Source organism: Primulina huaijiensis, chromosome 18, assembly GCF_012295235.1.
Source record: "Primulina huaijiensis isolate GDHJ02 chromosome 18, ASM1229523v2, whole genome shotgun sequence".
NCBI classification, from domain to species: Eukaryota; Viridiplantae; Streptophyta; class Magnoliopsida; order Lamiales; family Gesneriaceae; genus Primulina; species Primulina huaijiensis.
Window position 1 is genome coordinate 20432014 of NC_133323.1, and position 144179 is coordinate 20576192.

Consider the following 144179-nt stretch of genomic DNA (forward strand, 5'->3'; position numbering starts at 1 on the left):
GTAAGTCCACGAATGTTATATTCAAACAAAGTCCACGAATTTGGCATATCTCCAAAAGTCTGACTCCATCTCGGCACTATGTAAGCCCATGAATGTGGTATTAATGCATACAAAGTCCACGAATGAGGCAAATTTCCAAAAAGTATGACTCCTACTTGGCACTATTTAAGTCAACGAATGTGACATTCATGCAGACATGGTCCCAGAATGTGAAAAATTTCCAAAAAGCCTGACCTCTGCTCAGCACTATGTAAGTCCACGAATGTGGCATTCATGCAAACAAAGTCCACGAATGTGGCAAATTTCCAAAAAGCCCGACCTCTGCTCGACACTATGTAAGTCCACGAATGTGGCATTCATGCAAACAAAGTTCATGAATGTGGCAGATCTCCAAAAGCCCGACCCTAGCTCGGCAGTATGTAAGTCCACGAATGTGACTGTAAAGTCAAAAAAGCTAACCCACGTAAACCACATGCATACAAATAATTTAAATTGCTTAATTGTTTTATTTAATTGATTTTAAATGCTTACATGATGCATACTATAAGATTAAGGGTCTAATTGCATGATTTTATGAAAAATGTAGATTTTACCCGAATATTTGATAATAGGCTGGGGAAAGAAGACCGGGAAGACCAAGAAAAAAAATAAATATTTTTCAATGAATATTTTCAAAGCTTATTAATATGATTAAATTTTTCTAAAAATGATAAAGTTCAAATTATTTTACGAGACGAGTTTGATTTTATCCGAAAGCCGATTTTGGGCAAACAAGGGATTTTTAAAAGATCCAAATTATTATTTTTGAAAACTAATTTTTATAAACTTTTATTTTTCAATTAAATAAGTGTTATTAAGCCTAATTTACCTAATATTAGTAGGCCCAACTGCTCCTAAACCCAAAGGCCCAAAACCTAAGCCCATTAACATGTAAATTTTAAATTTATAAAATAGAAAACCTAGGGTTCTAAGCCTCCATATCAGCCAAAAACTCCAAACACAACAAACATCATATTTTAGAAAATTTGAGGAGGAAAAACAAGGAGTCTTCGTCGTCCGTTCGTCTCTCTTTGCCACCCACGCCAACGATCGCATATTCGAGCGGTCTAAAACGCAAAAGCACGCCTCTAAACTTCTTGACGCAACATTCAAATCATATTATGCATGATTTACATTTTATGGCATGAAAAACGTTTAAGATCAAATCGTTTTACGTTTAGACTTATATTTTTCAAAGTTTGGACGTTTCTATGCATATATGTTATGTATTATGAATTCTACGGACACGTTGCCCATGAGAGTCGTGAAAGAGAGTCGAATCAGAGAAGAACATAGGCTGGAACGTGCAGGATGGGCTGTGCATGGTGATGTGGTCGAACCTAGGGCTTTCTTCATGAGTTTCCTTGTGGGCATGGGACGGCTAGAAAGAAACCGCACCATGGCTCGGCCAAGGTTTTGTCAGGGTCCGTGTGCGGCTTAGGGAAGAGGCTAAGAGGAGTCCTAGCATGGCTGGACTCTTGGACAAGCAAGGGATTACACTAGGTGCTAGGGTTTCATGGTGTTTGGGCATAGAAAGGCTCGGCCATAAAGGAGATCACTACAGGGCTCGACTGGCCTGGGTCACGGTCCCATGGAGGCTGCGTCTAGGGGCTAGAAGGAGTCCTAGCGTGGCTGGACTCTTAATTGCGCAAGGAAGGAGGCCGCGGGTCTTAGGAACTTCATGTGCATGTGGTTCTGCGCGTGGCCTAGGCGCGGGTTGGGCTGGTCCATCAAGGTTCAATTAGGGTCCAGGGCAATAGGCTAAGGTCTGGGTCGGTCGGGGCTTGGGCTGGCTCAAAGTTGGTTCGAAGTTGGGGAAATAGTGGCTCGATTTAGTGGCCAGGGTCTCGGTTTGGCTAAGGGGAGGAGTAAGGGCTCGAACCGTGGTTAATGGGGGTTGATTCATGGTTCACGAGGGTAGTTTAGATATGAAAAGTGTATGTTTAAATTTTGAGAAGAAAATATTAAGTTTTGAATTTATTCGGGTTAAAAACGCTGCATGGTTTAGTCATTAAGTTATTAAATCGAAAGGATCAGGTTTACGACTAAGCAAAAAAAATTTAGAGGTCAAATTTAAGCTTATACGATGATTTGGGATATGCTCGAGTCAATAGAAGTAAGAAAAAGTCAAAAATGGGAATTTTAGAGTCCTAGGGTAAAATGATCATTTTATGTCCCGGGTAGTTCGAAAGGTCCGGCAGCGTCTCGAGGAATCATAATGCATGCTAAATGATATTTTAAAATTTTTACGATGAAAATATAGGATTTTATGATTTATGGTAAAGCTGTGTAAATTTTACTGTTAAAATGCTATTTTTCAAATGTGGAAAGGATGCGATATTTTATGATTAAAAAGAAAAGGAAAAATATTTTGAAGGATGTGAGTTGACTGTGACATAAAAGATATGATATATGATTTTTGGGAATATCGTGAGGGAGAAGACTCCAGAGGGAGCCCGTTTACGGGAGAAGGCCCTAGAGGGAGCCCTACGATCGTATTTCCATTTTACGTCGGTGCTTAGTGCCCATCCCCATGCGCAATGGTGAGCTAAGACTGATCAGTCGACCAGAGAATACAACTAGTTACTTTCAAGGATCAAACTTCACCCAAAATGATATATGATGGAAAACTTTACGATTAAATGATTTATGATTACAAGCATATTTTCAATAAAAATATGATTTTAATGCATGTGCTTATATATGTATTATTTGCTACTCATGTTTAGAACGTGCTGAGTCATTAGACTCACTAGGTTTGAATGTTTCAAGTGAGGATGAGATTGAGGGAGGCGCTGACACTTGAGTGAATCAAGTCCAACAGTACAATCCCGAGGGACATTTATTTTCCCCATTAGCTTGATAATTGAATTTTTGAAATAAAGATTTTGATAATGATTTATTATAGATTTTTATGCTTTATTTTAATGTTAGTTGATCTTGTTAAAGGTCGACGTAGTATTTTTGGTAATTAACGAGTTAGGGATATTTATACAAATGGGATTTTAAATGTTAAATTAATATTTGGATTATGGAAATGTTAAGAAATTAGTAGAATTTTTAAGTTAAAGAGTAGTGGACGTTTAAGTGACATTCATGCAAACAAAGTTCACGAATTGGGCAAATTTTCAAAAATCCTGACCCCTGCTCGGTACTATCTAAGCCCATGAATGTGGCTTTCACGCAAACAAAATATAGCCAAATTTTGGTTTTAAGTCCAAGGGCTCGGACATCTATCCAGTTTGGGTTTTTATGTTTAATACAGCCAAAAAATTGGTTTCAAGTAGTAAGGGCTCGGACAGCCACTCTGTTCGGGTTTTTAATTCATTACTTAGCCAAAAATTGGTTTTAAGTCCAAGGGCTCGAACAGCCATCCGGTTCGGGTTTTTATGTTTAATACAACCAAAAAAATGATGAATAACCCTGAAATATTCCTTCTGCAGATTTAGCATCAAAAGATTTCAAATGATTTTTACCATTATTATGGATAAAAGATCTGCAGCTAGGGGTGTTCATTATTCGGATATAATCGAAAAAACCGACCGAATATTGTAATTCAGTTTTTTTGGATTGGTTTTTCAGTTTTTCGGGTTCGGTTTTGGATTTAGTTTTTGAAATATTCAATTTTCCGGTTCGATTCCGGTTTTTATGTATTAAAAACGGAAATAACCGAACCGGATGCATTTTATGTTATATTATTATTTAGTCCCTAGTGTTTCCAGCTTTTATAGATTTTAGCCCAAAACTTTTGGTATTTATAATATAATTCATTTCCATCTCTCACATATAAAAAACTTAGCCGGCCCTAGCTACTCTTATGCACAGAAAATCAGCGCTTAATTTCTTCTTCTTCTCTTGAGTCTTGACTGTGTTGTTCGTTGTTGGCCTCGATCCTCATACTTTATGCTGGACTATTGCTGATTATCTTGAACCCTCATCCACCGTGGCTGCTGAGATCATTATATCACAACCAAAAACTATTTTCGAAAATATGCTGGAAATCCAAGATGATAATTCTTCTTTTGTTGAGGTTTGCAAGTGAGATTCATTTTAGTGTTTAAATTATTTAATCTTTAATTGTCTTTAGACATTTCTTCCCAGTTATACATATGGAAACCCCAGTTCTGCCCTTTTTTATCAAAATAGTCGGGAGGCTCCCCTGTCGAGGTGTTCATACGAAAAGATTTGGATATACCAAGGTATCCACACTATTCCGGTCAACTCCTATAGGGAGATCTCCTTTTAATACAACTCGGTGGTTCAAATTTTTTTTTCGGACCCCTTCTTGCTTCGGAGCTTATATTAGGATTTAAGAATGAATAACGTAAATAACATTTTCCATGTATAGTGATCTTTGATAATTTAATTACATACTTCTTTAACTTTGTTGGATTTTTTCCTTTGTTCTTATTTTAATCTTCATATTATGTTTATTTTATTATTAGATGGCTGAAATTGATAGTACACTTGGTGAATGTAGAAATTCAAATAATGAGCCACCTATTGCATCTTCTACAAAAACTACTGAAGATTCAAAGAAGAGAAAAACCGTAAAGCCTTGATCAATTGTGTGGGAACATTTTGAAAGGTATGTTGACTGTGATGGGAATAAAAGAGCAAGTTGTCTTTATTGTAGTTCAAACTATGCTACCGATTCAAATGCCAATGGAACATCTTCTTTAAATAATCATCTGAGAAAGTGTACACAAAATCCCCATAATGCTGGGTTAATATTTGGAGATTTGATCAAGAAGCATGTAGAAAATCATTAGCTCATACGATAATTGTGGACGAACAACCTTTTAGTCTTGTTGAAACAAAAGGTTTCAAGAATTTTATTAATTTAATACAACCTCTATTTCGAATTCCTTCCCGTGCTACAATAACTAGAGATTGCTTTGAACTTTTTTTGGAAGAAAAGAAAAAACTTAAGTTGTTTGTTAAAGATACACATCAAAGAGTTTGTCTCACAACAGATATATGGACTTTAATACAGCAAATCAATTATATGTGTCTCACATCTCATTTTATTGATAAAGATTGGAAACTGCACAAGAAGATCCTGAATTTTTGTCCAATTAGTAGTCATAAAGGTAATGATATGGCAATTGCAATCACTAAGGGTTTGATCGATTCAGGTTTGGACAAAGTGTTCACTGTTATAGTTGATAATGCTAGTTCAAATGATACGGCAGTGAAAGAACTTTCAAAAAAATTTAGCAAATGGGGAATTAATTTCATGGATGGTAGTCACCTTCATGTTAGATGTGTTGCTCACATAATCAATCTTATTGTTCAAGATGGATTGAAAGAAGTTGGTGATTCTGTGAAACGTGAGAGAAGCTTTGAGATACATTAGGCAATCTCCTGCGAGGATGAAACGATTCAAAGATTGTTGTGAAATTGAAAAAATAAAGAGTGAAAAATCATTGTGTTTGGATGTCCCTACTAGGTGGAATTCGACATATTTGATGTTGAATACAACACAAGAATTTGAGAATGCCTTTGTGAGATAGGGTTTTCTTGATTCTGGATTGTTGGATAATCTTCTTAATCACACTTGTGAAGATGGAAATATTGTGGGTGCTTTTGTTAATGATGAGTGGAAGAAAATAAGACACATGGTAAAGTTTCTTGAAACTTTTTACGAGCTTACCTTAAGAGTATCGGGATCATCATATGTTACTTCAAATGTTCACTTTAGTGAAATTGGTGAAGTTGCTTGCATTTTGAAAATTTTAGTGCATAGTGATGATACTGATTTGAGTTGTATGGCGGAGAAGATGAAAGCTAAATTTGAAAAGTATTGGGGCGCTCCAGAAAAGATGAATAAGATGATTTTTGTTGCTTGTGTGTTAGATCCTCGTTTCAAATTTGAGTATGTTGCTTTTGTTCTTTTGAGTATGTATGGAGAATAGAAAGGAGGGAAAATGAGAGATGATCTAAAGCTCTATGTGATATATTTATATTATGAGTATCGAATGAGAACTTCAAAAGAATCTCAATCTGAATCATCGGCTTCAGCTAGTAAAACAATTGACAATGACATGTCAAGTTCTGGAAGCGCACATAAAAAAACCTTAATTCAACAAGAATACTTGAGGCACAGCGCCATGTGTGGAATTATGGGTGCTAAGTCACAGTTGGACAAATATCTTGGTGAAGAAGTAGAGCCTGGAAATGAAAGTTTTGATATCTTTCTTTGGTGGAAAGTTAACAAGCCTAGATTTCCTTTTCTTGCTGAATTGGCTCGTGATGTGTTAGCAATTCCTATTTATACTGTGGCGTCAGAAAGTGCATTTAGTACTGAAGGATGTGTGCTTGAACCATTTAGGAGTTCATTAACTCCTAAATTAGTGTAAGCACTTGTTTGTCCACAAGATTAGATTCGTTAACTCCTAAATTAGTGCAATCTCTTACTCTACCAACTGAGCGTTAGGAGCAGCTTCATATTCAGCTGTTTGATCCACTATCTCTAGTTCAGGTGTTTGAATGATATTTCGATTGATGTGAACTTCTTCTTCATTATCATCCTTCAAACTGATTTCTGTAAAGCGGTCAGTTAGCTCAACTGGATCAGTTGGCTAATCACTTAGTGCAGATTCATTAAATACGACGTGAATAGATTCTTCTACATTCAGAGTACATTTTTTAAACACTCTATAAGCTTTACTAACTGATGAATAACCTAGAAATATTCTTTCTGCAGATTTAGCATCAATAATTTTCAAATGATTTTTATTATCATTATGGATAAAACATCTGCAGACAAATATTCTGAAGTAGGACACCACACTTTTCTTTCCATGCCAGATATCAAACGGTGTTTTCAAATGATTTTTATTAATCATTGATATGTTTTGAGTGTAACATATAGTGTTTACTGCTTCTGCCCAAAATCTTTGAGATATACCAGAATCAGCAAGCATTGTTCTAACTGCTTAAGCGTACGATTTCTTCTTTCAGCTACACCATTCTGCTGAGGTGTTCTAGCAGGTGAGAACTCATGCTTAATTCTAGTATTTTTTAAAAATTGAGAAAGATTTTAATTGATGAATTCAGTCTCTCGATCAGACCTTATTCTGTCAATTCCAAGTGATTTTTCATTTAATAATCTTTTGAAAAGCTTAATCAGTTGTGCAGTAGTTTGGTCTTTTGATTTGATAAAAATAAACCAAGTAAATCTTGAAAAATCATCATCAATTACCAAGTTGTATTTTATTCCCCCTAAATTCATTACTATTATAGGACCAAAAAGATCCATATGCATCAGTTCTGAGCATCTGGAGGAATATTTACTTCCTTTGTTTTTGAATGAAGATCTTACTTGTTTTCCAAATTGATATGCTAAACAAATTTTATCTTTTGAAAACTCAATTTTAGGCAGACCAATTACAAGATCATGATTACTAAGATGAGCTATGGATTTAAAATTCAAGTGGTACAATCTCTTATGCCACAACCAGTTTTTAGAAAATTTTGAAGCTATGAAAAAAACCGGTGCATTAGGTTGATTAGTCCAACTCACCTTGTAAATGTTACCACAACGATTGTCAGTTATAATGATGTTATCAGTTGAGTTCTTAACTGTGCACGTGTATTTGATCAACTGAACTAAAAAATTGTTGTCGCATAATTGACTGATGCTAATCAAGTTATACTTCAAGCTATCAACAAGTAAGACAGCATTAATAATAATATTATCGTGGATAAGCTTACCCTTATCCACAGTTCTACCTTTAGAGTTGTCTCCAAAACTGATGTTTGGACCAGTGTATTTGATCAGTTGGGATAGCGAATCAGCATCCCCTGTCATGTGTCGCGAGCAACCACTGTCCAAGTACCAACTTGATTCTTTTGCTGATGTACCTTTCATCTACAATCACACACAATAAATAATCTTGGTACCCACATCTATTTGGGCCCTAAACTGATTAGTCCTTTAGAAACCCAGACTTGTATCAAACTGACTGATCTTTCAGCTGCTCTGATACCACTTGTTATGATCGGTTGGGTGAGTGAAAGTGTTTAGAAGGGGGGTTGAATAACACTTTACTATTTTTTAATCTTTTCGAATGAGTGAATCACCTTAGTGATAAACTGAATTCAATAATCTTGTTGTCAATGTTGACCAGTTAACTTTAAAGTGCGGAAACAAACTTGAAAACAGATCGAATACTTGAAATAAAGAACACAAAGATTTGTGGATGTTCAGAGACTTCAAATGCTCCTACGTCACCCTTTCTATCTCAAAGATAGGATATTCACTAAAAGACTTTGATTAATTACAGTATCTGTAATAACCCACTTCAGTTGGTCTTAAACACTGTCAAACTGAAAATCAGTATATTTACTTTTATCAGTACACAACTGATATGTTTTTCAAAGCACAACTGATGTAAAAAGATCGAATATGATAACAATGAGTGCTTGTGCTGGTGCTCAAAATATAGCCTTAAAGCTGTGAATGTAACTGATAAAGTGTGAGCTTTTATAACTGATCTTTGAAAGCTTTTAACTCAAGATGAATATGCGCGCAAAAGTATTTGCTAACTTGGTAACTTGGGTAACTTCTTCACAGCTGATCTTCTTGGCTATTTATAGGCTTTGCTTCCCAACGGTAACATTGAATGTGTTCAAATAATTATATCCGTTGATTTGTCTTGTCTAGACACGTCATCATTCTTCTGACACCAGTACACTGTAGCATTCTGATATGCGGCGTTCCCACTACAAGTTTCAGGCTATATTTGTACAAACTGTCGGTTGTTAGCTACGTTCATAACTCATGTCGTGTCAAGCTGATTTATCAGTTGACTCCATAGCCGATTAGATGAATTGAATGTGTAACTGATCAGTCTTAACTGATCGTCCAGTTTACTACACAGTTTAAGTTAGGTTTTATCAGTTCAGTTGCTTTCGATTTTTAGAGCATTAATAATCAGTTCGGGAAACTTAAGTCACGTAATTTCAGTTACTTTGTGTTCAGTTGAGTCCATCAGTTCGGGCAATCTTTAAACACTTAATTTGTCAAACTCCGAAATTCTGATTCTAACAATTTCCCATTTTTTGGTGTTTGACATAACTTAGAATTCAAGAACTGATAAGAACTGAGCCTTGTAGATAAAATAATATTTTATTTGCTAATAATCTTTCACTTTACATATTCGTACACAAAAATAAAAGAATGAAGAATGTCTTCTAATCTGATAATCTGCCAAATAAATGAATAGAGTCTGTCTTTTAAATGATCTTTATTTCATAGCTCTTTCGTCAGCTGGTTCTTGATTAGTTGGTTGACTTGGTCTCTTCTTGGATAGCTGCTTTTGCTCTTGTTGCTGCTCCTCTTACCCCTTTTTGTCAACACCACCAACTTTATTTGATAGAATACAGACTTATTAAGTGACTTGAGATATAACATTTAGCATTTGTTCTTGCATCAGATCCATTCTCTTTGTCATGCTTGTTTGTATGAAATCAATACGATTGATAAGCATGTCTTGAGTTTGAAAAAGAGCTAGAACTGTCACTCTGTCCTTTTTCAACTGATCTACCAAGAGAAATAAAGAATTGATATCTTTGGTAAACTGCTGGAGGCTCTTCATAGTATTCTCCTTTGTAGAATCAATCTTCAATGTATGCAGTAGTTTGGTTGACTTCATATAAAAAACAGTTGAAATAAGATTGTTCAAACCAGACTGAATTTCTTCAAGCATAAGATCAGTTGCCATAGGTATTTGAGGAGACAGAGCGTCAGGTGTAGCTGAAGCTTTGCCCTTGTCTTCGTCACTGAAAATTACCATGTCCATCTGTTGTGCTTCAGTCTTTGTTTGAGCTAGTTCGGTAATAATTTCTTCAACTAGTTCCTGAAGAATGTCTTGAGCAGAGGGAGAGGGATGATCAGTAGTAGAGCTAGCTGGCTCTTCAGTCGGCACTTGCATATCTTCGATTTGGTGACAGTGCAACTGAGCCATTTCAGCTTTATTCTGATGTTCAGTCGTGGCAGCCGACTGAACTGGTTGTTCAGTTTTTTGTATCACAGCCTCTGAGGCTGGTTGTTTTATTGTGCTCTGGTCTGCAGCTAATTGATCAGCTAAAATATTCAGTTGGATGTCAGTGGAAACTGATTGTATCACTTCATCGACATTTGCTAGTGACAACTCAGCATATACAGCTGAAGACTGACTGGAGGAGATTTTGTAGGAGCAGGAGGAGATGATGTTTGAGCATCCTGAGAAGTAGGAACAGTTACTTGCTCATCAGTTTGTTCAGCAACTGGCTCCTTGGATGGCTCTGTTTGAGCTCATGAAGTCTGAGCTTGCTCCGCCGATGTGGGGCTTTGAGAATCAGCTGGTATGTGGAGTTGTTGATATTTCCCAATTTTTGATCCTCATTTGTAGCGATAATAGATCAGAATCCAACTGTTAAAAAACTGCTCTATCATTATAGGCAGTTGGACTGATCGGATAATAGATCAGAATCCAACTGTTAAAAAACTTCTCTATCATTATAGGCAGTTGGACTGATCGGATCGTAATTCAGTCTGAGCTGAGCTGCTACTTTAGCTAGCTTCTTCACGCGCATCAGATCGAAAAAATATGTTCTCCTCTCCAGTGCATGATCAATAGTGACAGCTTTAATTGTCCTTAGGACTATTGTTTCCAAGGCGATGAACTTTTCAAAACTAATGTTTTCTTCAAGCGCCTGACAAACACTTCATTCCTGAATCTGACCCATTCATAAAAAATTTCCAACTTCGATTCAGAAAACTCGTTTATTTCATTCCATATCAGATCAATGTGAGTCTGAATCGGGTTGGTAGGTATGGGCTCTTCAATCAACTGGCCCTTATCTTTAGGACCAGTTAGGGCATAAGAGATGCTCAGCTCTGAGGTGGTGGCATCCACCTTCTCTTGTATCACCACACCCTTGGATCGAGCAACTGATAGAACAGTTGGTCGAGCAACAATGATGAGTGGTGCTCGGGCTCCAGTAAGTTTCAATTTGTCACCAGATTCGGTGATTCTCTTCATTGGAGGATCAGTTGGAGTCCGTTGCTGAGTCTCTTCAGCTGCTGATGCAACTAGAACTGCCCTAATAGGTATAACAATAAGAGGCGGTTCAGCTCCAGTTGATGTCAATCTATCAGCTGGAATAGCTTCTACAACAGCTAGTTTGGTCTTTTGGGACGGCTTCTTTGTAATTTTTGGAGATGGAGTTTTCTCCAAATCAGTTTCCCTGACAATCAATTTCCTCTTGATTGTCTTCTTCTTAGCCAAGTCCTTGTATTTGCCTTCTTAACTAATTTGGGAGCTGCCAGCATCCCAATCTCCTTCTTGACCTTCACAAATTGATCAGGAGAAATGTTCAGCTTAGTCTTTGGCTGCTGAACATTCTTGGCATTGAAGAATTTAAATTTGGATGACTTTTCAGCTGAGTCATCCACAAGAGCATTATTTTTCAGCAGGTAGCTGAGTGGCATTGTATAACCGTTGGACTTCTTGGAGGACTGAACCATAATTTTCAATATGTTGAATATTATTTTGGACCAGTTCAATCTCCTTCCCTTCATGATAGCAGTCATCATTTGAAACTTCTCAAGGGTGAGGGCAGCAAATGTGCTTGCCTTGGCGAGTACATCCTTGGCAACTATATCGGCCAGCAACTGAATTTCCAGCTTCAGTTTTTTCTTGGGATCAGAAACTTTGATTTTCCTCTCATCAGCAGACAAGAAAGTCTGCATTTCTTCAATGTCAACAATTTTTATCTTAGAAAAATTAGATAAACCATCGGAGGGTAGCTGGAAGAGAGAACTGAAAGAATTTTCATCTATAGTCAGCATGTGGTTGTTGACAGTTGAGATGATTTTGCCGTTAGTAGAGATTGTGTTGTTGGCATAAATTTCTTGAATCTCTTTGGGATAAATTTCTTGAATCTCCTTGGAATAAATCTCTTGGTTTGCCAACCCAAGAAATTTCTTCAAGCCAACTGCTTCGAGTTTCAGAAAGACACCTCAAACTTCTTCATCTTTGATAGATATAACTGATTCGAAGTCAATAGTCATCGCGTTGAGAATGTATGCGGGTGTTTGGCTTGCCATTTTGCTTGATTTCTGAATTTCTGCAAAGAAAATTTCTTTGAGTGTTTGAATGCTCTGAAAGTTTGAAAATTTTGAGAATCAGAAGTGACGTAAAGAAAAACTGGATAAGGGCAGCTGTTTACTTATGTTAGTGACTGTTCAAATTTTTGGGCACGTGCCAGTCCAAGATTAATTTGAATAAAGAAAACAAGTGTACGTGCTGTGTACGTGTAAATAAGTCGATTGGACTATGTGGGGCCACGTTGTCAATCACTATACAAGAAAATTAATGACATAATATTGACAGTCACAACATTTAATGTGGAATTTTATCGATAATCATTTAACCTACAAGATAAAATCGGTTAGGTCAATAACTGAGTGATCAGTTGAAAACTGATTCAATTCAGTTTAAGACCAACTGAAAATTGTCTTATCAGTTAATCAATTAAAAGTCAATATTCCCCCTAATTAAATAGGGTAAGAGAATCTCATTAAATGAAGACAGTTGACTGAAGTCTCTTCATATTCTTCTGTTCGTTTCTTCAGGTCGTTTGAATCTGTCTGTAAATAAGATCAAACTCATTAGGTTCAAAATAATTTAGCAGACAATATTGATCAGGAGCAGATGGACAAAACAAGCAGTTCCAATCAACCCAATCTTGCAGATAAGCTGTCGTTTGAAGAATCTGGGAAGAAAGATATCGAAGACTTTGTCTTCGTGAAAACAATGTCCATTTGGACGAAGATTCAGGAGCTGCAATTTCTCCAAAGAGATGGAATAGCTACTCAGATGAACAAAAGGCAACTGAGATCAAATATAAGCGACGTCTCTCCGTTGTTCATTCTTCAGATCTTTCCATCGATGAAGATCTCTACTATCTTATGCTCATGAAGGAGCATAGAACTCTGGACAGAATTGCCTTCTCAGAAAGTTTTAGAAGAACTTCTTCTGAGGAGTTGTCCTTTTGGACGTCCCTTTGGCAAGATGCAGTAGATAGAGAACTGAATCGTGTAATAGCAGTTAGATTTTATCAATAAAATTGATATTTTTGTTCATTGTTGTTTATTATTTTACTGCCTTATTATTTCGCATTCAAACAGATAATAAATGAATAGCAATAAGAATATAAGATAATGCAAATAACATTAAGACAAATCAATTAAGACAAGAATATTGCGAAAGTAAGAAAACTTAGTCTCAAGAAGTGGCTTTGTGACGATGTCTGCTGCTTGTTGTTCAGTTGATATATACTCCAATCTGATTTCCTTCTTAAGAGTATGGTCTCTGATGAAGTGATGTCTGATATCAATAAGTTTGGTCCTTGAATGAAGAACTGGATTGTATGTAATCACAATGGTACTTGTATTATCACAGAAGATTGGTGATTCTTCTGCAATAACTCCATTGTCTTTCAGTTGTTGTTGAATCCAGAGTAGTTGGGCACAACAGCTTCCATCAGCTAGGTATTCTGTTTCAATTGTAGAAGTTTCTATGGATGTTTATTTCTTATTGAACCATGAAATCAGTCTGTCTCCTAGAACTGACATGACCCACTGGTGCTTTTTCAATCAAGTTTACATCATGCATAATCTGCATCTGAATATCCAACTAAATTGAAAGATGTGTCCTTAGCATACTATAAGCTCACATTTTGTGTGCTTTTAAGATATTTCAATATTCGTTTGGCAGCTGAATAATGCGACTGTTTAGGATCAGCTTGAAATCTAGCACACATGCAAACAACAAATACTATATCAGGACGGCTAGCAGTTAGGTAAAGTAAAGAACCTATTAAACCTCTGTAAAGTGTCGTCTCAACTGATATTCTCCCTTCATCTTTATCTAATTTAATCGATGAACACATGTGAGTATTTGCAGCTGAACATGTCTCCATGCCAAATTTCTTAAATTTAGTCTGACTGATAAATGTACGAGTTTCCAGTTGTTTCACTTGCAGACCAAGAAAGAACGTCAGTTCACCCTCATGCTCATCTCAAGTTTATCCTGCATTAACTTGGCAAACTTCTCGCATAATTTGGGGTTAGTTGACCCAAAAATAATATCATCAACATAAATTTGTCCAAGTAAAATATGATCTTTCTTTGAAAATTTAAATAAAGTCTTATCAAATGTTCCAACAGTGAAATCATGATCAGTTAAAAATTTTGATAAAGTCTCATACCAATCTCTGGGAGCTTGTTTAAGACCATACAAAGCTTTTTTCAAGTGATAAACATGATTAGGAAAAGAGTAATTTACAAAACCAGGTGGTTGTTTAACATACATTCCTTCCTGCAATTGACCATTTAGGAATGTACTCTTAACATCCATTTGGTATACTTTGAAATCTTTAAAGGAGCCATAGGAGAGGAATATTCTGATAGCTTGCAGTCGTGAAACTGGTGCATATGTCTCATCGTAATCAATTCCTTCTTCTTGCCTATATCCTTGTACTGCCAATCTCACTTTGTTGCGCACAACTGAACCATCTTTGTTCAGTTTGTTTCTGCAGACCCACTTTGTACCTATAATTGTTTTAGAAACTAATCTTGGAAATAAAGTCCAGATATTGTTATGGGTAAACTAATTTAGCTCTTCTTGCATAGCATTTATCGAGTTAGGATCAGCTAGAGCTTCATCAGTTTTCTTCAATTCAAGTTGTGAAAAAAATGCTGAATGAATTAAACATTTGGTTTCTAGTTCTTACCGGATCAAATGGATTACCTATCACCAATTCTTGAGAATGTGATTTCTTCCATCTGTAGTTTGGATTAGTTGGATCGACTTCAACAACTGGTTCAGTTTGTAACTGAACATCAGTTTCAGTTGCAATAGCTTCAGTTGGTATTTTAATATTATCTCGTTGTTCTACCAACTGAGTGTTAGGAACAGCTTCCTGTTCAGCTGTTTGATCCACTATCTCTGGTTCAGGTGTTTGAATGATATTTCAATTGATGTGAACTTCTTCTTCACCATCATCTTCCAAACTGATTTCTGTAAAGCGATCAGTTAGCTCAACTGGATCAGTTGTCTAATCAGTTATTTCATATTCATCAAATACGGCGTGAATAGATTCTTCTACATTCAAAGTACATTTGTTAAACACTCTATAAGCTTTACTAACTGATGAATAACCTAGAAATATTCTTTCTGCAGATTTAGCAACAATAGTTTTCAAATTATTTTATCATTATTATTGATAAAACATCTGCAGCCAAATATTCTGAAGTAGGATACCACACTTTTCTTTCCATGCCAGATCTCATACGGTGTTTTCAAATGATTTTTATTAATCATTTATCTGTTTTGAGTGTAACACGCAGTGTTTACTGCTTCTGTCCAAAATCTTTGAGATATACTAGAATCAGCAAGCATTGTTCTAGCTGCTTCTTTAAGCGTACAATTTCTTCTTTCAGCTACACCATTCTACTAAGGTATTCTAGCAGCTGAGAACTCATGATTAATTTCAGTATTTTCTAAAAATTGAGAAAGATTTTGATTGACAAATTCAGTCCCTTGATCAGACTTTATTCTGTCAATTCCAACTGATTTTTCATTTAATAATCTTTTGAAAAGCTTAATCAGTTGTGTGGTAGTTCGTCTTTTGATTTGAGAACTGAAACTGTTAGTATCTTTACAACTTTTATCAGCGCACAACTGATATGCTTTCCTAAGCACAACTGATCTAAAAAGATCTAATATGATAACAATGAGTGCTTGTGCTGGTGCTCAAAATATAGCCTTAAAGCTATGAATGTATATGATAAAGTGTGAACTTTTGTAACTGATCTTTGAAAGCTTTTAACTCAAGATGAATATGTGCGCAAAAGTATTTGCTAACTTTGTAACTTGGGTAACTTCTTCACAGCTGATCTTCTCGGCTATATATAGGCTTTGCTTCCCAACGGCAACATTGAATGCGTTCAAATAATTATATCCGTTGATTTGTCTTGTCTAGACACGTCATCATTCTTCTGACCCCAATACACTATAGCATTCTGATATGCGGCGTTCCCATTACAAGTTTCAGGCTGCTTTTGTACACGCTGTCGGTTGTTAGCTACGTTCATAACTCATGACGTGTCAAGCTGATTTATCAGTTGCGTCTATAATCGATTAGATGAACTGAATGTGTAACTGATCAGTCTTAACTGATCGTCCAGTTAACTACACAGTTTCAGTTAGCTTTTATTAGTTCAGTTTCTTTCGATTTTTAGCGCATTAATAATCAGTTCGGGCAACTTCAGTTACGTAATTTCAGTTACTTTGCGTTCAGTTGAGTCCATCACTTCAGGCAATCTTTAAACACTTAATTTGTCAAACTCCGAAATTCTGATTCCAACAGTAAGTGTTCGGGGCAATTAAATGAAAATGGAAAATAAAGAAAGGGGTCGGAGGACCCTACCTATGTCCCCCTCCAGTCCCACTTTTTTCTTTCAATATTATAACTACAGAGCAGGTCGTCCTCTACAAGACTCTCAATATTAAGACATTTAACACACTCATGACTGCTAGAAAATTGGTGAGGTCATGAGTGGGCGTGGCTGGGGGTAGGGATTGTAAAATTCATGACCCACTCCATGTCACAATGCCACGGCTTGGTTGACTTGACAAAAGGAGTCAGGATTTCCTTTCAAAAATTTGTGATCGGGAAGGATGGATAGGTAAAAAAGGCCCGGGATGATCTTCTATATTTTGATAAATCGGAAAAGGTTCCCGATCCCAAGGAGAACTTGGAAAACCTAAATAAAAAACCTAAGGCTAAGAGAGAGCTAATGGAGTTCGAACTAAGTTGGCTCGGGCAAATTTGGAAATAGCTACATGTGGTTTGGATGGGTTTGGGCACATGAAACCTAAGGCCCATCTCAACTTGGTCAATGTAGAACGTGTGGTAACTCTCGAGGGGAAGATGAGATCGGTCTGTCCGACCAGGAATGCGTATTTGGTATCTACGAGGCATGCCCGACCCCTTTTTAATGGTGGGCCCTAGTTTGGGAAGCCAGAACCTCATACCATTGTCGGCCTTCCTACTAGGTTCTCACTCTCATCCATCCCTTCCTCGGTTTCTATGGGATCAGAGGGGCCTGGCTTGGATCTAGGGGGTTCAGACTCACTCGTAGTGGACAAGGTCTCGTTTAGGTAGTCTAATACCTCTTGGATATTGGACTCATCAGGAGAAGACAATTTAAAGCCTTAATACCAAGTTAGAATGAATAAACTTACTGAATAAGGGGTTGGATTTTAAGGGCTCGGGTACGAAGTGGGATGGTCGGGAATTTGCTTGAAAGTTTTGCAGAGTAACAGCTTGGCAGAGAGGAAAGTAAGAATGTGCTTCGGAGACCCCATATTTATAGGGAACAGAAGGGTCAGGACAACCATCCGATCAACCAAAATCAAGGGTCTGGATCTTCTCGGGCAGGCAGACCGTCACCTCGGGAACCGAGCTGGCATAGAATCTTGGTCGTCCGTCTATTCTTCGTATCAATTCTAGGACCGTCCAATATGCCACGCAGGGCCGAAGAAACACACACAAAAAAGAAAAGAAAGAAGGAGGAGGAGCATAGGAAGACGTGCTCGGAATCCGACCATATTTTCTTAGTCTAAATTTCATACTTCATTTAGACTAGAGGATGAAGGTACTATGGATGCCCCCTAAATTTGGTACAACTTGACGGATCCAAGTCCACACCTAAAAGGACCCTAGTACTATCAAAAGTCCAGACCCATGATCCCTAGCACTATCAAAAGTCCAAGCTCACAAAAGGGCAGAGAATTCCGAGCCCACCAAGGGGTCGGGAATTCGAAGCCCTAATGCGACTAAGGGATATGAAGATATTATCATCAATAGAAATGGATCTCGATGAATTCGGGATTCGGGTAAATCCAATCAAGATAAGGCTAGAGTCCTAGCATCCATTGAGATATAGTTCTAGTGTTTGAAATCTCATATCTCACGTAGGACTCTATCTCACCAAGAGTCCTACTCCAGCAAGGTGACCAATCCCCCCGATAAATACCAAGTATGTGATGCGGTTTTACACATTCACACACTCTTATTCACTTAGTACTACTATATTCCACTCTTAAGTTTGTTTCCCATACTGACTTAAGCATCGGAGGGTCACGTTGAAAAACTCTCCAGCGCCCCCAAACCCTGTTTTTGTCTGTGCAGAACCTAGAAGTCCGACGCAACCCATTCAGTCGTGAAGATTTGAATATCCGCTTTTCAAACCAAACCCGATGTAAAATTTTGGTATCATCAACGTTTGAATAATTTTTTAATCTCGATCCAGGAAGAAGATAGAAGGCAGAGGCAAGATTTGAGGGTTGGGGAGGAGAAAATGCAAACATAAAATGTCTTATAACTATTTTTTTGGGCTCTTTAGACTTGGGTCTCAGACGACATTCACCAACCTATGTCAGGTAAGGGTGTGTATACATATATATGTGTGCAGTCGCATATGTACACAATACTCGTAAAGGTTTTTCTAGAAATCATTCACCGAAACTCTTGACAAAATTACGGATAATGCAAAACGATTAGTGTCAATTTCTTGAATGGGGCTGAACTGAAAGTGATCGATGGTGTGATGGCGTGATGTTGATCACTTACAAATTAAAGGTATATAGCTAATTAATTGTGGAAGGCACCACACACACATACATATATATACGTGCCAAAGCAAATGGCGTGGTTTCCCTCTCCATTATATTACTGGCCGGGACCTTTTCTTTATTAGGTACGTGGTACTTAATATGTGGGATTAATGGTCAAATTAATTGTTATAATTCGATAGATGCATGTTGAATTATTCTTGCACGAAAAAAGGTTATTACTGCATAAAACTTGCAACTGCATGCATGCGTACACTTTTTACAAAACCAAATCATTAATTGGTTTAATCATTGAAAAACCACATTTAATTTGTACTCATATATGCGAAGCAATATACAGAAAATTAAAAAAGCATGATATATATACAATTTATCCAGCTAGCGTGTGTATATATAACCTGCACGCTCTTCCGAAACCAAAAGATAAAGACAAGACAAAAAAGGTGAGGCAACTGATTCATAGAAACAACACATTAAAGCACACTGAGACAAACCATTAGTGATTCTGCATATATAATTCACTGGATGGATAGTGTTTATTATACGACGTCACGGACATGGAAGATATTAGGGTTCTTGACGACGATATCGTACATGTAAATAGAATTGAATCTTGAAAAATCCCTTGGTAAAGATATGAGATCGATTGAAGATTGCTTATGGAATTGGAAGAGTTCGGGATCCCCTCCGTAATATCTCTCCCACCCCAGGCCTCTCAGAATTTGCTCGAGACAAGTGTAAGAGGACACCATCTGTCCCGTGGGCAAGTGAATCAGCACCTTCCTTCTGGCCTTTCCCTGATGATCCCCACCATGCTCTGCAGATGTATTTTCAACGAGTTGTATCACTCCATTAGTCTTGAATAACCAAATCCCAGACATGATGATCAGTTAATATTTATGATCAAGAAAATATTGTTAGCGAATTATTAGAAATTATGAGGCTATGCTGGCCGTGGTGAAACAGAAGCAAGAATGAAGGGGTATTTATATGCGTAATGGGACACAAAAAACAAAAGATATATTAAGGGGATGAAAAGACGGCTGATGCTGATATATAAGTACAACTCTATATATCTTCAACGTTTCATTAATTATTAATGATAATATAATATATTCAAATATATGTATATATATTTGGGTCCATTTTGCTATACATCGTTAATTATGAGCGTACCCTTACGTCACGAGTTTTTCCCCAAGAAAATAAAACAAAATGGGCACGAATGGAAAATTTAAGGATTAAGCATAAAAATTTGTATTTGAGCATGTATGTGTGGAGTACGGACTTACGTGCGTTTGATTTTCCTAAACTAATTTGATTAATTAGTTTAAATTATCAGGTGTTAGAATGGATGTCATGTAAACCAACGGTTGATTAAGGAATTTATCGACTCAGTTGTAAGAAACAGTCTTTATTTTAATATAATTTATGTTTCATTGTTTCATTTCACTTTATGATCTGTATACTCATGCAATTGACATAGATAAAGTCTTTGATTATACTTTCATACAAATGAATTGTAATTCGATCTTGAAACTCATTTGTAAACGCTGTATATTCTAAATTTATTCCTAGTTGATTCAGCCGCCTAAAAATAAGGATAAATGTCGCTTGAGCTTGAGACTAGCATCTGTGATGTTGTGTACCGTGTTTCATGATAAGGGTATAAAAATGTCCAATCATGCAGATGGGTAATCATATGATGATTGTATCACATAGCTATCGAATCTAATATGCAACCTTCATTGAACTAATGGTTACAGATTCGATCGAGATATATGAGATGAAGGGACCGTACTGTACGTTAATCATAACTTATTGGTTCTTGCAGGTACTATCGGTGATACCAAGGAAATCTTGGGCTATCGTGATACCAAGAAAATCATGGAGCGATATACTAGACGCTCTTACCATGATTCGATGGGTTAATTAGAAACGGTATCAAATCTTGGGCGATCGTGATACCAAGGAAATCATGGAGCGATCTACTAGACGCTCTTACCATAATTCGATGGGTTAATCAGAAAATGATTTCTGAAATTCTCATGATCAAATATTGGTGCATGGAAATGATGGAATATGGCAAACTAAGGTAAGCTTGAATAAAGAAAAATGTCATGAATCACAAAGAGTTGTGACCCACGGCTAGCTATATCATTGAATCATTGAGGGTCACAAAGCACTGTATCATTTGTTGAGAAAATAAATTCAAGGAGTTGAATTTATATAAAATTATGAGATAATAAATTCAAGAAGTTGAATTTATGATACTTAAAATTTGGAGATAATAAATTCAAAAAATTGAATTTATAAAATTTGAGAATTTAAATTATTAAACTCAAAGATTGAGTTTATAAAAGATTTAATGAAAATAGGGTATGCATAATGGGATTGTAGCAGTACAAGTCTAACATACTAAATAATTAAAATTTCAATGAACTTTGATTAATTAAACTAGTTGGACTAGTCTAATTAATTAATCAAGCTTATTAATGTTAATTAAAGAACCTAAATCTACAATTATGAAAATTAGGTTAATGATTCAATATTAAGGAATGAGGCCACAAACCCTAGCCTCCATACCATTGCAATTTTTCGAAAATTGCACTCAACTTTCTCTCCAATATTTTCGGTCAGCCCTAGGATTCTTAGGGTTTGAGCCGCCTTTCATTCTTCGCTCTCAAACGTTAAAAGCTCTTCTAAATTGCTAGTGCAATTTAGAAAAGGAACAATTGTTCTAGTCGTGGACTCGATATGAGGATTGAAGAAAGTGGTTCAAGAAGATCGTTCGTAGAGAATGCTACAAGAGCTATATCCACTAACTTCGAAATAGTTGGTGTCGAGTGAATTATTCACTAAAGGTAATTTCATAAACGTCCTATGAATGTTTTCATTGCTTAAATTGTTAGTTGTCCCACATCGGTTGGATAAATAACCTGAGAATTGCATATATGAACTTGGACAATCCTCTCCCCTTGAGCTAGCTTTTGGGGTTGAGTTAGGTCCAAGTTCCAATCTTATAACATGGTATCAGAGCTCATGTTCCATCGTTATGTGTTGAATTTTTCATAATTGGGTCACCCGTTCTGCCCATATTTGGGTTATTTGTAAACTTCACGCTCCAGATGTTCATTCCTGGACGTGAAGGGGGTGTGTTAGTTGTCCCACATCGGTTGGATAAATAACCTGTGAGTTGCATATATGGAATTGGACAATCTTCCCCCTTGAGCTAGCTTTTTGGGTTAAGTTATGTCCAAGTTCCAATCTTAACATAAACCATACGATTGTCCAAAGACATTATTTGAATGTAAAATAAAATTTTTTAACTTTCTGCTGTGTTTTGGACACGAAAAAACCGATTACCCAACATCAAGATGTATGCACGTACATGCTTGTAAATGATGATGAAGATGATCGATCATGTGTGTATATATGAGATGGAGAAGGATGAAGATGAGGATCTTTGGTGATGGTTACATATAAGGTATCTAGATGGGGGACTAAGTTAGGATAGCAAATATATATCGTCTCAATTCATCTGTTACGTACTGTCGGCAACACAACAAGCGATGGATGAAATATACAACACCATTGCATATTTTTGACTTGGTTGAGGTCGGCTAAAATGATGCATGCATTTGGCAAACGATTCAGTGTGCATGCAAATTAAATTACCAGCCACCATCTCATGATTCTCAACCATAGTTTTTTTACTTTGGTTGGAGAACTTTTTTAATTACTACTGAAACTCAATTATATATATATCATTTAAAGCTGATTGGTTTTGTAAAGAAAGAATGCCAAATATATGTAGTTATGAAATCTGCAATAGAATATAGAAATCAACCTAATAAATATTATCTTGAATTTTTCTGTCCTTTTGTATGACTCTATAAGATGTTTCCGGTTCTAAAACAGGACCACCCCAAACCTACAGCTTTAAATTTTTTTATTTTTATAGTAATGGTGAATTTCTTTATTCAAAATTGCGAATATATATATATATATATATATAGAAGATCGCTTGTCATCACATGGAGATCACGTGGTTTAATGGTCCAGCTCCTTAGCCTCAACTGCAAGGTACCTTATATATATGAATATATTTAGTTTATCAATCGACGATCATTATGTCTTCGCCTAGATCATTTGATCAAACTCTATCTCTACAAAAATTACGTATTTTGCATAATTATTTTTTTCAACTTTTACTGATTACTCTATTGATCCAGCAATACTTAATTTACCACCTATGGTTTATTCTTTTTTTTTCATGTATTTGTAATAGATTATCATATTCCTGAGTTTGTATGGAGCCTTAAATCCCAAAGTATAGCTCAAATATAAATTAAAGAATAATTTGTTAGACGACCCAATCGTTTAAATTAATTACTATTCCATATATGGTTTTGTTATGGTAAGAGGAAAATGATATCAATTTTCGGCTATTTCTTGTTTGGGCCCACTGAGTTTTCCAATATTGGATTTTATACACTAATTTTTAATTTTCGACTATTTTGGAACAATTGATGATGTTACACCAGAAAATATTGACGTGACACCGAAAAATACTGACGTGACATTTAAAATTGTGGAGTTGTGAGATGAAACGTCAATAATTTGACCAATATAGTCGAAAATTAGAAGTTAGTGTACCAAAACAATAATTTAAAAATTTAATGAACCAAAACTCAAAATTAGATAAGTTATTGAACTAAAAAAATCATTTTCTCTTAAGATAATAGTACTTCACCGGTTTCTATACTCCTAAGAATACATTAACGAGGGTACCCACTTCCCTTCAGGCGAGGAAATCAAAGGGGTTTTATTTTTTTTGGTTTTTAGTTTAATTTCGTTAAATTGACACCCAATAATACCGATGTGACATCGAAAAATATTGATATAATACCAAAAACGGTTAATATGCTGTCAGAAAATATTGACATGTTCGCGCAATGTCAATAAATTGAACATTTATAGCCTGAAATTATAAGCTAATTCACCAAGACCAAATTCTAACAAGTTAATAAACAAAACCCAAAATGAGATAAAAAAAATTTATTTTCCCAAAATGAAGCTATACGTTATTTAATCAAGTCATGTATGCAAGAGACCATATGCGTGTGAGCTGGCGGCTCCACCTTAAATTTGTTCCTATAAAATTAGTATATATTGAAAGAAATACACGATATTACACTCTTATATACTTATATCATGCCGACCAAATAAATATGGCTTTATGTGTATTTTTTAAGGTTTGCGAAGAGAATATGTACAGGTAGTTTAAGCAAGCAGTAAATTTAAGTTAGGTGGGAGAATATCAAAATATAGGAAAAAAGACTTAAGTTTTTGAATTGGATGAATGAGAATCTCAATCAGCTTAAAAAAGCAGAGTTGGATTCTGATTCTTGAGTCACCATCTATCCCATGCCTACCAACTCCCATCTCTAAAATTTGGATATTAATGGCTTTCCATGGAAAAATACTTTCAAACAGGATAGAAAAAAAAAAAGAAAAAAAAAAGATGATTCTATGCACACGGGCGCGCCCACACACTCACACTTATATATACTAGAAAAATATGTATATGTTACATGTCGAAACAGTTCGATAAAATAAAATTAATTATGTCAATAAATAAAAAATATGATTGCTTATTTTATATTCAATGTTAATCATTCTATTGGAATATTTCATGTTCGCAATCTTGATTTTGATGTTAACAAAACTTGTTATTTTGTTACTAATGATTTATCAAAGTGCATAGGATGCTGAAACTGATCAGGCTACGAACTGATCAGTTAACCGAGCCAAAACTGAAGCTTTCGAGAATCAAACTGAAAGTGTAAACTGATTGCCTAAACTGAATTAGTCCAACTTAAGTATCAAAGACCAGTTCTATTGATTGTTCACCTGACAAGAAGTTCAGCAGAAGACCTTCAAAAGCCCGACCAGCTGATGAAGCGCTCAACCGATGAAGAGTCCAGCTGACCAGTTCAACTGAAAAAGTGTAATCAGTTCAACTGACGAGTTAACTGATTTCACCAACTTAACTGAAGATCAGTTCAGATGACTAGTTAGGTGCATCGGTTAGAAATCAATCAGTTGCATATCAAGACAAGCTTACCTAAGTGGATTTCAGATACGCACAACGATACAAAAGCTATTGTACGATCAACATACAATAATGGACGTTGCAGCAATACTTAAAGACAAAATGTTCCAGCATAGATGTCGGAAAAGTGGAGACACAAATCTCAAGGAACGCATTCAAGCTGTAACGGATATAATTTTTGAGTCTCACTATACAATCAGTTTCCCGCTTATAAATAGAAAATTAGTGAAGACCAATATACAACAATTGTGTGAAGATACAAAGAAAAAGGGTACGCATATTGCATATCAGCTTAAAAGAAGCAATCAACCCAGAGGGAACACTTCATCGTGTTATCATCTTAGATTAGAAACACAATTCCCTCAGTGTGTGAGAACACCTTCATGTTGTACTCAGATATCAGTTCTTACACACACACACACCACCACTAAAATATAGTCTTGCACAAAGGCAATAAACTTGTGTATATAATCTTTGACACATAGACGTTAAACAAGTGTTGGCTGGAAGGTGCTGTCTTCAGTCTAGTCTAGGAGTTTAGTTAGAGAGTATGGTAAGTCCTAAGCTAAGTGTATTTGTACAAATCAAGTGTATAAATCAAAGTCTTCTAATGGATCTTACCCGAGATGGTAGAAGGTGTGACGTAGGAGCAGTTGAAGTCTCCAAACATTCATAAACATATCTTGTGTTATTTCTGTTTAACTGCTTGCTTTTGTTCTTAACTGTTTTGATCAGTTCAATTTTTGACAGAACTGAACTGATATAAGCTTTAAATGATTTCTCGTATTTTCAGTTATTTAGTTGCATATTATATAAAATATATCAGTTTTTCTTAATGAATGATTACTTCGAGTGTTTTCCACTTGATTTATAATCAAACTCGATTTAATTTATCGGTGTAAACGTTATTAGAACACGAGCTATTGCAGCTCGTTGATTTATTGTGTTGAAAGCACTTTACTGGTTCCGAACACACGATCGATCACATTCATATGACATTTACTTTAAATGAAATCAGTAATGATTATTAGTAAATACATCCACTGTGCATTTAGACAATATGTGTAGTTTAAAAAGAAATTTATAATTATCTTGTCTATTGGTCTAGAACATTTTAGATTATAATATTAATTTTGAATTTTATATTGACTATTGTGTTATCTCAATAGCGCAAACTAAATTTATATCTTTCAATAATTTTAGTTTTGCTTGCTATGTCGTTGTTATCTTTATGCAATTTATTTTATTGACTACATATATTGTTTTAGTAATTATCTCAAATAACACACAAACATTTATTTGAACTCAATATGATTCCTTCTATTTATTACTGATCAGTTTTTTCATGGTTCCATCAATTAATATTTATTAGTTATAATAGCTTAATATTGTACCATAGTGCATCAAAATAACATGATATTTAGCTATAAAAAGATTATTTTTACATGATATAACATATAAGTATCAATATTATTGAAAACATATTTAGCCCTTATAGTTACCATTAAGATATTTTTGTCCATATATTGAAAACCAACAGTCAAGTGGTCATATTTTTTTTGTAGGTATATAAAATTCAAAATGTAATACCGAAATAAAATAACTATGATAAAATAATATCAAGATTTCAAGGTTAAATATTCAAGCACTAGTATATTTTATTATAAACAATTCCCAATTGAGTCTTCACCCGATAAGAGTATATTAAAGCTTATCAAATATAACACCATGGTCGAATCCAACCATAGGCTTGTTTAATTGAGATAATAATATTATCTCAACCAGACATATGTGATGTCATAAATCTAAATAACTAATTTGAGAAAACGAAGTGTTTCAATATTGACTGAAAACTTTTAATTGGATTATTACAATTGATTAAAATATGTATTTTTTATATCTATTTTTATTCCATGAAACCTTTGAAATTATTTTTTCCCCAACTTTATTTCGATTTTGTTTGTTTGAAACATACTTCTAAACACAAATTTGATTTGGTGCTATTTCTTTATTATATATTTTTTATTTTAAAATTGAAGAGTTTATGTTTGATTAAACCGCATGAGTAAAAGTAGTACTGAGAAGTGTGACCTCCTGAGAAGTTATTATGCGTAAAGTTGTTGACATTGCACCATTTGATCTGGTTGGGTAGATGATTTATAAAATAGCGACGTTGGATCTTAACGGGTAATATTGTTTCATTGGAAACAAGACCGACAATAGTGTAAGACTGATTGATATCTAAGAGATATAAGACATTACCATAAGATAGACACAACCTATCCGAACTCACTGACCTAACAACTTGACCTCTTAGCATCCAAGTAGGTACACTCTGTATTGTCACAAGTATAAAAAAATAAAGTTTCACATTGACTAACAATTATAACTTTTGACCTAGTGGTAAGCGCTTAATCTTAACAATTGATATCAAAGGGAGGTTATGATTTCAAGCCCCCCAAGAAGCATATTTCTATACTTTCTTAGGAGGGGGAATATTGATTTAAGCGTGCATGCGTAAGAGTATTACTGTGATGAGTGACCTCCTGGAAAGTTCTCGCGCGTCAAGTTGCTGACGTTGCGCCGCTTGATCTGATTGGCTAGATGGACCGTAAAAGAGTGACGCTAGATATTAACACGTAATAATATCTCTGTTGGGGATAGGACCGACATTAGAAAAATATATAGTAAGATTGATCTCTAAGAGATAGGAGACAACACCAGCAGATAGACACATCTCATCGGACTCAAAGGTTTGCCCGACCTTTTATCACCCAAGTAGATGCATTCTACGCTGCCACAAGTATAAGAAATTAAAGTCATGTCTTGGATAACTATAGTTTTTAACCTAGTGGTAAGCGTTTGGTCCTAACATTTTATATATTTTTTTAGATGTTATGATTTATTACAATATTTGTCAATTTTTCTATGTGATGAGAATTGTTGCATCAAAACTTTATGATATTGAAAGACAAAAAAATTAGTATATACATGTTTATAAAAATAAAAGAAAACAATCTTGATGTTTCATAATTAATTTGGACTCTAAATCAGGCAAATAAATCTTTTCTATGCGTCGTCACGCGCGTGTGCGCTCCGGAGTCGTGCTGGTGTACGCATCGTTCTGTAATTCGTCATCATGGGTAGAAGGGGGTGAGCTGATGCACGTTGGGTTCTGTCCCGGGGCCTCCTTTGTATGTTGCACATGCAGCTGCGCGCTCGAAACGCGCAGGTGCGCGGTTGCTGCTGTCTTTTTGGTCTTTTTGGTCCTTTAACATTTGAATGATGTTGCAATGACCTCCGACTTGGTTGTCTTGCTCTCCAAACCCTTCTAATCTTTGCCACATGTTTGTAGCCATTTTTGACAGCTCATCATAAGTTAATTTTCACCTAACCTATTATAGTGATCAAATAGCTAAAATAAAAGCCACGACATAAACCCAAAAACTTGGAAAAAGATAGATTATAGTACATCAAATTAGTAAAATAAATCAACCAATGAAATATCAAGATATTATTTTGAATACCTATATAATATAGTTGGAACTGNACTTAAGCGGAAGCGTACCTGATGCCATAATCCTGAATTCTTTAGAACGTGCCTTGATCTTCCAGATCTACGCGCTCTTTCTTTGAGAGAATCCTTTAATTTTCTCTTCAGAACTATTTTCTTAATGGGAGAGAGAATAGTGAAAGTGATAACGCGAGATCTGGGGACCATGACCCATATATATAGATAATATTATCATTATCTTCTGATATTTCTGTTTTAGCCCATCATAAAAACAGAAATTACACTTATGTCTCTACACATTAAAGGCCCAACAACCTATCAGATACATTAAAGCCCAATAACCCGAAATCTTATTTGATCACTTTATTTTGGGCTTAACTTAACAGACAACCCACACACATAATTATTCACATATAAGCCCATATAAATTAAAATTGATCCAACAATCTCCCACTTGGGCTATATGTGCAACCTTATAATTATGTTTGTGAAATAACCTTATGAGCTCAAAATTGTTGTCATTCTGAAATGTATCTATAACCAATCCGGTCCATCAATCACATCAACATAGGATCAAAGCAGTCTTCGCTACACTCAAGGTAGCTAGACCCATCAATGGTCACATATGCCAACACAACTGAATGACATGGATCATGAAGTGGATGTGTAGCATGGAAATTTCATGCAATGTGACCGTAACATGCCTATTTCCAACTGGTCCTCCCTTAACTTTATTGAGATCAAACTTTAAACCATAATCAGAGTGTAACTTAACTTGAAATTTATTTCTGCAGAAAATAAATTTACATAACTCTAACTGAAAATGTCTACAGCTGAAAAGCATTTAAAATAACAAACTCCCACTAAAACTGAATTTCCTCAATTGACATAACACCCATACTAGCAATGTGCTCATGAAACTGTTTGGGTGGTAATCCCTTAGTAAGCGGATCCGCAACCATGGAGTTTGTACCGATATGCTCAATAGACAACTTTCCACTCTGAATTCTTTCTTTAACAACCAGAAACTTGATGTCAATATGTGTTGACTTCGTCGAGCTCCTGTTGTTATTGGAATGCATAACTGCTGATTTATTGTCACAATGTAACCTTAGTGGCCTTTCAATTCCATCAACAATGCGCAGTCCCGTGACAAAATTTTGCAGCCATATTCCATGATTGGATGCCTCATAACACGATACAAACTCAGCTGCCATGGTGGAAGAGGCTATAAGTGACTGTTTAGCACTCTTCAAGGAAATGGCACCTCCAGCAAGGAGATAGATGTAGCCCGACGTAAATTTCATACTATCTTGGCATCCAGCAAAATCGGAGTCAGTATACCCAATGATCTCAAGCTGATCCAACCTCCGATATATGAGCATGTAATCTTTTGTTCTCTGTAGGTACCGTAAGACCCCTTTGACTGCTTTCCAATGTTCCACTCCTGGATTACTTAAATATCGTCCCAACCTTTCTTTCACGTACGCAATATCTGGACGTGTACAAACCTGAGCATACATCAGACTCCCCACTGCAGATGCATAGGGAATATTCTGCATTTTCTTTTCCTCAAAATCATTCTTTGGGCATTGTTTGAGACTAAATTTGTCTCCTTTAGCCACAGGGGTATCAGTTGGTTTGCAATCCTGCATCCCATATCACTTGAGAACTTTCTCGATATAGCCTTTCTGAGATAATCCAAGAATACCTCGAGAGCGATCCCGATATATCTGAATACCCAGTACAAAAGATGCATCACCAAGATCTTTCATCTCAAAATTCTTAGCTAGAAATCTCTTGGTGTCATGCAACAACTCTATATCATTGCTAGCGAGCAGGATGTCATCAACATATAAAACCAAAAAAATATACTTACTCCCACTGAACTTATGGTACACACAATCATAGACCAAATTCATCTCAAAACCAAACGAGATGATCACTTGATGAAATTTGAAATACCATTGTCGAGATGCCTGCTTGAGCCCATAGATGGATTTCTTTAATTTGCAAACCATATTATTTGTGTCTTTGGACACAAAATTTTCTGGCTGCATCATATAAATCGTTTCATCAATGTCACCATTTAGAAACGCCGTCTTTACATCCATCTGATGAAGCTCAAGATCGAAATGCGCCACCAAAGCCATTATAATCCTTAAAGAGTCTTTCGAAGAAACCGGAGAGAAAGTCTCTTTATAATCAATGCCTTCTTTCTGTGTAAAGCCTTTAGCGACAAGACGAGCCTTATATCTTTACACATTGCCTTTCGAATCCCTCTTGGTTTTAAATATCCATTTACAACCAATGGGCTTCGTACCTTTAGACAATGGGACAAGATCCCATACGTCATTGTCCTTCATGGACTTTATCTCCTCATTCATGGCATCATTCCATTTTTGAGAGTTAGAGCTTTCCATGGCTTGACGGAAGTTAATAGGATCATCCTCCATCAATCCAATGTCTGCCTCATGTTCTTGAATAAATACAATGTAATCATCTGGCACTGCATTTCTCCGCTCTCTAGTGGATCTCCTTAATGGCATAGGTTCTGGAGGTGCTTGAGTTTGTTCATCTGGAATGGGAGGATCTCTAATATTATCTTCGTGTATTGTGTCTTGGTCAAAGTGAGGAATATGATCCTGATCAATGTCCAAGACACCTGTGGGAATATTTACATATTCCTCTTCAAAGACAATATCTCTTACTTTATCTCCCCCCGCAAACTCAACATCCTCAAAGAACCGGGCATTTCCTGACTCAAAAATCGACTTACTTGTGGGATCATAAAACTTGTACCCCATGGATCTTTCAGAGTATCCAATAAAATAACAACTAACTGTTCTTGAGTCCGGTTTCTTTTCATTAGGTTTGTAAGGCCTTGCCTCAGCTGGACATCCCCAAACGTGCAGATGCTTAAGACTGGGCTTTTTACCCGTCCAAAGTTCATAAGGGGTTTTGGTCGCTGCCTTAGTTAGAACCCTGTTAAGGATATAAGCTGTGGTCTTTAGTGTTTCTCCCCAGAGTAATTCTGGTAAGGTAGAATGACTGATCATACTCCTCACCATATCTTTAAGCGTTCTGTTTCGTCTTTCAGCAACACCATTCATAGTGGGCGAACCCGGCATAGTGTACTGTGGGACGATACCGCATTCTTCTAGGAATCTTGCACAAGGTCCTGGACGTTGTTCACCTGAACCGTCATATCTACCATAGTATTCACCACCACGGTCAGATCTAACACTTTTAATCTTTAAGCCAAGTTGATTTTCAACTTCAGCTTTATAGTTTTTGAACACATCCGATGACTGTGCCTTTTCATGAATGAGATAAATGAAGCCATATCTTGAAAAATCGTCTGTGAACGTTATAAAATACTATTGACCATTCCAAGAAGTCGAAGTGAATGGTCCACAAATATCAGTATGTATAAGTTCTAAGACGCCTGAACACCTGTTAGCTTCAAATCTCCTTTTGTTGGTTTGTTTTCCCTTTATACAATTAACACAATTATTAAAATCTGTGTGATCTAAAGGTTCGAGAATTTCATCTGACACAAGTCTCCTTATTCTTTTTTCAGAGATATGACCAAGTCTTTTGTGCCATAACGTAGCTGAATTCTCACTGGTTAATTTTCTTTTAGTACCTCTACTTGTTTGCAGGGATTCATTAAATGAAGCAATAACATCCAAAGAATAAAGATTATCGTATCCTGATAAAGAACCAGAACCAACCAATTTTGAATCGAGAAACAAACTGAATATTCCATTTCCAAAAGAACAAGAATAACCAAATTTGTCCAATGCAGAAATGGAAATCAAATTCCGTCTAAAAGACTGTACGACAAATGTTTCATAAAGATCCAAATATATTCCAGTCTTGAACAATAATCTAATTTTTCCAATTGCCTCAACTTCAACTTTGTTGCCGTCACCAACATAGATGAATCTTTCAGCATCACTTGGTTTTCGGCAATCCAGGCAACCCTGCATAGACACACTGATGTGAGTTGTTGCACCAGAATCTATCCACCACGTGTGTCTAGGCACTGAAGTTAAATTAACCTCAGAACAAACCATATTCAGAAGCATACCTTTCTTAGCACGCCAAGCGTGATAATTACTGCACTGCTTCTTCATATGCCCATCACTGCCACAGAAAAAACAACCAGAACTTTGAGAATCACTAGGATTCTTCTGTTGTTTCTTCGGAGGCTGTGTATCCGCAGCTTCTTTATCCTTCCTTTTCTTTCCTTTAACCTTCGAAGTAGAGGCATAATGAGCACTTTCTGTCTTATCTTGCTTCAACCTTTCCTCTTCTTGGACACAGTGCTAGATGAGCTCATTCAGAGACCAAGTCTCTTTCTGACAGTTATAGCTCACCTTGAACTGGTTAAACTGAGGAGGAAGAGATATCAAAACCAGATGCACTAGCAAGTCCTCAGAGAGGTCAAGCTTCAGTGCTTTCAACCTTGAAGCAAGATGAGACATTTCCATAATGTACTCCCTGATGTTGCCCTTACCCCTGTACCTCATTGAAACTAGGCTTGCCAAAAGTGTATCAATTTCAGACTTTTCACTTTTAGCAAACCTTTTTTCGAGGTCTTGATGGAAAGCCTTAGCCGTAGCAATGTCGCTAGACATTGTGCCCCTGAATGTTTCTGGAAAGGCCCTCTTCATGATCATCATACACATGCGATTCGATCTCTCTCACCTTTCAAACTCCCTCTTTTCTTCAGAGGTACTCTTATCAGTAATGACGGGAGGAGAGTCAACCCTTATCGCAAGGTCAAAATCCATTACTCCGAGAACTATCAATAAATTCTCTTGCCATGATTTAAAATTAGAGCCATTTAACATAGGAATAGAATTTATGTTGGAATGAATATTTGCAGGAGTCAAATCTGAAGAGAGAACAAAAAAACCAAATATACATGCTCAACCAAATATCCAAATAAAATAATCAATAAATTCAAATAATGTAAACCCCCATAAACAGAATATCGAACACTCCATTAATGTTTCATCTTTGGACAAAAGATTAACTTGTAAGTGATATCCTGGCACAGCAGTCAAACACTGATAGTAACTATCATGTCAAATAACAATCTTCCTTTGGGCCGATTTATTATTCACATGAAAAACCGAATAACTATCACGTGTTTACCACCACAAATGCATATGTAATTATCTTAAATATTAACCTTCCTTTGGGCCGATCAATATTCATATAAATCACATATACCCAAAATCCTTTTGTATTTCAAAATAAAATTAATTTTCATAATAGAGGTCACTTTGGCGACATTTTATTTCAATTAATCAATTTAAAAATACATATATCCTTCTCATTATTTGAATTAATGAATATTTAACCTTAACCGAATAAACTGAACCCGAAAAAAATATTTTTTTTTCCGGCAATTCCGCACGGGCCGAGCCGACCCGGCCTGGGTCCGTACGACCCGACCCTAACCCGTACGGGTCGACCCGAATCGTACGGGCCGACCCGAATCCGAACCACAATTTTATTTTTTTAAAAAAAAAAAAATTTTATTCCAAATTTTCAATTTTTCTCTAAAATATTTTTTTTTTAACAAAAACTGGAAGGAAAATCGAAATCTTATATAAAATCCTTAAAATATTCAACCAAATCTTTTTTACCAAAAACTAAAACTTTAAAAGATTTGATTTTCATCCAAAATATTTTTCTAGATCTGAAACCATATCAAAAAAAAAATTTCAGATCTGAAACCATATCAATAAATATTTCACATCTGAAGCCATATCAAAAAAATTTAAACAAAATTTTCTTTTCCAGATTCGGATCCAAATAATATCTAAAAAACTTGAAACAAATCTCAATGATTCAAGCATGAATGGCTCTGATACCACTTGTTGGGGAAAACTCATAAACCGCAGAATCCATCATGATAAATCATTAAGAATTTGACTGAAAACTTAAGCGGAAGCGTACCTGATGTCATAATCCTGAATTCTTTAGAATGTGCCTTGATCTTCCAGATCTACGCGCTCTTTCCTTGAGAGAATCCTTTAGTTTCTCTTCAGAACTATTTTCTTAATGGGAGAGAGAATAGTGAAAGTGATAACGCGAGATCTGGGGACCATGACCCATATATATAGATAATATTATCATTATCTTCTGATATTTCTGTTTTAGCCCATCATAAAAACAGAAATTACACTTATGTCTCTACACATTAAAGGCCCAACAACCTATCAGATACATTAAAGCCCAATAACCCGAAATCTTATTTGATCACTTTATTTTGGGCTTAATTTAACAGACAACCCACACACATAATTATTCACATATAACCCCATATAATTTAAAATTGATCCAACAGGAAGAGGCTATAAGTGACTGTTTAGCACTCTTCCAGGAAATGGCCCCTCCAGCAAGGAGATAGATGTAGCCCGACGTAGATTTCATACTATCTTGTCATCCAGAAAAATCGGAGTCAGTATACCCAATGATCTCAAGCTGATCCAACCTCCGATATATGAGCATGTAATCTTTTGTTCTCTGTAGGTCCCGTAAGACCTTTTTGACTGCTTTCCAATGTTCCACTCCTGGATTACTTAACTATCGTCCCAACATTCCTGTCACGTACGCAAGATCTGGACGTGTACAAACCTGAGCATACATCAGACTCCCCACTGCAGATGCATAGGGAATCTTCTGCATTTCCTTTTCTTCAAAATCATTCTTTGGGCATTGTTTGAGACTAAATTTGTCTCCCTTAGCCACAGGGGTATCCATTGGTTTGCAATCTTGCATCCCATATCGCTTGAGAACTTTCTTGATATAGCCTTTCTGAGATAATCCAAGAATACCTCGAGAGCGATCCTGATGTATCTGAATACCCAGTACAAAAGATGCATCACCAAAATCTTTCATCTCAAAATTCTTAGCTAGAAATCTCTTGGTGTCATGCAACAACTCTATATCGTTGCTAGCGAGCAGGATGTCATCAACATATAAAACCAAAAAAATATACTTACTCCCACTGAACTTATGGTACACACAATCATCGACCAAATTCATCTCAAAATCAAACGAGATGATCACTTGATGAAATTTGAAATACCATTGTCGAGATACCTGCTTGAGCCCATAGATGGATTTCTTTAATTTGCAAATCATATTATTTGTGTCTTTGGACACAAAATTTTCTGGCTGCACCATATAAATCGTTTCATCAATGTCACCATTTAGAAACGCCGTCTTTACATCCATCTGATGAAGCTCAAGATCGAAATGCGCCACCAAAGCCATTATAATCCTTAAAGAGTCTTTCGAAGAAACCGGAGAGAAAGTCTCTTTATAATCAATGCCTTCTTTCTGTGTAAAGCCTTTAGCGACAAGACGAGCCTTATATCTTTCCACATTGCCTTTCGAATCCCTCTTGGTTTTAAATATCCATTTACAACCAATGGGCTTCGTACCTTTAGGCAATGGGACAAGATCTCATACGTCATTGTCCTTCATGGAATTTATCTCCTCATTCATGGCATCATTCCACTTTTGAGAGTTAGAACTTTCCATGGCTTGACGGAAGTTAATAGGATCATCCTCCATCAATCCAATGTCTGCCTCATGTTCTTGAAGAAATACAATGTAATCATCTGGCACTGCATTTCTCCGCTCTCTAGTGGATCTCCTTAATGACATAGGTTCTGGAGGTGCTTGAGTTTGTTCATCTGGAATGGGAGGATCTCTAATATTATCTTCCTGTATTGTGTCTTGGTCAAAGTGAGGAATGTAATCCTGATCGATTTCCAAGACACCTGTGGGAATATTTACATATTCCTCTTCAAAGACAATATCTCTTACTTTATCTCCCCCCGCAAACTCAACATCCTCAAAGAACCGGGCATTTCCTGACTCAAAAATCGACTTACTTGTGGGATCATAAAACTTGTACCCCCTGCATCTTTCAGAGTATCCAATAAAATAACAACTAACCGTCCTTGAGTCCAGTTTCTTTTCATTAGGCTTGTAAGGCCTTGCCTCAGCTGGACATCCCCAAACGTGCAGATTCTTAAGACTAGGCTTTTTACCCGTCCAAAGTTCATAAGGGGTTTTGGTCGATGCTTTAGTTGGATCCCTGTTAAGAATATATGCTGCGGTCTTTAGTGCTTCTCCCCAGAGTGATTCTGGTAAGGTAGAATGACTGATCATACTCCTCACCATATCTTTAAGCGTTCTGTTTCGTCTTTCAGCAACACCATTCATAGTGGGCGAACCCGGCATAGTGTATTGTGGGACGATACCGCATTCCTCTAAGAATCTTGCAAAAGGTCCTGGACGTTGTTCACCTGAACCGTCATATCTACCATAGTATTCACCACCATGGTTAGCTCTAACGCTTTTAATCTTTAAGCCAAGTTGATTTTCAACTTCAGCTTTATAGTTTTTGACCACATCCAATGACTGTGCCTTTTCGTGAATGAGATAAATGAAGCCATATCTTGAAAAATCGTCTGTGAATGTAATAAAATACTGTTGACCATTCCAAGAAGCCGAAGGGAATGGTCCACAAATATCAGTATGTATAAGTTCTAAGACGCCTGAACACCTGTTGGCTTCAAATCTCCTTTTGTTGGTTTGTTTTCCCTTTATACAATTAACACAATTATTAAAATCTGTGTGATCTAAAGGTTCGAGAATTTCGTCTGACACAAGTCTTTTTATTCTCTTTTCAGAGATATGACCCAGTCTTTTGTGCCATAACGCAGCTGAATTCTCACTGGTTAATTTTCTTTTAGTGCCTCTACTTGTTTGCAGGGATTCATTAAATGAAGCAATAACATCCAAAGAATAAAGATTATCGTATCCTGATAAAGAACCAGAACCAACCAATTTTGAATCGAGAAACAAACTGAATATTCCATTTCCAAAAGAACAAGAATAACCAAATTTGTCCAATGCAGAAATGGAAATCAAATTCCGTCTAAAAGACGGTACGACAAATGTTTCATAAAGATCCAAATATATTCCAGTCTTTAACAATAATATAAATTTCCCTATTGCCTCAACTTCAACTTTGTTGCCGTCACCAACATAGATGAATCTTTCAGCATCACTTGGTTTTCGGCAATCCAGGCAACCCTGCATAGACACACTGATGTGAGTTGTTGCACCAGAATCTATCCACCACGTGTGTCTAGGCACTGAAGTTAAATTAACCTCAGAACAAACCATATTCAGAAGCATACCTTTCTTAGCACGCCAAGCGTGATAATTACTGCACTGCTTCTTCATATGCCCATCACTACCACAGAAAAAACAACCAGAACTTTGAGAATCACTAGGATTCTTCTGTTGTTTCTTCGGAGGCTGTGTATCCGCAGCTTCTTTATCCTTCCTTTTCTTTCCTTTAACCTTCGAAGTAGAGGCATAATGAGCACTTACTGTCTTATCTTGCTTCAACATTTCCTCTTCCTGGACACAGTGTGAGATGAGCTCATTCAGAGACCAAGTCTCTTTCTGACAGTTATAGCTCACCTTGAACTGGTTAAACTGAGGAGGAAGAGATATCAAAACCAGATGCACTAGCAAGTCCTCAGAGAGGTCAAGCTTCAGTGCTTTCAACCTTGAAGCAAGATGAGACATTTCCATAATGTATTCCCTGATGTTGCCCTTACCCCTGTACCTCATTGAAACTAGGCTTGCCAAAAGTGTACCAATTTCAGACTTTTCACCTTTAGCAAACCTGTTTTCGAGGTCTTGAAGGAAAGCCTTAGCCGTAGCAATGTCGCTAGACATTGTGCCCCTGAATGTTTCTGGAAAGGCCCTCTTCATGATCATCATACACATGCGATTCGATCTCTCTCACCTTTCAAACTCCCTCTTTTCTTCAGAGGTACTCTTATCAGTAATGACGGGAGGAGAGTCAACCCTTATCGCAAGGTCAAAATCCATGACTCCGAGAACTATCAATAAATTCTCTTGCCATGATTTAAAATTAGAGCCATTTAACATATGAATAGAATTTATGTTAGAATGAATATTTGCAGGAGTCAAATCTTAACAGAGAACAAAAAAAACCAAATATACATGCTCAACCAAATATCCAAATAAAATAATCAATAAATTCAAATAATGTAAACCCCCATAAACAGAATATCGAACACTCCATTAATGTTTCATCTTTGGACAAAAGATTAACTTGTAAGTGATATCCTGGTGCAGCAGTCAAACACTAATAGTAACTATCATGTCAAATAACAATCTTCCTTTGGGCCGATTTATTATTCACATGAAAAACCGAATAACTATCACATTTTACCACCACAAATGCATATGTAATTATATTAAATATTAACCTTCCTTTGGGCCGATCAATATTCATATAAATCACATATACCCAAAATCCTTTTGTATTTCAAAATAAAATTAATTTCCACAAAAGATGTCACTTTGGCGACATTTTATTTCAATTAATCAATTTTAAAAATACATATAACCTTATCATTATTTGAATTAATGAATATTTAACCTTAACCGAATAAACTGAATGCAAAAAAAAAAAAAAAAAGATCGGAAATTTCCGTACGGGCCGGGCCGACCCGGCCCGGGCCCGTACGAATCGGGCCGACCCGGCCCGGGCTCGTACGAATCGGGCCTGGACGGGTCCGTACTACCCGGCCCGAGTACGTACGGGTCGGGTCGGCGGGTCCGTTCGACCCGACCCTAACCCGTACGGGTCGACCCGAATCCGTACGGGCCGACCCGAAACCGTACCCCAAATTTTTTTTTTTTTTAAAAAAAAATTTATTCCAAATTTTCGATTTTCCTCTAAAATATTTTGTTGAACAAAAACTGGAAGGAAAATCGAAATCTTATACCAAATCCTTAAAATCTTCAACCAAATCTTTTTTTTACCAAAAACTAAAACTTTAAAAGATTTTGTTTTTATTTAAAATATTTTTCAGATCTGAAACCATATCAAAATATTTTTTCAGATCTGAAGACATATCAAAAATATTTTCAGATCTGAAATCATATCAAAAAAAAAAATTTTCAGATCTAAAACCATAACAGAAAAGTTTTAAATAAAATTTTCTTTTCCAGATCTGGAGCCGAATAATATCCAAAAACTTGAAACAAATCTCAATGATTCAAGCATGAATGGCTCTGATACCACTTGTTGGGGAAAACCCATAAACCGCAGAATCCATCATGATAAATCATTAAGAATTTGACTGAAAACTTAAGGGGAAGCGTACCTGAAGCCATAATCCTGAATTCTTTAGAACGTGCCTTGATCTTCCAGATCTACGCGCTCTTTCTTTGAGAGAATCCTTTAGTTTCTCTTCAGAATTATTTTCTTAATGGGAGAGAGAATAGTGAAAGTGATAACGCGAGATCTGGGGACCATGACCCATATATATAGATAATATTATCATTATCTTCTGATATTTCTGTTTTAGCCCATCATAAAAACAGAAATTACACGTATGTCTCTATACATTAAAGGCCCATCAACCTATCAGATACATTAAAGCCCAATAACCCGAAATCTTATTTGATCACTTTATTTTGGGCTTAATTTAACAGACAACCCACACACATAATTATTCACATATAAGCCCGTATAAATTAAAATTGATCCAACACTGAAGTCATTTCAACATTTCAAACTTTTTATTTGAACATAAATCTAATTTTTGGGAACTCCCTTGTCTGCGTCTGGTCGGCTAGAAATAGCGGAGACGTGTAGAATCAAAACGCACATAATAAGCCATTGGATCTGTTCAAAAGCAAAGCAAGAACGAATTCAAACTCACATCCATTTTTACTTTATTTATTACTTAATCTCATGTTCGTAGAAGACAAAAATATCATTATAGTATTACTATTTCCTCTGAAACCTTAAACCAATAACTTAAAAATAAATCTGTTATATTAACCTTTTGGTTTGAATTGATTAAATAGTGTTGGAGTGTTTGGCGGCGCATACATTTAATAATAAAAAAATTGTAAACAAATTTTATTTAAGCATATAATTTTTCCCATTATTACTTAGTCTCATGTTCATAGGAGGCAACGATGTCATTATAATATCACTCTTTCTTCTGAAGCCTTAAACCAGGAACTTAAACATAAATCTATTATATATATTTTTTTATTTGAATTGATTAAATAGTGTTTGAAGTGTTTGGCTGCACACATGTTTAATGATAAAAAAAACTGTAAACAAATTTTGGTTAAACATATAATCTCTTAATAAAAATTGTAGACAAATTTTATTTAACCATATAATTTCTAGTTAACATCTAGAAGTAGAGTAAAGTTATTTAAAAATTATAAACTTAAAAAGGAAAAAATTGGCCACTTTCCATGTTTTATTAAGTAATTTAATAAATTTAAACCATTAAATAGATGTTGGTTGGACCAATTAGTGTATTTAAATATAATTTTTAAGAGAAATTGAAAACTTTTATTTGAATATGTAATTTCTAGCTAACAACCACATGAGACTGAATAAATTAGAAACTTTAAACAGAAAAACGATAATAGATTGCAATAAGTTTTTGTATCATATTTTATTCAAATAATTTAGAAATTTAAACTAAAAAAATAAAATTAAAGTTTTATAAAAAACACAAAGAAATTTATTGATTAAAGACTTCATTAAATAAAACTATAATTAATGAAGTTATTAATTAAAATCATTTAAAAAAGCACAATTAATGAAATTATTAAATAAAGTCATTAAAAAAGCACAAGAACACGTTTGTAGATTCACAGTTCAACTTATATATACAATCGAAAGATGTCCTACAGTGAAATCATATATGTGAGGCCCGGGGCTGAAGAGGGCGGGGGCGATCGTCGGTGCCATGAGGATGCACGGACAATGAGCGGCTCCTGGCAGGCTTCTAGGCGGAGGGAACATGAATGAACCGATCTTACACCGGAAGGAGAGGGATTCCGAAACTGTTCAGGTATGAGACTGTGCAATTGAGGAGTGCTTAAAAGATTTGATATGTACTACCCATATCAAGAAGGTGCATATTCTTTTCGGTAGCTCATCACATAAGAACTCCAAAGTTAAGCGTACTTGACTTGGGACAATTATGGGATGGATGACCCCCTGATAAGTTTCTATGGTGCGTGTGAATGAGGACATAAGCACGCTGGAAAGACTCGTCTTGGTACAGTGAGGACATTCGTCGAATATGGGGCACAGTTTGTATCAGAGCCGATCTCTCCTAGTACAATGTGGTTCAGGGAAGAACCAAGTGGAAGCTGGTGAGCATGTGAGGCCGGGGGCCGAAGAGGACGTGGGGTGATTACCGGTGCCATGAGGTTGCACGGACAATGAGCGGCTCCTGGCAGGCTTCTAGGCGGAGGGAACATGAATGAACCGATCTTACATCGGAAGGAGAAGGATTCCTAAACTGTTCAGGTATGAGACTGTGCAGTTGAGGAGGGCTTAAAAGATTTGATATGTACTACCCATATCAAGGTGTATCTTTTTTTCGGTAGCTCATTACATAAGAACTATAAAGTTAAGCGTGCTTGATTTGGGAAAATTTTGGGATGGATAAACCCCTGGGAAGTTTCTTAGGGCGCATGTGAGTGAAGACATAAGCACGCAGGAAAGACTTGTCCTGGTACAGTGAGGACATTCGTCGAATCTGGGGCGTTACAGTTTGTATCAGAGCCGACCTCTCTGTGTGGTTCGAGGACAAACCAAGTGGAAGCTGGTGAGCATGTGAGGCCCGGGGCCGAAGAGGGCGGGGGTGATCATCGGTGCCATGAGGTTGCACGGGTAATTAGCGGCTCCTGGCAGACTTCTAAGCGGAGGGAACATAAATGAACTGATCTTACACTGGAAGAAGAGGGATTCCGAAACTGTTCAGGTATGGGACTGTGCAGTTGAAGAGAGCTTAAAAGATTTGATATGTACAACTCATATCAAGAAGGGTGCATCTTCTTTTCGGTAGCTCATTACATAAGAACTCCAAAGTTAAACGTGCTTGACTTGGGGCAATTTTGGGATGGGTGACCCTTTGGGAAGTTTCCTATGGTGCGTGAGTGAAGACATAAGTACGCTGGAAAGACTCGTTTTGATACAGTAAGGACGGTCGTCGAATCTGGGACGTTACGGTATAAATTTACAAACTTTATCATTAACAAGTAGTCATACGTGCTTACTGATCCCCAAACATTATTCTTTCGATTAAGGGAATATATATGACTAAATAACATCGATTGCATAAATTGCGACAGGCAGCAACATGTAGTGAAGTGTGTATAAAATTTGAAAGCACTTTTCATAATAACCTGCAACATGGCTTGGAGTGTACAACAAAATTCTTAGGCATTAAAAATGAATGGTTGATGGTGATATAATAAATTTCAGTTAATCTCTTAGACTTGAGGAACCTTAACATTTAAGGATGACAGTCCAACTGTATCAGGGCTATTTAACTGATCTAGTTGTTTTTTGCCTCGACGAAGCAAGTACTCAATATAAAGAAAATTCTTGCGATCAATTTGAGAGGAATTGTAGCGAAACTCAGCTGAAACTATTGACTCGATTTTGCTTCTTACTTCAGGAGATTTGGTGCGTGCTGCACGCAAGAATCCTCGATATAAAGCAAGCACTTGCTTCTGCATCCCTGAAAGCCTTGGCCCGCTGGAACCTCCTCCCATTGCGATACCCAGCCAAGTTTATCTTTACCTAGCTAAAGATCGGAACTACCTGCATTGTATGTACTTAAGGCATTATAGTTTATGAATTTTTTCAAGCTTCTAATGAAACTAACTTGCAACCACAGACCGAGAAAGCATAAAATGACTAAGTAGTTTACCTTCGTATTCAATTTATGCAATGTTAGGATAACAAAGATTAGATGTTCTACATTCCATTTTCAGATCGGTGTAAACAAATCTAAATTGCGCATGGAAGAAGGGAAATTTAAAGGGGTAAAAGACGATGACCATACCCAATGAATCCTGAGTACTGCCGGAATCCGTCCAGGCAGTGGCAGTTCTGGTGGTGGCAGCAACAACTGGCGCAGCAATGGGCAAAATCCAAGAGAGAACAAATCCTATTCTTATCAGGAATTTCTCAATAGTAAAGAGGAGGGTTTATGCTTTCGTTGTGGGAAAAATTACAGTCCACAACATCAATATCTGGCCAAATCCTTACGGATCACTATTTTGGCAGAGGATGATGAATTACCCAACGAGGTCAGACCTAGCCTTGAGGAAGTACAGCAGGCTTTGGTGGAGAAGCCGATAAATAGTCATGTTCCAATATATTAGACTTAGCCTTGAGGACATGGCTAATTTTAGGGGGGGGGAGTATCGTTATGGGATTTTATGGGTTATACTAGTGGGTTTGGGTTTGGGTTTGGGTTGGGTTGGGTTGGGTTGGGTTTGGGTTTGGGTTTGTATGTAATAATGGACACGTGTTAGAATTAAAATGGGCTGGGTTGGTTATTTTGTGGGTGGGAATAAAAGGGGGCGAGGTAGTTATTTGGGTAGGTGTTATTTTCTCCGTTGTTTGCTAGCGGATGTTAGGGCAGGAGAATTGTATTTTTTCTCTTGTAAAAGGAATTATTTCCTTGGCTGGGTAGAAATTCTCACATTATAGATCCAAATTTTAGTATTAAATTCTGAAATTCTTATTTTCTAGTTGTTTGGAAATTTTGTTCGTGACACTGGTCATGACAACTTTGAAGATGCAATGATTTATCAAGTTTTTTTCAAAAAAACTTTGCCTTAGGGAGAAGTACTGTAAATTGAACTGCAGTTTCTATTATTTTTTATGCAGGTTCTCCCTCCACTTTGTGCAGAACTTCGGAACTTTGTTATGCAGCCAATTATTCTGCCAATGGTTCTTACAATAGCAGAGTCTCAGGTACTTCAACTTCGTATTCTTAAGTCTCTTGGCTTGATTATATTTACTGTAGCAAATGAGACTTGCTATGTCTGCTAGCCAGATTAATTTTGCATTTATATGCTTTCCATAATGGATTATGGCATATTAATGCTTAAACAGGCAGATTAATTCTGCATTTATATGCTTTCCATAATGGATTATGGCATATTAATGCTTAAATATATGCTTATGAATGTCAATATATTTGAACTGTGATGGAGATAGTGGAGTAATATTTTGTGCTTAATGGTACTTGGTGATTAGATGATTGTGAGTAATTTTAATTTAGAATAAAAAATATCAATGTGCTTCTTATTGTGCATGAGATGGTTCACTGTAATATGATCTCTTGCCATAATTGGATCATTCACTCTGATGTTTTGCTAATATTTAACATGCATAATTTTTAATGATTCAACAAGACCTAAAAGCCAGTATCTTAAAACTGCTGCAGGATAAAAGTGATTTTGAGATTTCGAGCCTACCAGCTCTTATTCCAGTCTTGAATACAGCCTCAGGTGAGACATTATTGCAACTCGTGAAGCATACTGAGCTTATTAGCCACAAGGTAATGAAAATATTTTTCCCCTAAGTTATGAAGTTACATGAAGAACAATTACTCCAGTTTAGATCTGAGCGAAGTTTATGGATAGCTCATGTGAGCAATGAGAAAGTCTTTCGTTTCATGTTCATATGTTCAACGTTGTTAGGAATTAGACGCAGTTGCATGTTATCTGACTTCCATTTGCGTAGTTCGGCTTTGGGTGTGTTGGTATTTTTGATCACTTCAAACAAATAGAGTGAGACACTGTAACAACTAAATGATGGAACGTTTACTACCTTAGCAGTAGAAATAAAAAGTGGTTGGAAATAAAATCAGAGTAAACTATTCTTTTATATATAAAAACCTGAACAAGCTTTTCAGAGTAAGCTACTCTTTTATATATAAAAACGTGAACAAGATTTTCTTTGATAATTGTTAATATATTACAAATTTGATGAATAATGAATGAGTGAATGGTGCTCACGAATAATTTTATTTCATAAAATTGATCAAAATTCTGAATTAATGTAGTATTTAACAAATTTGTCTATAGCTGAAACAAAATAACAAAAACAGTTCAATTGCAAAATTTTTAATTCATGAAAAATTATGACTGAATAATAATCAATTTTCAACAGAACAATGTTTACTTTAAGATATTTGAATTTTTTGAAGTTGACAGAGAGACAATTATGTCACAAGAAGAGATGCAGCTGTGAAGTTTTATCTGTTCTTATTTTATTTTGTTTTATTTTATTCTTGTTTATGCATGAACATGGATTGAATAGTTGTGTTAAAATTTGAGCAAAATTTAATGGAGTTATGTAACAAAAATGGTGCTCGTATGGATCATTTTAGGTTGTGCATGTGAATTTGTGTGAAATGAACTCTTCTTGTCTAAGAATGAAAACATTATCATCTGTATGCATCCTGTGTATACAACTTTAACTGCATCAGTGGTTCTGTGTACCGTAAATATTGTGGTTACCAGTATATTAATTGTTCAGAAAATTTGAACTTTGAATTGGAAGTATCAGAAATCTTCAGTTCTTGAACTAGTATTTTCTTGTGTTTCTATAGTTGAGGCTTGAATCTGTGGCAGGATTTTTTTACTCTGACAGGCTAGCCAGGAGCACCTTATTTCACACATATTGCCCATGCTTGTTAGAGCTTATGATGATACTGATGCCCGCTTGCAAGAGGAAGTACTCAAAAAGACTATCGTACTTGCAAAACTGGATGTTCAGGTAGTATATAGTTATATTCTAGTTGAAAGTTCTACATTTGCTGATTTGTTGAGTGGAAGTTAAGGCTGTGTTCAGTTGGGACCTCTCACTAATTACTCAGTAACTATTTTTGTGACACCCCAACTCATGACTTAGCCCTCGAGAAATGCCACCTTACCTAAGTATATCTCGTGCGGAAATAGTCCTTTGAACTATTATAGACAGTAAAAAAAAAAATCTACTAAACTTTATTAGCGGAAGCGAATCGAACAAAGCACCAGTAAATTTCGATGGAGTTATTACAAGACCAAACTAAAAACATTAAAAAAAGATTTATTATAAATATTTCAGACAATCACTGCTAGATCATTCACCGACATTTCCTTCTTTATACAATTCCGGTATACCTCCCTCTGGAAATTACAATAGATAAAGAAAATAGATAGGTTAAGTCTTTAAGGACTCGGTGAGAATTAAATAATAATCAAAATGATGTTAAATTTAACAGAATGATATAATAGACAATAGGGCGAGCATCCGACTATATGAATGCACAAGATAGAAAATATGATTAGCAAGAATAACGAGCCAAGTGAACTAATATACCCGGACCAAAGTAACGTTGTTCAATTGACTCAATCTCCAGACCAAAGTCCGTTGTCCAGGGCTCCGTCTTGGTAAATCATTTTATCATTCAATCATTCGTTCATTCATTCGTTGATTAACCAAGACCTTATTCAGTGAAAGTTCGATATGAATCACACTTAGTGTGATGATATTACAATGAGAACTTTTCAGTGAAGCATTCCATCATGATGTAATAACAGTAATTAGTAAAATTAAGTAGAATAAATTTGACTATGATGCGATCAAGATGATAGATTCGATCGGTAAGAAGGATATAGTCATGATTGATGATTTATTATGATAGAAGGAGTGGCCATCGAAGTGATGCATCAACGAGATTAAGAGATACAATAATTATGCACAAGCACAAGAAATCAATAAAACATGGCAAATATCATTTAATAAAATATCATATCATAATTTCCAGGCCAACTGCCAAAATTATATGAAGAACGGTAAAAGTAAATTTCTCACCTTAGTACTTACTATAGATGAGTGTGATAATCCAAATTTCAAGCCAATCCTATTGACCTAGGTGATTAACATTAGTATAGTATAATACTTCCTAATTCATTTTTAATATAGACTATCCCCAAAATTAGCTCATAACTTTAAACTTTATTTGGTGACATAAAATACCATAGTAATATGCATATAGAAAATCTTTAGACTCGTCTTATGTCTTAGTAAGAGTATGTACTTTAAATGTTCATAATAATTTACAAAATATTATGCCAAAAGTAACATCATAATTTTTATTTATTTATTTACTTCATATTTTATTTATATAAATACGAATATAGTACTCACAAACATAAAAAAAATAGCTTGTAAATCCAAAAATTATACAACTTCAAAACTACTTCTAATGATATATTTTAAGTATTGAAGACTATAAACATGTATAAAAAGATTCAAACGATCATACAAGTATCATATAATATCCGAAAATCATAGTTTTAACATTTAAAAATTTATAGTAAATGAAATACTCATCCAAAATTTACGAAACTTGCACAGCAGCCTAGAATAATATAGAGCATGCTTCGAAAAATTTAATTTTCATTTTTCGCGGCACGTGTCGACCACCACGTGCGGTCAATTTTTTTCCAGCAAACTTAAAATACGATTTTCTACAACTCTTATGTTATAAGCTTTCTGAAATACCCAGCCGAAACATGCCAGAAAAGGAAAAAATAGTAAAACTTACACCCCGACCTCGGTTGCCGGAAAACACTATTTTCGAGGCCGATTCCGGGAAACCAAAGACATGAATGAGAAGTATGACATATAATGAACAACTTTCGTGTTCATACTAAGGTGAAATACAGTAAGCAAAGTTACGGAAATTGGGAGTGAAAACAGTATCTGAAAATGAGTTTCCGGCAATATTTCCTTCCCGGGCAGCGGTGGTTTATGAATTTTGTCGAAAAATCGGCTGCTAATTTTTCGACACCTCTTTCTGTGATAGCTTTCTGGGTAAGTAGAGAGTCTTGAGGAATTTTTCTAGAATTTTTGGAAGAGTTTGAGGTATAGAAATGAATTTTTTTCCTATTTTTCTCCACTATTAAAAAGCCCCATTCGCACACCACTCAAACCCTACTCTAGACCAACCCTTAAAACTCGAAATTAGGCTAAGAAACTCTTGAAATTCATCAAGTGAATGGCTTTCTTTTATAGGCAAGAAGCAAGGCTTTCTTCCAATCCATGTTGGACATCTTCCGATTGCCGGTTGGGCAAGAAGGAAGGTGGAGTGTTAGTTAAGAAAGTATGATGATGATGATACCTCCCTATGCATGCATGTATGAGTAGCTAAAAATATATTTAAATATTTGACGTAGTTATTTCATTTTATTTTATTTTTAATAAATAAAAAAATTATTAGTAATATATAATAATTAAATATATACCTAATTATGGGGTATTACAATCTCCCCACCTTCAAGGAATCTGGTCTCCAGATTCAAATAGCTATTGTTGCATAATATCCTCTTCTTTCTCCCAAGTTGCTTCCCTAGTGTTTTGGTTCCTCCAGAGTACTTTGAAGAGTTGAACTTGTCTATTACGAAGTTATTTGATTCTCTGGTCAAGTATCCGAACATGTTGTTCTTCGTATGTCAAATCTCCTTCTAGGGTTAAATTTGCAGGGTTCTCTATGGGTGTTGAGTCAGTGAAGCATTTTCTTAATTGGGATACATGAAACACGTTATGTATTCCAGATAGTGTCTTAGGTAGCTGGAGTTGGTAGGCTGCAGGTCCTATTCTTTTCAGAATATTAAAGGGACCTACGAATCGAGGTCTTAACTTTCCTTTTTTCCCTGCCCTTCGGATTTCTTCGTGGGAGATATTTTGAGGAGCACTTGATCTCCAACAGCAAATACTAAGTCCTTTCTTCTTTTTTCAGCATAGCTCTTTTGTCGACTTTGAGCTGATTGTATCCTTTGCTTGATCACTTGTACTTTATCAATTGCCTCATGTATGATATCTGGTTTTATGGAACGAGTTTTCCCATCTTTGGTGCACCGCCATTCTTCAAGATCCCAGTTCAGAGGGGAATGACATTTTCGTCCATATAAAGCTTCATAAGGAGCCATTTGAATTGTAGCCTGGTAGTTATTATTATATGCAAATTCTATAAGGGGTAGATGATTTCCCCAGCTGTCTCCAAAATCTAAAATACAGGTGCGGAACATATCTTCCAAGGTCTGGATAGTTCTTTCAGATTGTCCGTCTGTCTCAGGGTGAGATGATGTGCTGAAATTCAACTTTTTCCCAAGGCATTCCTAAAGCTTCTTCCACAATCTGGATGATTTTGGATATAGGTCTGAAACAATTGTTGAGGGTATCCCATGCAAACGAATGATTTCTTTTTGGTATAGACCAGCTAGTTTTTCCACTCCATATTTACTACTCACTGGAATGAAGTGAGCGGATTTTGTTAAATGGTCCACCACAACCCAGATACTATCAAAGCCTCCTTTCATAAGAGGTAACCCTAACACAAAATCCATGGTTACATGATCCTATTTCCATTCAGGAATTGGGAGAGGTTGTAAAAGCCCTGATGGTCTTTGATGTTCTGCCTTTACCATTTGACATGTAAGGCATTTCCTTACGAAATCTGCAACATCTCGTTTCATGTCTTTCCACCAAAAGTTTTGTTTTAAGTCTTGGTACATTTTGGCTCCTCCATGATGGTTGGGGAATCGAGATCTATAAGTTTCTTCCAAAACTTCCTCTTTTAATGAGACGGGTACATAAATCCGTTTACGATAGCAAAATATACCCTAAGGGTTGGTGGTGAAATCAGAATATTGCCCTCCTTTGGTCTCTTTCAGCTTAATTACATCGGGATCAATGTCCTGACTTTGCTTGATTCTGGTGTTGAATTCTGGTTCGACTCTTAGTCCTGCTAGATGACCACGTGAAAATATGTGTAACAAGTTTTTTGACTTGACTTGGTTAGTTTCTCTTCCTCCAAGATGGGTTATACTGGCTATACTGAACGCATCTGCCACCACGTTGGCCTTCCCTGGATGGTATAGTATAGAGCAATCATAATCTTCTAGGAATTCCATCCACCAACGTTGCCTCATATTTAACTCCTTTTGAGTAAATAAATACTTCAAGCTCTTGTGGTCAGTATAAATGTAAAAGGTCGCACCGTATAAATAATGCCGCCATTTTGCTAGGGCAAATACTATTGCACCCAACTCCAAATCATGAGTCGGATAGTTATTCTCATGAATCTTTAACTTCCTTGAAGTATAGGCAACGACCTTCCCATTTTGCATCAATACACAGCCCAATCCTTCTTTGGAAGCATCAGTGTAAACCGTGAATCCTTTTGTTCCTTCTGGTAGTGTTAAGACTGGGGCGCTAGTGAGCATCTTTTTTAGTACCTGAAAGCTTTCTTCACACCTTTGGTTCCATTGGGACATATTATCTTTGCGAGTAAGTTGGGTTAGTGGAGCTGAAATTTTTGCAAAGTCTTGGATGAATCTTCGATAGTATCCTGCTAGGCCAAGAAAGCTTCGAACTTCAGTTACATTGCATGGTTGCTTCCACTGCATTATCGCATCTATCTTAGTAGGATCTACTTCAAGACCATTCCCGGAAATTATGTGGCCAAAGAATGTCACCTTATCCAACCAGAACTCACATTTGCTGAGCATAGCATACAATTGATTTTCTTTTAGTGTTTGGAGAACTGTCCTAAGATGATGTGCATGCTCTTCCTTGCTTTTGGAGTAAACAAGGATGTCGTCAATGAAAATGACTACGAATTTGTCTAAATAGGGTTGGAAGACTCAATGCATCAGATCCATGAAAGTAGCTGGCGCATTTGTCAATCCGAACGGCATCACTAAAAATTCGTAGTGACCATACCGAGTGTTAAAAAAGCAGTCTTGGGTATATCCTCTTGTCGGATCCGCAGCTGGTAGTATCTTTGCCTTAGGTCCAACTTCGAATAAACTTTGGATCCTTGAAGAGCATCGAAGAGTTCGTCAATACGCGGTAGTGGATACTTGTTCTTTATAATGACATTATTTAGATCTCGATAATCGATGCATAGTCTTAAGGTGCCATCTTTCTTTTTCACAAATAACACCGGGGCTCCCCAAGGTGATGAGCTGGGTTGTATGTATTTTCTGTCAACAAGCACTTGTAATTGGATCTTTAATTCTTTTAATTCTGCAGGTGCCATTCGGTATGGGGTATTGGACTTGAGCATAGCTCCGGGTGATAGCTCGATGGAGAACTCAATCTCTCTTTGCGGAGGTAAGGAATTTATTTCTTCTGGAAAAACCTCGGGAAAGTTTTGAACAACAGAGATTTCAGATACCTTAAGTTGATCATGTGGCTTATTGATTAGATAAGCTAGAAATCCCTTCCCTCCTATTTTAATGATAGCCTGAGCTTCTTTGGCAACTATTGGTGTTACGGGAAAAGACTCCACCTTGTGGTTTCCAAATTTCGTGTTTCCCAAATTTGAGAGTTTTACTTTTTTGGAGTAACAATCTAATTGCGCTTGGTGTCTAAACAACCAGTCCATCCCTAAAATGACAACGTAACCTTGTATAGGGAGTTCAATTAAATCAGCCATATATGTTTCCCCATCAATTTCTAGAGGACAGTCTTTGTAAAGAACTTCACTAAGTAACTTATCTCACATTGGTGAACTAACTTCCAGGATATATGGTAGCTTTACAGATGGTGTCTCTAGATGGTGAACAAAAGTGCTAGAAACAAAGGAGTGTGTCGCTCCAGGATCAAATAAAACTTTTCCAGTTTTTGAAAACAAAAGAATTGTACCTTCAACTACAGCAGTGGGATCGATATCGTCTTCATTTCCTATGAGTGCAAAAACTCTGCTGGAATCTTCCGTTTTTGAGCAGTTGGAGCTGGTAAAGGCCGAGATTTTTGTGGACGTTCTTGAATACTTTGTTGATCACTTCCACAAACCAAGCATTTCCCATTCTTTCTCCAGCATTTGTCTTCATTGTGATTAGCTAACCCACAGTATCCGGGGGCAATTTAAAATCTAACTCTAAGTAAATTTTAATTTTAAATGTTAGTCTTTTAGAATTCAAAATTTGATAAATAACATCCACTTAAAATAATTAATTAATTAATTAAAAAACAAAAGAAGAGTAGAAACAAAAAGGGGAGAAAGTAAATGGATTCTTGTTCCCTCCATTTTCCTCACCTTTCTCACAACGATTCTTCTTTTCTTCATAATTCACTCATTGGTCTTTTTTCAATTTTTTTTCCTCTACATTAAGCAAGAGAATATTGTAGTCATTTGTTCCCTAAAAAAAGTTTCAATTTTTCTCAACATTGTCAGAAATTTTAAATCAAATGTAAGTTCTAATGTCATCTCAATTTTTTTTATCGATTTACTGGTTTTGATTACAATGTATATATTGTAAATATAATTTTTCATATATTTCATTCTTAATTGTTCGATCGCCTAAACATTATGGGTTCAGTCGCTCAATTGTATTTTTAGTCGCCCACTTTGATATGTTATGTCATCCGATTATATGTTAAATCGTTTAATTTTTATGACATCTTTATTTCTTATTTTGTATAGGAATGACGATCATCCAGATTTTGATTAATTCTAATGGAGAGTGGAAGAGTGATGAACAAGGAACTTATACATGGTTATCCGAATCTACAGAATGGACAGCTATTTCCATTGATGATAGTAATTTGACCATAGAATGTAATTGAACATTGATGATTTTGTATGAATGAATCAAAAATATTTTGTACTATTCAATCTATAAAAGGAGATCAAATTAATGTTTTGTGGACTATTTACTATATTATAGTATATTATAATCGTGTGAATATAAAATATAAAAGTGGCGTAAAATAATTCAAAGAGCGACTGAAAGCGACTGAGTGATATATAATTCTTATAATAGAAAATATGAAGAACTTCACGTTTGGGTCTATTTACTCTATTTTAGTATAGTATAATGGAGTGATAGTGTAAAATATAAAAATAATGTCATAATACAAAGAGCGACTGAGTGATATATGAGTGATCTAATAGAACCACTTGATGTACTAGAAAATATTGTTTTTTGGAAGTGAAAGGTTGGATGTTTTTTTTTGTTTTAAAAAAATGTAATTGAACATTAATGATTTAGTATAAATGAATCGAAGATATTTTGTATTATTCAATGTATAAAAGGTGATCAAATTAATGTTTTGTAGACTATTTACTATATTATAGTATATTATAATCGTGTGAGTATAAAATATAAAAGTGGCGAAAAATAATTAAAAGAGCGACTGAGAGCGACTGAGTGATATATGATTCTTATAATAGAAAATACGAGCAACTTCACGTTTGGGGTCTATTTAATCTATTTTAGTATAGTATAATAGAGTGATAGTGTAAAATATAAAAATAATGTCATAATACAAAAAGCGACTGAGAGCGACTAAGTTATATATGAGTGATCTAATAGAACCACTTGATGTACTAGAAAATATCGTTTTTTGGATTCCACATTATTTTTCATTTTATAATCTCTTATCCATAAAAATATATCATAATATATTAAGTAGCATGTAAAACATGAACTTGCTCACTTTTTTTTTACTATATAACTCAGTCGTCATTCGGTCGCTCCCAGTCGCCATTCGGTCGCCATCAGTCTTTTTTGCCTTATTTCACACTATGTTTAATTTCGTAATTTCTTATCCATAAAAAAGTACCGTAATATAGTAAATATGATATAAAACACGAATTTGCTCACTTTGTTTTTGCCATATCACTCAATCGTCATTCGGTCGCCCTCAATCGCTTTTTAGCTTATTTCACAATATTTTTCATTTTATAATATCTTATCAATAAAAATATTTCTTAATATATTAAGTACCATATAAAACATGAACTTGCTCACTATTTTTTACTATATAACTCAGTCGCCATTCAGTCGCCCTTATGTGAAAAAACAGGAACCAACAATTAAACAGAATACAACAAAACTCCGAAAAACAAAGCTTCACGTATTCACAACAAAAGCAAACGAATTTGTATACTACGATCCTACTAAAAAAAGCATCAATGATTAAAAAATTACAAAGAGAAAAAAAAACTAGTTAATCGGATTTTTTTCCCACATAAATCAGGACCAATAATTAAGCAACTGTTACATATAAAACATATAAACTTTTTACCGAAAAAAAGAAGAAAAACACCGGTGATATAATCGCATGGTAAATTCATCTTTTAGTAAAAAAGAAACATTCGGAAACATAAAACTTTCGTCAATCGATGATCGGACAATTTGGATGAATGATCAACGCGTCGCCGAGGTATGGATACATACAATTAGCAAATCCAACACGGAGTCGGGAGAATCGAAGAGAGGAAAGTTGATGGTAAATCGGGAGATAGTGGAATTTAGGTAACAACGCTCAAAAGTAAAAGAGACTTGCATATAAGAAAAAAGAAAACATAAGTTTAGGGTTAAAAGAAAAAAAAAGGATTTGAAAATATTAAAAATAAGGGTAGAATAGACATTTCAAAAGTGAGTGTTAGTTTTTTAAATATGACGTTGTTGGGTGTTATTAGCCTAAATTTCCCCAGTATCCGCATCTTTGCTTGTTAGTTCCTTCTCGAAAATTTTGTTTTGATGGTCCTTCTTTCTTGCCACGCTGAATCTCGTTTCCATATCTCCTCTTCTTTTGGTTATTTTCGGGGAAATTGGGGTTACATGATCTTTTTTCTTCTTCATCTCTTTTAAGGAGTGTTTTGATTTCTGATTCCACTCGTAGAGCCTGGTTGACTGCGATATTATAATCGGTTACTTCAGAGGATAGCGTTGACAAGCGGACCTCTAGTTTTAACTCTTCTACAAACTTTCTCGTCTTCCTTGGTTCGTCTTCCATGAATTGAGGGGCATAGTGGATTAAGCGGTGAAACTCAGCCTCGTACTGAGCTGCTGTCATAGATCCTTGAACCAGGTCCATAAACTCCATTTCTCGAGCGTTTCGCACAACTTGGGTGATATATTTTTCTTCGAATTCTCTTGTGAAGTTCTCCCATGTCCTAGGAGTATTATTTCGGCTCCACTGATGATCTATGACTCTCCACCAGTTGTATGCAGCATCCTCGAATTGGTAAGTAGATAGATTTATTTTCTGTTCATCAGAGTGGTTATGAACAGAAAATATCTTCTTGATCTTCGTCAGCCAAGACTTAGCTTGGGTTGCATCCGGGGTCCCTTGGAACCTAGGAGGATTGAATCGAAGGAAACGTTCGAAGATCCGATCACCTGCATCCTAGTTTCTTTGTGGATTCTGGCAGTATTGAAAGAATTGTTGCATCATCTCGAGCATGTGGCGAGGATCAGGTTCTTCTTGTGGTATGTGTTCCTCTCTATGCTGATGATTTTGATATTCTTGGCTCCTTGCTTGGTTGCTTCTATTTGAAGATGCCATCGATTTGCTATAATAGGAATTTTTCAGAATATAAGAATTTGGGCAATAAAACTTCTAAGCTAATCAATAACACATACAATCTTGTAATTATCATACCACAAAAGTAGTCATCATTTATAGAGAAAACTGATAACTACTAGAGAAATTATCATCAAGTCATAAAAGTTATACCACATCAAATCTTTCTACTACGACCTATTTAAACGAGATATCATCAATTGTGCAAAACAAAATAGGATGTTTTTTTAGAAATAAAAACAATACTACTAATAGCCATAGTCTGGTACTACTCCTCAGCGGTAACAGTCGACTCGGCTTCGGATGCGTCCTCATCGTCTGATATCTCTATGATAACTTCGTCACCAACATTTCCAAACAAAGGTAAAGGGTCTTCTCCCCAAAAAGGCCTTAACTGTGCTATCAATGGTCGCTCATCAGGAAACTCCTCTGGGTCGGACTCGTACTCGGGGTCTGTCAGCCAAGCATCCTCCTATAAAGCTGATGGCAAGGGAGGCAACTCGGGCTCCAAGACTAGCGGCTCCATAGGTGGAATAGCAGGTGGATCAACTGGTAGATCAACGACTAGGTCAGCTGATGGATCAACTAATGGAATGAGTGGTGGCTCAGCTAATGCGATACCTGGTGGGTCAGCTGCTAGGTGCTGGGTAGGAATGGTACTAGGTCCTGCGCCATCTCGAAGGCTGGTGAGGTCTGCTAACACGTACTCTAACCCATTGATGGCGTATTCTAACATGGTACGACCCTGTGTAAGTAAATAATCAAAATGAATCTCGGAAAAATACTCTGCTCTCTGAAGGGCCCTCAGCTCTCGATCAAAAAACCCATGCATCTCAGATAGACTCATGATCATCCTATCTCTCTTGTATACTGCTTGACCCATGACTCCCCTCTAGGCTGGAATCTATCTCTCCCAGGCATCCTCTATGTATGAGGGACAAAAATCAGGAGCCCCTAGCGTGTCATTATGCCACCTGTAAATGGCCAGCTGGTTTCGTAAGTCTTGATTCTCCCAGGTCAAACAAAAAATCTCCTCTTCAAAAAGAGCTCGGTCAGTCACTCTGGCGGCTCACCCTATCTCGATCCTCAGCAATCTGTAGGGTGACATGGTCAAGATAATGGGCTAAATGCTGAGGCCTAGGGGTGAAAGTCAGGGTCAGGGAATCTGTACGAATATAGATAAGTTCGATAAGAATCACACTTAGTGTGATGATATTACAATGAGAACTTTTCAGTGAAGCATTCCATCATTATGTAATAACAGTAATGAGTAAATTAAGTAGAATAAATTTGACTATGATGCAATCAAGATGATAGATTCGATCGGTAAGAAGGATATAGTCATGATTGATGATTTATTATGATAGAAGGAGTGGCCATCGAAGTGATGCATCAGCGAGATTAAGAGATACAATAATTATGCACAAGCACAAGAAATCAATAAAACATGGCAAATATCATTTAATAAAATATCATATCATAATTTCCAGGCAACTGCCAAAGTTATAGGAAGAACGGTAAAAGTAAATTCCTCACCTTAATAACTTACTATAGATGAGTGTGAGAATCCAAATTTCAAGCCAATCCTATTGACCAAGGTGATTAACATTAGTATAGTATAATACTTCCTAATTCATTTTTAATATAGACTATCCCCAAAATTAACTCATAATTTTATACTTCATTTGGTGACATAAAATACCATACTAATAAGCATATAGAAAATCTTTGGACTCGTCTTATGTCTTAGTAAGAGCATGTACTTTAAATGTTCATAATAATTTACAAAATATTATACCAAAAGTGACATCATAATTTTTATTTATTTATTTACTTCATATTTTATTTATATAAATACGAATATAGTACTCACAAACATAAAAAAATAGCTTGTAAGTCTAAAAATTATAAAATTTCAAAGCTACTTCTAGTGATATATTTTTAAAGTATTGAAGACTAGAAACAGGTATAAAAAGATTCAAACGATCATACAAGTATCATATAATATCCGAAAATCATAGTTTTAACATTTAAAAATTTATAGTAAATGAAATACTCATCCAAAATTTACGAAACTTCCACAGCAGCCTCCGGAGCCACGCGCGGCCAATTTTTTTCCAGCAAACTTAAAAAACGATTTCCTACAACTCTTATGTTATAAGCTTTCTGAAATTCCAGTCGAAACGTCCCAGAAAAAGAAAAACTATTAAAACTCACGCCCCGACCTCGGCTGCCGGAAAACACTATTTCCGATGTCGATTCCCAGAAACCAAAGACATGAATGAGAAGTATGACATACAATGAACAACTTTCGTGTTTATACTAAGGTGAAATACGGTCAGCAAAGTTACGGAAATTGGGAGTGAAAACAGTACCTGAAAATGAGTTTTCCGGCCCTATTTCCTTCCCGGGCAGCGGTGGTTTATGAATTTTGACGAAAAATCGGCTGTTAATTTTTCGACACCTCCTTCTCTGATAGCTTTCTGGGTAAGTAGAGAGTTTTGAGGAATTTTTCTAGAATTTTTGGAGGAGTTTGAGGTATAGAAATGAATTTTTTTCCTATTTTTCTCCACTATTATAAAGCCTCATTCTCGCACCACTCAAACCCTACTCTATACCAGCCCTTAAAACTCGAAATTAGGCTAAGAAACTCTTGAAAATCATCAAGTGAATGAATTTCTTTTATAGGCAAGAAGCAAATCTTTCCTCCAATCCATGTTGGACATCTTCCGATTGCCGGTTGGACAAGAAGGAAGGTGGTGTGTTAGTTAAGCAAGTATGATGATGATGATACCTCCCTATGCATGCATGTTTGAGTAGCTAAAAATTATAATTAAATATTTAACTTAGTTATTTCATTTTATTTTATTTTTAATAAATAAAAAAAATTATTAGTAATATATAATAATTAAATATATACCTAATTATGGGGTATTACAATTTTTCTTTTTACTTTTTCGAAGGACTGCATTACAACATCAGTTACTGCTTCTTACATCAACTTTGATAGCGGATATTTTCCAAACACCATTTCCAAATTTTCTTTTCCCACCATTTCATTTGATATCATTAAAGTGGAAGGAGATTGGTAACAGTTATGGGAATATCTGGAAGACAGCTTGTGAATTGAGCTTTAATTTTATCCAACACCTAAAAAGGATTATCTGGTTTTAGGTTTGACCATTTGTCCCTTATGTCATTAAATTTTCTCTTGCAGATGGTCAAGCAGGTTGTCTTGCCTCTTGTTCATGGCTTGGCACTTAAAACAACTGTTGCTGCGGTACGTGATATTCTGATTTCAGGTTTCCAACTTATGGTTCACAAAGAAATCAATGTTTTGTAAAGTCTGTAACATGACAACTATTATTCTCCAACTTATTATGTTTCTTTCTTTACCAATAAATTTGAGATATAGTTGTAAGTTCACGTGTGGGCGACATCAGGCCTATCCTGACTATAAGATGTTTCTACATATGCTAGCGTTATGTCGTTCCTATTTGGTCGTCGCTGGCCAAAGCTACCTTAGAGAGAATCTGAGTACTTGTGTGTTTCATTCACCAATTAATGGTGTAATGAAGTGGCCATTGAAGATCATTCGAGAATCTTATAATTGGTATTGTTGTTTCACCCTTGATATTGTGATATGATGCTGGAGGAAGCATGGAAACGGTAGTAGTTTTGCTTATTGTTGTAAAAGAGCTGTTATCATGGCTATTAAGTAAATTAATATCTTAGTCAGATTTATTTTCTTCTTGTGAAGAAAGATGCGTCAACGTCTCTGTCTTTGTATTCGCAACATGTTCTCGTCTGGATAAGTTCTGGAATTCTCTGTTATTTTTCTCAGATTCTCCCTCTCCTTCCCTATAGGCACAACATTATCCAGAAGTGATCAGTCTATCCTGATTTTATTCTGTTCGCAGGTGAGAGTGAATGCTTTGTTATGCTTTAGCGACATGGTTCACATAGTGGATAAGAAATCTGTTTTAGATGTCTTGCAAGCTATCCAGCAGTGTATTGCTGTTGATCATTCTTCTCCTACACTGATGTGTACTCTCGGGGTTGGAAACTCCATTTTGAAGCAGGTTTGTGATTTTTCAACCAAGTTGGCAGTATGAATGGTTTTGCACGGTCACTTTACCTCCTGCTCTGAACTTACAGTGGCTTCTTTTGTTTTTTTCTACCAGTTTGGCATTGAATTCGTGGTTGAGTATGTTCTTCCATTGCTCATACCTCTTCTCATTACTCAGCAACTAAATGTTCAGCAGTTCGCAAAGTATATGCTTTTTGTGAAGGATGAACTGAGGTATCATCTTGTTCCTTGGTAGTAACTATGTTGGTTTCCATTATTTTCATCGGGCATATGCGATATTACATTTACTTCAGTTACCAACATTCTTTTTAAATATGTCTGATATCATCCCCCACCAGAAATTAATTTACCTGCTGCTGCACAGAAAAATTGAAGAAAAGAGAGGAGTAACTTTGACGGATGCTGGAGTTTCAGAAGTAAGAACATTGCCAGCATCTGAGGGGCATCCATCAGGACAAATGAATAAATCTGCTTCCAATGTCCCATCTATCGGATGAAGATTGGTTGCCTGCCAGAGTAGCTCCAACAGCCATACAATCTATAACCACGACATCAAAAACTCAACCTTCAGTACAAAGTCAGCCTGTTCAAGTCAACTCTAGATATTCCAGGTCGTCAACATCATCTATTGCCTCCACTCAGGAACCACCTTCTTCGTGTCCTGCAGTTGATGTTGAGTGGCCTCCTCGATCTCTATCAGGTGTCACAACTCAATTAGGTGATATAGAAAAGCTAAATGTAAATAAAGGTGCATCATCAAATTCAACTTTGGATACAATTGATCCTTTTGCTAACTGGCCACCACGGCCTAGTGGCACTTCAAGTGTATTAAGCTCTTTAAACAATGGCACCACAGCATCTACAGCTAACAATTATGGTCTCAGCAATAGTGCAACTACCAATGGTTTGAGCATACAATCTGCTTCTTGGGCGTCCAGCTTGCAATCTTCTTCCGAGTTTGATAGACAGAATGAGGGAAGTAGTAAACCGGCACATGTAGGTAATCTTAGTGATGGTGGCCCAAGTTCACAGAATTCACTGGGGTTTATGAAGCAAAATCATGGAATTTCAGCCGTCGGTTCATCCTCTGAGAGAGCTGCAGGTTTGGGATCGATCTTTGCTGTCAACAAGAATGAGAGAGCTGCACCAAGACTTGCTCCTCCTCCTGCAGCTGCTGTTGGTGAAGTTAGAGGACGTGGGAGGGGAAGTGAAGGGCAAGTTGGGTCATCCAGCCAAATGAAATCTCAGCAGCCATTATTGGACTTGCTGTAGTTGCGGCATTGATCACAACTATTTCTTGTTGTCTGTACAAGATTAGGTGTGTTGAAAAGTTACAGATGAACAAAATTTTCGAGTGATCATATTGTTTCAATCTGTTGCTGCCAATGGTGATTCATTCAGGCGCCTCTTCGGACGGTGATGCTTATGACCGAGTGGCGATGCTTGTGTCAAATTTTTTTTTGTTCTTTATTTTTTTGTTTATAGTAAATTGATTTGTTGTTGTTTGATAACGAAATGTAAGAGCCTGCAATAAGTTAAATACTCGACTTCAGATGAAATTTCTTGCTTGTTACTTGCCAATGTACACAGCCAAAAAAAATTATATTTTACTATGAATAATTTTCTTAATTATTGATGATTTATTGGGGTAGCTTAAGTTAAATCCGTGAAGTGAATATTACAAATTATGTTATTAAAGCAATAGGGATCCTTTTGTTCAAAAAAAATAATAATAGAAATATAGGGATCCTCAATTAAAGAAAAATATGATTTATATTTTTAAACTCTTCTGTATTTATTATATGTTATCAACATTATTTTTTGGTTTTATTTTTGAGGTAAAAGTATATAATAAGTTTATTCATAATTAGATTATTTTCCAAAAAACATAATGTAATATGCATGAATTTATTTCATCGTATTAACACTCGTGAATAATTGCAATTGTATATTTTTATAGAGTAGGTCGGTCTCACGAATCTTTATCTGTGAGACGGGTCAATACTATCGATATTCATAATAAAAAATAATACTCTTAGCATAAAAAGTAATATTTTTTCATGGATGACCCAAATAAGATATTCGTCAATAAAAAGTAATACTTTTTCATAGATGACCCAAATAAGAGATCCGTCTCACAAAATACAATCTGTGAAACTGTCTCACACAAGTTTTTACCATTTTTATATTGATGGTTCTTAATTGTACGATTTTGTCTTACATTGATAATATTGACTTAATATGAACGATTATTTTAGGCCAAAGAAGTTCGTAATCGATAAGTGATTAGGTATTTTATTTTTTATAAAACTCTATTTTGTAAATATGTCAAGTCATACGTTTCCATTGTATATTTAAAGAAATCGCGTTCTTGATTATTATTAAATGTCCATTTTAAATATTATTTAATCAAAAAATTATTAGAGTTAAACATAATAAAAGTTTTACTACAAGAAAATGTGAAAATAATTTTTCAGAATAACTATTTTGCAATCTGAAAGTTACGTAATATTATTATTTAATGAATGTGGAAAGTGGTTGATATTCATTTGGATACTATTAGAATTGGAGAATCCATGTGAAAAGTGATTGATATTCGTTTGACATCGAGATGATGATGATAATAATCATAATAATAATAAACTCTTATATCATCCCCTTAAATGGTTGATTTAAATTTGTTTGAATAATGTATTGAAATTAGAAATAAAAATATTTTTTATATAAACATAGAAAATTTATGTGATGCATGAAATTATATAATCTAATTATTACATATGAAAATATATGTGATATAATGATAGAAAAAGTATCAAAAAATAATTATTTAATCATTATATCCTCAATAATTAAAATGCAAAATGAAAAAAGATGGTACATTTTACTAGTAAATAAATTTGATAAAATGAAAGTATTTAATTTTTTTGCAAAATTTGTGATTAAATTAAAACAAAATAGTAAAGTTATTAGGTAGTAAATGGGCCTGCCAATGAGGCCCGATTACAAGTTCAAAACCTTCCTAAAAACCCTGAGTCCGATCTCTCCAATTTCGCTGCTTTCAAGGCTCACATTTGGGATTCTGGAGCAAGAGTAACCTAGGGAATCCAAGGATCGAGAGCTCAATATAGGCCATTCCTGAGGTATAATCGAGAACCCAGATAAATTTCTACATCTGTTTTCAGTTATAAGATACTGTAATAATAGCTAGGTGAATTAACGTTGATTTTATTTTATTTTTTGTTATTGGAATAAAGCAGTCCTTAATCAAGTTTTAAAAGAGTTGAATTCTGTGTTACGAGAACCATGCTAATATGTTTTCAAATTGAAATTTTGTTATTTTACTTCAAGCTTAGATTTTTAGTTATTTTGCAATCCTAAAATATTAATATAAGTTTGAAACTCAATTCTATATAGCTGAGTCAGTTACTCAGATAGTAGCTATTCGATTCAAGTTTTAAATGTGATTTGTGTGATGATTTTAAAAAACAGTTTGTTTTATTGTTAATATTTTTTATTGCTTTATAATATTGTTTCTTTGGTTTGAATTTATATTACTTGAACGATGAGACTTTAAATCTTATATGTATGTATGCTGTATTTTAAATGTTGTAATGTTGTGTTTGAAAACAAGTTCAAGGTACTAATCAAACCACGTTTGAAAGGCAAAATGTTTTTTTTTTCATGAAGGATTTTTATTTTGTTTTAACTTGAACATATACTTGTGCATACTACATAAATTGGGGGTTGTATACATTGGCTATTAATCAATGACGATTTTTTTGTAGACAGACAACTTAGGATTTAGAAATAGTGATGTCCAAATATATTATAAATATAAGCTTTGGGACATAAGTAAGTTATAAATATTATTATGGGACTTTTAAGAAAATTTCCCTATTTAAATTATCTTGGTCTGTGGACTTTGAGAGTTAGAGACTGAGTCATAAATTATATAATCAATTTTTCTAAGAACTGTAACCTTTGAAAGAGCATAAATCTAAACCTTTTTTTATGTCCATATTTTCTTCTTGCGATTAGAGTGACGTAATTAGTGTTCTAGGTATTAGATCAAGCCATCATATGATAAATCTCAACTATTAGGGTTTGTTTTTTGTTTAGAATTTCCCATTTTTGCAGCAATTTAAATTTGAAAGACTAAATATGAGGCCGATTCTGATGAAAGGACACGAGAGGCCTCTAACATTTCTGAAGTACAACAGGGAGGGGGATTTGCTCTTCTCATGCGCCAAAGATCACAATCCCACTGTGTGGTTTGCTGATAATGGGGAGCGCCTCGGCACTTATCGTGGCCATAATGGGGCTGTTTGGTCCTGTGATGTATCCAGTTAGCTATTTGTCTCTCTCTACTTCTATGGATTTTACATTATGTTGTATCTTGTATGCCTTTTTCCATTTTCTTGCATGCGAGTACACAAGGATGAGAGAGAGTGTAAGAGTGATTTGTCGAAAGTTGACCGTTTTCTGGGATTTTCAAGCTGGGATCTCGATTATGAGCCATTGATTGTATATGGGTTTTGAAGGAATTGTGGAGGTATTTGGCTTCTTGTTTTTTTTCCCGAACACATCAAAAGGCATAGAAGCACGCCAATGCAGTTTGAAGTTCAAGACATTTGCAGGGAAAATTTAATGCTCTTGTTATTTGTTGAAATATACCATTATGATAACTTTTAAACTAGTTTTTTCTTGATGTGATTGAGAGTTATGTATTCAACTGGGCATGTTTTCTCTTCTAGACTTGCATTGCTGTCTTAGTCACCCCATAAGTAACTTGAGTTTATATGCTATGTACATCTTGAAATAAATGGAACATGAGAACGAGATTGAGAGGCGTTGTACTTATATTGTATTTGACGATCCACATACTGAAAGAAGGTCTATATTTCTTCTTTAGCTGGATAATATACTATATCATATGTTCAGCTAGAGATACCACACTGGTTTAAGAGAAGTTTTTGGTCTAATGTGAGACACAATTTAATATTGTTTCTATTATCTGTAGGGGATTCAACCAGGCTTGTCACTGGAAGTGCAGATCAGACTGCAAAGCTATGGGATATCCAATCAGGAACTCCATTTTTCACATTCAATTTTGATTCACCCGCTAGGTCAGTTGATTTTGCAGTTGGTGATAAGCTTGCAGTTATAACGACCGATCCTTTCATGGGATTGCCATCTGCTATTCACATCAAACAAATTGCAAGAGACCCTGATGATCGTGAGTATATCTTATTCTTTTTTTTAAGGCTCAACACCTTTGGTGTTTCCACACCAACTTTAACAGTTTATTGGTTAACTGGAAAACTTATTCTTATGCGGAAATGCAGAAACTGGCGAATCCATTCTCATTCTCAAGGGACCCACGGGAAGAATTAACAGAGCAGTTTGGGGACCTCTGAACAAGACTGTCGTTAGTGCTGGCGAAGATTCAGTAATACGGATTTGGGATTCTGAGGTTGATTTTGCCTGAAAGTGTCTGATTTATATTGGTCAAATCTGTAGTTTGTGAGGGTAAATCAAAATATACTACAGAAAAGTAATGCCAAGAGATGAATTCCTCTTCAAAGCTTTGTTTGCTTATTGTTTACTTTCAAGGGTACTTCTTTGAATAATATGCAGCCCATTCCTTTTTTCCCCATTTAAACTGCAGACAGGGAAATTACTAGAGGAGTCTGACAAGTTGGATGGCCACAAAAGAGCTATTACATCCCTTTCAAAATCTGCTGATAGCTCACATTTCCTGACCGGTTCTCTGGACAAATCAGCGAAGGTATGCTAGTTTTTTTGTCTCATTTCCCTTCGATCTTTTTATCCAATGTCCCACCCCTTACACGCGCGCACACGTATATATTATTTTCAATGCTGATAACTGATTGCTACTCATTTATTAGCTTTGGGATACGAGGACTCTGACGCTCATCAAGACCTATGTGACTGAGCGACCAGTCAACGCAGTTACGATGTCTCCAATTCTTGATCATGTAAGTGCCATAAAGTGGACCATCTAGTGCGGGCATATATTTTGGTTGTTCTTTGACTTAGCTTTTTGTTGTTCTTTGTTCCTTTCTCTCAGATGCAGATGAAACGTGCATGCTCTGAAATATGGCTACCTATATGAGCTAACTGCTCTTTAACTTTCTTTTGATTTTGTTTGTTTCATGGGTTTCTTAGGTTGTCCTTGGAGGTGGTCAGGATGCATCTGCTGTCACCACCACTGATCATCGTGCTGGAAAATTTGAGGCCAAGTTTTATCACAAGGTAATATCCTTCTTTTGATGTTTGAACAAAAACATGTAAATAATGCAGATAGAGATTCAGGATGTACAGGTCTCTAATGAAATATTTGTCCTCTATTTGCATTTGTCTAGATCCTTCAAGAGGAAATCGGAGGTGTAAAAGGTCACTTTGGACCAATAAATGCACTGGCTTTTAATCCAGATGGGAAAAGGTGGGATTGAAATCTTATTCCCTTTCTAATACTTCTTGTTTGAGCTCCCACTGCATGTTAATGATCTACAGGAACCTGCTCATCCCAGTCGAACAAATCCAATGTCCACATATAAATAGTAAAATAGTGACTCTTTTTATTTATTAAACATGTTATCATGATCTGTGACTTTGCATGCTCTTGATTTTATTCATTGTTATATGTTTCTTCACATGTTATCCTTCATCCCCTTTCCTTCTAGTATATCCTTTTTTCTTGATTGTCATTAGTTACAAGTAATTCTTCACATGTTATCCTTCATCCACTTTCCTTCTAGTATATCCTTTTTCTTGATTGTCATTAGTTACAAGTAACACGGATTTCTGAGTTATGTCTGACAACTCAATACTTCAGCTGGGCAATGCCCAATGGGTGAGGCCAACCCGAAGTGGACTATTCCAAAATTAATTAACTATGGACAAAAATAAGGAACAATCTGATATTGTTAAGCAGGTTAAGGTTTTAGCACATCTTTAGTGCAAAACAAATCTTTAGGTTTGTTATGTTTTTCTCTGCGTTTCTACTGAATATTTTCTTTAAGATCACTGCTAATAATTGATTTTACATTTATCTGGCCCTCCCAAAATATCGTCATTTTGTGCTATGTTTAATGCAATTTCGTTTCTGGCTCTTGGTCTGATTCTGTCTATAGTTTCTCAAGTGGAGGTGAAGATGGATATGTGAGATTGCACCATTTTGATCCAGATTATTTTAGCATCAAAATTTAGACGAAGGATCAGGAATTGTGTTTTTCTTTTGTGTCATAAGATTTACTTCATATGTTGTAACGGAATTTTTTTTTCTTTTTTTTTTTTTTCAATTTCCAAACTCCAGTTCCCTTGATATTAACATTTTGCAAGATTTTCGGTAATATTTAATATCGAGTTATAGAATTGAGTTGCGATGATGGGGAATTCGATTTCCTTCATGTATTGCGCTTATTTTTTGAGAGAAGTGAAGAGTTCATTTTGTCCTTGCTCCAAAGAGTGGCATATATGTTGCAGATGTAGAATAGTAGCTAGCTTCTCGTGCATGCTGTTATTTGCCATCGTGTTGTCTGGTTGATTTGATGGATAAATTGATTTTTGTAGAATGGATTGATTTGATATTATACATGTACTATATTATTAAACTTGATTACCATTTACTAGCTCTGGTGTCGTGGTCCATCATTTTTTTCAATGCCAATTTTACCTTTATTTGATTTAACATTAATTATTCAAGAAAAAAAGTCTTATAAAATTTATCATCTCTGTTATTACAATACTTAAATAACATAAAATAATCTATATAATTTTATTTTAATTAAAATTTTTTTTTAAAACTATTTACATTTTTTTATACACGCATTGTGTGCCAATGACCAACATCATCATAACACATTTATGTAATTTGTAGGGTCGGTTACGTGTATATTATTTCTTCAAAATAAGCTATTTTCCAACATGTCATCTTTTAAACCAAGAGATAACATATCGTGATTAACTATCTTTATACATGTTTTCAATTACGGCAAATTGCCCATAAATTACTATTGGAGTTCTGAACTAGTTAATATATTTATATTCAATGCCTGACAAATTGTATTGGTATGTTTAAACTCCCCAATGAAGGGAAAAAGACCGAATTACCCTCATATTTTATTAAAACCCATTACTACCCTCCTACTTATACTATTTTGCTGATACTATTAATTTATTATTGTATTATATCTTCTCTCCATTCTTCTACAGAGTTGCTTCGACCGAGTGATAAAGAGAGAAATCTTCAACTGAGATGCAGCAGACGCAGCAAATGGGGGGAAAAAAGGCGACAAACAAATCTGCAGAAGCTAACACCTCGAATAAATGTCGAAGAACTAGAAATACGAAGAAATCCAAGCAAGGTACGAACGAGAAATCCAAGCAAGGTACGAACGAGAACCACATTTTCCTCAATGTCTAGGGTTTGTTAATTGTGGATACTTTTTTGTGGTTTTGAAAGTGTTATTGTTTGTTTTAGGTTATTGACAACCTTTTTTCCCCAATTTATAGGCTTTGTTCTTGATATTGTTATTCATTCGATTTTTTTAGTTGTACTGTTAATATTTTAAGAAATTTTGATTAAATTTAAAAATTAGTAGATGTGATTGATTTCGAAGCTGCTGTTCCAAATTCTTTGTGTTATGCACAATTCAATTTTTATTTGATTATTTATTTTTCCGTCTACTGTTGTGGCCAGTGCAATTAAATTTTTTGCGTCTAATACCATGGCTAGATTTTTTGATCAAATAGACATGTCTAAATGCTATTTTTTGTTTTGTGTATATGCAATTATGTTCTGTTTCTTATTCTTTTTTGTAATTGTGTTTCTAATAATTATTGTATAATTGTTTTATGTTTTTTAATGTAGAAACTACTCAGAAGACAAACTAATTCATGATTATCACGAGAAGAAGAGTGGTAAAGAATATTTTTCACGATGTTCCCCTCCTTATTTTAAAACTGTGATAGGAGAATTGAAGCCAATTCTAGGTGAGCAGCATATGAGTCGGATAAATGATACTCCTTTCGCCAAATGGATTGATATGCCAGTCCTTGCTATTAGTAGTAGGCGGATCGATTATTTTCTGAACAGATTTCAGGGTGATTCGTGTTCTTTTTTTGTTGGTTATAACATTACCATCCCTTTCAAATCAGCTGATTTCTCTATTGTGTTCGGCCTACATCACATTGGACAACCAGTTGACTTGGACCAGAAACTGGAGTCCAAATTTTTGACACGTCATTTTGACGGCAAGGTCACCAATGCCAACCGAATAGCTATTTATGAAAAATTGATTTTCCTTGCAAGAAGTGACGATGAATGTGATATTGATGATTTTGTGAGAACTTTCATTTTGTTCATTTTCAAATGCATAATATTTCCCACGGGCAATTATATCACTCCTGGATTTATATTTCTTTATCTCGATGATCTTACGATATTTTTTAAGCTTGGGGAGATGCTGCCTTCCGATTTTTATATCGAGAAATATGTCAGATCGGGAAAAAACTTTATGTTGATGGATGCACGGTTGGATTGATGGTAAGTATTCAGCTTTACTAATTATGATCTTAGTATTTGTCATTAATTTTTATTTTATTTTTTTGTTTTAGGCTTGGTTATATGAGACAGTCCCAGTTTTAGGAGTAAGGCGTGGTTTAAATATGTACCCTCGGTTGTTTTGTTGGGGGAAAAGCAAGATCCCACTAAATGCAGCTGGCACTGAAACATTGTTGAAACGCATAGATTCAACTCAGGTACTTATAATTATTTTAGTTTATTAATCTAGTTGTGCAAAATTAATGTTTAGTTGATTGACAGTTGTATTTATTTTTATTTGTGAATAGGTTCTGTCGATACATCCATTTTGTGAGGATGAGAAGTTGTTAGTGGACATGAATCTTGTTTAAACCAAGAAATGAATAGATCTGAAGTAAAACGTTTTGAGAAACTTGTCATGAAACAAATGAATGATTTAAAGATACTGAGAAAGAGAAGTGCTGAATTAGAGGGTGAAAAGGTTCAACGTAGAATGAAGGGAAAAAGGTCTGTGACGGATAAACGTGACAATGTTGTTGAATTTGAGGAAAAGGTTGATAAAACAGAAGAAAAGATGACTTTTGAGTCACCACATGATGCAAGAGCTAACTTTGGTGATTTTGTTGATGTAGTGGTAAATGCAGTTGTTTCTGATTTGGCTAAAGAAAAGAAAGAGTTAGATGAATCTCATTCTTTGAATGAGACGGTTGATGAGAGCATTGGTGGTAGTTTTGTTGCTATTTCTGAAGTGGAGAAGAAATCTATTTCTCAATCTTCAATTGCGGATCATGTGAGGGCTAGGGATGATCGTGTGAAGAAAAACAAAGGTTCCATGTTTGTGACTCCACCTAGCTCAACACCAAGACGTAAGAGGAAGGTGACAAAACAGGTAAATGAAGTGTCAATTATTTCCAAATCGATTGTATTAAGTTTAATTTAGTTTTTTCTGTTTTTCAGTACTATTGTTGTTATTGATGTTTGGATTTCCAGTTATATTGCTGAATAGACGTTGAGAAGAAAGGCAATACTCCTGGCAAGGTTGCCATGGATGAGTTTCAAGGTAGATCAGATTTCTGTGGACATGAAGAAGCTGATGATGAAGAGAGAAAATTGTTGACAAAATTTCTTGCTAGAAAAGAGTTGGAGTACGTTGATCTTTCTTATGTTTCTTCTTCTTATTTTCGTAATAATGTGTCCTAATTTTTTTAATGAAATTGAATTTTCTATTCTGTAGTGTTGTCGTTTGGCAAGATACGGTTATGAGTTTAAGTGGACCGATATTATGTCATTTTCTTTTTGGTGATCTTGTTGAGTCTGAGATAATTAATGTTTACATGATAATTATGCAAAAGCAAAGTTTGCAGCATGGATTTGAGATTTATTGCATGGACACAATGGTGCAGGTTCGTAGCAGTCCGGGTTTTGCGTTTTTTTTTTGTTTTCGTTTTACTATATTAAGATAAATGAGTGTATGTGTTCTTGAATATGTAGAAAGAAGTCCTTACGAAATTGGAACAACATGGGAAAAGATCGATGGTACGTCGGGATGATTATGGAGCTTTTCTTTCACTGATGACATCTTTCACGATTGCTAGACTGCAGGAACTGACTGGAGAATTATTTAGAAGATGCAGATACATCATTTCCTTATGAATGACAGGTGGCATTGGTTTTTGTTGGTTTACAAAAGAGATGAAGGGATATTTAAACTGTGGAACTCCATGCATGATCCATTCTCAGTTGGGAAAGCCAAAGTTTATGTAAGTTTACTTTGAAATGTTCAAAGTTTATGTAAATACAAATTAAGATTAAATTTTGAAATTATTGTTTGTTGCAGACAAAGTTTTTGGCTGCTTCCATACGTCACTTATGGGGATTCGACCTTGTAAGTGAGCCAGTGTTAAGAGAACCTTGTCGTCAACAAGGTGCAACCCTCGATTGTGGCATCTATGCATGCATGTGGTTGGAGTGTCTAGCCCGTGACACAGATGAGATCTGGAGCTATGCACAGAATGTGAAGATGGACACTTATCGAGCACGTTTGGCAGCCACAATATTATCTGATGAAAATGGATTGTTGAAAAACAAGTTTGAGTAATTAATTACTCCTCACTATTCTGATGGTTAAGAAGTTACAGTAGTACTGGAGTTTGAACATTTCAAGTCTATGTTTAATTGTTGGTTTAAATTATGTAATGAAGACACACCAATTGATTATTATCGTGTTTGTGTTAGCTGTTACGCACTTCAATATCCATTTCTGTTAAAATTTATTTGTTTCTGGGAAAGTTTGGTGTATCATTTGTTCACTTTTCAGATTTTGGTTTACGTGGTATTTTAAATGGTACATATCAATTTAGAAGAGAAAATTGAGTACAAAAATTGCTTTATTGGGTATAATATGTGTAACTATGAGTACAAATGTTAAATAATCGAGTATATCTAACTAATCTAATATTTAGTCATACATTAGTAAACACACAATAATATTTAACTAATCGAGGACAATGTACACACAAATTGAGCACAATATACACATGAATTGATTACAATGTACAAATATATTGAGTACAATGTACGCTTAAATTGAGTTCAATGAACACATGAATCGAGTACAAATTAGAGTAGTTCATCTATTCATGCTAGGATCACCAAGTCATTATCTGATGAAGTTGTTATTATGTCAATTCCGAAGACCTTAAGATGTCTGATTGAGTATATATTTTAAACAATAGAGCACAATTCACAATAAATCGGGTATACATGTGTTAAAATCAGGTATACGTGTACATAAATCGAGTACTCAAATTGAAGATGTATAAAATTCATGAAATTGACATATAACATGAATTTGAGTACTCGATTAATGTACATGTATACGTGATTTTAACACATGTATATCCGAATTATTGTGTAATGTACCTCATAACATTAGATACGTACTTTCATCAAAATATAGATGAATATGTTGGATTTACCTTGAAAATAACCTATGTCCACTCGGAAAACACATCAAGAAGAGAAGTGATCTTGTACGCTTTAGAAGTTCTTGTACAACACATCAAGTGATGGTACTATAAAATGATATCCATCCTTCTACTTTACTCGGTGAAGTATTGTATCTCATATGTATTCGTTATTATGTCAATTCCGAAGACCTTAAGATGTCTGATTGAGTATATATTTTAAAAAATAGAGCACAATTCACAATAAATCAATTATACATGTGTTAAAATCAGGTATACATGTACATAAATCGAGTACTCAAATTGAAGATGTATAAAATTCATGAAATTGACATATAACATGAATTTGAGTACTCGATTAATGTACATGTATATGTCATTTTAACACATGTATATCCGAATTATTGTGTAATGTACCTCATAACATATGATACGTACTTTCATCAAAATATAGATGAATATGTTGGATTTACCTTGAAAATAACCTATGTCCACCCGGAAAACACAGCAAGAAGAGAAGTGATCTTGTACGCTTTAGAAGTTCTTGTACAACACATCAAGTGATGGTACTATAAAATGATATCCATCCTTCTACTTTACTCGGTGAAGTATTGTATCTCATATGTATTCGTTATTATGTCAATTCCGAAGACCTTAAGATGTCTGATTGAGTCTATATTTTAAAAAATAGAGCACAATTCACAATAAATCAATTATACATGTGTTAAAATCAGGTATACATGTACATAAATCGAGTACTCAAATTGAAGATGTATAAAATTCATGAAATTGACATATAACATGAATTTGAGTACTCGATTAATGTACATGTATACATGATTTTAACACATGTATATCCGAATTATTGTGTAATGTACCTCATAACATTAGATACGTACTTTCATCAAAATATAGATGAATATGTTGGATTTACCTTGAAAATAATCTATGTCCACCCGGAAAACACAGCAAGAAGAGAAGTGATCTTGTACGCTTTAGAAGTTCTTGTACAACACATCAAGTGATGGTACTATAAAATGATATCCATCCTTCTACTTTACTCGGTGAAGTATTGAACTAACTGATCAAGAAGACTGATAGTAACTGATCTAAAGTATGCAAACTGACAGTTGCCTTTAACTAAAGACTAATGTGCTAAATATCAAAGGCAACTGAACCAACTGAACTGAACTACGCAGACAACTGACTGATCAATTGGAAACTGATCAGTTACTACAAACAGTTGTGAGCTTATCAGCTATTGCTTATCAGCTGATCTTTCAACTGTACACGTCAAGAATAAAGACGTTCAACCGACAACAGTACAAAGTAGACTGCAACTAATAGTGGGAGAGCCGCATTTCAGAAAATTTGTAGTGTACGAATGTCAGAGGAATGTTTATGTGGCAAAAAACGAATAAAAAGATTCAAATTGTATTAATTGTTACCGTTGGAAGAGAAGCCTATAAATACCAGAGAAGAGCAGCCAAAAACCAAGTTAACAAAAACAACACACGAGTTACTTGCAATCACTCTACTGAAATTCTGCTAAGATTCAAAGCTCACACTTATCGTATATACACATAGCATTCAGGCTATACTTCGAGCTTTCTAGCACAAACTATTGTTGTTGTAAAACTAGATCTTAAAGAGATCAATTGTGCTAAGTCTTTTTCAAGTCCAGTTGAGTACTGTGAATTACATTGTAAACTAAGAGTTTCAGTTTTGACATTGTTAAGTCCAAACTGAAGTGGGTCTGTACAATTATTTTTATCGAAAAAAGTCTTTTAGTAAATATCATATCCTTGTGATAGAATGGGTGACGTATGAGTAATTGAAATCTCCGAACATCCATAAAATCTTGTGCGTTTGTAATGACCCGAATTCTTATTTTGAATGAAGTATTAATTAAGAGATAATTAAAGAGTTGTTAATTAAGTATTATTAACGAATTGATAATTTGGGATTAATCTGTTGGATCCACCGAATTTTAAATGGATAACCTGATCTACTTCCGATTACGTTATCTCGAGAAATCCAACCAGACAAATGAGATTCTGACAAATGACAGATAAGATTGATTCGGATTTCCGAAATAGTCCGGATGCAGCCTATAAATGGAAGCTGAATTCTTTTGTTTCCTACACCGCTTCCTTCATAGAGAGTTCTAGCCTTATACCTTAAGGTTTCTAGCCAGTTTCTAGGGCAATTTGGTGTCGGGAAGTTTCGGAGCTAGTGTCGACTCGAGGAGGGGTCGGTGAACTGAGATCGGGACATCATCAGCGGGCTGACGAAGGACGCAGGTATAATCCTAAAGCCTGTAGGAAGAACTTTATAGCATGTTTGATAATTCAGAATCTGGTTTGATAGTGATTTCATATTGTTGGTATTGTCTAGGTCAAGAGCTTTCTGTCAGATTGTTTTAGTGAGGTACGTGATGTACTGACTGAGATATCCAAGCGTATTATACACCCTTATATGCTGCATATTTATGTGTTGCATGATACATGTTTAACTGCTTTTGAATATTATGCATGACATATCATGTTGAGCCTGATATCTTTTGAGATATACCTCGTTTGTTAGGGCCGCTCAGCCTTATTCTGTATTGTGGACGATGGGGCTTCGAGAGCTACAGTGTCCGACGAGACCCGCGGGCTCTGATGACCTGGACATTGTAGGTACACGTCTTGATGATGAGTGTGGGAGCCAAAACATGCCTAGGGCAGATCAGAGACTACACACTCAGGCGCTTCTAGACTGAGTATGAGATTCTTGACTTGATCTTTGATATTCGAGCATATTGCATTTTGCATACATCATATCAGTTTGTATACTCGTACATTCTCGTATTGCGCGATTGTCGCTCATGTCCTTGTTTTCATCTTGGGCACCCCATTCCACAGGGCAGGTCTTAGGTTGGACGATTCGAACGACCAGGGCAGTGGGTAGAGCGGTTGGGTTTTCGGTGGTGATCTAGTGGAGGTTTTATGTGTGGTTCATCGTTTTTTAGTTTAGAATTATGTTTTCGACTTTTGAATATTAGTTGTGTGGTGTGAGGAGGAAACAATATGAATTGTACCCTTTTTCAACTGACTGTTCTTTTGATACCGTTTCTGAACCGGCTTACAGTTGTAATAATTGTAATAACTATTCATCGAGTACTGATTTTTGTAACTGAATCGTTTAGTTGACCATTTTTTTGAATCAGTTGAATTCTCAGAGCTATATCCAATTCCATATCGTTTGGCTTTGTTCTTACTTGTAGTCGATTGAACAGCTGGTTTACTTGGTTCTGAGAACTCATTTACCTTAGTTGATTTTACAAAGGTAATGTACTTTCCTTTGTTCTCATTCGACCTTGGCTGTGTATCACTTGCAAAATTTTCAACATAAATGTTAAAGCCTAAACCAGTTTTATCATCAACTGATTTTTGTGAATTCTACATTTCAGTCAATGTAACTGAATACTTGTTCCAAGCTTGAATCAATTCAGTATTTTTTGAAATTTCAATTTTTAACTGATGTATCAATGCTTGGTTCTCAATCATTTCAGATTTTTTCTTTGCAATCTCCTTTTTTAGACTCAACACTTTAACTAACTTATCAGTTTCAGTTTTTTCATCATTGAGATCATTTTTCTTAGTCATGATCTTCTCAAATGATCGATCAAGTTTGTGATACTCATTTACCATGTCATGCAATGTGGTAATGAGTTCCTCACAAGTGAAATCTGTAGAGCTGACTACAGATAGCATCTTAAACAGTGGGAACTAGACCAAGAACTGACTATTCCAGCAAGTTCTCATAATCGTTCATCAAAAGAACAAGCTGAACAATCAGTTCAACAGCAAGAGCAACTGATCCTTCTTCAAAAGATGAGCAACCATCATCTACTGCTCCTCCATCCTCAACTGCAGATATTCAGCTTTATTCTGATGTTGATGAAACGACCTCGTTTTTTTTCTAATCTTAAATCATAAATTCTAAATTACTAAATAAAATAATTTAACATAATCTTGAATCATAATAATTTAACATATGAGATCTCAAGTAAATAAAATAAAATCCTAAATCTTCGACTAACCAAAATTCCTAAATTGACCTTTAAAAAGATCGGCTAACAATAAAATTAAGCATAAAAATATCTCTAATAAAAATCCTTAACATAATCTTTAAATCATTTATCTATCTAGCTAGTGCGGAAACATAAAGGCCTTCGGGTGTGTACTGCTGCACTCGATCGACTCAATCATCACCGTCTTCATAAATCATCAAATCCTGCATCATACAAACCTAGTGAGTCTAAAGACTCAACACGTTTTAAACATGGATAACAAATAATACATATACAATCACATGCATTAAAATCAAATTTTTGTTAAAATAGCTTTTGAACATAAATAAAACATTTAAAATCATTTTAGCATAATTAAATCATAAATCGTAAAATCATTTTAAAATAAATTTAAGTATAAATAAATCCTTTAAAAATCATTTAAAATAAGTTTTAAGCATAAATAAATCATTTTAAAAAAGCTTTAATCACCATCGTAAATCATATATCATAAAATCATTTTTTTATCATAAGCTTTCAATCATATATCATTTTGTGTGAAATTTGATCCTTGAAAGTGAGTAGCTTTTATCCTTTGCTCGACTGTAGTCTTAGCTCCACATGGTCCATGGGGGTGGGCACTAGGCTCCACCATGGAAATACGATCGTCGGGATCTCTCTAGGGCCTTTTCCCATAGACGGGGTCCCTCTGGGGCCTTGGCCCGTAAACGGGTTCTCTCTGGAATATTAGGTGTGTGGCGTGAGGAGGAAACAATATTACTACAACTGTAAGACAGTTCAGAAACGGTATCAAAAGAACAGTCAGTTGAAAAAGGGTACAATTCATATTGTTTCCTTCTCACACCACACACCTAATATTCATAGTAACTGATCTAAAGTATGCAAACTGACAGTTGCCTTTAACTAAAGACTAATGTGCTAAATATCAAAGGCAACTGAACTAACTGAACTGAATTACGCAGACAACTGACTGATCAGTTGGAAACTGATCAGTTGCTACAAACAGTTGTGAGTTTTTCAGCTACTGCTTATCAGCTGATCTTTCAACTATACACGTCAAGAATAAGGACGGTCAACCGACAACAGTACAAAGCAGACTACAACTAATAGTGGGAGAGCCGTATTTCAGAAAAGCTGCAGTGTACGAATGTCAGAGGAATGTTTACGTGGCAGAAAACGGATAAAAAGATTCAAATTGTATGAATTGTAATCGTTGGAAGAGAAGCCTATAAATAACAGAGAAGTGCAGCCAAAAACCAAGTTAACAAGAACAACACACAGGTTACTTGCAATCACTCTATTGAAATTCTGCTAAGATTCAAAGCTCACACTTATCGTACATACACATAGCATTCAGACTATACATCGAGCTTTCTAGCACAAACTATTGTTGTTGTAAAACTCGATCTTAAATAGATCAGTTGTGCTAAGTCTTTTTCAAGTCCAGTTGAGTACTGTGAATTACATTATAAACTAAGAGTTTCAGTTTTGGCATTGTTAAGTACAAACTGAAATGGGTCTGTACAATTGTTTGTATCGATTAAAGTCTTTTAGTAAACATCATATCCTTATGATAGAAGGAGTGACATAGGAGTGATTGAAATCTCCGAACATTCATAAAATCTTGTGTGTTATTACTTCAGTTTTTATTCTATCTATCAGTCATTTTATCCCGCACTTGATTGTTAACTGATTGATATTGACTGACAAGATTCCGAGCTTCAGTTTGTCATTAAACTAACTCAATATTTGAAAAAGTTGTGAAAATCATTAAGTGTTTATTCAACCCCCTTCTAAACACCCTTTCACCAATTAACCGATCCTATCATATTCGGAGCCTCGGATTGATAAAAATTTAATGAAAAGTTAAATCAATACCGTATTTAAATTAAAATTACAAGTTTCCAAAACTATCAGGATAACACATAAATATCAGAGTAATATTTGAATAAGGTTTTAAATACACAATAGATAATGAAATTCAGAAAATAAAAAAAATTCTCGACCATGCTAAATAAAAATTCTATCGTCAACGTTCGTTAAACTTTAAATTATAGCGGAATGCAAGGTCTTTGAGAATGTACTGCCTTTGGCCCGAATTTGCACAGTAGTCAGCCCCTCCTGTCTCAACATTAATCTTAAAATCATCGTGCCAACCATAATCTTAAACCCAGATCAAATCTTAATGTGAAAATTAAAAATCATTCCCAAAAATGAAGGTACACGGACCCCGTGCCCAGATCCGGCTCCGGGTCCGTGTAGGTTCTGGAAAGACACAACAAAAAGAAAGAAGGACACGGACCCCGTGTCAGGGTCTGTCGAAGGGTCCGTGTAGGCTCGGTTTGCTGACACTAAGAAGGAAACAAGGGCACAGACCCCGTGTAAGGGTCCGGCCCCGGGTCCGTGTACCTGCAGGAGGAACGCACCAACGAGAAATCCCATGATTGTGACTTAATCTCCCTAACCCAATCATTCCTACCGTGAACCGACACCTCGAGACCCATCCTACGATACTATAGCACTGACTAAAGCTTACAAATGCTCCAAAACAATGACGTCCAACTTACGACGCAATAATAATTCAAGAACATGAAATTTGACAACAATTCGATTCCTATGACTTCTACTTCAACCAAGTGCATAACGACGCGAACCGAAACACCAATACTCATCCCAACAACCTTCTTGACTTACCTACACGCAGCAGCGATCACCCGTCGATCCCCAACGAAGCCTGCAACAATAAAACTACAAGAACACAATTTTCATAAAAGTCACAGTTTGAGCAGTCCCACGAAAACAATCATAACTCACTTAATTTTTATTCAAATATTTTGAATTTTATAACAAATCGAAGGTATCAAAAAGTTCTAAAATTTTTATGTTGAAAATTTTCTCAAAATCACGACCGAAAAATCACAGTTTTCAAAAGAACAGTAAATTTTGAAATTTTATATCTAGAAACGTTTCAAAATCGATCCAACATGTTTCTGCCCAAACCTTGCACATCATATGTAACGCCCCAAAAATTTAAAAGTCCACGCAAACCACATGCATGCAATTATTAAATTCCCTTGTATTTTAATTATTTGTTTTAATTACATTAATTAATTATGTTGTGCATATTTGCATGTTTAAAAATATATTTTTCTACATGGTTGCATTAAAATATATTTTTAAAGGTTATTCGAGTTGCGATTGACGAACGGAGACCGAGGGCTAAAAAAATAGAAAATGTTTTTATTGGTTAATTGTTTTTAATTATTTAAAATAAGGGTGGTGCTTTTTCTTATTTTTGAAAATAAGGGGTTTTTAGGTGATTTTATACGCCGGGACGTAATTTTTATCGGTGTTGGTTTTTCAACAAAAATACGAACTTATAGGCAACCCGGCTAATAAATTCACAAATTTATTTAAACAAAACTATTTTTAGTATTTTAATTAAAGACTAATGAGCCTAATTAAACCCCTAATAGGCCTAAGCCTTGTTAGTAAAATAATTAAGTATTTAAAATCCAATTCTCCCCTAACTTTCCCCACAAACTCTCGCCCAAATTTTCAGAATTTGTCTCTCCCAAAACACTCCAAAATATTCACGTCACGCACACACCAAATTGTTTAGAGGAAAAATTTGAAAAGATTCAAAGTTTCAAGGGAAAATCAAGCCGTCGTGCTCGTGCTGCCGTTCTTCGATTTGTCAACGTAAAATCGTGCGCTAAATACGCAAAGGCATGCCATATTCTCCTTTTTACTCATCATCACACCATATTATGTAATTGTTTATGAATTTGCATGAAAACAAGGCACACACTTTAATATTTTCGTATGTGCATATTGTATGGTTTTAAAAACATGTATTTTGGTCCAAAATTCATGAAATTTATGTATCAAGGTGCTGCCATGATTAGGAAGGGTTAGGGATATGTTTTACACAAGTTTAAGGAGTCCTAATCACCCCCAAAATGCTGCAAACAAGAGTGGTATAAAGCTGGAACCGTATGAGGAAATCCAAGAAAGAACCGTGGCTTTTTGGGGTGGTGCAATATTCAAGGGGCTTGATCACTGTGCATGGGAGGATGGGCTCGGCCAGGGCTGGTTGGGGCTTGGCTAGGGTCGTGGTTAGGTCCTAGGAAGAGTTCTGGGAGGGCTAGGACTCGAGCCATGGGCTGGGGAAGAGTCCATGTGAAGTGGGACTCTCCCCCATGCCACGCGCAGAAAATTGGTCAGGAAAGAAGGGGGCTTGCGGCTAGCCTGGGGGAAAGCCAGGTGGGTCCTATAGGGTCTAAGGGAGATGGTCAAGGGTTGGGAAAGGGGCTGGAGAGGCTTGGGTTGCTGCTGGCTCGAGGGAAAGTTGGAACCGTGAGTTAACCAAAGTGACGAGCAGGTGTTGTCCATGTGCAGCGCCTTGCTGCTGGGTTCAGGGGTTTGGGTTGGGGGTGGCTCGGTTCAGGGACTAGTCAGGAGTCAGTAAGGGGCTGGTGGGGTCGGTGGTTAGGTGATGGTAGAGCCCCAGGCGGCTAGGAGTTCCAAGACAACAAGGACTCTTCACACGCACACGCACATGCAATCTGGTGTAGGGTGCAGCAGGATTTTCGAGGGTTTAAGGGTCTGGTTTAGTGTTTGGGCTTGGTTAGTAGGATCCCTAGATGGGTTGGCTTGGGTTTGGCTCGAAGTGGCTCGGGTGTGGCTCGAGTAAATTGGGAGATGGCTCGGTGTGTTCGTCGATGTGTCAAAAACGAAAATTAAAAGGCTAAAATTGAATCCATGGGTCGACGGGGGAGGCTCATGACTTGGGAGGGGAGAATAAATCATAAAAAGGTTATGTTAAAAATTTGGGTACAAAATATTGAGTTTTGGATTTATTCGGGATTTAATCGCCGCAAGAAACGCTAATTAACGAATTAATTGAAACGCCTAGTTTTAAGCTTTATAAAATTATGAAAAATTATATTTAATCTTAAATAATTATTAAAAGTCTAAGTTTTTAATTTGAGAATTTTATATCAAGGTTAGGTTTAAATCGAGGTTAAAACGCATTAATACGTCACATTTAAAGATTAATATAAAAGTCCTCGATTTAAGCTAAATAAAAATATGAGAAAATTGATGTAGGCTTAAATAATTATTTGGAACATGTTAGAGTCAATGGAATTAAGAAAAAGTCAAAAACGTGAAATTTGAAGTCCAGGGGTGAAACGGTCTTTTCACACCTAGAAAATTAGTAAACATCATGGCAGTGTTCTGAATGCTGTTTTATATACTAATATGATTATTTTAAATGTTTATGAATTTTTATATGTTAAAATATATATTTTAATTGTTTATGGATTTAATTTGTTAAAATGTTTATGTTTATGGATTTTTAGGATTTAATATGTTAAAATGTTTTTGAAATTTTTATACGTTAAAATGTTATTTTAAATATTTATGATATTAACATGTTATTTTAAAATGTTTATGGCTTTTTTTGATTTTTATATGTTAAAACGTTTATTTTAAATGTTTACGGATTTTTAATCTGTTAAAATGTTTATTTTAAAATGTTTATGGATGCTTATGATTTTAATATGATAAATTATGATTTTTAAATGTTCATGAATTTTTTATGGTTAATTGAGACATTTAAAAGATGTGTTGCATGCTTGGTTTCAAAAGTAAAATGATATGTATATGCATGATTTTTATTAAGTGATGATAACATGTTGAAAGATGTGAAGGGATTGTGAGTACTATATGTTGGAGATAACGTGAGGGTTATGGTCCCAGTGGGAGCCCGACGATCGTGTTTTCTTGGATACGGATACGAATACGAGTATGAATACGAATACGAATATGTTAATACGTTGGTCAAGGCCCAGTTGACCAGTGAGAGTGTCGTTGGTGTCCCTGCCGCCCAGTACTGTGGTTTTTATAGATGGATCCATCGCCCCAATACGATTATGAATACGAGTCACAATCACGATCGTAATACAACAAACACGAATATGAATACGAATATGGATATGAAAATGTTTAAAAAAATGTTCATGTTTAAAATTGATGCATCATTATGAAAATTTTTTATTTAAAGTTATGCATCATAAAAATGTCTATGAAAATTGTTTTGTTTAAAGTTTATGCATCTTCACGAGAACGATATTTTAAGTACAAATATTTTTCACTGTTGTATGTGATCTGTATTATGTATTACTTATTATCAAGGATATGACGTGTTGAGTCTTTAGACTCACTAGGTGTGATTGATGCATGTGCTATTGATTATGAATATGTTAATGGAGGTCTTGATGGTTGACTTTGCTAGACTGATGGTGCACATAACCCGATGACCGACGCTAGTTTTCCGCACTTGTTTATGATTTATGATTTTAAATTATGTTAAGGATATTTTATGACTTTTATTTATGTTTTGAGAGATTATAGTATGGGCTGTATTTCTCAAATATATAGTTGGTTGTTTTATTTTAAAATGATGTCCAAAATATTTTATGCATGTGTTGATGCAACTCGGCCGACTTAGTGAGGTTTGAAAAAAAAATATTTCTAGTACTTTTTAAGAAAACGTATAAGCAGACGTTTCAGTTGGTATCAGAGCAAAGGTCCTGTAAAGTGTTGTGCCACCATGAGCGCTAGAAAGATAAGTCATCAAGCCTCAACTTGTAAGTTTAAATGCTTTATATGATTTTATGATGTTACCTGCATAATTATATGAATTATATGTTTACGTCACATGTTTCATAACTTTATAATTACATATGTTTTATATGCATTAGAATTTTTAAACGTGATACGATATGAAATAAGAAATTATTTGATTTCAACACATGTTGGTTTGTGGTGGGAATTGGACTATGTTGATTTTTGGGTTTTAGTATTGACATTCTACTTTTTGGGCCATAAGTTAATCATGAATATTATGAATGCTTTGGGACACATAGATTTGCTAAGAAAATATTTATGATTCGTGGTTACTAGTCGAATTAATTTTTGGGAATTACTCATAAGTAATAATTATTCGAGGATTGCAACGGCTTTGGGAATATAAAAATATATAAATTGGAATTTTAAGATTGGTTATAAGAATTGATTTTTTTGGGTAAATAAGTTTAAATTATTGAAATTATGTTATGGGAAACCTGTAGAAGGAGATTAAGAATAATAAAACTTATGGGTTAATTGTAAGATATTCGAAATTTAAAGACCAATCGGATAATTTTTGAGGAAATTGAGAATTTATTTTGTAATTTTTGAGGAATTTGGGAACTAGTTTAGCAATAAGTGATAATTGAATGGTTTAAATGATAAGAATATTCGATGATTTAGATTTTTAAGAATATTTGGAATCTTGAGATATTTTGGTTATAATGTGATAAGGAATGTTAATCAAGGATTTTTAAGATTGAATCAATATTAGGCTTGAAAATCTAAGCATTAGCGGATGCGTTTGGGATTTTAAGATTGAAATTTGATAAGTTGATGAATATTTTGGGTATAAAATAAGAAAAGTAATATACGATAAGTATGGTCATCCATATTTTAATTTTAGGAATTGTAAAAAAAAAGTTGAAATTCGAGGTTATAATAGTAATAGCACTAAATCATTTGGGTCATTTTAAGTTGCGATTTGAAAATAAGGATTTAGAAGGAAAATTTAATTGGGATCAAGGAGACGTAAGGACATTCTAGAATTTAAGTTTTATCAGAGTAGCGCAGCGGAAGCGTGGATTTTTGGGATACTAGAACTAAGTCTAAACTTTCGGTTATCGAGGATGAGCGAATTTCGAGGACGAAATTCAATTTAAGGGGGGAAGATTGTAACGTCCCGAAAATTTAAAAGTCCACGCGAACCACATGCATGCAATTATTAAATTCCCTCATATTTTAATTATTTGTTTTAATTACATTAATTAATTATGTTGTGCATATTTGCATGTTTAAAAATATATTTTTCTACATGATTGCATTCAAATGTATTTTTAAAGGTTATTCGAGTTGCGATTGACGAACGGAGACCGATGGCTGAAAAAATAGAAAATGTTTTTATTGGTTAATTGTTTTTAATTATTTAAAATAAGGGTGGTGATTTTTTTATTTTTTAAAATAAGGGTTTTTAGGTGATTTTATACGCCGGGACGTAATTTTTATCGGTGTTAGTTTTTCAACAAAAATACGAACTTATGGGCAACCCGGCTAATAAATTCACAAATTTATTTAAACAAAACTATTTTTAGTATTTTAATTAAAGACTAATGGACCTAATTAAACCCCAAATAGGCCTAAGCCTTGTTAGTAAAATAATTAAGTATTTAAAATCCAATTCTCCCCTAACTTTCCCCACAAACTCTCGCCCAAATTTTCAGAATTTGCTCTCCCAAAACACTCCAAAATATTCACGACACACACACACACCAAATTGTTTAGAGGAAAAATTTGAAAAGATTCAAAGTTTCAAGGGAAAATCAAGCCGTCGTCCTCGTGCCGCCGTTCTTCGATCTGTCAACGTAAAATCATGCGCTAAATACGCAAAGGCACGCCATATTCTCCTTTTTACTCATCATCATACCATATTATGTAATTGTTTATGAATTTGCATGAAAACAAGGCACACACTTTAATATTTTCGTATGTGCATATTGTATGGTTTTAAAAACATGCATTTTGGTCCAAATTTCATGAAATTTATGTATCTAAGGTGCTGCCATGATTACGAAGGGTTAGGGATATGTTTTACACAAGTTTAAGGAGTCCTAATCACCCCAAAAACGCTACAAACAAGAGTGGAATAAAGCTGGAACCGTATGAGGAAATCCAAGAAAGAACTGTGGCTTTTTGGGGTGGTGCAATATTCAAGGGGCTTGATCACTGTGCATGGGAGGCTGCGCTCGGCCAGGGCTGGTTGGGGCTTGGCTAGGGTCGTGGTTAGGTCCTAGGAAGAGTCCTGGGAGGGCTAGGACTCGAGCCATGGGCTGGGGAAGAGTCCACGTGAAGTGGGACTCTCCCCCAAGCCACGTGCAGAAAATTGGTCAGGAAAGAAGAGGGCTTGCGGCTAGCCTGGGGGCAAGCCAGGTGGGTCCTATAGGGTCTAAAGGAGATGGTCAAGGGTTGGGGAAAGGGCTGGAGAGGCTTGGGTTGCTGCTGGCTCGAGGGAAAGTTGGAACCGTGAGTTAACCAAAGTGACGCGCAGGTGTTGTCCATGTGCAGCACCTTGCTGCTGGGTCCAGGGGTTCGGGCTAGGGGTGGCTCGGTTCAGGGACTAGTCAGGAGTCAGTAAGGGGCTGGTGGGGTCGGTGGTTAGGTGCTGGTAGAGCCCTAGGTGGCTAGGAGTTCCAAGACAACAAGGACTCTTCACACGCACACACACATGCAATCTGGTGTAGGGTGCAGCAGGATTTTTGAGGGTTTAAGGGTCTAGTTTAGGGCTTGGGCTTGGTCGGTAGGACCCCTAGATGGGTTGGCTTTGGTTTGGCTCGAAGTGGCTCGGGCGTGGCTCGAGTAAATGGGGAGATGGCTCGGTGTGTTCGTCAATGTGTCAAAAACGAAAATTAAAAGGCTAAAATTGAATCCTTGGGTCGACGGGGGTGTCTCATGACTTGGGAGGGTAGAATAAATCATAAAAAGGTTACGTTAAAAATTTGGGTACAAAATATTGAGTTTTGGATTTATTCGGGATTTAATCGCCGCACGAAACGCTAATTGACGAATTAATTGAAACGCCTAGTTTTAAGCTTTATAAAATTATGAAAAATTATATTTAAGCTTAAATAATTATTAAAAGTCTAAGTTTTTAATTTGGGAATTTTATATCAAGGTTTGGTTTAAATCGAGATTAAAACGCATTAATACGTCACATTTAAAGATTAATTAAAAGTCCTCGATTTAAGCTAAATAAAAATATGAGAAAATTCATGTAGGCTTAAATAATTATTTGGGACATGTTAGAGTCAATGGAATTAAGAAAAAGTCAAAAACGTGAAATTTGACGTCCAGGGGTCAAACGGTCTTTTCACACCTAGAAAATTAATAAACGTCATGGCAGTATCCTGAATGCTGTTTTATATGCTAATATGATTATTTTAAATGTTTATGAATTTTTATATGTTAAAATATATATTTTAATTGTTTATGGATTTAATATGTTAATATTAAATGCCCAGTTGGATACGGAGGGTTATGGTCCTAGTGAGAGCCCGAAGATCGTGTTTCCTTGGATACGGATTCGAATATGTATACGATGATATGTTAATATAAATGGCCAATGCCCAGTTGACTGGTGAGAGTATTGATGGTGTCCCCGTCGCCCAGTACTGTGGTTACATGTAGATGGATCCATTGCCCAACATGTAGACGTAGATGAACACGAAAGTCACAATTAACGATCTGAATTCAACGAAAGGAAAAAAGAATACGTATATGTTGATGATAATATGAATAAGTATATGTTGTTGATAATATGCATAGGAATATGTTGAAGATGATATGAAAATGTTTATGTTTTGAAGTAGATGCATGTCATGAAAATGTTATTTTGACGTAAAAGTATTTTCACTGTTGCTTGTGGTTTTATATGTATTATTTGGTATCAACAATATGATGTGTTGAGTCTTTAGACTCACTAGATGTGATTGATGCAGGTGATATTAATAATTATGATGTGGAAGGTCTTGATGATTGACCTGACTGGATTGAAAGTGCACATAACCCGAGGACCAGCGCTTCTACTTTTCCGCACTTATGATTTACGTTTATGATTTACGTTAAAGATTTTTACGACTATTTATTTATGCTTTTGAGATGTTGATAGTTGATAGCGACTTTGCTATTTTAGGAGTTTCAAACGTTTGACGATTTTATGTTTTGACTATTTCCTTGATTTTCAAATATTAGTTGGTTGTTTTATTTTAAAAGGGTGCAAAATATTTTTTAAAAATATTTTTATGTATTGTGAGGGTTCGGCCGATTCCTTAGAGGATTTGAAAAAAAAAACCTTCTACTACTTTTTAAGCAAAACGAATAAGCAGACGTTTCAAGAAGGAATTGATTACGACGAAACATATGCACCAGTTGCAATACTGGAAGCAATCAAAATGTTCCTTGCTTATGCCTCATTCAAAGATTTCAAAGTCTATCAAATGGATGTCAAGAGTGCATTCCTAAATGCTAAACCGCAGGAGGAAGTATATGTTGAACAACCACCAGGTTTTATTAATCACTCTCTTCTTGATTATATTTATCATTTGAACAAAGCTTTGTATGGTCTTAAGCAAGCTCCTAGAGCTTGGTATGAGACCTTATCAACATACCTAGTTGATCATGATTTCACTGTTGGAAAAGTAGATAAAACCCTTTGCAAATTCACTAAAAATGATCATATTATATTTGTGCAAATATACGTTGATGATATTATTTTTAGGTCAACTAACCCCAAACTATCTGAGAAATTTGCCAAGTTAATGCAGGAAAAAATTGAAATGAGTATGATGGGTGAACTGACATTCTTTCTTGGACTGCAAGTGAAGCAACTGGAGGCTGGTAGTTTTATCAGTCAGACAAAATACACGAAGGAACTGCTTAAGAAATTTGGCATGAAGACATGTTTAGCTGCAAATATTCCTATTAGCTCATCAATTATATTAGATAAAGATGAAAGGGGAATATCAGTTGAGACGACACTCTACAGAGGGTTAATAGGTTCTTTATTATACCTAACTGCTAGTCGTCCTGATATTGTATTTTTTGCTTGCATGTGTGCTAGATTTCAAGATGATCCTAAACAGTCGCATTATTTAGCTGCCAAACGCATTTTGGAATATCTTAAAGGCACAAAAAATGTGGGTTTATGGTATGCTAAAGACTTAGCTTTCAATTTAGTTGGATATTCAGATGCAGATTATGCGGGATGTAAGCTTGATCGTAAAATCACCAGTGGATCATGTCAGTTTCTAGGAGACAGACTGATCTCATGGTTCAACAAGAAGCAAACATCCATAGCCACTTCCACAACTGAAGCAGAATATTTAGCTGCTAGAAGCTGCTGTGCTCAACTTCTCTGGATTCAGCAACAACTAAAGGATTATGGAGTCATTGCAGACGAATCACCAATCTTCTATGATAACACAATCACGATTGAAATTACATACAATCCAGTTCTTCACTCCAGTACAAAACACATTGATGTCAGACATCACTTCATTAGAGATCATGCTTTGAAGAAGGCAATAAAGCTGAAGTTCATTTCAACTGACAGTTCTTCACTCTAGGACAAAACACATTGATGTCAGACATCACTTCATTAGAGATCATACTTTGAAGAAGACAATAAAGCTGGAGTACATTTCAACTGAACAACAAGCTGCTGACATCTTCACTAAGCCACTTCCGAGACTAAGTTTTCTTACTTTCGAAATATTCTTAGTTTAATTGATTTGTCTTAATTTTATTTGTTTTATTTTGATTTCTTGTTGATTACTCAGTTATTACCATTTTGTATGCAGAATCTAACAATGCAGTAAAAGAAAGACAACAATAAACATAATAAAATTTTTATTTATTTTAATAGCAGCGTACATGGGAGATTTCTTTTTTAACTGCGGACCTCCAGGAGGACAACCAACAGGTTAATCCTCCAATAGAGCTCCTTAGAAAGTCCTCTGAGATAACAATCTTTCTCAAAGTCTTCCGCTCCTTGAGGAGCATCAGAAGGTAGACACCTTCATCAGTCAAGATGTCTACATTATCGGTGACGCGAAGACGCCACCGATATTTTCTTATTGTTGCCACTCTTTTGGGGGTAGCAACAAGTTTTTCCTCTGGGAAAAGACTGAAGGTTTTGGATTTTCATCCAGAACAATAGTATCTTCTTGAAGACACTATCCTCCATTGCGATCTTTCTCGCAGCAATGGCAGACTGCATAAACTCTGCTGCTAGATCCGGCTTCTTTGAACTTCCTGCATTGTCCATTGCTACTTCCTCAAACTGCTTTATTTGTTGATACTTGGTGATCAACCATGTTACTCTTATTTATAGCCAAATTTCGAGGCATATGAAGAGAAGAAATCATTATGCCTGACGATTCATCTTCTGAGAATAAGATTTCTTTTATAATTACGCATTTATTATCACAATCGTTTCATTTTTCAGAATACAATTTCTTTTATTTATGCATTTATTTAGGGGGAATGACGATATTTAATTGATTAACTGATAAGACAATAGTCGGTTCGTCTTCAACTGAGCTGATTCAGTTCTCAACTGATCACTCAGTTATTGACATAACTGATCTTATCCATAAGTTAATTGATTAAACAAAACTAAATATTCCATATTAAATGATGTGACTGATTTGATTACATATTTAATTATGTCTTTCATTAAATAGTAAATGAACACATAGCCCCATGTAGTCCAAGCATTTTTGGTCACGATTACACAAAACGTACACACGTTTTAACTCAATTTATCTTGGACTGAAACGTGTCCAAAAATTCGAACAGTCATTAACATAAGAAATGAACCCGCTTCATTTCAGTTTCTTACAACCATTTTGATTTACAGAGCATATCAACTATCAAAGTTTTCGTTATCTTACGCAGATACTCAAAAAACTCAGGAAATGGCAACTCAAATTCCGCCTTACATGTTGAATGCTATGACCATTGATTTCGATTCAGTCCTTTCTGTCAAGGTTGAATCCATTCAAAGCATATTTCTGAAGTTGGAAGCTGCTGGATTAAAGAAATACATTGGGTTATCTACTCAGGAAATCTACTCTAAAGAGATTCGAGATTTCTACAAGAACAGTTTTCTATCTACTAATGGAAAGATCTCTACAACTATCGGCACCAAATTGCTGATTATTGACGAAGAATCATTCAGCACATTCTTCGAACTACCTTCAGATGGTTTTTCTCATTTCTCTGAAGTAAAAGCTGCTGATATTGAGGATATGCAAACACTTTTATCTGCAGATGGGAATAAGATAAAAGTCTCTGACCCCAAGAAGAAGCTGAAGCATGAATATCAGTTGTTAGCTGATATGGTGGCCAAGGGTCTTCTCGCCAAGGCAGTCTCTTTCGCTGCCCTAACTATTGAAAAATTCCAAATCATGGCTGCCATAGTAAATGGACGCAAACTGAACTGGTCGACCATTATTTTCAATATTCCGAAAATTATGGTTCAGTCGACCAAGCAGTCCAAAAGGTATGATGTGCAGATCAGCTACCTTCTAGAGCACAAAAGTTTGGTGGATGATTCAGCTGAGAAATCATCTAAGTTCAAAGTCTTCACTGCGAAGAATGTACAGCCACCCAAGAAAAAGCTGGACATATCTCCTGAGTAATTCTTAAAAATCAAGAAAGATATTGGGACGCAGGCAGTTCCCAAACAAATCAAGAGGCCAAAGGGCTTGGCTAAGTCAAAAAAAGCAATCTAGAGGAAATTGATTGCAAGTGAATCGGAGAAAACTCCTTCTCCGAAAATCATGAAAAAGCCAAGGACCTAGAAAACCAAACCAGCTGCTGCTGTAGAAGACGTCCCAGCTGAAAGACTGAAGCCAATTGGAGCTCAACAGCCCATCAAAGCCATACCAATTGGAGCTCAACAGCTCAACAGCCCATCAAAGCCATACCAATCAGGGTCTTTCCAATTTCTTCATCAACTGAATCTCCGAAACCTCCTCCAACTGGTCCCTCCAAGAAAATTATCACTGAATCTAGTGATAAACCAAAACAGGTTGGAGTCAAAGCACCATTGATCTCTATCTCCGGCCCAGCTACACTACCTTTTGCCAGATCTAAGGGAGTGGTGATAAGAGAGAAAGTGGATGCAACTGTTTCAGGGCTGAGCATTTCTCATGCCCTCACTGACCCGAAAGTTAAGGTCAAGATGATTGAAGAGCCCAGACCAACCAACCCGATTCAAACTCATATTGATTTGATATGGGAAGAAGTAAATGTGTTTTCTGAATCGAAGTTGAAAAATTACAATGAATGGGTCAGATTTAGGACTGAAGTGTTGGCCAAGCGATTGCAGAAGAAATCAGTTTTAAATAAATTCATCGCTTTAGAAGGTATAGTCTTAAGGGTAGTCAAAGCTACCACAATTGTTCAAGCACGGGAAAGAAGGAATTACTTCTTTGATCTGATGCGTGGAAAGAAGCCGGCTCCATTGAAGGCAGTTGGACACGGATCTCTTATCTTTACAGATGCAGATCAAAGATTGGGAAATGGGTCAAGAGTTGATCATTCCAACACATTCCCAGATTTCTTCCTCAGAAGAGTAGGCCGAACCATCAACACATCAGCCAGAGCCATCCCAGGAAGCAGTTGCTGAACAAACTTAGCAAGTAACTGTTCTTTCCCCAAAGGATGCTCAACCATCGCCTTCTGCTCTTCCATCTTCTCCAGCTGGTCTTCAACTCTACATTGATGCTGAGTTGTCACTTGCAAATACTGATGAAGTGATACAGTCAGTTGAAGATGACATTCAACTGAATATTATAATTGAAGAATCAGTTGAAGACCCAAGCAAAATTGTACAGCCAACATCAGAGGATGTAATATAAGAAGTTGAAACATCAGTTCAGTCACCTGCCACGACTGAACAAGTAGTCCCAGCTGAAACTGAAGTGGCTCAGTTTCAATCAGGGTCAACTGAAGAGCCTACTGAAGTATCAGTTTCCCAACCAACTGAAGAGCCTACCAGCTCAACTGCAGTTTAGATTCCTACCTCTCCTCAAGAACCTCAACAGAAAATAGTTGAAGAAAGTGTTTCAGAAATGGTTGAAACTGAATCACCAAATCGAGCCTTGGTCATTTTTAATGAAGCAGACAACGAGCAAGAACCGGAATCATCTGAAGCTCTGTCTCTCAGATACCAATGGCTACTGAATCTATGATAGAAGACATTCAGTCCAACCTTCATAATCTGATCTCATCTATTTCTGATATAAAGTCAACCCAATTGCTGCACACCTTGAAGATGGACTCTATGAAGGAGAACACAATGAAGAACCTTCAACAGGTTACAAAAGATATCACTTCATTATTCTTTCAACTAGACCAATTGAAGAAAGATCGAGTGACAGTTCAAGAACATTTCTAAACTCAAGACATGTTTAAAAATCGAATTGAATTTTTGGAAACAACAGCGACTGCACACCTTGAAGATGGACTCTATGAAGGAGAACACAATGAAGAACCTTCAACAGGTTACAAAAGATATCACTTCATTATTCTTTCAACTAGACCAATTGAAGAAAGATCGAGTGACAGTTCAAGAACATTTCTAGACTCAAGACATGTTTAAAAATCGAATTGAATTTTTGGAAACAACAGCGACAAAGAGAATGGATTTGATGCAAGAAAAATTACTAACTGCTATATTTAATGTCACCTCGGAAGTACGTATATTATCTAGCAATTTTGATGGGTTTGATAAAAAAAGGAAGAGGAAGAGGAAGAAAACAGCAGGAGTTATCATCTAAGAAAAGGTCAAGTCAACCGACTGATCAAGGACCAGCTGATAAAAGAGCAAAGAAATGAAGAAGTCCAGATCAGTCAGAAGACAGTCTTAATATTCAGTTGAGAATTTTTGGCAGATTTTCAGTCAGTAGAAGATTCTTTTATTCGGGAATTCTTTCATTCTTTGTACGAATCTGTACACTGAATGAGTTATCAATAAAAGATTATTTTATCTACGAGAAATTCAGTTTGATCAGTTTATATATTTCAGGTTTTGTCAAACACCTAAAAGGGAGAAATCGTTGGAAACTTAATTTCGAAGTTTGACAAACTTAACGTGAAAATATTAAACAACTGATCAAGGAAACTAAAGGTAAATGAACTAAAAGTTTCGTAACTGATAGTTGTCCGAACTGAAGATCAATATATAATTAAGGGCAACTGAACTAATATAAGCTAACTGAAACTGTGTGGTCAACTGAAGGATCAGTTGGGAACTGATCAGTTAAACAACCATCAGTTTATCCTATCGGCTAAAAAGAGTAAACTAGTCATCGGCTTTACACGTCATCAGTTAAAGAAAGTAGCTATCAACCGACAATTGTACAAAAGCAGACTGCAAGATGTAGTGGGCACACCGCATTTCAGAAAAATTACAGTGTATGATTGTCAGAAAAATGTTGACGTGGCTATCAACGGATATAAAGATTCAAAATGCATTCATTGTCACCGTTGGAAGCAAAGCCTATAAATAGCCGAGAAGATCAGCTGAAGAGAGGGAACCGAATCAGTCACCAAGTTATCCATCTAGTTGCTTTAACAAATTCTTTCAAGTTCATTCTCAAAAAGCTTACGCTTATTATACACATCAATAGCTTTCAAGCTATACATTTGAGCTAAAAGCACAAAACACTTACTGTTGTATTATTTAATCTTATCGAGATCAATTGTGCTAAGAAATAACACATCAGTTGAGTACTGATAAATTGTATTGATACTAAGAGTTTCATTCTTGGCAGTTTTAAGTCCAAACAGAAGTGAGTTTCTATAAATCTTTGTATAGATCAAAGTCTTTTAGTGGATATCCTATCTTCGAGATAGAAGGGGTGACGTAGGAGTATTTGAAATCTCCGAACATCCACAAAATCGTGTGTTCTTTCTTACCTATTATATTCTATGTGTCTTTTGGTTATTTCCGCATTTTTATTAAGTTAACTAATTGACATTGACAACAAGATTCGTGAACTCAGTTTTTCCTTAAACTGATTCAATCTTAGAAGAAGTTGAGAAAATTGTAGAGTGTTTATTCAACCCCCTTCTAAACACCTTTTTCTCACCCAACCGATCCTAACAGTTAATCTCGAACCTGGGTTCGGATTCATGTTATTTTGAGAAAATTCTCCTCCTCAAACATTTAATTACTTTATAATAATAAATCTTTATGTTTGAAATAATTTTTACCTAGGCTCTGATACCATTTCTGTCCAGAAAAACCAATCAATTGAATTTATCACATATAATGGACAAATAAAAGTATTTTTGTCTTTTTTAAATACTTTTAGGGGGTTGAAACAAAGTTTTTTGGTATAAGGAGTAAATTTAAAATTAAATTTGGTCTGGATTTTTTTCCACAATTTACCCTTAAATCAAACCTACTTATCAATCATCAAATATTATGTTAATTACATTCTATTATTTCATTTTAATTATACTTTACTTCAAAATTGCCTAAAATAAACTAAACGTGTGAAATGGCAATTGATTGATTATGTGGTTTCTCCCTTCCCTGCTAAGTAAAGAAGACGACACAATTACACAGGGTCTGAATTTGAGAAAGAAAGCGATGGCAAGAGTGATCTCCTCGAGGTGGCGAAGAAAAATCTTGAGATTTCTAATCATGGCCCTTGTTGTTATTGCCATTCTTCCTCCTCTTTACTTCCATTTCACCCTCCAACAGGTAAGGTCACACTATTTTTTTTTTTTTTTTACAATTTTTATTGATAATCTATTATTGTCATGTACGTGCAGATACACCTGCGAAAGTGCAGCTGGATGAAAAACCCTCCTTTAGTTTGTGCTCATGGAGGCGACTCAACGAGGGCCTTCCCTAACACGGTACCCTCTCATTTTACATTTGCATTAATGGTCTATGTAATTTTACTGACCCATAATTTAAGGGGAGTAGATTACTGTTTTATATCATGTCAAATCAGACTAGGATCAGGGGCCAACCTTGCCCCTGGCCCAAAATGTCCATCTATTTCATCACTTTTTCCGTGTGCTTCAGCTTTCTGTGGTCTTGTTTGTGCCAGATAGATGCATATCGTATTGCTTTAAGTTCTCAAGTAGATTGCATCGAGGTCGATGTGTCCCGTTCTTCAGATGGGGTATTATTTGCTCTTCATGACAGGTATACCTCAACTTTTTTAAATCACTGTAATTTTCCGTTGACCATTCTCTATTACGTGAAACAAGTTATTACATTCTTCCTTCAATGCTGACAGTTCTGCGTAGTGTTGTGTTATCTACTTATCTCATCTGTAATCTGTTGAAATCCTGTAACATAGAGAATGGAAGGCTTCTAACCATTTCTGACAATCATGATGATAATATACTACAAAAATTACGGAATAAAATACTCAACAAAAGCACCAAGATTTATGTGGTTCCCCAATATAGGTTACGTCCACGAAACTACTGCAAATCTTTATAACAAGAAGAAATTCTACATGTGTTTCCAACAAAACACTCAATTTCTCACGATTTCTACCCCGAGTATAACCGAGAAAATATTTTCTCTGACTCATACAAGGAACCTCTCAACGGTAAAAAAAAAAAAATCTTTTCTTTTCTTTTGCTCTCTCTATTTTATGATGCTTAAAAAAACTTTCGATGAGATGATATTACAATGCAAATGATGCACTTATTTATAGGCACAATCCTCCCGTATAACCAAAGGAAGCAATTTTCCTTTTTTGCAGCCACCAACCAAATTTGACGCAATAATTTGTTGACAAAATGCATCGTTTACATTTGCAATCTTCCAATAAGGTGACTCATCTCACCTAACATTGTTCCCATTTGAAGACTTGATTTCAATCATGTCTTCACATCATTAATGTAGCATCTCATATCTCCTCATTTATGTATAGAGTTCAACTGAAGTTGAACATAACTTCAGTTTGTCAATGATCACAGCCTTTGCGAGCATATCGACAAGATTCTTACTTTCCTGGAATCTTCTCAAGCATCAAGACTTCATCTTCAAGTACTGATCTTATGAAACGATATCGAATCTGTACATGCTTTGTCCTAACATGATAAACAAGATTTTTTGCTAAATTATTAGCAATGTGACTGTCATAGAATAACGTGCTCCTCTCAAGCTTTTGACTTAATTCCTCCAAAAAGGATTTCAGCCATATCATCTCCTTGTTAGCTTATATAGCTGCAACATACTCAGCTTTAGTAATCGAAAGCGCAACTATCTTTTACAATTTAGATATCCAGCTTATTGTCGTACCACCTAATATGAATACATACCCAGTGGTACTTTTTCTGCCATCCAGGTCACAATCCATGTCGGCATCGACAAAATCTTGTAAGCCCAAATTTGACCTTCTGATGCATAAAGTTAAACTAGCATTACCTTTCAAGTAGCTCAGAATTCATTTAACTACTTCTCAGTGTTGTTTTCCTGGATTACTCGTAAACCCGCTCGCAGCTTCCACTGCATGTGCTATGTCTGGTCTAGTGCACATCATAACATACATGAGGCTTCCGACAGCAGAAGCATAAGGAACTTTGTTCATATGAGCCAGCGCCTGCTCCTGCTCCTGCTCCTGCTCCGTCGATGGTGAATGTGCTTTGGTTAGTTTAAAATGACTAGCCAAAGGAGTACTCACAGGCTTTAGTTCATCCATCTTAAATCTGCTAATGACCTTTTTCACGTATTCTTCTTGAGATAACTTCAAGATTCCATTCACTCGGTATCTTAAAATCCTCATTCCAAGGATTTGCTTTGTCCAAGGATTTGCTTTGCAGCATCCAAATCCTTCGTAGCAAATTCTTTTGATAACTCTTTTTTAAGTTTATCATTCTCCTCCAGATAAGCTCCTGCTATCATCATATCATCTACATATAGCAGTAGAATGATATAAGAACCATCAAACTTCTTCACAACAGTGATCAACCTGACACCTCAGGAAACCATTGTCACTCATGAATCCATCAAACTTTTTGTACCACTGTCTTGGAGCTTGTTTGAGATCATACAAGCTCTTTTGAAGTTTGCACACCATTTTCTCTTTTCGCCGTACTTCAAAGCTCTGTGGCTGCTTCATATAAATTTCTTCATCTAGGTCACCATAAAGAAACGTCGTCTTTACATTTAACTGCGCCTGATGTAAATCTTCTTTAGCCACTAATCCTACAGTCCTGATAGTGGTTAACTTAACAACTGGAGAGAAAATCTCAGTGTAATCAGTGCCTTCCTTTTGTTGAAAATCTTTTACAACAAGTCTTGTCATGTACCGCTTGTTACCACCATGTACTTTTTTTAAATGGTACACCCATTTATTATGTAATGTCTTTTTGCCTTGCGGAACTTCTGTCAACTCCCACGTCTGGTTGGATGACAATGAATCTCATCTTCCCTGGCTTACTCCTACTCGGTTGAATCAACATTTTGCATTGCCTCTTCATAGGTCTCTGATTTACCTTTGTCTGTTAGCAAAATATAGTGAAGTGCAAAGAAGTATATCTCAGGTGGTCTAATTGTTCTTGAAGATCTCCTGAGTTCAATCATTATAGTTTGTAGGTCATCATCTTGTGTAGTTGCTTCTTCATCTTAATGGTTACTGCTTTTCGATTAATTCACAGGAATATCTATCAATGGCACTTCATCAGTCTTCTTGACTTCAGGACATTCATCTCCAACTCCAATGCTTGACTTGTCCTTGTACAATATGAAGATTACATCTCTGCTCCGAATGATCTTCCGATTTTGGTCATCCCAAAAACGATAACGAAACTCATTATCACAATAACCAATCAATGTTGTAAATTGCGGAAGGCGGTGGCGGGGCGGTCGGTGACTTTCTACCGCCTCGGCGGTTGAATTTTTTTAAGTAATTTTTTTTATAGATAATCATGCAATATAATCACAAAAAATATGTTAAATAATAAATATACAATGCCTAACCTAAAGCTTTTTGCGGCGGGCGGCAGGCGGAGGCGGCAGACAGTTTGTGTGGTGGGCTTAGTGGTTGATATTCAGACTGAGGGAGAACCAAAAGTTTAAAAAAAGAAAGTGGGGTGTGATTTAAATAACTAGGGTTTTGAGTTTTAAAATTTGTTGAGTTTGACTAGGTTTTTAAAATTTGTTGACTACAACTTAAAAATGTTGACCGAAGGTCCTTTATTAATCAGATATGCCACAGTGTTAACAACATTAGCCAGAATGATTTTGGTAATCCAGAGTGCAGTCTCATGCTCCTAGCACGTTGATTCAAGGTCCTGTTCATCCTTCAGCTACCCTATTCTGATGAGGTGTACCAAGAATGGTTGTGCACAATATTTCTTAAACTCATCATCTTCGTATTCACCACCATTATCCGATCGTAAGCACTTTACCTTCGAGTTGGTCTCATTCTCAACCACGACTTTCCAATTTTTAAAGGTCTCATAAACATTAGATTTATTTTTCAGAAAATAAACCCAAAATTTCCGGCTCGAATAGTCGATAAATGTGACATAGTATCTTGAGTCTCCAAAGGATATCACATGATATGGTCCTCAATCCTCGTACATCAGTATGTACCAGCTCCAACTTTGCTGCTTTTGGTTCTCTATCGCCCTTTGAAAAGCTCACATTTTTCTGCTTTCCAAAGATACAACTTTCACATAGCTTGTGTTCAACAATCTTTAATTCTGGTAGCTTCCCGTTTGATACAAGCATCTTCATTCCCTTCTCACTCATATGCCCAAGCGTAAAATGTCATAGACTTGAATTAACTTCAGAATCCACGGCTGCTAAAGTATCTCTGGAACTTGAAGTCATATAAATAGTCTCAGTTTTCTTTCCTCGAGCAACAATCATGTCTCCTTTGTTTACTTTCCAGGAACCATCACCAAATATCACATTATGGCATTCATCGCCGAGCTGTCTTCATTCGGACATCACCCATACCAACTATTTCCGAACGTTTTCCATCAACAGGAAAACTTTTCCATGATCGCCAGCGATATATTTAAACGAAGCTCCTGAGTCCATAACCCAAGAACCAACCGGGCTTTCCATGGATAGTAATATAGCACTGTGTACCTCCTCAGTAACAACATTTGCATTATTCTTTTTTGATTTGCAGTTCTTTTTCAAGTGACCAGTTTCATCACAACTCCAGCACTTCAAATTCTTTTCAAAGTTGCTTTTGTCTTTTCCATTTCTTGACTTGGACCTACCACGCCGGTTAGAACTCTTTTCGCCACTCTGCCCCCTTCTTCTGATATCGGGATTTAGAGCAGATCTCGATGATGTTCCTTCACCCGAATCCATCATGCGGACTTGTTCAGCATGAATTTGATATCTGACATCATTGAATTATACCTTTCTTTTTCCAACAGTGTTGCTGACTGTTGCCCGCATTGGTTCCCAAACATTTGGTAAAGATGCCAAAATAATAAGTGCACGAATCTCATCATTTGAAATTAATTTCAACCGGTGTTTGCTGAGAAACAATCGTGTTGAACTCATTAATGTGTTTTGCCACCAAATGATCTTCTTCCATTTTCAAGTTGAATAACTTTTTCATAAGATGTACTTTGTTGTTTGCTGATGGCTTCTCGTATATGTCCGATAAAATGGACATCATCTGTAGTTTGTGCCTCCGCCACGTTATGTGCCACATTCGTTAGGGTCAATCATATTACACCTAACACATGTCGGTCAAGGATCTCCCAGTGATCATTCTCCATATTTTTCGGCTTGTTTCCTGATAGAAGTTGATGCAACTTCTTGATATGCAGATAATATCTAATCTATAACCGCCAGAACAAAAAAATATAGTCCATCGAACTTGTTGATTCTCGGTCCCGATCCATCATCTCTGGCCATCGCTTCTCTAGCCTTTAGCAAAAAATCTAAAAAATCTTTTCTGGTATGGTAGATCAAAAAAAGCTACAACCACAAAGCATACTCATAATTCTAAGAAATTTTATAGCAGGCTCTGATTTCAGTTGTTGGGTAATTATGCCGTATAGTACCAAAATTGCGGAATAAAATAATCAACAAGATCACAAATATTTAGGTTGTTCACCCATTGTAGGCTACATCCACGGAGCTACTGCAAATCTTTATAACAAGAAGAAATTTTACACGTGTTTACAACAAAACAATCAATATCTCACGACTCAACCCCGAGTATAACCGAAAATATATTTTCTCAAACTCACATAAGAGAACTGTCGCGTTCCCGCGTAAATGATCGTGTAACGGGTCGCTTGCTAGATGAAACCGTGGAATCCAGATTCCACGTTGATTTATTAGACTTCCTTCCTTGCCGACCAATTGTATGAATAAGGGTGAGGCTCGATAGAGAGAACCTCGCGATCTCTGAATATTTGTTTGTGCTGGAAAATTTTTGATGATCTTTTATTCCACGTTGAATGCATATAAATACAAAAAGAGTCCTAGCTCACCATATCCTAAAGATGGTAACCAACACCCTATCCTAAAGATGAAAAGATAACAAACCCGATCCTAAATACCAAATCCTATCAAAAATCAAAGTAAACAGATAAGAAAAGAATCTTAATCCTTGGGCTTAAATCGGCCGTGCGTGTGCCTCTTGTAGACCAGAATTTTCGGACTCTCTTGTGGTGCTTGGCCCGCGGTGGTGGTCGTGACATCACCCACCCCCTGAGATCGGTGTTTGTCCGCAAACACAAAAGCAGGAAAACGCTCTGTGAATAAAGCCACGTCTTCCCACGAAGCTTCTGCTGGTGACAAACCTTGCCAATGAATTAACAACTATGTTCTCCCCTTGTGAACTCGCTGGTCGAGAATGGCTTGGGGAGCAGGTAGCTGCTCTCCCGAGGGAAGAGTAGGGAGCGTGGCCTCACATGTTTCTGCCCCACGAAATGGTTTTAAAAATGAGATATGGAAAACGAGATGCATTTTGGCAGAATCTGGTAGTTCTAATTTATAAGCAACTGACCCAATACGCTCCAACACCTTAAAAGGCCCATAGAAACGAGGGGATAACTTCATATTTGCTCGTGCTGATAGACTTAAGTGGCGATACGGTTGGAGTTTCAACAAGACCATATCATTGACATTGAATTGTAATTCACGGTGATTGTTGTCATATTGCACCTTCATGCGATTTTGTGCATGTAGCAGCCGTTCTTTGACGTTCCGAAGCACCCTGTCACGAGACATTAGTGCTTGATCCACAGCCTCGAGGCGAGCCACCCCTTGACAATAAGATAAGAGACTAGGCGGCTGCCTCCCATAGATGACCTCAAACGGGGTGGCCCGTAATGACGAATGAAAACTTGTGTTGTAGCAATATTCAGCCCAGGCGAGCCATTCCCCCCACTTCTTCGGGTAGTCGCTTGTTAAACAACATAAATACATCTCCAAAACTCGATTAACAGCCTCCGTTTGTCCATCAGATTGAGGGTGGTATGATGAACTGAAACAAAGTTTGGTCCCTTGCAAACGAAACAACTCTTTCCAAAATGAACTCGTGAATGTCACATCCCGATCGCTGACAATAAACTCGGGTAGGCCATGCAGTTTAAACACAGTCAAAAAATATGCGGGCCACCGAAACAGCGGTATAATGGTGGGCGATTGCAATAAAATGAGCGTACTTTGAGAAACGGTCTACCACAACTAGGATCACACTTTTTCCATGCGAAGAATGGAGGCCCTCCACAAAGTCCATCGAGATATCTGCCCAGATCTGGTGAGGGATCGGTAGGGGTTGTAGGAGCCCTGCCGGTTGAAGATGCTCAACTTTATTCCGTTGGCAAACCAAGCAAGTGGTCACGAAGTCCTTCACATGTCGTTGCATTCCTGCCCAATAGAAGTCGCGATTCACTCTCTGTAATGTCTTTTGATATCCTTCATGGTACGAATTGTGTAGGGACAAGGATGACGTCTTGGGCAGAAAAATCCGTGATTTATAAAGTAAAAGTCCTTCTGCATAAGCCCAATTGGCAGGGTGGGCAGCTTCTGCATTGTCTTTTATGAGCTGCTGTATTTCGTCCGAGTGTGCGTGTTCGGCTTTAATATCATCTAGAAAATCCCAAGATGGAACGGAGACCGCGGTGGCGCACACCATAGAAGATTCCCGTCGTGATAGGGCGTCCGCTACGATATTAGAACACCCAGACTTGTATTCGATGGTGAAATCAAATCCCAATAACTTGCAAAGCCAGCGTTGTTGGGATGGCGTTGCAATCCGTTGTTCTAGAAGATACTTGAGACTGTAGTGGTCGGTGCGAACGACGAAAGGTTGGCCCCAAAAATATGAGCGCCAATGATGTATGGCCCTGGTTAAACCCATTAGTTTCTTCTCGTAGGCTGGTAATTTTTTGTGGTGTTGAGCGAATGAATGACTGAAAAAAGCTATAGGGCATCCGTCTTGCTGAAGTACTGCCCCAATACCCGAGTCCGAAGCATCACATTCCACGACAAAAGGCTTGGAAAAATTCGGAAGGGTGAGAACCGGGGTCGTAGTGAGGGCCTTTTTTAGTTTCTCAAATGCCGTTGTGGATTCCAAGGACCACTTGAAGGAGTTTTTCCGAAGCAGAGAGGTCAGCGGTGCAGCAATTAATCCGTAGTCCTTGACAAAACGACGATAATATCCCGGCAGCCAGTGGAACCCCCGTAAAGCTGTTGGTGAGTTTGGCTGTGGCCATTCTGCGATGGCCTCGATCTTGGCCATATCAACCGTAGCCCCTGACTGTGAAATCACATGGCCCAAGTACGCGACTTCCTGTTGAGCAAAGAAACATTTGGAGCGTTTTAAGAAAAGCTGGTGTTGCTGCAGTGTAGTGAGTACTATGTGCAAGTGATGTAAATGACTCTCCCATGTAGGACTATAAATCAAGATATCGTCAAAAAACACGAGAACATATTTCCGTAGATACGCCTGGAAAACATGGTTCATAAGAGCCTGAAATGTGGCGGGCGCGTTGGTGAGACCGAATGGCATAACCAAGAATTCGTAGTGCCCATGGTGTGTTCGGAATGCTGTCAAGTGAATGCTTCCGGGATCCATGCGAATCTGGTGATACCCTGCTCGTAAATCTAATTTTGTAAAGAAAGAAGCGCCAAATAGTTCGTCCAATAGTTCATCGATGATGGGTATTGGAAACTTGTCCTTGACTGTTTTAGCGTTTAGAGCCTGGTAATCCACACAAAACCTCCAAGTTTTATCTGCCTTAGGAACTAGGATGACGGGTGAGGAGAAGGGAGATGTACTATGTCGAATAAATCCCTTGGATAACATCTCTGTACATTGCATCTCAATTTCATCCTTCTGGGAATGTGCATAGCGATACGGGCGGACAGCAATTGGGCTCGTCCCGTATTCTAGAATGATTTTGTGCCTGAAGTTTCGGAGGGGGGTAGGCCCGAAGGCTCCGCAAATACTGCCGAAAATCCTAGGAGAAGACCGTGTAGATCTTGATCCATGTCCTTCTGTACTTGCATGGTAGCGAGATGGCCACTTGATCTAGGGTGGTCCTTGGTGTTTCCTTGTAGAATAACTACTGTCTGCCCATGGGACACAAACCGCATACATATTTTGGCGAAGTCCCATTGAATGGGTCCAAATAGTTGGAGCCAATTGACCCCTAGAATCGCCCCAAAACCACCCAAAAGAATAATAACGAAATCGACGCAAAATTTGTATTCTCCCAATCTTAGAACCACGTTATGACAAACTCCCGCACATGGAATCCGTCGCCCATTCGCCACCAAGACCCGAAGAGTAGCCTTGGTTTCCATTGAGAGCCCCAAACTCTGAGCCAATGATTTATCCAGAAAGCAATGTGTGCTGCCAGAATCAATTAAGACAAGGAGTGAATTGTGTTAGATCGATCCCTTGATTTGCATGGTTTGTGCCCCCTGTGTTCCCGTTAAAGCATGAATTGAAACCGCTGGCTCTTCTTCATCGACATGGGGGTTTTGGTCATCTCCCTGTGTTGTATCATCCACTGTTTCTATCCAGAACAACCTCTTACAGCGATGCCCGGGAAGATATAATTCATCACAGTTATAACACAGTCCTTTTGCCTTTCGTTCTTCCATCTCGGAGCGATTTAATCGTCTGATAAACGGACCCGTTGATTGTTGGACAACATTGCGGCGGTTAGTGGCCGTGGTATGGGATGGACGCGCACCAGAGCGCACGTCATATAACCTTGCGAGGCGCATGGCCCTTGGTAAGTCCAAGGGTAGATGGATGAGGACCTCTGCTGCAATACCCTCATGTAGTCCGCTAATAAAAAGTTCCACCAGCTGGTCTTGTGATAGGTTGGTCGTCCTTGCCATTAAGTGTTCAAATTTCTTTTGATAATCTTCCACGGAACTCGTTTGTCTTAATTTAGATAGTTCTCCCAATTTAGTGCAGCGTAGGATGGGGCCGAAACGTAAGTGGCATTGCTCCTTGAAGTCATTCCAAGTCATGTTGGGGCTGTTCTCTTCTACCTTCAAGAACCATAATTGCGCATCTCCCTCCAAGTGAAACGCTGCGATTCCTACTCGGTCGTGGACGGGTGTGTTTTGATGGCGAAAGAGAAATTCACAGTGGGTGAGCCAACTGAGCGGGTCGGCCAGCCCATCATATCGAGGAAGGTCCAGCCGTGTATAGCGCTGCCCTCCGAAAAAATTTTCTCCTCTATCGGGTCCGCTGCGTCGAGAATCGCTTGAGCCCTTCGCATTACTGTCTATGTCATTATTTTGGATGGATTCTGTTCGAACAGCCGCCAAGGAGAGGGATAGCTCTTCCAGTTGTTCTCGAAACCCTTGCTGAATCAGGTCCTGTGCCTTCTTGTCCTCGATGTACATTTTCATGAATGCATCCAGTTGTTTCGAGATGGCCGAGTCACCCATTACACCCTGCTCTGATACCACTATGTCGCGTTCCCGCGTAAATGATCGTGTAACGGGTCGCTTGCTAGATGAAACCGTGGAATCCAGATTCCACGTTGATTTATTAGACTTCCTTCCTTGCCGACCAATTGTATGAATAAGGGTGAGGCTCGATAGAGAGAACCTCGCGATCTCTGAATATTTGTTTGTGCTGGAAAATTTTTGATGATCTTTTATTCCACGTTGAATGCATATAAATACAAAAAGAGTCCTAGCTCACCATATCCTAAAGATGGTAACCAACACCCTATCCTAAAGATGAAAAGATAACAAACCCGATCCTAAATACCAAATCCTATCAAAAATCAAAGTAAACAGATAAGAAAAGAATCTTAATCCTTGGGCTTAAATCGGCCGTGCGTGTGCCTCTTGTAGACCAGAATTTTCGGACTCTCTTGTGGTGCTTGGCCCGCGGTGGTGGTCGTGACATCACCCACCCCCTGAGATCGGTGTTTGTCCGCAAACACAAAAGCAGGAAAACGCTCTGTGAATAAAGCCACGTCTTCCCACGAAGCTTCTGCTGGTGACAAACCTTGCCAATGAATTAACAACTATGTTCTCCCCTTGTGAACTCGCTGGTCGAGAATGGCTTGGGGAGCAGGTAGCTGCTCTCCCGAGGGAAGAGTAGGGAGCGTGGCCTCACATGTTTCTGCCCCACGAAATGGTTTTAAAAATGAGATATGGAAAACGAGATGCATTTTGGCAGAATCTGGTAGTTCTAATTTATAAGCAACTGACCCAATACGCTCCAACACCTTAAAAGGCCCATAGAAACGAGGGGATAACTTCATATTTGCTCGTGCTGATAGACTTAAGTGGCGATACGGTTGGAGTTTCAACAAGACCATATCATTGACATTGAATTGTAATTCACGGTGATTGTTGTCATATTGCACCTTCATGCGATTTTGTGCATGTAGCAGCCGTTCTTTGACGTTCCGAAGCACCCTGTCACGAGACATTAGTGCTTGATCCACAGCCTCGAGGCGAGCCACCCCTTGACAATAAGATAAGAGACTAGGCGGCTGCCTCCCATAGATGACCTCAAACGGGGTGGCCCGTAATGACGAATGAAAACTTGTGTTGTAGCAATATTCAGCCCAGGCGAGCCATTCCCCCCACTTCTTCGGGTAGTCGCTTGTTAAACAACATAAATACATCTCCAAAACTCGATTAACAGCCTCCGTTTGTCCATCAGATTGAGGGTGGTATGATGAACTGAAACAAAGTTTGGTCCCTTGCAAACGAAACAACTCTTTCCAAAATGAACTCGTGAATGTCACATCCCGATCGCTGACAATAAACTCGGGTAGGCCATGCAGTTTAAACACAGTCAAAAAATATGCGGGCCACCGAAACAGCGGTATAATGGTGGGCGATTGCAATAAAATGAGCGTACTTTGAGAAACGGTCTACCACAACTAGGATCACACTTTTTCCATGCGAAGAATGGAGGCCCTCCACAAAGTCCATCGAGATATCTGCCCAGATCTGGTGAGGGATCGGTAGGGGTTGTAGGAGCCCTGCCGGTTGAAGATGCTCAACTTTATTCCGTTGGCAAACCAAGCAAGTGGTCACGAAGTCCTTCACATGTCGTTGCATTCCTGCCCAATAGAAGTCGCGATTCACTCTCTGTAATGTCTTTTGATATCCTTCATGGTACGAATTGTGTAGGGACAAGGATGACGTCTTGGGCAGAAAAATCCGTGATTTATAAAGTAAAAGTCCTTCTGCATAAGCCCAATTGGCAGGGTGGGCAGCTTCTGCATTGTCTTTTATGAGCTGCTGTATTTCGTCCGAGTGTGCGTGTTCGGCTTTAATATCATCTAGAAAATCCCAAGATGGAACGGAGACCGCGGTGGCGCACACCATAGAAGATTCCCGTCGTGATAGGGCGTCCGCTACGATATTAGAACACCCAGACTTGTATTCGATGGTGAAATCAAATCCCAATAACTTGCAAAGCCAGCGTTGTTGGGATGGCGTTGCAATCCGTTGTTCTAGAAGATACTTGAGACTGTAGTGGTCGGTGCGAACGACGAAAGGTTGGCCCCAAAAATATGAGCGCCAATGATGTATGGCCCTGGTTAAACCCATTAGTTTCTTCTCGTAGGCTGGTAATTTTTTGTGGTGTTGAGCGAATGAATGACTGAAAAAAGCTATAGGGCATCCGTCTTGCTGAAGTACTGCCCCAATACCCGAGTCCGAAGCATCACATTCCACGACAAAAGGCTTGGAAAAATTCGGAAGGGTGAGAACCGGGGTCGTAGTGAGGGCCTTTTTTAGTTTCTCAAATGCCGTTGTGGATTCCAAGGACCACTTGAAGGAGTTTTTCCGAAGCAGAGAGGTCAGCGGTGCAGCAATTAATCCGTAGTCCTTGACAAAACGACGATAATATCCCGGCAGCCAGTGGAACCCCCGTAAAGCTGTTGGTGAGTTTGGCTGTGGCCATTCTGCGATGGCCTCGATCTTGGCCATATCAACCGTAGCCCCTGACTGTGAAATCACATGGCCCAAGTACGCGACTTCCTGTTGAGCAAAGAAACATTTGGAGCGTTTTAAGAAAAGCTGGTGTTGCTGCAGTGTAGTGAGTACTATGTGCAAGTGATGTAAATGACTCTCCCATGTAGGACTATAAATCAAGATATCGTCAAAAAACACGAGAACATATTTCCGTAGATACGCCTGGAAAACATGGTTCATAAGAGCCTGAAATGTGGCGGGCGCGTTGGTGAGACCGAATGGCATAACCAAGAATTCGTAGTGCCCATGGTGTGTTCGGAATGCTGTCAAGTGAATGCTTCCGGGATCCATGCGAATCTGGTGATACCCTGCTCGTAAATCTAATTTTGTAAAGAAAGAAGCGCCAAATAGTTCGTCCAATAGTTCATCGATGATGGGTATTGGAAACTTGTCCTTGACTGTTTTAGCGTTTAGAGCCTGGTAATCCACACAAAACCTCCAAGTTTTATCTGCCTTAGGAACTAGGATGACGGGTGAGGAGAAGGGAGATGTACTATGTCGAATAAATCCCTTGGATAACATCTCTGTACATTGCATCTCAATTTCATCCTTCTGGGAATGTGCATAGCGATACGGGCGGACAGCAATTGGGCTCGTCCCGTATTCTAGAATGATTTTGTGCCTGAAGTTTCGGAGGGGGGTAGGCCCGAAGGCTCCGCAAATACTGCCGAAAATCCTAGGAGAAGACCGTGTAGATCTTGATCCATGTCCTTCTGTACTTGCATGGTAGCGAGATGGCCACTTGATCTAGGGTGGTCCTTGGTGTTTCCTTGTAGAATAACTACTGTCTGCCCATGGGACACAAACCGCATACATATTTTGGCGAAGTCCCATTGAATGGGTCCAAATAGTTGGAGCCAATTGACCCCTAGAATCGCCCCAAAACCACCCAAAAGAATAATAACGAAATCGACGCAAAATTTGTATTCTCCCAATCTTAGAACCACGTTATGACAAACTCCCGCACATGGAATCCGTCGCCCATTCGCCACCAAGACCCGAAGAGTAGCCTTGGTTTCCATTGAGAGCCCCAAACTCTGAGCCAATGATTTATCCAGAAAGCAATGTGTGCTGCCAGAATCAATTAAGACAAGGAGTGAATTGTGTTAGATCGATCCCTTGATTTGCATGGTTTGTGCCCCCTGTGTTCCCGTTAAAGCATGAATTGAAACCGCTGGCTCTTCTTCATCGACATGGGGGTTTTGGTCATCTCCCTGTGTTGTATCATCCACTGTTTCTATCCAGAACAACCTCTTACAGCGATGCCCGGGAAGATATAATTCATCACAGTTATAACACAGTCCTTTTGCCTTTCGTTCTTCCATCTCGGAGCGATTTAATCGTCTGATAAACGGACCCGTTGATTGTTGGACAACATTGCGGCGGTTAGTGGCCGTGGTATGGGATGGACGCGCACCAGAGCGCACGTCATATAACCTTGCGAGGCGCATGGCCCTTGGTAAGTCCAAGGGTAGATGGATGAGGACCTCTGCTGCAATACCCTCATGTAGTCCGCTAATAAAAAGTTCCACCAGCTGGTCTTGTGATAGGTTGGTCGTCCTTGCCATTAAGTGTTCAAATTTCTTTTGATAATCTTCCACGGAACTCGTTTGTCTTAATTTAGATAGTTCTCCCAATTTAGTGCAGCGTAGGATGGGGCCGAAACGTAAGTGGCATTGCTCCTTGAAGTCATTCCAAGTCATGTTGGGGCTGTTCTCTTCTACCTTCAAGAACCATAATTGCGCATCTCCCTCCAAGTGAAACGCTGCGATTCCTACTCGGTCGTGGACGGGTGTGTTTTGATGGCGAAAGAGAAATTCACAGTGGGTGAGCCAACTGAGCGGGTCGGCCAGCCCATCATATCGAGGAAGGTCCAGCCGTGTATAGCGCTGCCCTCCGAAAAAATTTTCTCCTCTATCGGGTCCGCTGCGTCGAGAATCGCTTGAGCCCTTCGCATTACTGTCTATGTCATTATTTTGGATGGATTCTGTTCGAACAGCCGCCAAGGAGAGGGATAGCTCTTCCAGTTGTTCTCGAAACCCTTGCTGAATCAGGTCCTGTGCCTTCTTGTCCTCGATGTACATTTTCATGAATGCATCCAGTTGTTTCGAGATGGCCGAGTCACCCATTACACCCTGCTCTGATACCACTATGTCGCGTTCCCGCGTAAATGATCGTGTAACGGGTCGCTTGCTAGATGAAACCGTTGAATCCAGATTCCACGTTGATTTATTAGACTTCCTTCCTTGCCGACCAATTGTATGAATAAAGGTGAGGCTCGATAGAGAGAACCTCGCGATCTCTGAATATTTGTTTGTGCTGAAAAATTTTTGATGATCTTTTATTCCACGTTGAATGCATATAAATACAAAAAGAGTCCTAGCTCACCATATCCTAAAGATGCTAACCAACACCCTATCCTAAAGATGAAAAGATAACAAACCCGATCCTAAATACCAAATCCTATCAAAAATCAAAGTAAACAGATAAGAAAAGAATCCTAATCCTTGGGCTTAAATCGGCCGTGCGTGTGCCTCTTGTAGACCAGAACTTTCGGACTCTCTTGTGGTGCTTGGCCCGCGGTGGTGGTCGTGACAAGAACCTTTCAACGCTCAAGAAAAAAACTCATTTTAGGATGCTTCAAAAAGCTTCTGATAGGATGATATTACAATGGAAATGATGCACTTATTTATAGGTGCAACCCTCCCGTATGAACAAAGGATGCAATTTTCCTTTCAGCCACCAACCAAATTTGACACGGCTTATTGACAAAATGCATTATTCCAATCACCATTAAATAAAGATGGCCCATCTCACCTGACAGACGAGTTCTGCGTAATGTTGTGTTATCTACTTATCTCATCTGTAGTTTCTCTTGAAATCCTGTAACATAGAAAATGGAAGGCTTCTGACAATGGCATTTCTGAACTTCTTTCATGAAAATTAGAAAAATCTGATTTTTCTGAGATTCACTACTTCTTGTTGTCAAGAAAATTTTGGTTCAAGTAGTCCGGAAAGTTGTTTCTCACATGAAGCAGGCAGGGAACTGCAGCAAATATCTGGGAACAATATGTCTAAAGTTGGTTATTTGAGCATGAAGGAGGTGAGATCAATGGCTTTGGCTGGATTAAAAATATTTGTAGTGGATAAAATATTTAAATGCTAATCTAATTCTAGATCGTGTTTACTTTGTGATTGTAGATCAGAGGGCTTGTTTCCAACCATCAGCATTCATTGAAGTTTCATGATGTAAATATTCCAACTCTGGAAGAAGCATTGAAGGCATGTCTCATAGCTCTATCTCTTTCCCTCTAAACAGAGCGGGGGTATAGGTTCCAGAAGAAATGAATTTATATGAAGTGAAACAGTTTATTTTCCATCATAATTGCAAGTAAAAGTATGCGGCAATCTACATGTTAGGCCATTTTGTACCTTTAGAATCAGCTTTCAGATATTGCCTACTGCAAATGATCAGTTGAAATTGAATAAAGTAGCAAACCTTGCATAATATTTTTATCGACGATATAATCTAATTATCTTCCACTCCTGTCATCGATGCATTAGTTGATATCAGGGTCTGTTCGGCTGGTGATCCTTGATGCTAAGGTGGGGCCTCCTATGTACGAAAAAGAACTTGCAAAAGATATCCTTTCTGTTGTAAGTTAATTGTACTGCTTAACTGGTGATTATTTCAGACTTCTCTTTTTCCTTAGTTACCAATATTAATTGTGGAAAGTAAATTTGACCTGACACTTGCAAATTTTGGTCAATGTCGTACCATGGAATTTACAAGATGTCCAAAGGTCAAGGCTCCAACCAAATTTTCCAAAAGAAAAATAGAAGTTGTTTGAAAATTTTGAGGAACTTAAATTGGTTTCATTCCAGATGAAGGGAGTAAAAATGGAAGAAATTATTTGGAGAAATGTTTCTATGTGAAATTGGGGAAAATTGCCTTTAGAATTGTTACATAATCAACTTGCAGTTCCTGTAAGGAGCTAGAATATGAAGCTTTCTGTGAATACTGCTAGGTTTCTATATTTTGTTGATAATTTGAACTTTATTGCTTTTACTATGTCTACCAAACTATATTGTTTGCATGTTACAATTGGGACCTTTTCATTTACTTGGTGATTTTCAATTTGGTCCCTACTTTTTTTAAAACAAAACTTTTATCATTATTTATTCCACAGTTTTTCTTCCCCCTTTTTATCTTATATTGATGATTTGATGAGTAATTGCTGTGATATAAACAACTGTACTGTATTTTTTTCATGTCTATTGTTGCAAATATAAATGAAATGCTTCTGCAGGTTGAAAGAACTAAGTGTAAGAATTGCATCGTATGGGCCAAAAGCGACAGCCTAGTGAGGGATATAATTAGATTATCAATGAATGTTAAGGTAAAAGTTGGTTAAACTCTCGCATTTCTCCTATTTGATTTCGTTCCATGTCTAATCTTCTATAGTTATATCCTGTGATTATGAACTTGAAAAATAATTTTCCAGTATAACTTGTTCCGAGTCTTGTGCCTATCAGTGCATAGTAAAATCTGAAGGTTGGCTTGATGATCTGATAGAGGCAAATGAGTTTGCGAAATCTCTGTTTGACCCTTGTAACGTACAAACTGGGACTGGGTATGCCAGAGATATTTATCACCACATTGAGAATTTGTTAGCTGCAGATCTTGTTTGTGTTTAGATGTCTGCTGCAGTGAAGGAACTATGCTTGGTTGACTGAGGTGAAATGGTGAACCGGCTTGTGTTTCCTGTGGTTGCGAGTTTGACATAGGGATGTGGCAGATGGGTTTTTCATTTTACGGTTTTCTTCCATTTTATCATGTAACATGTGTTAATTTTGCTGTGACTTGTATTAATTATACCGAGTGAAAAGTGTTTAATACTTGTCATAACCTTATCTGTAACTTCTGCTGGTTTTATTCCATTCAAGATCTACTTTTGATTTGCGAACCTTGTGGACAATGGTCATTATAGCATATGATATTAAATTTCATTGGTTTTTGTTTCTATCATGGTTGTGTAGGTAGGCTACATTGTGATGATGGATCTATTCACTGGTACTAGAACAAATTTATTGAGGATGAGAAATGCCGAGGTTGTTGGTGTTTACCATCATTTAATTGATGAAAAAGTTGTGGGAATCCTCCATAGGTAAGGTCATTAATGCGGAAGAAGAAGATTTTATAATTTGGTCATAAAAGTATAGCGTATTATTTCTTGTTGCTTTGAAAACAGGAGAAATAAGAAGGTTTACGGGTGGACAGTGGATGATGAGGAGTCGATGAAGAAGATGTTGCTTGAGCATGTCGATGCTGTTGTCACAAGTAATCCTTCCTTGCTACATCGTGTTATGCAAGATACTCGAACACGGTGTTTTGAACAAGGATTCTCGTTGTCATCTTGACTTAAAGGAGGATAAAAAAAATCAACAAATGGAATATTTAGAGCACCGTAGAAGTTGGATCTCATTTCTTCTCCACAGTGTTGACCTTTTGATTTAGTTTATTATTTGCTGAAGAAGGTAGAAAGTAGAGAGCTTGGAGCATTACTCAAATATTTTTTCCTTGATTCCTCGTAGTCTGTCTTTTGTGTTGTAAAAACCAGGAAGAGCAGACATCTTTTGATAAGCAAACAGACACCTGTCTGGAATCAGCACTCTATTTTGAATAGAAAATCTGCACTTTATTTGAATCATAACAATTTTGGAATAAAGAAAAGATTCAACACAAGCAACGTGGATGCCTGGGTACGCAAACATAATAAGCTTGTTATTTAACGATGATGACAGTATGATATTAGCTGCTGGGGATTATGAGTTCTAAAAATATGGTGAATCTTCATTGGACACGCTATAGTGCATTTGTTCTTCATATAGATTTTTGGAGTGATCAATGGTCTTATCTAAAGAAATGTGTGCTATCTATATTACATTACATGTCAAATAAATTTTTAAAAAAATCAATAATGTTTTAATGCTGTTATTGAAGATTATAAGTTAAAATAATTTGGTATTAATGTCGAGATGCAGTGCCACACATTTTTTAGATCCGAGTAAAAAACAAATGAGCAAAATCTCGACACTCTTGTTTTTATTTATTATAATTATAATTATAATTATAATTTATAATAACAAATCCTGATACTTTTATCAGTTTATTATGGCTAATAACACTCAACAACATCATATTTAAAAAACTAACACTCACTTTTGAAATGTCTATTCTACCCTCATTTTTAATATTTTCAAATCTTTTTTTTTAACCCTAAACTAATGTTTTCTTTTTTCTTATATGCAAGTCTCTTTTACTTGTGAGCGTTGCTACCCAAATTCCGTTATCTCCCGATTTACCATCAACTTTCCTCTCTTTGATTCTCTTGACTCCGTGTTGGATTTGCTAATTGTATGTATCCCTACCTCGGCGACGCGTTGATCATTCATCCAAATTGTCCAATCATTGATTGACGAAAGTTTTGTGTTTCCGAATGTTTATTTTTTATTAAAAGCTGAATTTACCATGCGATTATATCACCGGTGTTTTTTTTCTTTTTTTCGGTAAAAAGTTTTTATGTTTTTATATGTAACAGTTGCTTAATTATTGGTCCTGATTTATGTGGAAAAAAAATCCGAGTAACTAGTTTTTTTTCTCTTTGTAATTTTTTGATCATTGATGCTTTTTTTAGTACGATCGTAGTATACAAAGTCGTTTGCTTTTGTAGTGAATACGTGCATCTTTGTTTTTCGGAGTTTTGTTGTATTCTGTTTAATTGTTGGTTCCTGTTTTTTCACATGAGGGCGACCGAATGACGACTGAGTTATATAGTAAAAAATAGTGAGGAATTTCATGTTTTATATGCTACTTAATATATTAAGATATATTTTTATGGATAAGATATTATAAAATGAAAAATATTGTGAAATAAGCTAAAAAGCGATTGAGGGCGACCGAATGACGATTGAGTGATATGGTAAAAACAAAGTGAGCAAATTCGTGTTTTATATCCTATTTACTATATTATGGTACGTTTTCATGGATAAGAAAATACGAAATTAAACATAGAGTGAAATAAGGCAAAAATGACTAAGGTCGATCGAATGGCGACTGAGAGCGACCGAATGACGACTGAGTTATATAGTAAAAAAATAGTGAGCAAGTTCATGTTTTATATTCTACTTATTATATCAAGATATATTTTTATGGATAAGATATTATATAATGAAAAATAGTGTGAAATAAGCTAAAAACAATATTTTCTAGTACATCAAATGGTTCTATTAGATCACTCATATATCACTCAGTCGCTCTTTGTATTAAGACATTATTTTTATATTTTACATTATCACTCCGTTTTACCATACTAAAATAGAGTAAATAGACTCCAAACGTGAAGTTACTCGTATTTTCTATTATAATAATCATATATCACTCAGTCGCTCTTTGAATTATTTTACGCCACTTTTATATTTTATACTCACACGATTATAATATACTATAATATAGTATATAGTCCAAAAAACATTAATTTGATCACCTTTTATACATTGAATAGTACAAAATATCTTCGATTCATTCATACTAAATCATTAATGTTCAATTACATTTTTTTTAAATAAAAAAAAACATTCAACCTTCCACTTCCAAAAAACAATATTTTCTAGTACATCAAGTGGTTCTATTAGATCACTCATATATCACTCAGTCGCTCTTTGTATTATGACATTATTTTTATATTTTACATTATCACTCCATTATACTTTACTAAAATAGAGTAAATAGACCTCAAACGTGAAGTTGCTCATATTTTCTATCATAAGAATTATATATCACTCAGTCGCTCTCGGTCGCTCTTTGAATTATTTTACGCCACTTTTATATTTTATATTCACACGATTATAATATACTATAATATTGTAAATAGTCCACAAAACATTAATTTGATCACCTTTTATAGATTGAATAGTACAAAATATTTTCGATTCATTCATACTAAATCATTAATGTTCAGTTACATTCTATGGTCAAATTACTACCATTAATAGAAATAGTTGTCCATTCTTTAGATTCGGATAACCTGATTTAAAATCTTTGACAATGTTGGGAAAAATTGAAACTTTTTTTAGGAAACAAATGACTACAATATTCTCTTGCTTAATGTAGAGGAAAAAAAAATTGAAGTGATGACCAATGAGTGAAGGATGAAGAAAAGAAGAATCGTTGTGAGAAGTATGAGAAGAATGAAGGGAACAAGAATCCATTTCCTTTCTTCCTTTTCTGTTTCTACGCTTCTTTTATTTTTTAATTAATTAATTATTATTTATAAGTGGATCTTATTTATCAAATTTTGAATTCTAAAAAGCTAATATTTAAAATTAAAATTTACTTAGGGTTAGATTTTAAATTGTCCCGTCTTTTTTGTTTGTCTTTTTAATGATTATTTAATTACGAAAATATCTAGTTTTTCATTTTTTTTATTTGATGAATATTTATTTAAATAACATTAATTTTATATTTATTTATTTTTGTTGTTTTTCGTTAAAAGACAAACTATATATAAACAACAAGTTGTGTATATGCAAATAATAACAATGACAATAATCCAATATAAAAACTCTTTTAATTAATTGTTGAAAATGAATGATCTACTCATTTATCTAAATCTAATTCAATTAAAAGTATGCCCCAAAATTGAGTTTCACCAGTGCTAGTAATCGATTCAAGCGAGGAATTGAATCGCAAAAGAAGGCCGATATACTGAGTCGGCTGGGTTCCTGGTTCCGAAGAAAAGTTTTAGACCCTCTTTTCCAAATTCTCCGCAGGTACATTTTTCTTTTTCGGAATTGTGGAGAAGGAATGGTCATTTTTTGTTAATAATCATTTATTTATGATAGGGGAACAGAGCCCAAGCAATTGGCATCCTCGGCGGCGTTGGGAATCACAATTGGAGTGTTTCCCATCTGTGGTATGTTAATTTTCGATTTTTGTAATCGCTTTTAACTTTTATTCATGAGATCGAGTTGATCTGATCATCAGTGACTTGTATGTAATGTATTGCTTTTCTTGAAGCTCCGTCTGTACTAGAAATGGAAGCGAGTAAACTTCAGTTTAGGTTACTGTCTTCTTTCTGTTTGTTTCATGACTTCAAAACTGTGGTACCGCTGTCAAGTGAATTCTTTTCAGGGCAGTTTATCGTTTGTCACCTTTTTTGGTTGATTGGCTTATTTAAAAAACATTAATTTGTTAAATATTGTATAGATTGAGATGCATAGCATTGTACAATGTCTATGCTAATCTTTGTCCTTGTATTAATGTAAAACCGGCTAAGTTGTAGTGCCAAAAAATCAGTATGCGTCAAACTTATGCATGATTGAAATAATTTATTTATTTAATTAATAATTTGGGTGATCCATTCTATATGCTAAATTATTTTGAATGTATATATATTTATTTTATTATGCAATTTAAAATGTTTACTTGAGTTTTAAGTTTTCAAATGAATATTCGATGTCGAACCTGGAAAGGAGACCGGAGACGATTAAGATGTTAAAATTTAAAGTTAAATTTTATTTTAAGTCAAGAAATGAAATATTTTTAAAGGTGTTGGAATCAAAGTTTCGGAGTTTGACAAATAAAGTTTTTGAAGGTTGCAGAACTGATCCGCTCAACTGAATTAATTCGAACTGAAACTACCTAAACTGAAGCTGTCCGAACTGATAATCAATGAGTTAAATAATCGGAGGCAATTGAACTGATCTAAGCTAACTGAATCTGTAAAGATAACTGAACTATCAGTTGAAACTGATCAGTCATACAGTCAGTTCAACTGATCGGCTATATAGTCAACTGATAATCAGTTTGACACGTCATCAGTTAAAGTGCATCTACCAACCGACAAATCGTATGCAGCAGAGTGCAACTATCAGAAGGAGCGATGCATAGCAGACTGCCACAGTGTAGTATTGTCAGAAGAATGTTGACATATCCAGAAAGGACAAATCAACGGATAAGTAATAATTAATACATTCAATGTTACCTTTGGAAGAAAAACCTATAAATAGCCGATGAGTTCAGCTGAGAGAAGAACTTTTGGACAATTATTCTGATTGAATTTCGAATTCAGTTATACACGTTCAATTAAGATATCCATACAGAAAAGCTTACACTTCGCAGAAACATTCATAACTTTCAGGCTATCATCTGAGCTAAAGTACTAGCACCTTACACTGTTGTATTTGATCTTCTATGATCAGTGTGCTAAGAAAGAAAATCAGTTGTATACTGATAAATTGTAAAGGGAACTAAAAGTTTCAGTTTGACAGTATTTAAGTCCAAACTGATGTGGGTTATTACAGCTTCTATAAGTAATCAAAGTCTTTTAGTGGAAAACCTATCTTTGTGTTAGAAGGGGTGACGTATGAACATTTGAAGTTTTCGAACAGCCATAAAATCTTTGTGTTCTTTGTTTCAGTTATCCGTTGAGTATTCAATCTAGCAGTTGGTTTATTTCCGCACTTAAACTAGTTAACTGACTGATATCGACAAAAAGATCATTGAAATCAGTTTGTCACTAAAATGATTCACCATTATCGAAGAAGAGTCAAAAATTCTAAAGTGTTTATTCAAACCTCTTTTAAACACTTTGACTCTTCAAACTGATCCTAACAAGTGATATCAAAGCAGCTTTCAATCTTGTTTCTGAATAATTTCTATTCATACGCCTGATCACCTTGTCTTCTTTTAACAAAATTCCTATGTTCTCAAGAGAAGAATTTGATGATTGAAAAATCAGAATGCAGGCTCATTTAGCTGCACAAGATAACGATATGTGGTACGCTATAACTGACGAACCATGAAGATAATGAAAGCTAATACAGCTATTGCTATAACTGATGGAGCACCTCACCGCATTGAAAAACCGCGTGAGGAATGGACAGCTGAAGACAAGAGAAAATAAAATTTGGACAATGTAGCGAAGGACATTCTATACAAAACACTGGATAAAATCACCTTCAACAAAATCAAGATGTGCAAAACAACCAAAGAGATTTGGGAAAAGTTGATTCAACTGTGTGAAGGCAACGAGCGAAAGAAGGAAAACAAACTCTCATTTGTGTACAAAAGTTTGATAACATCAAGATGAAGACTGAAGAGTCATTGAATGAGTTCGAGTTAACAACATCATCAATTAACTGAACACACTTGGGAGAGTGTATTCAAATAAAGAAATTGCATTGAAAGTTATTCGTGATCTTTCAAAGAATGGGATGTTAAGACAATGGCAATGAGAGAATCCAAAGACCTGAACAAGGTGGAACTACACGATTTATTTGCTGATCTCAAAGCCTACGAGTTTGAACTACAAAGTAGAGAGGGAGAACCATCAACTACACCAGTCACAACTGCCCTCAGCGCAATGAAACTTGAACCAACTGGTTCAGCTGAAAAGTTCGTAGAAAAGCTGAACAATGATGCCATGTCATTGTTCATCAAGAAGTTTTGGAGATTCACGAGAAAGAACCAAGGTTCATTCCGAAGACAATCTCACAAGAATATCTCCAAAGAAGAACCAAATGCTTGCTAGAACTGTGGCAAAACTGGACACTTCATTGCTGACTGTCCTAAGACAAAGAAGGATAGTCGACGTTCAACTGAGAAGGGAAAGAAGTCATTCGAGAACAGGAGGAGAGCTAAGGACGATAAGAGATCATTCAGAAAGAAGCATGAAGTTCTACTAGCTGAAGAAAGTAAGTCCAAATGGACAGAAACTGACAGCGATGAATCAGAATCTGATAGCTCGAGCAGCTCCAGTGATGAAGAAGAAGTAAAGTGCCTGATGGCTGATGATACAGAACTGGAATCAAACAGTGAGCATGTATTTGATTTCAGTTCAACTGAATTTACACGGGAAGAACTTATTTCCACATTATACGACATGATCAATGAGTATCACAAACTTGCTCTCTCATTTGAGAAGGCCAAAGCAAAGCAAACTGATACCCAAGACAATAAATCTGAAACTGATGAATCAGTTGAACAGTTGAGTCTTAAAAAGGAGATTGCTGAGCTGAAAGTTGAAATGAGTGAGAACCAATATATGATTCAACAGCTGAAACTTGAAAATTCAAGAAAAACTGATCTGATTCAAGCTTGGAATAAGTCATCAGTCACATTGACTGAAATGCAAGATTTACAGAAATCAGTTACTGATAAAACTGGTTAGGCTTTAACAGTCAAGATGAATCTTCTACCAGTGATACTAAGCCAAAGCTGAATACGTGCAAAAAGAAGTACATTCACTTTGTAAAATCAGCGATGGTACATGAACATTCAGAACCAAGTAAACCAGTTGAGAAACTGATTGAAAATAAGAACAATGCTAAGAAATATGGAATCAGATACAGCCCTACGAGTTCAAATGATTCACGAAGCTGGTCACCTAAACGGTTCAGCTATAGAAACCAGAACTCTAAGAGTGGCTATTTCAATTATTATAACAGTAAACATGTTCAGAAAATATATCGGATGAACAACAAGTTGAACAAGGTTAAAACTCATATTGTTTCATCTACACACAACACATCAAGCACACACAAGCCGGAAAAAACTATCTGAAACACAGAACTGGAAAGTCAGTTAGACTGATTCAAGTCTGGGTTCCTAAAAGACTAATCAGTTTAGGACCCAAGTAGATGTGGGTACCAAGGTTATTCATTGTGTGTGATTGCATGTGACATGTACATCAATAAAAGATTCAATTTGGTATCTGAACAGTGGATGCTCAAGACACATGACAGGAGATGCTGATTTGCTATCCCAATTGATTTAATATTCTGGTCCAAGAATCTGTTTTGGAGACGACTCAAAAGGTAGAACCGTGGGTAAGGATAATCTTATTCATGGTAACATTATTATTGATGATGTTCTACTAGTTGATAATTTAAAATACAACTTGATTAGCATTAGTTAGTTGTGTGATAATAATTTTTCACTTCAGTTAAATAAGCACACTTGCACAGTCAAGAGCTCAACTAATAATATCATCATGATAGGAAATCGATGTGCTAATACTTACAAAGTAAGTTGAATTATTCAACCAAATGAACCAGTTTGTTTTGTAGCTTCCAATTCATCTAAGAACCGGTTATGGCATAAAAGGTTGAACCACTTGAATTTCAAATCCATCGCTCACTTGAGTAATCATGATCTTGTAACTGGTCTGTCTAAGATTGATTTTTCAAAAGATAAAATTTGTTCATCATGTTAGTTGGGTAAACAAGTAAGATCTTATTTAAAAAATAAGGGAATTAAATCTTCCTCCGGATGCTTAGAACTAATGCATATGGATCTGTTTGGTCCTATACCAGTAATGAGTTTAGGGTGAATGGAATATACCATCGTAATTGTCGACGATTTCTCAAGATTTACTTGGGTCATTTTTCTCAAATCAAAGACCAAACTGCTGCACAACTGATTAAACTTTTTAAAAGACTTTTAAATTGGAAATCAGTTGTAATTGATAGAATAAGGTCTGATCGAGGGATTGAATTTGTCAATCAAAATCTTTCTCAATATTTAGAAAATAATGGAATTAAGCATGAGTTCTCAGTAGCTAGAACACCTCAGCAAAATGTTGTAACTGAAAGAAGAAATCGAACTTTTAAAGAAACAGCTAGAACACCTCAGCAAAATGGTATATCTGAAAGAAGAAATCGAATTCTTAAAGAAGCAGTTAGAACAATGCTTGTTGATTCCGGTATATCTCAGAGATTTTGGGCATAAATAGTAAACACTGCATGTTATACTCAGAACAGATCAGTGATTAATAAAAATCATTTAAAAACACCGTATGAGATCTGGCATGGATAGAAAAGCATGGTATCTTACTTCAAAATATTTGGTTGTAGATGTTTTATTCACAATAATGGCAAAAATTACCTGAAAACATTTGATGCTAAATCTGATGAAGGGATATTTCTTGTTTACTCTTCAGTTAGCAAAGTTTACAGAGTTTTTAATAAACGTACTCTAAATGAAGAAGAGTCAATTCATGTTGTATTTGATGAATCTGTACTAACTGATAACCCAACTGATCCAGTTGAGCTAATCGATCGCTTAACAGAAATCAGCTTGGAGAATGATAGTGAAGAAGTTCACATAAATCGAAACATCCTTCAAACAGTTGAACAGGGAGCTGTTCCAAAAAATCAGTTTGCGGAACAACAAGATGATAGTCAAATACCAACTGGAACTGCCGCAACTGAAACTGAAAGAAATATTCAGTTACAAACTGAAACAGTTACAGAAATTGATCCAACCAGTTCCAACTACAGATGGAGTAAATCACATCCACACGACTTGGTGATAGGTAATCCATCTGATGTGGTAAGAATTAGAAATCAAATGTTCAATTTATTTGTATATTTTGCATTTATTTCTCAATTTGAACCAAAGAAATTTAGGGTTTAGGGTTTTTTTTTAATTTTTTTTAAGAGGGGTTTTAGGCAGACCCCTACAGGTCCTGCTGCTCCGCAGCAAGTTATCTTCTCAAATGCCTTTGATGTTTTGTCACCCTGGCGTGATAAGGCTCAGCGTTGCGACGCTAGTGAATTGGTTGATTCCACTCCTGATCATGGATCCCACTTGGAGGTTGTGGGTGATGATTTACTTGGAGATGCTCCTTTGGATCAGGATCTTGTTGTTGGTGTTGACCCGGTTCGTTTGGGTCCGCCCATCATTGACGCCTTACCTTCAGGTACGGCTGGTGTGTCTGTCCAGTCTGTGGTTCATGATGTGGAGGAGGGGGTATTGGCACTTTTGGAGATAGTGTGGGTGTTCTGGGTTCGCCGCCTGATGGTTTCGATATGGTGGTTGCTACACTTGTACAGCGCATGGAGAATCACAGCTGCCATTCGATCCCCTCCATTCCTTCTTCCCCAGATGTTTCCTCTCGGCTTGAGGAACTAGTTGCTCAACTGGGGTCTCCTGTTTGTGAGCGGATTGTCGAGCAGATGTCTGCTCATGACCTCGACACGTGGTTTGATCGACATTCAGATTCTGGTGCTCAGGACATTGATATGTCCAACGTGAATAAAAGGAAAAAAGACGATATGAGGGATTCGTTTAAGCGGAGACCGAGTGCTTCTGCTCACCGTTCTCCATGAATTCCCTCATTTGGAATGTTCGGGGACTTCGGGGTTTGGAGTCCCAACAGCGGCTTCATGCTTATGTGAAGGCGCATCAGATTAAGATTTTGGCCATTTTGGAGCCGATGGTCATGCTGGACCAGAGATTCATGACTTGCCGTTTTGGTTTTTCTAGAGTCATTTCGAATCTCTCTGTTCATTTTTCCTCTGCGGATGTGACGATTGAGTGTGTCTTTGATCACGCTCAGTTTCTTCACATCAAGGTGTCAGCTCTTTTTTTGCCCACCGCTGTGTTTTGTTCTTTTGTTTTTGCCAGTGACTACATAGAGCGTCGAGATCTATGGCACTCCCTACTTCATGTTAAGACTTCTCAGGGGCTTTGGCTTGTTGGTGGGGATTTTAATGTCGTTCGCGATGCTTCTGAGTGTTTGGGCACCTATGGTCGTAGGTTGCTACCCATGGACGAGTTCAACACTTTCATTATGGACTCTGGCCTGGTAGTTGCGGGTTTTGAGAGGTCTTCATTCACTTGGACGAATAAGACCATTTGGAAGCGGTTGGACAGGGTTATGGTCTCTGTCGACTGGTGTGACCATTTATCCTCCATTCGTGTTGAACATCTTAGTCGTGTAGTATCTGACCACTGTCCTCTTTTGGTCACCGCTCCGGTTTTCGCTCGTGGTCCGAGCTCGTTTCGCTTTCAGCGTATGTGGCTTCGGCATCATGGTTTCTTAAAGACTGTCAGACTTAATTGAAATTTTCCTTGTAGCTTGTCTGCCATGTCTCGCCTTTTTGCTAAATTGAAGCGCCTCAAGCTTCACCTCAAGTGGTGGAATCGAGATGTTTTTGGTAACATTTTTGATAAAATCACCGAGGCTGAGAGGGCTGTTTCGTCCGCTGAGGTTGCCTGTGAGGCTGATCCCTCTGATTTGAATTGGACTTCCCTATCTGATCGCATTGCGGATCTGGCCCGTGTCACTGCCATGGAGTCAGATTTTCGGAAACAGAAAGCCGCATGTCATTTGTTAGAGGATGGTGAGAAGAACACCAAACTCTTTCATAACATGGTGCGGAAGAAGCGTGTCGCGAACAAGATTTTTCACGTTTGGGATAATGGTGTTTGTCTGACGTCTCCGGAGCAGATTCAGCAGTTGGGAGCTTCTTTTTTCCAGAACTTTCTCACTGGGGATCCCTTTGTGCTTGATCGTCTTGACTTATGAAAAGCATTCTCCTTCCTTTTCTTAATGTCCCCCATATCATCATCCAGAATACGACTTTCAGACCGACAGCCATCACCCGACTCAGAATGACGATCGAATTCCTGATCAATATCTCCAGCAGATTCCAGTCGGAAGACCAACTCACTGACAGAAGGACCCTGCCTAGCAACCAATTCCTCTACCGTAGAGGAAGCATCATCAGAAGACAAAGGAACAGATGGGATGAAATGACTACTGTGATTCAAAGTGCAAGGCCCTAGAGAACCAAACACAGGCAACCCACAAGTAGACGGGACCCCAATACCATCCACACAATCATCCAACTGTAACCCTCCATCAATAACCTCATCACTGAGGATCACACCCTCAACAAGAACAGACTCCAATTGATCCTTTCCAGAAGACCCAACACCGGCATCCTCCATATAACCAATGTGAGGATCCGAACCAGCTAAATCTAATCCAACAGGATCTTGTTCCTCCACCGGCCCATGCGAGAGCACATCAAAAGGATTCGAAGCAAGAGGATCCTTTCTCAGGGGAGCATTTCTAACTGGTCTCTTCCTCTCTCTGCGCCTGGGACCCGTGTTATTATTCTGAAGCTGAGGCTGAGTACCCAAGGTAAAAGCAGGAGTAACATCCCCTTGAGGAATAGGAGCTTTGGAAGTGGAAGGCTGACCAGGAGCACTGTCAGCAGGCTTAGAACGAACTGGTCGTGCATTCTTGCCATGGGAATAACAAACACTGGTCGAATGACCAAGCATTTTACAATCCGTGCAATACCCGGGGATACGCTCATAAACAACTTCAATTTCTTGAGCATGATCACCCCAACCCACCCAAACTTCCTTGATGGGTGTTTCCAACACATTTAATTCAACACATACTCGGGCAAAAGCACCCTTAGAAGAATCTGCAGTGTGATCATCCATTTTCACCGGTTTTCCCACTAATTTTGCCAAAGCAAAAAGACTTTTTTTAGAGAATAAATGAAGTGGAAGCCCCGGGAAACGGACCCAAACCGGCGCAACAGGTGATTCTTCTTTAAGATTAAACTCAGGCGTCCACTTAGAAAAGCGGATCGACAAAGGCCCCACCTGCTTAATCCCCTTGGTCCAAAAAAACGCGTAATCTTCTTCACAAGAAAGTGTAAGAATGAGAAAACCTCTGGTCATGAACTTTAAATCAAACGATCTCACTAATCCCAACTTGGCAAAAGCCGCAGAAATACCCGAATTTGGGACTAGAGATCTGTTACCCGAAATTTTCCCGACCAAAGCAAATTTGAAAGGTTCCGCAAGTGAAGAAATTACCTCTTCCGGGAATAGGAGACCCGGTTTGCCATTCCGAAGAGTCGGCACATGCATATCTTCCATGGAATTGTGCAAATCATCAAAGCTTTTCTTGGCCGTCCGTGGGGAAGGTGGAGCCAAAATATCACGAAACGACACAGTAGACAGAACCTGAGCATTCGGACCAGATTTAACGGCAGCATCACTAAGCTTAACTGCCGAGTCAACTCGGTCAACTCGGGGAGTTGACTCAACTGAGTTGACTCGCGAGTCACTGATCTGAGGACAACCAAGAGCCGGCGACGGCGAGCTGAATCCAGAACCGGGACCAATTAGGGCAGACTCGGCCAGTGGAGGGACCAATTGAAGCGAAGAAGATGAAGAAACCCTAATCGCACCTTGAAATTGGGCGTTTCCGACTGGTGGCCGGAAACCAGAAATTGAACTTGGTAACACCTTACCCATGACTGGACGATCACTTGAGTAAGAGGAATTGAAGAAAAACGTCTGATCGGCGCCGGAAATCGGAGAAGAGTGGGACGAACCAGGGACGGCCGACGCTGGAATCTTAGATCTGAAATTGCCGTTGACGTGGAACGGCGTTTAGGCTGAAAGTGGTACGATTGGAATCGTCGGGGAAGGTAGATCACAGATCGGGCCTTGGATGGAATCGAGGTTGCAAGAATCGGCCGGAATCGAAGAAGAGAATTCCGGCGATTTCAGGATCAGTGCAGGCGAAAGTTCAGACGTCGATTGCGGAAGATCTACAAGGTTGTTGAGGGTGGGGCTTGTACCAATCGAACCGTCAGCTCGAGGCGCGTCGACCGGTGGGTGAACGGCGCCGGGAGAAAGAGTGTACGGCGACGGCGAAAATTTGGACGGAAAATGCTGAATTTCGATCGAGAAATTGGAATGGTTGCCGGACTCCGATGGATCTAATTTTTTAGTATGTTGGTCGACAGGAGAAGGCGGTTCAGATAGTGTAAGTGGCCGGCCGGGATCCGGCGGCGGTAGCATAGCCGCAGTTGGGCGTGAATAGTGACGAAAGTTGTGTGGTTTTCTCATGCTTTTAGTGTGTGTTGTTTGAGAGAACTATTTTCGGTTGGTGGTTTAGCGTTTAGGGTTTAGGTTTTTTTTTTAAATTTTATTTTTATACAACCCAAGAGCAGAGAGCAGTACAAATAACACCTAATGGGAGGGAGACTATGCCAAGACCTCCGCAAAAAGGCTATACAATCACAACATCAAAACATAAATAACTACATGCTACAACAGGCTACCCGAAATACAGCATAACAAATATCCAACTAACAAGCGGGTGTCCCGGAATACATCAAGCAAAATAAAACAAAAGAGTGGGCAAGGAGAACTCTGCAGTGAACGCCCACCACCTAATCACAACCAACTGAGGAAGACAAAATGATAGCTGCAAGATGAGCGTAGAAGCCATAGAGAAGCTCTCATCTCGTAACCAGCACCCTAGAGAAACCAATATGTGAAGACAAATCTAATCTGGTATCTGACTAGAGTGCCACATCGATGCCGAGGGCCGTCCAGATAGAACCCCTGAAACCACCAATGCATCCAGCAAGCACAAATATAATAACAGAAACGGCGAGCAATGAGACCCTGCAGTAAACGCCCGCTAGGAACTATAGATGGGCCAATGAAGAGCACCAACAGAGAAAGTGCTAAAGCCCACCCAGAACAAGAAGTCACAAAACACGCCAGATGCAAGTGTTTGGGCCCACTTGCATAGAGTAAAAGTGAGGGAAATGCAACCGTCAAGAACAAAATCCCTGACGAAGACGCCCTCCAGGAAATATGAGAGGACCAAAGAGAAACACAAATAGGGTGAGTGCAAGAGCCCACACAATCCCGATGAAACCAAACATGTAGGGTGCGAGTGTCTGAGACCACTCACACCAGACTGGCAAAACGGGGAAAAGAGAAACCCCCTAAATAAAAGTACCTGCAAAGAAAAAATATACATATACATATAGAAAGATAGAAGAAATGGATCCAAGTGAAGGGATGGGCTGCAAACAGCTAAGAACATCTATATCTGAGGTAGGGAAACCCAGAAGTATCCGAGCGTGCAAGTATGGAAATGTGTCTAGGGAGGGAAGGGCCTAACTCGAAGGTAAAGTGCCTAAGGGTATGGGCCCTCGCCGCCAACGCATCTGCCACCGAATTACCCTCCCGGAATATATGCGAAATATGAACAGACCGCCCTCTCAAATGGACCAGAATCCTGGATACAATGTGATCAAGACCCCAGCAACACTGATGGGAACGAATGAGATGAATAGAAGTCAGAGAATCAAGCTCGATCCAAAGAGGGAAAAAAGAATGATCAAAACAAAGGAGAAGACCCCTCCAAACCGCCCAAAGCTCAGCCCAGAGAGAATACCCAGCTCCAATGAACTCGCTGAATGAGAGCACAACCCTCCCGGAATCATCCCGAACAACGCCACCAGCAGCAGAGTCCCCAGATATACCACGAGACCTACCATCCACATTAAGCTTGAAGCACTCGGACGGCGGTCGCAGCCAGCGAACAATCGCCATCCTATGTAATCTGTGGAGAGCAACCGAAATACCCATCGATCTCGCCACATGCAACACACCCAGCCAATGTCTGGGCTTGACAGTACGCGCAGAGTGGGCGAGACGCAAGTTAGACAAAATCTGGTATTTCAACGTCTCCCCAGAGACAGGGAGAAGACGGTGCTTAGCATCATTCCGCGCAGTCCAGAGGAACCACAGAACGATGCAGGGGAGAAACTCCCGCACATGACCCCCTGGGACCAGACCAAGTCCCTCTTCCACGCACTGAAGAACAAACTGAAATCCTCAGTGTCGGGAATACGGACCCGAAAAACGGCGCCAAAGAAACGCCATACAGACCGAGCGACCGGGCTGCGAAGGAATATGTGTGTGAATGTCTCGTACATATCACAACACTGACATCTCGAAGCTAACGCAAAACCCCGGCGCTGGAGCACCTCATCAACTGGGAGCCACTGATGCCAAAATCTCCAGAGGAAGAACGACATGGTAGGCCTCAACCAGCTCCCCCAACACGGGCGAAAGATATCAGAAGGCGTAGCACGCTGACGGATCAGCTCCCAAGCAGATCTCGCTGAAAAGCACCATCAGAGCTATGGATCCAGCCTGCCAGATCAGGCTCTCCCAAAAGAACAGGAATCAAAACAATCTCCTCGGCAACCGAAGGAGCAACTACCGTACAAAGGCGATCAAAATCCCAGGACCCCTCAGACAAAAAATGAGAAACCCGGACAGCACGGGCCCCACGAACCACACAACGGGAGGACAAAGGAACGTCCTTGAATCAAATGTCATCCCAAAAGGATACATCGCCAAGACCAACGCGCCAGCGAATGCCAGGCTCCGCACGAGGGCGAATCCTAAGGAGACGACGCCAAATGGGGGATATAGAACCACGGGCGGGGACACAAGCAGGAGCCTCCAGCCGGTAATACTTCCGAAAAAGGAATCTCGCGCATAGAGAGGAGCCCTTCCGAAATCTGAACCATAATTTTATAGAAAAACATTCCGCAAGATCTTTCAATCTTCGGAATCCAAGCCCCCCTCAAACACGGGGAGGCAAGCCCGGGACCACCGAGCCCAATGCCACTTCCTTTGCAAGGGTCTCGTCCCCCAGAAGAAGGCATTGAAGGCCAGCTCAAGCTTCTCCATGACAGCCAGAGGTGGCTGAACCACCTGAAATAGATAAATCGGCATGGAGAGGAGCACGCTACGTATCAGGGTCATGCGGATAGCCGGGGAGAGGGTCCGAATCTCCCAACCCTCTAACTTCCAACGAACAGACTGTAGGAGGAGCTCAAAAAGGGAGCATGTTCGATTACCCCGATAAAGGAGAACTCCGAGGTACTTGAGAGGCAGATGACCCTCGGTGAACCCGGTGATGCTCAAAAGCCGGGAGCGGAGGCGCCCAGAGCACCTCGGAGGCAAAATCAAAGAACTCTTGGCAGCATTCACACGATGCCCCGAACAGTTCTCGTAGTGATGCAGAAAATCGACAAGGTGCTGCATACCACAAGACCCACCACTGGCAAAAATAATGACATCATCAGCGTAAGCCAGATGGGAAATCAAAATATCACAATCTGAACGGTACCTAAGCGCAGGATGCTGCAGGTAGAGGTGGTCAAGGCCACGAGAAAGATACTCCGCCCGAAAAATGAAGAGAAGGGGAGACAATGGATCGCCCTGCCGGAGTCCTCTGGTGGAACCAAAAAACCCCGATAGAGAACCATTGATGTTCACAGAGAAATGACAATGGGAAATACAGGCCGAGACCAAAGCCACAACACGCTCTGAAAAACCAAAATGTCTCAATACGTCAAATAGGAAATGCCACTGGACCCTATCATAGGCCTTGGCCATATCCAACTTCAGGATGACATTACCACCACGAGTGGGGAGAGTAATGCTGTGAGTGAGCTCCTGGGCAAGGAGAATATTATCAGATATCATCCGGCCCGGAACGAAGCCACTCTGGTTAGGAGAAACAAGTCTCTCCACCACATCCCGCAGCCGAGAGTACAACAGCTTCGAGATGATCTTGTTCGTGACATTGCACAGACTGATCGGACGGAAGTCCGACCAAGCGCGTGCACCCTCGACTTTTGGAATCAGAGTAATCGTGGTGGCGGTAAAACCCTGAGGCATAGGAGAACCCTGGAAAAACTCAAGAACAGCACCAAAAACATCCTGATGGACAATCTCCCAGAAATACTGAAAGAACGCCGAAGAGAAGCCATCAGGGCCAGCAACGCTATCAGGGTGAATTGAGAAGACAGTCGCGCGGACCTCCTCCAAAGAGGGAATCGCAGCAATACCATCATTCTCCACATCAGAAATAATCGAGGGAAAACCCGAAAAATCAGGACAATCGAGCACAAAGGGCTCCCCGGTAAGAAGATCCTGGAAAAACAAGGCTCCCGACTGCTGAATCAAGTCCTGAGACGTTAGGCAGACCCCATTCTCCCAAATGCGGAAAATCTTATTCGTCACGCGCTTTTTCCTCACCATATTATGGAAGAGTCTGGTGTTCCGCTCACCATCCTCAAGCCAATGGCAAGCCGCTTTTTGTTTCCAAAAATCCGCCTCCATGGCGGTGATACGGGCCAGATCCGCATTACGATCGGATAGGGAAGTCCAATTCGCATAAGAAGGGTCGGCCTCACAGACAGCCTCGGCTGAACGAACAGCCCTCTCAGCCTCAGTGATTCTATAAAAAATGTTACTAAAAACATCCCGATTCCACCACCGGAGGTGATGCTTGAGACGCTTCATCTTGGCAAAAAGCCGAGGCATGCCGCTCAGACTGCAAGGCAGATTCCAATTAAGCCTCACAGTTTGCAAAAAACCATCGTGCCTAACCCACATACGCTGGAAGCGAAACGAGCTCGGCCCACGTGCAAAACAGGAGCGGTAACCAAAAGCGGACAGTGATCCAAGACAGTACGAGCGAGATGTTCAACCCGAAGCGAGCTGAAATGATGTCCCCAATCAACAGAAACAAAGACCCTGGCCAACCGCTTCCAAATGGTCTTATTCGTCCAAGTGAACGAAGACCCCTCAAAACCAGCATCGATCAGGCCAGAATCTAGAATAAAAGTATTGAACTCCTCCATGAGTAGCAACCTACCACCACGGGAGCCCAAGCACTCAGACGCATCCCTGACGACATTAAAGTCGCCACCAACCAGTCAGGGACCCAATACAGGCTTAACCAAAAGCAAAGAAGCCCAGAGATCCCTACGCTGAACATAATCACAACTAGCATAAACAAAAGAACAAAATATCTCTGTCGACAAGAAAGAGGCAGAGACACTGATGTGGAGGAACTGAGCATGATCAAAAACACACTCCGCCCTAACATCAGCAGCAAAAAATACCCAGATATTAGCGGAGAGATTAGAGATGACTCCAGAGAACCCCAAACGGCGAGTCATGTATCTCTGATCCAGATCAATCATGGGTTCCAAAACAGCCAAAACCTTAATCTGTTTCTCCTTCACAAAGGCATGAAGCCTCTGCTGGGACTCCGAACCCTGAAGTCCCCGGATATTCCAGATTAAGCAATTCATGGAGAACGGGTAGAAGAAGGATACGATCGCTTTTTACGCGATCGCCGACCATCATCCTGAGGTCTTTTCCTGGGATTAGACATGTCAGTGTCAAGGATACTACACTCAGACCCACAGCTAACTCAAGACACAGAATGGCGATCAAAATCCTGATCAGGATCATCAGCCGACATGTGACTGGGAATCATCTCAATAATTGGGGGTCCCCGTCGAGGAATCAACTCGTCCAGCATACATCAGCAAGGGATGCAGGAAAGGATGGAACCGAGTGACTGCTATGATTTTCAATACAAACTGCCGGGGTGACAAACACAGTCTCCACATCCTGGCGTGGAGATCCAAGGTCAGCCACGCAATCCACATAATGAACACTCTCATCGTACTCAGCCACCGAGACCTCAGGTCAGTCAGAAATAGGGGCTTCCTGATGAGAACTCAAACCGACAGATGAATCAAGAAAAACAGAATCAGGACTGTCTCCAACTACCATGGAAGCACTACCTCGCTCCGCCTCCGTCTTCCAAGGTGACAAGACATCAAAAGCGTTCGAGGTGCCCACCGGGACTACCTGCCCAGATGGAGGAATCCTCACAGGAGGAACACGAGGAGCAGCCCGCCTCTTCCTCCTGCGCCTAGGGCCAACAAACTGCTCAGGATTCAGATCCAGAGGACCCTGAACAACCTCAGGAGCCACACCCTCTTGGTGTGTCTTGCCCACAGTCTCCGCCTGAGTCGGGGGAACAGGACCAGCAGGCCTGGACCGGGCTGGACGGGGATTCTTACCATGTGAATAACAAACAGTATTCGCATGCCCTAGCATCTTGCAATCAGTACAATAAGCTGGGATCTTCTCATAGACGACCTCTATCTCCTGTAAGTGATCACCCCAGGACACCCAGATGGATTGGACAGGGGAATCCAAGACATTGATCTCAACACAAATGAGAGCAGAGGCTCCCCGAGTACCATCTGCTGTGTGATCATCAATCTTAATGGGATTGGCCAAAAGCTTGGCAAGAGCACAAAGGCTCTTCTTGTCATAAAGATGGAGCGGTAACTCCGGAAGTCGGACCCAAACCGGGGCAAGTGGCGACTCCGCCTTGAAATTGAACTCCGGGGTCCACTTGGAGAGTCTAATACCAAGTGGACCAATAAACAAACTGCCTCTGGTCCAGAGACGAGCATAATCCTCCTCACAGGAGAGGACAATCACAAGAAAACCCCTTGACAAGAATTTCAAATTATACGGTCGCCCAAAACCGAAATTGGCAAAAGCCGCAGATATAGCATGATTGGGCACGATCGATCGGTTGCCAGAGATTTTTCCGACCAAAGCAAACTTGAACGATGCAGATAAAGATGAGATGATCTCTTCCGAGAAGCGAATTCCCGGCTTACCCTCCCTAAAAGACGGGGCGGGCATCTCATCCATCGACCCAAGAACATCCTCGAAACTGTTCTTCGTCGTCCGAGAGGACGATGGGGCCAAAACATCACGAAAAGATATGGGAGGGGTAACAGATGCAAGAGGACCGGAAAAACCCGAAGAAATACCTTGAAATGCATAGTTGACTATGCGAGATTTCGGGTTTGACTTAGAAGAGTTGACTGTTGACTTGGCCGTTGACTTTCCAATCGAAGTACCACAGTGGAACGGCGCCGGCGAGATGAGCACAGAACTGGACCTAGCCGGAGCAGAACCGGGCGACAGCAGGGGTAAACCGGAGGAAATAGTCGCCGGAAATGGTGAAGAACTCGGAAATTGGGCATTTCCGATTGCCGAGCTATTACAAGAAATTGAACTGACTGAAATGTTGCCCATGACAGGGGGAGTAAACGCCATGGAGGAATTGAGAATTGGAGAAGCGACGCCGGAGGAATTGAGCGAAGAAGCCGTCGCAATCGGTGAACAGTGAATGAAAATCGTAGATCTGAAATTGCCGTCGCATGTGAACGGCGTTGGGGCTGGGACCAGAGGCGAAATGATCGTCTTTCCAAGGGGAAACAAGATCGGGGTTCCACTGGAATCAATATTGCCGGAGTTGGACGGAATTTGAAGAAAACCAGACGGAGCAACTGTGAACAGTGCCGACGGGGAAGAAAATGGAAAAGGCGACGGCTGTGGTTGAAGATCCGGTCGCGCTTGGGTACCATTGGAAAGCTGAGTGAAAAGAGAGTCAGGGGAAATATAGCCGGCGCCGGGAGGAGCGACGGTCACCGGCGACGAAGCAAAAAGAAAAACAGGCGTAGTTACGATCGGAAAATTAGAGGGGTTGCCGGACTCCGATTGGTCTGAGATTTGAGTATGATGATCGGCGAGGGACGGCAGTTCTAATGGTGGTGGTGGCCGGCCGGGATCCGGTGGCGGTGAGGGCCTGAATAGTGTCAAAAATAGTGTGTTTTTTCTCACGCTTTTAGTGTGTGATTTTTGAGAGCATTTTTTTGGTTTGGTTTAGGGTTTAGGGTTTTTTTTTTAACAAAATTTTTTATTTTTATACAACAAAAGAACAGTACAAATAAAGCCTGATGGGAGGGGGACTATGCCAAGACCTTCGCAAAAAGCTATACAATCACAACATCAAACATAAATAACTACATACTACAACAGGGCTACCCGAAATACAGCATAACAAATATCCAACGAACCAGCGGGTGCCCTGGAATACATCAAGCAAAATAAAACAAAAGAGTGTGCAAGGAGAACTCTGCAGTGAAAGCCCACCACCTAATCACAACCAGCTGAGGAAGACAAAATGATCGCTGCAAGATGAGCGTAGAAGCCATAGATAAGCTCTCATCTCGTAACCAGTACCCTGGAGAAACCAATATGACAAGACAAATCTAATCTGGTATCTGACTATAGTGCCACATCGATGCCGAGGGCCGTCCAGATAAAACCCCTGAAACCACCAACGCATCTAGCAAGCACAAATATAATAACAGAAATGGAGAGCAAGTAGACCCTGCAGTAAACGCCCGCCATGAACCATAGATGGGCCAATGAGGAGCACCAACAGAGAAAGTGCTAAAGCCCACCCAGAACAAGAAGTCACAAAACACGCCAGGTGCAAGTGTTTGGGCCCACTTGCATAGAGTAACAGTGAGGGAAATGCAACCGTCAAGAACAAAATCCCTGACAAAGACGCCCTCCAGGGAATATGCGATGAACAAAGAGAAACACCAATAAGGTGAGTGCAAGAGCCCACCCAATCCCGATGAAACCAAACATGTAGGATGCGAGTGTCTGAGCCCACTCACACCAGACTGACAAAACGGGGAAAAGAGAAACCCCCTAAATAACAGTACCTGCAAAGAAAAAATATACATATACATATAGAAAGACAGAAGAAATGGATCCAAGCGAAGGGATGGGCTGCAAACAGCTAAGAACGTCTATATCTCAGGTAGGGAAGCCCAGAAGTATCCGAGCGTGCAAGTATGGAAATGTGTCTAGGGAGGGAAGGACCTAACTCGAAGGTAAAGTGCCTAAGGATATGGGCCCTCGCCGCCAACGCATCTGCCACCGAATTACCCTCCCCGAATATATGCGAAATATGAACAGACCCTCAAAAGGACCAGAATCCTGGATACAATATGATCAAGACCCCAGCAAAACCGACGGGAACGAATGAGATGAATAGAAGTCAGAGAATCAAGCTCGATCCAAAGACGGGAAAAAAAATGATCGGAACAAAGGAGAAGACCCCTCCAAACCGCCCCAAGCTCAGCCCGGAGAGAAGACCCAGCTCCAATGAACTCGCTGAATGAGAGCACAACCCTCCCGGAATCATCCCGAACAACGCCACCAGCAGCAGAGTCCCCAGATATACCACGAAAGCTCCCATCCACATTAAGCTTGAAACACCCTTGGGGCGGTTTGGAGGGGTCTTCTCCTTTGTTCCGATCATTCTTTTTTCCCTCTTTGGATCGAGCTTGATTCTCTGACTTCTATTCATCTCATTCGTTTCCGTCGGTGTTGCTGGGGTCTTGATCATATTGTATCCAGGATTCTGATCCTTTTGAGGGGGCGGTCTGTTCATATTTCGCATATATTCGGGGAGGGTAGTTCGGTGGCAGATGCGTTGGCGGCGAGGGCCCATACCCTTAGGCACTTTACCTTCGAGTTAGGTCCTTCCCTCCCTAGACACATTTCCATACTTGCACGCTCGGATACTTCTGGGCTTCCCTACCTGAGATATAGACGTTCTTAGCTGTTTGCAGCCCATCCCTTCGCTTGGATCCATTTCTTTTGTCTTTCTATATGTATATGTATATTTTTTCTTTGCTGGTACTGTTATTTAAGGGGTTTCTCTTTTCCCGTTTTGCCAGTCTGGTGTGAGTGGGCTCAGACACTCGCATCCTACATATTTGGTTTCATCGAGATTGGGTGGGCTTTTGTACTCACCTTATTGGTGTTTCTCTTTGTTCCTCTCATATTCCCTGGAGGGTGTCTTCGTCAGGGATTTTTTTTTTGACGGTTGCATTTCCTTCACTGTTACTCTATGCAAGTGGGCCCAAAAACTTGCACCTGGCGTGTTTTGTGACTTCTTGTTCTGGGTGGGCTTTAGCACTTTCTCTGTTGGTGCTTCTCATTGGCCCATCTATGGTTCATGGCGGGCGTTTACTGCAGGGTCTACTTGCTCTCCATTTCTGTTATTATATTTGTGCTTGCTAGATGCGTTGGTGGTTTCAGGGGTTTTATCTGGACGGCCCTCGGCATCGATGTGGCACTATAGTCAGATACCAGATTAGATTTGTCTTGTCATATTGGTTTCTCTAGGGTGCTGGTTACGAGATGGGAGCTTATCTATGGCTTCTACGCTCATCTTGCAGCGATCATTTTGTCTTCCTCAGCTGGTTGTGATTAGGTGGTGGAGCGGTTGGATATTTGTTATGCTGTATTTCGGGTAGCCCTGTTGTAGTATGTAGTTATTTATGTTTGATGTTGTGATTGAAAACCCTTTTGCGGAGGTCTTGGCATAGTCCCCCTACCATGAGGCTTTATTTGTACTGTTCTTTTGTTGTATAAAAATAAAAAATTTTGTTAAAAAAAAAACCCTAAACCCTAAACCAAACCAAAAAAATGCTCTCAAAAAACACACACTAAAAGCGTGGGAAAAAACACACTATTTATTGACACTATTCAAGCCCCCACCGTCGCCATGTCACCGCCACCGGATCCCGGCCAGCCACCACCACCATTAGAACTGCCGTCCCTCGCCGATCATCATACTCAAATCTCAGACCAATCGGAGTCCGGCAACCCCTCTAATTTTCCGATCGTAACTACGCCTGTTTTTCTTTTTGCTTCGTCGCCGGTGACCGTCGCTCCTCCCGGCGCCGGCTATATTTCCCCTGACTCTCTTTTCACTCAGCTTTCCAATGGTACCCAAGCGCGACCGGATCTTCAACCACAGCCGTCGCCTTTTCCATTTTCTTCCCCGTCGGCACTGTTCACAGTTGCTCCGTCTGGTTTTCTTCAAATTCCGTCCAACTCCGGCAATATTGATTCCAGTGGAACCCCGATCTTGTTTCCCCTTGGAAAGACGATCATTTCGCCTCTGGTCCCAGCCCCAACGCCGTTCACATGCGACGGCAATTTCAGATCTACGATTTTCATTCACTGTTCACCGATTGCGACGGCTTCTTCGCTCAATTCCTCCGGCGTCGCTTCTCCAATTCTCAATTCCTCCATGGCGTTTACTCCCCCTGTCATGGGCAACATTTCAGTCAGTTCAATTTCTTGTAATAGCTCGGCAATCGGAAATGCCCAATTTCCGAGTTCTTCACCATTTCCGGCGACTATTTCCTCCGGTTTACCCCTGCTGTCGCCCGGTTCTGCTCCGGCTAGGTCCAGTTCTGTGCTCATCTCGCCGGCGCCGTTCCACTGTGGTACTTCGATTGGAAAGTCAACGGCCAAGTCAACAGTCAACTCTTCTAAGTCAAACCCGAAATCTCGCATAGTCAACTATGCATTTCAAGGTATTTCTTCGGGTTTTTCCGGTCCTCTTGCATCTGTTACCCCTCCCATATCTTTTCGTGATGTTTTGGCCCCATCGTCCTCTCGGACGACGAAGAACAGTTTCGAGGATGTTCTTGGGTCGATGGATGAGATGCCCGCCCCGTCTTTTAGGGAGGGTAAGCCGGGAATTCGCTTCTCGGAAGAGATCATCTCATCTTTATCTGCATCGTTCAAGTTTGCTTTGGTCGGAAAAATCTCTGGCAACCGATCGATCGTGCCCAATCATGCTTTTGCCAATTTCGGTTTTGTGCGACCGTATAATTTGAAATTCTTGCCAAGGGGTTTTTTTGTGATTGTCCTCTCCTGTGAGGAGGATTATGCTCGTCTCTGGACCAGAGGCAGTTTGTTTATTGGTCCACTTGGTATCAGACTCTCCAAGTGGACCCCGGAGTTCAATGTCCAGCGGAGTCGCCACTTGCCCCGGTTTGGGTCCGACTTCCGGAGTTACCGCTCCATCTTTATGACAAGAAGAGCCTTTGTGCTCTTGCCAAGCTCTTGGGCACTCCCATTAAGATTGATGATCACACAGCAGATGGTACTCGAGGAGCCTTTGCTCGCATTTGTGTTGAGATCAATGTCTTGGATTCCCCTGTCCAATCCATCTGGGTGTCCTGGGGTGATCACTTACAGGAGATAGAGGTCGTCTATGAGAAGATCCCGGCTTATTGTACTGATTGCAAGATGCTAGGGCATGCGACCACTGTTTGTTATTCACATGGTAAGAATCCCCGTCCAGGCCTGCTGGTCCTGTTCCCCCGACTCAGGCGGAGACTGTGGGCAAGACACACCAGGAGGGTGTGGCCCCTGAGGTTGTTCAGGGTCATCTGGATCTGAATTCTGAGCAGTTTGTTGGCCCTAGGCGCAGGAGGAAGAGGCGGGCTGCTCCTCGTGTTCCTCCTGTGAGGATTCCTCCATCTGGGCAGGTAGTCCCGGTGGGCACCTCGAACGCTTTTGATGTCTTGTCACCTTGGAAGACGGAGGCGGAGCGAGGTAGTGCTTCCATGGTAGTTGGAGACAGTCCTGATGCTGTTTTTCCTGATTCATCTGTCGGTTTTTGTTCTCATCAGGAGGCCCCTATTTCTGACTGACCTGAGGTCACGGTGGCTGAGGACGATGAGAGTGTTCATTATGTGGATTGCGTGGCTGACCTTGGATCTCCACGCCAAGATGTGGAGACTGTGTTTGTCACCCTGACGGTTTGTATTGAAAATCATAGCAGTCACTCGGTTCCATCCTTTCCTGCATCCCTGCTGATGCCACTTCTATGCTGGACGAGTTGATTGCTCGACAGGGACCCCCCATTATTGAGATGATTCCCAGTCACATGTCGGGTGATGATCCTGATCAGGATTTTGATCTCCATTATGTGTCTGGAGTTAGCTGTGGGTCTGAGTGTAGTATCCTGGACACTGACATGTCCAATCCCAGGAAAAGACCTCAGGATGATGGTCGGCGATTGCGTAAAAAGCGATCGGATCCTTCTTCTACCCGTTCTCCATGAATTGCTTAATCTGGAATATCCGGAGACTTCGGGGTTCGGAGTCCCAGCAGAAGCTTCATGCCTTTGTGATGGAGAAACAGATTAAGGTTTTGGCTGTTTTGGAACCCATGATTGATCTGGATCAGAGATACATGACTCGCCGTTTGGGGTTCTCTGGAGTCATCTCTAATCTCTCCACTAATATCTGGGTATTTTTTGCTGCTGATATTAGGGCGGAGTGTGTTTTTGATCATGCTCAGTTCCTCCACATCAGAGTCTCTGCCTCTTTCTTGTCGACAGAGATATTTTGTTATTTTGTTTATGCTAGTTGTGATTATGTTCAGCGTAGAGATCTTTGGGCTTCTTTGATTTTGGTTAAGCCTGTTTTGGGTCCCTGGCTGGTTGGTGGCGACTTTAATGTCGTCAGGGATGCGTCTGAGTGCTTGGGCTCCCGTGGTGGTAGGTTGCTACCCATGGAGGAGTTCAATACTTTTATTCTAGATTCTGGCCTGATCGATGCTGGTTTTGAGGGGTCTTCGTTCACTTGGACGAATAAGACCATTTGGAAGCGGTTGGACAGGGTCATGGTTTCTGTTGATTGGGGAGATCATTTCAGCTCGCTTCGGGTTGAGCATCTCGCTCGTACTGTCTCGGATGACTGTCTGCTTACCGCTCTTGTTTTTACACGTGGGCCGAGCTCGTTTCGCTTCCAGCGTATGTGGGTTAGGCACCATGGTTTTTTGCAGACTGTGAGGCTTAATTGGAATCTGCCTTGCAGTCTGAGCGGCATGCCTCGGCTTTTTGCCAAGATGAAGCGTCTCAAGCATCACCTCCGGTGGTGGAATCGGGATGTTTTTGGCAACATTTTTGATAGAATCACTGAGGCTGAGAGGGCTGTTCGTTCAGCCGAGGCTATCTGTGAGGCCGACCCTTCTGATGCGAATTGGACTTCCCTATCCGATCGTAATGCGGATCTGGCCCGTATCACCGCCATGGAGGCGGATTTTTGGAAACAAAAAGCGGCTTGCCATTGGCTTGAGGATGGTGAGCGGAACACCAGACTCTTCCATAATATGGTGAGGAAAAAGCGCGTGACGAATAAGATTTTCCGCATTTGGGAGAATGTGGTCTGCCTAACGTCTCAGGATTTGATTCAGCAGTCGGGAGCCTTGTTTTTCCAAGACCTTCTTACCGGGGAGCCCTCTGTGCTCGATTGTCCTGATTTTTCGGGTTTTCCCTCGATTATTTCTGATGTGGAGAATGATGGTATTGCTGCGATTCCCTCTTTGGAGGAGGTCCGCGCGACTGTCTTCTCAATTCACCCTGATAGCGTTGCTGGCCCTGATGGCTTCTCTTCGGCGTTCTTTCAGTATTTCTGGGAGATTGTCCATCAGGATGTTTTTGGTGCTGTTCTTGAGTTTTTCCAGGGTTCTCCTATGCCTCAGGGTTTTACCGCCACCACGATTACTCTGATTCCAAAAGTCGAGGGTGCACGCGCTTGGTCGGACTTCCGTCCGATCAGTCTGTGCAATGTCACGAACAAGATCATCTCGAAGCTGTTGTACTCTCGGCTGCGGGATGTGGTGGAGAGACTTGTTTCTCCTAACCAGAGTGGCTTCGTTCCGGGCCGGATGATATCTGATAATATTCTCCTTGCCCAGGAGCTCACTCACAGCATTACTCTCCCCACTCGTGGTGGTAATGTCATCCTGAAGTTGGATATGGCCAAGGCCTATGATAGGGTCCAGTGGCATTTCCTATTTGACGTATTGAGACATTTTGGTTTTTCAGAGCGTGTTGTGGCTTTGGTCTCGGCCTGTATTTCCCATTGTCATTTCTCCGTGAACATCAATGGTTCTCTATCGGGGTTTTTTGGTTCCACCAGAGGCCTCTGGCAGGGCGATCCATTGTCTCCCCTTCTCTTCATTTTGGGGGCGGAGTATCTTTCTCGTGGCCTTGACCGCCTCTACCTTCAGCATCCTGCGCTTAGGTACCGTTCAGATTGTGATATTTTGATTTCCCATCTGGCTTACGCTGATGATGTCATTATTTTTTCCAGTGGTGGGTCTTGTGGTATGCAGCGCCTTGTCGATTTTCTGCATCACTACGAGAACTGTTCGGGGCAGCGTGTGAATGTTGCCAAGAGTTCTTTGATTTTGCCTCCGAGGTGCTCTGGGCGCCTCCGCTCCCGGCTTTTGCGCATCACCGGGTTCGCCGAGGGTCATCTGCCTCTCAAGTACCTCGGAGTTCCCCTTTATCGGGGTAATCGAACATGCTCCCTTTTTGAGCCCCTCCTACAGTCTGTTCGTAGGAAGTTAGAGGGTTGGGAGATTCGGACCCTCTCCCCGGGTAGCCGCATGTCCCTTATACGCAGCGTGCTCCTCTCCATGCCGATTTATCTGTTTCAGGTGGTTCAGCCACCTCTGGCTGTCATGGAGAAGCTTGAGCTGGCCTTCAATGCCTTCCTCTGGGGACGAGACCCTTAGAAAGGAAGTGGCATTGGGCCCGGTGGTCCCGGGCTTGCCTCCCCGTGTTTGAGGGGGGGCTTGGATTCCGAAGATTGAAAGATCTTGCGGAATGTTTTTCTATAAAATTATGGTTCAGATTTCGGCAGGGCTCCTCTCTATGGGCGAGATTCCTTTTTCGGAAGTATTGCCGGATGGAGGCTCCTGCCTGTGTCCCCGCCCGTGGTTCTATATCCCCCATTTGGCGTCGTCTCCTTAGGATTCGCTCTCGTGCGGAGCCTGGCAATCGCTGGCGCGTTGGTCTTGGCGATGTATCCTTTTGGGATGACATTTGGTTCGGGGACGTTCCTTTGTCCTCTAGTTGTGTGGTTCGTGGGGCCCGTGCTGTCCGGGTTTCTCATTTTTTGTCTGAGGGGTCCTGGGATTTTGATCGCCTTTGTACGGTAGTTGCTCCTTCGGTTGCCGAGGAGATTGTTTTGATTCCTGTTCTTTTGGGAGAGCCTGATCTGGCACGCTGGAACCATAGCTCTGATGGTGCTTTTTCAGCGAGATCTGCTTGGGAGCTGATCCGTCAGCATGCTCCGCCTTCTGATATCTTCCGCCCGTGTTGGGGGAGCTGGTTGAGGTCTACCATGTCGTTCTTCCTCTGAAGATTTTGGCATCAGTGGCTCCCAGTTGATGAGGTGCTCCAGCGCCGGGGTTTTGCGTTAGCTTCGAGACGTCAGTGTTGTGATATGTACGAGACATTCACACACATATTCCATCGCAGCCCGGTCGCTCGGTCTGTATGGCGTTTCTTTGGTGCCGTTTTTCGGGTCCGTATTCCCGACACTGAGGATTTCAGTTTGTTTTTCAGTGAATGGAAGGGGGACTTGGTCTGGTCCTAGGGGGGCCATGTGCGGGAGTTTCTCCCCTGCATCGTTCTGTGGTTCCTCTGAACTGCGCGGAATGATGCTAAGCACCGTCTTCTTTTTGTCTCTGGGAGACAGTGAAATACCAGATTTTGTCTTACCTGCGTCTCGCCCACTCTGCGCGTACTGTCAAGCCCAGACATTGGCTGGGTGTGTTTCATGTGGCGAGATCGATGGGTATTTCGGTTGCTCTCCACAGATTACATAGGATGGCGATTGTTCGCTGGCTGCGACCGCCGTCCGAGTGCTTCAAGCTTAATGTGGATGGGAGCTCTCGTGGTATATCTGGGGACTCTGCTACTGGTGGCGTTGTTCGGGATGATTCCGGGAGGGTTGTGCTCTCATTCAGCGAGTTCATTGGAGCTGGGTCTTCTCTCCGGGTTGAGCTTTGGGCGGTTTGGAGGGGTCTTCTCCTTTGTTCCGATCATTCTTTTTTCCCTCTTTGGATCGAGCTTGATTCTCTGACTTCTATTCATCTCATTTGTTCCCGTCGGTGTTGCTGGGGTCTTGATCACATTGTACCCAGAATTCTGGTCCTTTTGAGGGGGCGGTCTGTTCATATTTCGCATATATTCCGGGAGGGTAATTCGGTGGCAGATGCGTTGGCGGCGAGGGCCCATACCCTTAGGCACTTTACCTTCGAGTTAGGCCCTTCCCTCCCTAGACACATTTCCATACTTGCACGCTCGGATACTTCTGGGCTTCCCTACATCAGATATAGATGTTCTTAGCTGTTTGCAACTCATCCCTTCACTTGGATCCATTTCTTCTGTTTTCTATATGTATATGTATATTTTTTCTTTGCAGGTACTGTTATTTAGGGGGTTTCTCTTTTCCCCGTTTTGCCAATCTGGTGTGAGTGGTCTCAGACACCCGCACCCTACATGTTTGGTTTCATCGGGATTGGGTGGGCTCTTGCACTCACCCTATTGGTGTTTCTCTTTGGTCCTCTCATATTTCCTGGAGGGCGTCTTCCTCAGGGATTTTGTTCTTGACGGTTGCATTTCCCTCACTTTTACTCTATGCAAGTGGGCCCAAACACTTGCATCTGGCGTGTTTTGTGACTTCTTGTTCTGGGTGGGCTTTAGCACTTTCTCTGTTAGTGCTCTTCATTGGCCCATCTATGGTTCCTGGCGGGCGTTTACTGCAGGGTCTCATTGCTCGCCGTTTCTGTTATTATATTTGTGCTTGCTGGATGCATTGGTGGTTTCAGGGGTTCTATCTGGACGGCCCTCGGCATCGATGTGGCACTCTAGTCAGATACCATATTAGATTTGTCTTCACATATTGGTTTCTCCAGGGTGCTGGTTACGAGATGAGAACTTCTCTATAGCTTCTACGCTCATCTTGCAGCGATCATTTTGTCTTCCTCTGCTGGTTGTGATTAGGTGGTGGGCGTTCATTGCAGAGTTCTCCTTGCCCACTCTTTTGTTTTATTTTGCTTGATGTATTCCGGGACACCCGCTGCTTAGTTGGATATTTGTTATGTTGTATTTCGGGTAGCCTGTTGTAGTATGTAGTTATTTATGTTTTGATGTTGTGATTGTACAGCCTTTTTGCGGAGGTCTTGGCATAGTCTCCCTCCCATTAGGTGTTATTTGTACTGCTCTCTGTTTTTTGGTTGTATAAAAATATAATTTAAAAAAAAAACCCTAAACCCTAAACCCTAAACACTAAACCCTAAACCAAAAACCCTAAACCACCAACCGAAAATAATTCTCTCAAAAAACACACACTAAAAGCATGAGAAAAAACACACAACTTTTGTCACTATTCACGCCCAACTGCCGCTATGCTACCGCCGCCGGATCCTGGCTGGCCACCTACACTATCTGAACCGCCTTCTCCTGTCGACCAACATACTAAAAAATTAGATCCATCGGAGTCCGGCAACCCTTCCAATTTCTCGATCGAAATTTAGCATTTTCCGTCCAAATTTTCGCCGTCGCCGTACAC

General features: G+C 38.3%; 7 protein-coding genes across 9 annotated transcripts; 4 read left to right on the forward strand and 3 right to left on the reverse strand.

The window, feature by feature from the left end:
- Positions 1 to 19075: 19075 nt before the first annotated feature.
- On the reverse strand, positions 19076 to 19679 carry LOC140965236 (flowering-promoting factor 1-like protein 2). Its single transcript, XM_073425377.1, has one exon. The coding sequence runs from the start codon at positions 19616 to 19618 to the stop codon at positions 19277 to 19279; it is 342 nt and encodes a 113-aa protein (XP_073281478.1). The 5' UTR covers positions 19619 to 19679; the 3' UTR covers positions 19076 to 19276.
- A 9553-nt stretch (positions 19680 to 29232) lies between these two features.
- On the reverse strand, positions 29233 to 30024 carry LOC140964000 (secreted RxLR effector protein 161-like). The gene has a single exon (XM_073423477.1). The coding sequence runs from the start codon at positions 30022 to 30024 to the stop codon at positions 29233 to 29235; it is 792 nt and encodes a 263-aa protein (XP_073279578.1).
- A 12641-nt stretch (positions 30025 to 42665) lies between these two features.
- LOC140964839 (uncharacterized) lies at positions 42666 to 43760 on the reverse strand. Its single transcript, XM_073424798.1, has 2 exons — positions 43360 to 43760; positions 42666 to 43115 (listed from the first exon to the last, which is right to left on the reverse strand). The coding sequence occupies exon 2, from the start codon at positions 43064 to 43066 to the stop codon at positions 42782 to 42784; it is 285 nt and encodes a 94-aa protein (XP_073280899.1). The 5' UTR covers positions 43067 to 43115; positions 43360 to 43760; the 3' UTR covers positions 42666 to 42781.
- Positions 43761 to 43841: 81 nt separating this feature from the next.
- LOC140964002 (SCY1-like protein 2 B) lies at positions 43842 to 61371 on the forward strand. The gene is made up of 8 exons (XM_073423480.1): positions 43842 to 43991; positions 44193 to 44279; positions 44755 to 44868; positions 45966 to 46094; positions 58903 to 58965; positions 59606 to 59767; positions 59870 to 59988; positions 60140 to 61371. Exons 1-8 carry the CDS (start codon positions 43842 to 43844, stop codon positions 60270 to 60272), a joined length of 957 nt encoding a protein of 318 aa, XP_073279581.1. The 3' UTR covers positions 60273 to 61371.
- A 1417-nt stretch (positions 61372 to 62788) lies between these two features.
- Positions 62789 to 67197, forward strand: LOC140963836 (eukaryotic translation initiation factor 3 subunit I-like). Its single transcript, XM_073423253.1, has 9 exons — positions 62789 to 62915; positions 63913 to 64120; positions 64796 to 65011; positions 65121 to 65248; positions 65444 to 65563; positions 65685 to 65774; positions 65965 to 66051; positions 66162 to 66241; positions 66933 to 67197. The coding sequence occupies exons 2-9, from the start codon at positions 63937 to 63939 to the stop codon at positions 67006 to 67008; spliced, it is 981 nt and encodes a 326-aa protein (XP_073279354.1). The 5' UTR covers positions 62789 to 62915; positions 63913 to 63936; the 3' UTR covers positions 67009 to 67197.
- Positions 67198 to 68034: 837 nt separating this feature from the next.
- Positions 68035 to 71596, forward strand: LOC140965041 (uncharacterized). Of its 3 annotated transcripts, XM_073425083.1 has the most exons (7): positions 68042 to 69346; positions 69418 to 69561; positions 69652 to 70232; positions 70334 to 70746; positions 70835 to 70879; positions 70969 to 71103; positions 71181 to 71596. In XM_073425083.1, exons 4-7 carry the CDS (start codon positions 70552 to 70554, stop codon positions 71439 to 71441), a joined length of 636 nt encoding a protein of 211 aa, XP_073281184.1. In that variant the 5' UTR covers positions 68042 to 69346; positions 69418 to 69561; positions 69652 to 70232; positions 70334 to 70551; the 3' UTR covers positions 71442 to 71596. The 3 variants fall into 3 exon arrangements, with proteins under 3 accessions (XP_073281185.1, XP_073281184.1, XP_073281183.1); XM_073425082.1 differs by having other exon boundaries at positions 69418 to 70232; XM_073425084.1 differs by having other exon boundaries at positions 68035 to 69346; positions 69418 to 70232; positions 70835 to 71103.
- Positions 71597 to 94588: 22992 nt separating this feature from the next.
- On the forward strand, positions 94589 to 113499 carry LOC140964931 (glycerophosphodiester phosphodiesterase GDPD4). The gene is made up of 9 exons (XM_073424919.1): positions 94589 to 94799; positions 94871 to 94957; positions 95155 to 95252; positions 110577 to 110637; positions 110736 to 110816; positions 111099 to 111191; positions 111845 to 111934; positions 112575 to 112702; positions 112787 to 113499. The coding sequence occupies exons 1-9, from the start codon at positions 94611 to 94613 to the stop codon at positions 112953 to 112955; spliced, it is 996 nt and encodes a 331-aa protein (XP_073281020.1). The 5' UTR covers positions 94589 to 94610; the 3' UTR covers positions 112956 to 113499.
- The last annotated feature ends 30680 nt before the right edge of the window (positions 113500 to 144179 follow it).

What these genes read in the sequence shown, in the direction of transcription:
- LOC140964839 (XM_073424798.1), bottom strand. Translation starts at nt 43,066, where the DNA reads ATGGGAGGAGGTTCCAGCGGGCCAAGGCTTTCAGGGATGCAGAAGCAA.
- LOC140964000 (XM_073423477.1), bottom strand. Translation starts at nt 30,024, where the DNA reads ATGCAGGATTGCAAACCAACTGATACCCCTGTGGCTAAAGGAGACAAA.
- LOC140965041 (XM_073425082.1), top strand. Translation starts at nt 70,552, where the DNA reads ATGAAATTGAATTTTCTATTCTGTAGTGTTGTCGTTTGGCAAGATACG. An exon ending in AACATGGGAAAAGATCGATG is followed by an intron (nt 70,880 to 70,968) that starts GTACGTCGGGAT and finishes AGAATTATTTAG; the next exon opens with AAGATGCAGATACATCATTT. An exon ending in TTGGGAAAGCCAAAGTTTAT is followed by an intron (nt 71,104 to 71,180) that starts GTAAGTTTACTT and finishes TGTTTGTTGCAG; the next exon opens with ACAAAGTTTTTGGCTGCTTC.
- LOC140964931 (XM_073424919.1), top strand. Translation starts at nt 94,611, where the DNA reads ATGTGGTTTCTCCCTTCCCTGCTAAGTAAAGAAGACGACACAATTACA. An exon ending in TCCATTTCACCCTCCAACAG is followed by an intron (nt 94,800 to 94,870) that starts GTAAGGTCACAC and finishes ATGTACGTGCAG; the next exon opens with ATACACCTGCGAAAGTGCAG. An exon ending in CAAAAGATATCCTTTCTGTT is followed by an intron (nt 111,192 to 111,844) that starts GTAAGTTAATTG and finishes ATGCTTCTGCAG; the next exon opens with GTTGAAAGAACTAAGTGTAA.
- LOC140965236 (XM_073425377.1), bottom strand. Translation starts at nt 19,618, where the DNA reads ATGTCTGGGATTTGGTTATTCAAGACTAATGGAGTGATACAACTCGTT.
- LOC140964002 (XM_073423480.1), top strand. Translation starts at nt 43,842, where the DNA reads ATGGGCTGGGTTGGTTATTTTGTGGGTGGGAATAAAAGGGGGCGAGGT. An exon ending in GAAACTCCATTTTGAAGCAG is followed by an intron (nt 59,768 to 59,869) that starts GTTTGTGATTTT and finishes TTTTTCTACCAG; the next exon opens with TTTGGCATTGAATTCGTGGT. An exon ending in TTTGTGAAGGATGAACTGAG is followed by an intron (nt 59,989 to 60,139) that starts GTATCATCTTGT and finishes GCTGCTGCACAG; the next exon opens with AAAAATTGAAGAAAAGAGAG.
- LOC140963836 (XM_073423253.1), top strand. Translation starts at nt 63,937, where the DNA reads ATGAGGCCGATTCTGATGAAAGGACACGAGAGGCCTCTAACATTTCTG. An exon ending in AGGCCAAGTTTTATCACAAG is followed by an intron (nt 66,052 to 66,161) that starts GTAATATCCTTC and finishes GCATTTGTCTAG; the next exon opens with ATCCTTCAAGAGGAAATCGG. An exon ending in TTTAATCCAGATGGGAAAAG is followed by an intron (nt 66,242 to 66,932) that starts GTGGGATTGAAA and finishes TTCTGTCTATAG; the next exon opens with TTTCTCAAGTGGAGGTGAAG.